We start from the raw sequence: 143082 nt of genomic DNA on the forward strand, positions 1-143082 counted from the left end.
TTAAAAAGACTCTTTATATTTAATAACTAAGAATATTTATATAAATTTCTTATTTACTAACGAATATGGATATCCGCGGATACGAATACCATTAAATTCGCATCCGTATCCATTAACTATTGGGTAGTTGAAATATCCATTTATCATACCCACGAATATCCATTAGACTATTCAATCCGTGTCTGTTGCGGATTTTATTTGCTGATATCAACGAATACGAATATTTTTGCCATTCCTAATTCAAATATCACACCACTATACCAAACTTAGTAACTTTAAACGTTCACCAAATGAACATATTAAATTGTTAGTATTTGTACATTGTTAGTATTAGTATTATTTTTTTTACAAATAATAGAAAATTACTCTACAAACCCTAATATATATTTACATAATACTCCAAATTACATTTTGCTTGCTCTTTTCTAATTTAAATCACGGGTCTCATTTACGTCCCTACCTAGAACAAGATGTAACCATCTTGATTAATACGAATGAATACACTTATTATGGCTCCCTCCCCTGCATGTAAACCACCTTAAGGATTTTCTTCTGTTGGAGTTGATGAAGTGTGTGGACTTATTGAGCTTCCTGAATTTACAAGCTGTGGGTCGCTCATCACATCCTGTAAAATCAAACATCTCATCTCATTAGGTATTTAATTAATTAAGCATCATTAATTATTTAAATTAAAATAAAAATATAAAGAAATGAAAGAAAACCTGCTGCACAGAAACTTCACTGTGGTTGGGGGAAGGTTCAGCACTACCACTACCACTACTACTAAAAGTAATGCCTCCTCCTAAAAAGATGGGACCCATATTTTCTTCAGCAAACTCTCTGAGTTTAACAAGCTCAGGCAACACTACTTTGGCAAGGTCTGGGCGATCTTTTCGTCTGAGTTGTGCACAATTTACAGCTATATTTGCAAGGGTGAGGGATTCTTGAATGGGCCAGTGAGATAGAGATTGGTCAAGCATTTCCTCAAATGTGCCATTCTCAATAGACTGCTCAGCATGGTGAGCCAATCCCATTGGATGTCTTCCAGTTAATAACTGTAGAAATATAATCCCCAGAGAATATACGTCCGATTTCACACCAAGCATTCCTGTTTGCTGATACTCGGGATCAATATAACAGAATGTTCCCGCTGCTGATGTCATGCAACACTGTGTTACATTTTCAGCCATCACAGGGACCAGCCTTGCCAATCCAACATCACTAATCTTACATACATAATTCTGGTCCAGCAAAATGTTGCCGGGTTTCAAATCACGGTGCACCAAAGGTTCAGGCTTCGTCTGATGTAGGAATAGCAAGCCCGTGGCTATCTCTGCAGCAATCCGGAACCTCAGCTGCCAACACAGAACCCTACCACCCTTCTTTTTTCGATTTAGGCAATCTTCTAAGCTTCCATTCGCCATATATTCATAAACCAATATACCATATTCTGGACACGCTCCTAAAAGAAGCACCAAGTTTGGGTGGCGCATACAGCTCAGTATGTCAACCTGTGGAGGGATATCTAGCTATTAGAATATTCCACAGAATTATAGAAGGAAATTAACATGTCATGCTCAATTGCTCATGCTAGTGCCAAACAAATTAATACAAAATTAAGTAGTATAGAATTCAATTACTCATGTCCATGCACTTGTTGATCACCTCTTGCTGAAACTGTGATTTCCCTTGAGCCGCATCAGGACTTAAAACCTTCACGGCCACTGGAGTGTGATCAAGGTAACATTTATAAACAGGTCCATAACCACCTTCCCCAATTTTTAGTTTTTCAGAAAACATGTTTGTGGCGGCTTCAATCTCCTCAATACTGTATCTCCTATATCTTACATCAGTTTGGGCTAAATTATCCAATAGCTTCCTCATGTCCTCTGCTTCTTTAAGAGATTTAATTGGAACCCTTGATTTTCTATGTGATTCCACGTTTGCAATTTTTCTAGCTGCTTCAGCTGTTTCCATGGCTGCCTTACTTCTTGCTTTCTCTTTCTCTGCTATTGCCAGTGCAGCTTCTTGGGACAGTCGTGCCTCTTCTAATTTCTTTTCTTCTTCAATTTTCCAGTGGCTCATCTCCATTAACTATTATATACAGAGAAAACAAAAGAGTTGTATTACCAGTTACGATCACAATAGTTAGTAACACATCTAATCTAATCTATAAAGAAAGAGAAAAGGAACTATCAGATTTTACCTTGTTTTGTGCTGTAAGCGCTTCTCTGCATGCTGTATTGTACATTTCCATCGTTTGTTTTAACTCAAGCTTCAGCCTCCTCATATCAGCTTCCGTTTCATCCTAAATTTTTTAGCAAAAGGAAATGGATGATGCCATTAGTGGTCGGGTAATTTGATTCCATTTGTTTGTTCTTAGAAATATGAGTGAAAATGATCTCTAGAAGATAAGGTCTATTATTTATGCGTTCTTGATACAAATGAATGGATTGATATATTATGGTATAGGTATCTAAGTACATTTAATTCTGTTTGTCATGACATTGATATTTAATCAATTGAAATCACATATATCACATATATACATCTGCGTGTTAATTAGAAAGTGCAATGCTCACCATGTTCTGTGATGAATATGAAAATGATGTTCTACTGGTATCTTGTGATAAAGAGGTATCTGGTGAACCGGGGTCAGTGAACTTGATTCCCAATCGGTTGGATCCAAAACTACGATCTGAACTGGTAGAAACTCGTGAAGTTCGACCGGAGTCAATGTAGTCGTACAAAGAGGATGAACAAGCACTGCTTGGCCTCCCAGAGCTTACAAATGATATGTCTGTGTCTGATTCTGTGAAGTCTACGCATAACATTCCACTCGTGCCTCTTGCTCCTCTTCTAAATGGAGATCTGCTGGAAACGAAACCATGTTTACATTAATTGTCTGTGTCATATTATTCAAAACAGAAAGTACACATCCCTTTACCCACCCCCAAGCAAAAGGAATCTTATATGCTTGGAAATGTTGTTTTATATAATATAAAAAAGAAGACTTACCTCATGGATTCATCCTGCCAACCGTGAGGTTTCATCGACGTCCTGTCTGCCGCATACACACACATACATCCATGTGAACAAAACATGATTATTAACCTAGAACTGCAATAAGTAGTAAATAGCTTAGTTCTTTTAATTTACAGAAACAAACAAACAAACAAACCTCTCAAATTCATACGTCTAGAGCATATCTGATCTGCAGATTGATTTAAATCCTGATTATTTAGATTGTTATGTATATGGCTCAGAAGTGGGGAGGTATGTGGGGCCGGACGAGAAGAATTCCGAACTGATGAGATTTTACCCTTAGATATGACATAAACATTACAGAAATCTGGCGCCCCCTTTGATATGCTGCTTGGCGTACTTGATGACTTAAATCTGCACAAAAAAGGCCGCGCCACAATTAGCAACCTACACACACAACAAACACTGATCGATTTTCTTGGGAAATCTTCCTTACTAATTGCTGCTGCTATATAGATACAATTAACTTAGAGATAGATAGATAGATAGATAGATAGATAGATAGATAGATAGATAGATAGATAGATAGATAGATAGATAGATAGATAGATAGATAGATAGATAGATAGATAGATAGAGCACCTCACACACCTAATAAATCCATGCCTTGAAGGTGAACCAATGACCAAGTTCTCAATTGCAGCATGAGAAACATATTCGGTTATTGCTTTGACAACATCAGTGTCTTCAAGTAGGACATCGAGACATTGTATCTAACAAAATATTATATAATTAATCAATCAATTGTCGAGAAAATACATTTGTAATTTATATTTCCCTTAAAATTGAATTCATGGCAATGGTTAGATGTCTGGTTGCTCTGAATATCTTTGCATTGGCCTATTATAGTATTTATGGCCATGGATGAATTATAGATTGATAATTTTAACACATGGTGCACAATTATGGTTTTAAATCTTCAAGTTGTCACATGGACCAAATAAGCAATTGATTGATTAAAGGGAGATATAAAGTTAAAGTTGTGATTAGTCAGACCTACATCTTTGCGTGTGCAATAGCAATGGAAAGTAAGAAAGAGATCCTTGGTAGCGTTATCAAGTTGATTTCTCTGTGGAGATGATGCAGCTGAAGTACTGCCGACGTTGCATATAATGGCGGCCTCGCTACCTCCTGAAATGCAATGCATGCAGCAGTTATTTAAAATGATTATAATCATCAATAAAATTTTCAATTTCAGGTTAATTGAATAATTAATGTATCCGATAATAAATAACATAAGTGAATTTGTTAGTTATACATATATTAATTAAAGATATGATCAGAGGGAGGGAGGGAGTAAAAAAAACATGCATTGTCTTGTTCCTTGAGATGCAAGCAGACTTACTGGAAGAAGAGGAGGTGGTGCCGGCGACTTGAGAAACATGAATTAGAATAACGGTTTGGCCTCTGGTGAGAAGATTATCAGCGGCCCATTTAAGAGCGTATTGGCTTCCTTTATCTTTGTCAATAGCCACTGCCACCAATCCATTTCCTCCTCCTCCTCCTCCTCCTCCGGCTCCTCCTCCCTTTCTACTCCCCTTCCACATTTCTTTCTTTTTCTCTAATTCCCACCCAAACTCTCATGTCATAAATCTCTCTCCATTTTTCTTCTACAATTTATCCGTTTAATTAAGTAACAAAATTGTTTTACAAAATACATTGAAATCAATTTATAGAAACTTATCCCTAATTTATGCATAATCAATCAATTTTTACTTTTATTGGCCTATATTCGTTAATTAAAGGGCAACATCAAATAAACATAACTAGCACCACAAAATACATTCTACTCCCATCCCTTTCCTAATGGATTAAAGGGCAATATTATTTTTTTCAAAAAATAAATAAATTTATTAATGTTATTTTGTTTTTTTATGCTTAAATATACATATTTTCCCTTTAAATATATCAACTATATCAAGAGTTTCAATTACTTATCGAATTCTCTTCATTATGTTGGTGACTCTTTGAATTTGTTAAAACAAGTTTTTTAAAGTTTTATTGAAAAACTATTTAAGATCGTTAATGTCACAAACTCACAAGAAAGATTGAATGATCTTTTCATTTTATGTATCGAGAAAGATATGATAGAAATATCGTCGTTTAGAAATGCAAGTAGGAATTATTTTGTATAAGTATTTGGATATTAAATAAAAAATTCAATATTTTTTGGGTATTTAATTTTTTGGCAAAAATACATCGGTCCTTTATCTTATTTATTTGTAACACTTTAATTCTTTATTTTTTTATTTGTAACATATAAATCGTTTATCTTGTATATTTGTAATACTTCAATCTTTTTTCTTATTTTTTGCCCAATTTTTTTTTTATACTACTTAATTTTAAGGGCCAATTCTCCCTTATGCCACCAAAATTTCAGAACCACACCAGTTCATGGTCGCCTCAAGTGTAACTGGACGGGGCTGGTGAATTCGTGATTACCGAAGCCGTTTCATTCTAGTTGTGATTCTAACATTCTCTATGAGAGGGTCAACACAATTGAAGGGGAGGTTGACAATCAGGGAAGCTATGTGTGAAACAATTCAAAAGGTCTCTCTCATGTTACTTTTAAAAGTGATTAAAAAATTGTAGTGATGTTATTTCTTATATCTTTCTCTCTTCTCTTTTACTATCTCACACACACCTTTTTCTCCTTATTTTACAAGTCACACCCATTAACAAGCAAATGTTCCACAAAGAATAGTCAAACACAAAGCGAAATCACAACCGTCAACGCGACCATGGATTCCGATAAGCTTAGCAACATCAACTCTATACATGATGATCTTGTATTCTACATTATTTCAAAACTTCAATCAAATCATTGAAGTATTTTGGATGCGTGCACAAATCTAATAACCATGTACCGCAACGATTGCATATCTATTAGTATTAACCAATCTCATGATGATGATTCCCATATATTTCTCCTCATACATCTTCCTAAATTTCCTGTCACATATGATTATTGTAAGTTGTAACCACACACATTTGCTCCCTCCTGATTTGACTTTTAAGAATACACTCAAATGAAATTTTCCACCTTCATTTCAAGAGGATTACTATCATCTTCAGATTTTGGGCTCCATTGGTGTTAACGTACGGCATTCTTTGTCTCAACTCTCAAGCAGCATAAACAAGGACAAGATGTAAATAAGGTTCATGGATTTGGTTATGACAAAGTTAGAGATGACTATAGTATCTAACATTTGGTCACCAATAACACGAGACCCCTTGTTTTAGATATATAGTCTAAAAAACATCTCTTGGAGGATACTTGTTGCAAATTGCCTTGAAAACATGGAAGACAGCAAAAGCTGTTGTTTTGGCGCCCCGGACGAAATTCTGGTGCCCCGGGCGAAATTGTGTAGCAGGAAAAGGGGCTGGATTTTGTTTCGGTGCCCCAGGCGTGAAAACTGGTGCCTCAGGCGAAAAGTTCGCCCCAGGCGTGAAAACTGGTGCCTCGGGCGAAATTCTGCGCAGTGTTATATATATGTCACGTTTTCTGATATTTGTAACAGGATTTTAGGGTTTTTAAGGCCAACAAAAAAGCTAGGGTTAAAAGAGATCATCTTGGGAAGACTTTAGGGTTGGGGAATCACCCTATCATCTTGGGAAACACTTGTTGATTGAAATCTCTTGGTCACGAGAAGAGATTTGGGAAAAGGGTAGAATTAGGGTTGAAGTCTAATTCTTGCAACTCTTGTATTGAATCTCGTTGTAATCAAGTTTTCTATCGATAGTGGAACGGAGATTCTCTCTCCCCCAGAGTAGGTCGGTTTTGACTGAACTAGGTAAACAATTTCATCGTGTCTTTTATTGCTTTTGGTAGTTCTATCTTTTGTTGATTTATTGATTATTGCTCATTCATTTTGATTTGGTTGCTTTAATTCATTTGTCCCACACACTAAAGTATTATTGGTGTTGTTTTCGATCCGGATTCACAACAATTGGCGCCCACCATGGGGCAAAGGGTTAAACGGATTAAGTACTATGGGTTCAAAATGGGTTATCGAGGGACTTTCTAGAGACAATTTAGAATTGTGGAAAGTGAAGATGGGATTAAGAGCAATTTTAATGTTTGGGGATAAAACATGGAGTGTGATTATCCGGTGCCTCGGAGGTAAAAAGCTAATGGAGATTGCGATGAAGGTCGGCCTGGAGAGGCGGTGATAATAATACTCAACATCGGCCTGAAGAGGCGGTGGAATAATACTCGACATCAGCCTAGAGAGGCGGTGATAATAATACTCAACATTAGTCTGGAGAGGCGGTGCTAAGAATACTCGGTTACAAGGTGGAAGACATAGTGGATATACCCACTTTGAGGCTTTGGTGGAGGAATGTCACTTTGAGGTGGAGGTACACCAAAGTGGTATCACTATGGAGACCTTGTGTGGAAGCAACGGTGATCAAGCTTGGTAACTTGTTAGACTGCTGGAGGTAGTTGGACACAAGGAGAGTTTGAGGTTGCAACTTGTGAAACCACCTAAAATTCCAAGGTTGGAAGCAAGCATATCTTCAAGAGTACGGAAAACTACAATCCGGGGTTTGAAGGGGATACGGTGTAGTTTGTGGATTGTCCTAAAAATCCAAGGGCAATTGGAAGCAAGCGTTTTTCGGGAGTACAAAGAGGTAGACTCCGGGGGCCGAAGAGGGTGTGGTGTAAACAAGTGGATAGAGCAGCACGATGGTTGATGGGAAGTTGACATCACCATCGTTTTAAAGGCAAGGTGGAGATTTGTTGCAAATTGCCTTGAAAACATGGAATACAGCAAAAGCTGTTGTTTTGGCGCACCGGGCAAAATTTTGGTGCCCCGGGCGAAATTGTGCAGCAGGAAAAGGGGCTGGTTTCTGTTTCTGCGCCCCAAGCGTGAAAACTGGTGCTTCATGCGAAAAGTTCGCCCCAAGCATGAAAACTGGTGCCTCAGGCGAAATTCCGCGCAATGTTATATATATGTCAAGTTTTCTGATATTTGTAACAACAAAAAAGCTAGAGTTCATGAACCAGATTAAACTGGTGGTGAAAAACCAAAAAAAAAAAAAAAGCTAGAGTTAAAAGAGATCATCTTGGGAAGACTCTAGGGTTGGGGAATCACTCTATCATCTTGGGAAACACTTGTTGATTGAAATCTCTTGGTCACAGAAGAGATTTGAGAAAATGGTAGAATTAGGGTTGAAGTCTAATTCTTGCAACTCTTGTATTGAATCTCGTTGTAATCAAGTTTTCTATCGATAGTGGAACGGAGATTCTCTCTCCCCGAGAGTATGTCGGTTTTGACTGAACTGGGTAAACAATTTCATCGTGTTTTTTATCGCTTTTGGTAGTTCTAGCTTTTATTGATTATTGCTCATCCATTTTGATTTGGTTGCTTCAATTCATTTGTCCCGCACACTAAAGTATTATTGGTGTGGTTTTCGATCCGAATTCACAACAATACTCGTGACCCCTTGTTTGAGATATATACTCGCAGACGAAGAACTCAAAATGTACTAGGATGAAATGTTCATTGGATGGGATCACAACATAATGGTAAAATGTGTTTGGTTTCATATTTGACTCAAGTGACGAGGTGTTCTCTATATGAGACGTCACTAGGTGGTGTTAAATGGGTCAATTTCTTTGATCTCAAAACTCAAATCATAACAACAATAATACTACTTTAGAAATATCACTTTTGGGTGAGGAAATCATGGATCAAATTCTTTATTTTTCGCCCCATACATTCCTTTGACCGGAGCCCAATTGGAGTTGGGAAGAAGGGATATATTTTCTTTAGAGAAAAAAATGATGAACTAGCATGAATTGATCTGAGCATTCAAACAGTTGATCGAGGAGATCGGTGTTAAAGAAGAGGTATTTAGTTGTATTGTATGATAGGAATTTACAAGGAAAGCCTTCTTCCAATTGGAAATAATTAGTTTTCTTTTGTTATTATTTTTTTTCATTGTCTTTTGCTATTTTAACCCAGAGGTATATGACTATGTTATTAGGATGTTTACCTGTATACAAAGTGATTTTTCAACTGCTCAAACCATAATTATTATTAAGTACTTGTCAAATTAAGCGGCCCTTTGGTGATATGTTTATCAATGTTTACTCTTTTTCGATTTGCAATTTGATCTTGTTTCTATTTCAATTGTAAGAATGATATTATTTTTTTATTTACTGAACGTGCTCAAATTTTACACTTATGTATCTCTCCTTCTGAACTTCAATACATTATGCTTGAAATATATATACCGCTGTGTATAATATCGTTCTTTAGTTTTTGTACCGATCCATATCAGTTAACTCAGCATGTACAGGCTTCATGGTTTAATAATTGAGCTTATGAAATTTTAACAGTGGTTTTGCAAACAAAAATGTATAATATCCAAACCCACTTGTTTTAATTTATGTCTTACTATTAGAGTTTGTTAAGTGTATGTAAATACCCCTCCCATCTCAATTCTTTATCTCTTTATCGCGGAATATTGCACTCGGTATTCAGTTTCTATCTTTATTTTCTATGAATTTAGAATTTCTGTTAGAGCTGTGGAATGCCAAGAAACCTTGCAACAGTACAAGGGGTGGTTTTAATTGCACATAATTTACTTTGTTATAAAGTAGACAAGTATGAATATATGGTCAGTTATTTGCTTGATGATTTTCCTTTCAAGCACTCTCAGTTTCTCTATTTTTGTTCACTTGAAGGTGATTTTTTGTATGCTCGTTCGTTATGATGCTCGCTCGGTAAAGACCTATTGTGTTGGGATTTATAGTCAATCCATATATAGAGGTGATTTAAATTTTCATTGAAGTTTTGTTTCCCTTTTTCTACCTAAAGCTAAAAAATGTATGTTTTTGTCTTGGTGATGTCAAAGACATTTGTGACTTCAAGCTTGATGATGACGTTAGTCATTACATGGAAATAAAGACCATTTTCAAGTGTTTTTAGAGGTTTTTGACCTAAATCATGAAGAATAAGACATTGATTTGAAGCTACATGCGAAGGAAGATAGCAGGTAAAAATTGGTGGAAATTGAAGTATTTTTACGCCTGGGGCGGAAGTTTTTGCGCCTGAGGCGGAAATTTCACTGAAGAAGCTGGTTTGCTCACTGTTTTGCCGTTTCAGGCGAATTTCTTGTGCCTGAAACGAAACTGCTTACGCCTGGGGCGGAAATTCTGTGTTTCAGGCGGAAAACGTTACTTTTGATCAGTTTTATAAAAGGGAAACATCAGATCTGGATCATTATCGAATTTTTGACACTGAGAACAGCATTTGGAGCGATTTTGGAGGATCAAGAGCGACCAAGCAAGGATTCAAGTGTGGAAACACATCAAGATTCTTCTTGTAATTATGCTTTCTTTCATTTTAATTGATGTAATTTTTGAATTTGCAATGTCTAGCTAAATTCTCATGATTGGTCCTTAGGTGATTCTAATTACTTTTGATCTTGAATTATGTGATTGTCATATGATATGATTAATGAATTACGAAGTTAGTTTCTATTGATTGTTCTTTGTGCTTAATGCTTTGTATGAATTCGCGACTTATATGATGATTGCAATGATTTGTTTTACTATGACAATAGAAATAAATCATCGATCTAGGAATGATTAATCAATTAACTTTGACTTAAGACATTTTGGATTGTTAATTGAGATTAAAGGATTAAAGGTTATAAACCTCAATTGATCATAGATTACCTAAGACATTAGGGATCGATGATCAAGGGAGAGGATTATGTTACCAAGACATTGGGCATAATTATTTTTGATTTAATCTAATCGTGAAACTAAAGTTGAGTAATTTGTAATCATACATGAAATTACCAAGAAAAATAGTAATTAGATGACCCAAAAAGGACCAATCGCTTTTCTTACATCAATCTAAACACCAAAGCAATTCCAAAGTTTAAAAATTTGAACTTGAAACCAAACAAGAACCCCCTTTTACAATTTATGTCAATTTACAAGAGTATGTCTTCAATTTACAATTGATTTACAACAATCCCTGCGGAAAGAACGATTTTATTATACTACTTGACGGCTATTTAGTACACTTGCTAAATTTCTATCAAGTTTTTGGCGCCGTTGCCAGGGATTGTTGATCAAATCAACAAGGCAATTGATTCATACTTTTTAAATTTTATTGTTTTATTGATTAAGTTTTTGTTTTTTTTTAATATATATATAAAAAAAAAAAATATAAGTTCTGAATTTTATTTTCATTTTCATTCTTGTGTAGTGCAGTTGCTTCTTAAGGTATTTTCTGGTTGTTTATGCAAGGTAGGAAAGCAGCAAGAGAACTTATCTTTGATCCTGAAATAGAGAAAACAGCTAAAGCAAACAGGAAAGCAGTTCGGTTAGCCCGAGAGGTTGCCCGGTTAGAAGGTGTTGCACAAGAAAGTAGTGAAGAAGTGGTTTCTAGTCCAAACACATCGGACAACGAAGCCAACATCATGGCTGAGAATCACCCACCACCTCCACCAGTTGTGCCTGAAAGGACATTAGGTGACTATGGCCAAAGAAACAACGGAGAGCTTGCCAATCTGGGTTTTCAACCAAGGAATCATGTGTCATTTGATATCAAGAATTCAGTGCTCAGCGCCCTCAAAGAGAATCAATACTCAGGGGCAGAAACACAATGTCCAAATCTCCACCTGGAGCATTTCTATGAAGCTTGTGACTATACAGACCCACCAGGAGTATCTGAATCAGATAAAAGATTAAGGCTTTTCAAGTACTCGTTAACTGGAAGAGCTAAAGACTGGCTGGACACAATACCACCTAACACCATCACTACTTGGCAAGAGCTAGAGATGAAATTCATGGATAGGTACTTTCCAATTCACAAGTATCTTGAAAGAAGAGCTGACATTACAAGTTTTGAGCAAGGAGACTCCGAAACATTGTATGATGCCTGGGAAAGATTCAAACTGTGCCTGAAGAAGTGTCCTAAGCATGGGCTTGATAGTCATACTCAAATGCAGCATTTCACACAAGGATTGAGAGCTCAAACTAGAATGTTTCTAGATGCATCGGCAGGTGGATCTTTGAAAAATAAAAATCAAACTCAAGCTAGAGAGTTGGTGGAATCCATGGCTCAAAATGAATACAGAGTTGAAAATGATCGTGGTGCAAAGAAGAAGGCAGGCATGATAGAGCTTGATACTCAAACTGCTCTTTTGGCCCAATCTACATTGATGAACTCTCAAATGGCAGCTGTGTTGAAACACCTCACTAGCACTCCAAATTCCCAGATGCCAGTCATGGCAGCTAATGAAGTGAAATGTGTTTTTTGTGGACAAGGGCATACTAATGGCCAATGTTTTCCTGAAGGGTCAGAAGAGGCAAAGTACCTAGCCAACTTCAAAAGGAACAACCCAAAGTATGATCCATATTCAAACACTTATAACCCAGGTTGGAGAGATCATCCAAATTTTGGTTGGGGAGGAAATCAAAACTCAAGTCAATCTCAACAACAATCTTCTTCACAAAACTCTCAACAAAGGAGACCTTCTCAATTAGAGGATACACTTACTCAATTCATAAAGGTGACTCAAGGGAACTTCGAAGCTATGAAGGTGAGCCAAGATCAAATGAAAGCCAACCAAGATATTGCCAACAAGAATCATGAAGCTTCAATTAAGAACTTGGAAACTCAAGTTGGGCAATTGTCAAGGCAATTCGCGGCTACTCAAAATAATGGTTTTGAAGGTTCTACAAAGGATAATCCGAGGAATGAAAGTTGCAAGGCGATTAATTTGAGAAATAGAGTGGTTCCTTCACCTGAGATTGTAACTAAGAAAAAGAGTGAGTCTAGTGTTGAGGGAGTGAAAGAAAAAAATAATGTTGAGGGAGAAGTTGAAAATGAGAATGAGGGAGAAGTTGAGAATGAGTTAGAGAAAATGATTGAGAGTGAGAAAGAGGAGTTAGTTGAAGAGGAGAAAGATAAAAAAATTGAAAAAGAGAATGATGAGAAGTTAGTTGAAAAGAGAGGCAAGGGTGTAGAGGAGAAAGAAAGTTATGTCCATGCCAAATTGCCATATCCGCGCAAGAAAAAGGCAAAGGCTAATGATCACCAACAATTCAAAAAGTTTATGAAGATGCTTCATGATCTCCAAATTAACATTCCTTTTGCTGAAGTGTTGGAACAGATGCCTGTCTATGCCAAATTCATGAAAGAACTTATGACAAAGAAGCGGAAACCTCTTGATGATGATACAGTAGAGATGACAGAGGAATGTAGTGCCATAATCCAAAAGAAACTTCCTCAAAAGAAGAAGGATCCTGGAAGCTTTACCATACCATGTTCAATAGGTAACATCTCCGTTGGTCGAGCTCTATGTGATTTAGGAGCTAGCATCAACCTAATGCCATTGTCAATGATGAAGAAGATACCCGGAGATGTTGCAAAACCCACAAAGATGCAGCTCTCTTTAGCTGATCGTTCTATTGTACATCCTTACGGCGTACTTCATGATGTGTTGGTAAGAGTTGCGGAGTTTGTTTTTCCGGCTGATTTCGTCATCCTTGATATGGAAGATGATGCAGATGTAGAACCATTGTTGTTGGGTAGACCATTCTTAGCTACCGGAAGAGCATTGATTGATGTTGAGATGGGAGAACTTATGTTGATAACACATGGGGAACAAGTCATGTTTAACGTGTTCAAAGCTATGAAACACCATGATGATGAGCCACAATGTTACAAGGTTAACGTGATTGAGGAAGTGGTAGAAGATGTCTTAGTGGAAGAAACACCATCCTTACCATTGGAAAGAGTAATTGTTAATTCCATTGATGATTTGGAAGAGGAATGGGACAAGGAGATTGAAATTTGTCTCCGTCAACTTGAAGCATGTAAAGAAGAAGAAACACAAAAAGATTTTGAAAATGTGTATGCTGTGGAAGAGAAAGCTAGTGGTAAGGAGGACCTAAAAGTTACTATTCCGGAGTTGAAGGAGCTTCCTCCTCACTTAAAATATGTTTTCTTAGGAGAAGATGCGTCACAACCGGCAATCATAAGCAGCAGGTTGAGTTCTTTGGAAGCAGAGAAACTAACTAGAGTCTTGCGAGAAAATAAAGAAGCCATGGGGTGGAGCATCTCTGATTTGAAAGGGATTAGTCCCGGATTTTGTATGCATAAAATAAAAATGGAAGATGAATACAAACCTGTGGTGCAACCTCAAAGAAGACTAAATCCAACCATGAAAGAAGTGGTGAAGAAAGAGGTCCTTAAACTTCTAGAAGCTGGTATGATTTATCCAATCTCGGATAGTGCGTGGGTAAGTCCTGTCCATGTGGTCCCGAAAAAAGGTGGTATGACAGTTGTGAGAAATGAAAAAAATGAACTGATACCCACTCGCACCGTCACTGGGTGGCGGATGTGTATAGACTACAGGCGATTGAACTCAGCGACAAGGAAGGACCATTTTCCTCTTCCATTCATGGACCAAATGTTAGAAAGGCTTGCAGGGCAGGCCTATTATTGCTTTTTGGATGGATATTCTGGGTACAATCAGATTGTGGTAGACCTAGAGGATCAGGAGAAAACAGCTTTTACTTGCCCTTTTGGAGTATTCGCTTACCGGAAGATGCCTTTCGGGTTGTGCAATGCACCGGCCACATTCCAGCGGTGTATGCTTTCTATTTTTGCTGATATGATGGAGGACACAATCGAGGTATTTATGGATGATTTTTCTGTGTTTGGTAAGTCTTTTGATAAATGTTTAGCCAATTTGAATGCTGTATTGAAGAGATGCATAAGTACCAATTTAGTTTTAAATTGGGAAAAATGTCATTTTATGGTTAAAGAAGGTATTGTGCTTGGACACAAAATCTCTTCAAAGGGCATTCAAGTTGACCAAGCAAAGATAGAGGTTATTAAGGAATTGCCCCCTCCCGTTAATGTTAAGGGAGTGAGAAGTTTTTTGGGTCATGCCGGTTTCTATCGGCGTTTCATCAAAGATTTTTCGAAAATAGCAAAGCCCTTAAGTAACCTCCTTGTGAAGGAAAATGAATTTAATTTTGATGATGAATGTTTGAATGCTTTTGTTGTGATTAAAGAAAAGTTGGTCACCGCGCCCATAATCGTTGCACCTAATTGGGATCTCCCTTTTGAATTAATGTGTGATGCAAGTGATTATGCGGTTGGAGCGGTGCTTGGCCAACGACATGCGAAATTCTTCCATGCTATATATTATGCAAGCAAGGTTTTGAATGAAAACCAAATCAATTACACAACTACTGAAAAAGAGTTGCTTGCAATAGTATTTGCTTTGGAAAAATTTCGCTCTTATCTGATTGGATCGAAAGTTGTTGTTTTTTCAGATCACTCGGCACTTAAGTACCTCCTCACAAAAGGCGACTCAAAGCCTAGACTCTTGAGGTGGGTACTACTTTTGCAGGAATTTGATTTGGAGATAAAAGACAAGAAAGGAGTGGAGAATGTGGTCGCGGACCATTTGTCAAGGTTAGAAAATCCAATGGTGACCACAAAAGAGAAGTGCATTAACGAAGAGTTCCCGGATGAAAAATTGCTGATGGTTTCTAAAAGGCCTTGGTTTGTTGACATGGCTAATTTCAAAGCAGGAAATGAAATCCCGGAGGACTATTCCTATCAGCAAAAGAAGAAATTCTTTAGAGATGCTAACTTCTATTTTTGGGATGATCCATACCTATTTAAGGTGGGGCAAGATGGCTTGATCCGTAGATGTGTTGATGAAGAAGAGGCGCAAAGCATAATGTGGCATTGCCATAGTTCTCCATATGGTGGTCATCACAGTGGTCCACGAACAGCAGCAAAGGTGCTTCAAAGTGGTTTCTTTTGGCCGACACTGTTTGCAGATTGTGTAGAGTTTGCTAGAAGATGTGATAATTGCCAGAGGACCGGCAATGTTTCAAAGCGGGATGAGATGCCTCTAAACCAAATGCTCGAAGTAGAACCTTTTGATTGTTGGGGGATTGATTTCATGGGACCTTTTCCATCTTCACGGTCTAACCTTCACATATTGGTGTGTGTAGATTATGTTACAAAATGGGTGGAAGCTATTCCTTGCCAAGCAAATGATTCTCATACCGTGGTGAAGTTCCTTAAAGAAAATATTTTTACTCGGTTTGGGGTTCCTAGAATTCTCATTAGTGATGGAGGCAAACATTTTTGTAATAAATACTTGGAGAATGTCTTGGAGAAATACAATGTCAAGCACAAGGTGGCCACCCCATACCATCCTCAGACAAGTGGACAAGTTGAAGTATCTAACCGGCAATTGAAACAAATTCTGGAGAAAACGGTTTCTACTTCAAGGAAAGACTGGTCAATGAAGCTTAATGATACACTTTGGGCTTATAGAACCGCGTTCAAGACACACTTGGGGTTCTCTCCGTACCAACTAGTTTATGGCAAAGCATGTCATCTACCGGTTGAGCTAGAACACAAAGCATATTGGGCTGTGAAATTTTTAAATTTTGATGTTGGTCTTGCAGGTGAGAAAAGATTGCTTAAGCTGAATGAACTTGAAGAATGGCGGATGCAAGCGTATGAAAATGCCGTGATTTTTAAAGCAAGAACAAAGAAGTATCATGATAAAGGGTTAGTAAGAAAGGAGTTTAAGAAAGGACATCAAGTCTTGTTGTTCAATTCTCGTTTAAGGTTGTTCCCGGGTAAGCTGATGTCTCGGTGGTCTGGTCCGTTTGTCATTAAGGAAGTTTTTCCACACGGGGCTGTGGAAATTTTTACACCAAGAGAGGAGGAGAAATCTTTCAAAGTAAATGGACAAAGACTCAAGTTTTATAAGGGAGGAGATTTTAATCGCCACAAGGTGGCAGTACTTTTCGAAGACCCTTGAGGTTTCGAGACCGTCAAGCTAATGACGCTAAACGTAGCGCTGCTTGGGAGGCAACCCAAGGTTTTACTTAACCGTAATAGTTTTTCTTGTGATTTTTTTGTGTTTTGCAGGTCAAATTGAAAAAAGAGGAGTGTGAAAAGTGTCACAATCAGGAATTTACGCTTGGGGCACCAAAATTTCGCCTGAAGCGTAAGAAAGGAGCAAAAAAAATTAAAATCCTGAGTGTTTTGCCGTTTGGGGCGGAAAGTGTTACGCCCAAGGCGTAAAAGTTCTGAAAAAAAAATGGTGCTCTCTGTTTTGCCGTTTCAGGCGCAAATCCTTACGTTTTAGGCGGAAAAATGTACTGAAGGAATTGGGTTGCTCAATGTTTTGCCGTTTGGGGCGGAAAAATTGCCGTTTGGGGCGGAAAATCATGCTGAAAAAAATGGTGCTCACTGTTTTGCCGTTTCAGGCGGAAAAACCTTACGTTTTAGGCGGAAATTGCTCGTTTTAGGCGAAAAGGAAACGTGAAACCCTCATTCTTTCTCTCAAACTTCATCTTCTTCAACAAACCTTATCCTTTCTCACAAAACTTCATCTTCCTCACACAAATCCTCCATTAACAACCAACCAAACCTTCAAACCCAACACAAATCCTTCATTAAAACAACAACCACAACAAATTCACCCATTCTTTTTCACAAATTCTACCCTCAAATCTCAAACCCCTCTTGAACCCAAACCTCCCAAATCCTTCAAAACTCCATTAAAACAACAACCTCTCTCACACCCATAACACCAAACCCACGAAAATTCTTTCCATCCAACTCTATTCTTCAAAACCCATCATCAACAACAACCAATTCCTCAACTTTGTCCCAAAACTCAAAACCAAAAATTCACCATTAAACCTACACGAAAATTCATCCAAAACCACCATAAATCTTCATCTTTTCCATCAATCACCCATAAACCATTACCCTTCTTAATCTTTACCTTTCTCACCATGAAGAACATATTCAAAAAATCTTCAAAAGACAAAGAAGTTGAAGTTGGGTCTTAAAAATCAAGATCCAAAGTAGTGAAAAAAAGGAGAGTAGCACGAACTCCTACACCGTCACCTTCGCCTTCTCCTCCACCATCACCGCCTAGAGAGCAATCACCACCTCCTCCACCACCGGTTGTGACTGAAATTCCTCGGTCACGCTTTGTTCGTCAAACGGCCTTCAATCGGTACCAGACTCTCTAAAGTAAGGATTTCAAACCCGAAAGGCGTCTCACGGATGAAGTGTTAGCATATCCCATAATTGAAGCAGAATTCCGCAACCGGCATTGGTATGAATTTAATTTCTGTCTTAGGTCTGGGAATCATACTTTAGCATTAGAATTTTTGAGTAATGCATGGCGAGTGAAAAATGTGTCACCGCGGATTGCTAAAGTACGCGGGGTAGATGTAGACTATTCCCCGGAAGCTATCAATAGGGTGTTTCATTTTATTGTTCCTGAATTCTGTGTTTTGAAACATCGACGTGAGAATAGGGCAATCATGGCATCAGATAAACGTGAGGCATTAAAATCTCAGCTGACTGCACCTGGAAGTATGTGGGTGAGACCATCTAGACAGCTCCCACCCCAGCGGTTTAAAACCGCTCATTTGTTGGATATTCCACGGATTTGGGCTGAATTTTGGCTAAACAACGTGGAGCCAAGTGGGAACAATTCTGAGATTCCGATGGATATAGGGCTAGCACTTCAAGCTATCTTGCTAGGTGAAGACATAGATTTGGGCACAATTTTGGGTGATGATTTGGCTTCACTTATCCATAGAGACCCCGGTTCATATAGTCTGACACATCTCTGTTTGATCACAAAACTTTGTCTTGATCAAAATGTTGCTGCTTTTGATGATGATCAAATAGAAGAGCCTAGGAAAGTCACTACGGCTTTTGTGAGAGATGTGAGAAGGAAAACTTTCGGGAAGACATTCATTCCATTTGCTGACGTGGATGATGTGATGGATTACACGGTTGAGGGAGGAGGTGAAGAAAGGGAGGAGAATGTTGAAAATGTGATGCACCATGACATGCCACAGGCTCCGGAAATGGAGGGTTTTCCAGCTCCGCAATTTGATGCGAATGTTCTTGCGGATATGGTGTGGAAGATGGATATGAGTACTCAACAGGGCATTGATATGGCGGACCACTATGACACTTCATCCGCCTTATGGCAAGAATCCATGTGTTACCGAGAGCAAGTCCCGGCATATTTCTATCCGAGATATCCAACAATGCATGATTTTGATGAAGCTAACAATCAAAGAGTTAGGAGCATGGCAGCTACACATGAAGTGAACCGTGCCACCTACATTCGCCAAAGGAGGGCAGCTGGCCTTCCGGATGAAGGAGGGTCTTCTTCAATGCAATTTCCTGGAAACTTGCCTCGTTTTGATCATGATCATAACATGCCTGAGCAGGATTGAGGTTTTGTGCCATTCATCTTACTTTCCTTCTCCTCCTCTATGAATTCTTTTTGGCCTGTGTGTTATGATTCTTTTGTTGAAATTGTTGCATGCTTGATTTTGGTCTATAATAAAGACTTGAGCTAGTCATTTTGTTTTCCTTGAATGTCTTAGTCTTTTTGAAAACCTAATACTATTTGAAATTTGTTTGGCTATCATCTTAGATTCAAAATTGTTGACCAACTGCGTGATATGAATTTGTGATGTTTTTGATTGTTTCTGATGCATCATAGTGATAATTTAGGCAAGGCTAAGGGACTCTCACAAATATTGACCATAGTTTAATTCAGCAAAAACTGTGAGATTTTGAGCCCAAACACTGATTTCTTTTGATGATTATGAGAATTCCACACTTAGCTATGTCTATAGAATTTGCGCATGTTCTCTTTAATTGATTTATTGTTGTGATGTACACACGAGGCAAGTTGTTTGGTACCTTGAGCCTGTTCTAGCCACCCTTATCATTGCTTATCCTTTGTTTAACCCCTTTTGAGCTTAAAGAAAAATGTTTGTTTGTTATCTGACCCAAGTTATCAAAATAATAAAAAAAAAAATTGATTTTCTTGGAGAATTAGATACCTTTAGTGTTTTTGCACAATGCATGTCACTAAGTTTGGGGTTGCTTTTGGAACTAGCAACAACTTAAGTTTGGGGTGGGTATACTAGAGAACTAAAAAATTTATGAAAGAAAAATTCAAAAGTTCACCAAGAAAAGAAGTATCGAAAAAAAAAAATAAAAAAAATAAAAAAAAAATATATAATCATGGTGATCTTCTTGAAAACAAAAAGGAATTCCTTGAAAGAAAAATTTGTGAAAGAAAATTGTTCTCTAGTATCAATTCTTACAAAGTAGGGTGGGGTGTTGTATCTATTCAATTCAGTGGTATCTGACTTCAAGTTTTTTTACTCACTTACCAGAAAAGCCACCATCCACCTTTTAACCAGGCCACGTTATAACCTTTAAAAGTCCTCTAATGTGTGTGCTCATGACATGGTGATTGATTTTTGAGAATGTCTGCAAATTTATAGTAGTCTAGTTATGATGTGTTGATTGAGTGATTATATTACCCTTAAACAGGAGAGTCGGTGAGGGTGTGAAGAGATTAAGTATGGTCAATCTTTGTTTGATGCTCTTTGTTTTGCTTAAATTTGAAGCTGTGTGTATTTGAATCATGACGAAATTGATCATTGAAATGTTATGCAAATTACGTCTAACTTGATTGGATTTGAGTTTGTTTAGCCAGATGGATTGAGGTAGTGTTTTGTTTTCCTAGAGATTGAGATATTCCTTGAGGACAAGGAAAAGTTCAAGTTTGGGGTTGTGATGACGTTAGTCATTACATGGAAATAAAGACCATTTTCAAGTGTTTTTAGAGGTTTTTGACCTAAATCATGAAGAATAAGACATTGATTTGAAGCTACATGCGAAGGAAGATAGCAGGTAAAAATTGGTGGAAATTGAAGTATTTTTACGCCTGGGGCGGAAGTTTTTGCGCCTGAGGCGGAAATTTCACTGAAGAAGCTGGTTTGCTCACTGTTTTGCCGTTTCAGGCGAATTTCTTGTGCCTGAAACGAAACTGCTTACGCCTGGGGCGGAAATTCTGTGTTTCAGGCGGAAAACGTTACTTTTGATCAGTTTTATAAAAGGGAAACATCAGATCTGGATCATTATCGAATTTTTGACACTGAGAACAGCATTTGGAGCGATTTTGGAGGATCAAGAGCGACCAAGCAAGGATTCAAGTGTGGAAACACATCAAGATTCTTCTTGTAATTATGCTTTCTTTCATTTTAATTGATGTAATTTTTGAATTTGCAATGTCTAGCTAAATTCTCATGATTGGTCCTTAGGTGATTCTAATTACTTTTGATCTTGAATTATGTGATTGTCATATGATATGATTAATGAATTACGAAGTTAGTTTCTATTGATTGTTCTTTGTGCTTAATGCTTTGTATGAATTCGCGACTTATATGATGATTGCAATGATTTGTTTTACTATGACAATAGAAATAAATCATCGATCTAGGAATGATTAATCAATTAACTTTGACTTAAGACATTTTGGATTGTTAATTGAGATTAAAGGATTAAAGGTTATAAACCTCAATTGATCATAGATTACCTAAGACATTAGGGATCGATGATCAAGGGAGAGGATTATGTTACCAAGACATTGGGCATAATTATTTTTGATTTAATCTAATCGTGAAACTAAAGTTGAGTAATTTGTAATCATACATGAAATTACCAAGAAAAATAGTAATTAGATGACCCAAAAAGGACCAATCGCTTTTCTTACATCAATCTAAACACCAAAGCAATTCCAAAGTTTAAAAATTTGAACTTGAAACCAAACAAGAACCCCCTTTTACAATTTATGTCAATTTACATGAGTATGTCTTCAATTTACAATTGATTTACAACAATCCCTGCGGAAAGAACGATTTTATTATACTACTTGACGGCTATTTAGTACACTTGCTAAATTTCTATCACTTGACAAACACCATAGTTTCACCTCAACATCAGATGAAATCCATTGCAGATTAGATGAAACAATCCAATATTTCCAAGAACGAGTTCAGGTTTCTTGATGGTTAAGTTCACTCCTCACTCCAACAAATTTGATCCCAGCTACGACTCATGTTGAGTATGACGAAGACACAGAAGGTGGCAAGGGGCGGCAGGGGAGCCGAGCGAGCAAAGTTCTATATCTATGCTTTGTTGTAACACTAAATTTTTTAATTCATTCAAGTAATAATATAGAACTACTCACACTTTTCCGAACTACGTAACCAAACGATTGTGTTCATTTTCTGTGATTTTCGTTTCTATTTCTATTTTGTTACCAATTGCTGTTCTAACAAATCAATAATCTAGTTGAAAACTAGTTATTGCCTGTTATCAATTAACAATATATTGATGAATGCATGCATGTTTTGTGCAAATGACATGTAGTAAGATTTTAAAATTAATTGAGAAAATGTTTGGTACAGAAAACTGTGAAAGACATAGCTTGATTTCCTAAACCTAACTAACCAAAGTAATAGTACAAATGTGGAGTTGAATGAATTAGAAAAGTGAGGGCAAAAATACCTAGGCTGGCTATATTATTAACAAGAAGAAGACATAGACACAAACAAAAACTAATTAATTAAGTAAATGAAAGAATTAATTCAAGGTTAATTGATTTCATATATTGATTCATGTTAATGGGGAAAGCCACCATGGACGCGTACAATTAGCAGCATGGTAGCTAGCTTCCAGGCCAATTCCAAATAAAGAGTGACAGACATAGCTAGCTAGATCGATCGATCAATCACACAGCTCTGTAAGCATCCCTTTCAGTAGTAGTGGTGGTAAGGGAGGAAGAGTATTCTCCAACAGTATGATCAGTAGTACTTGTTTGACCCTCATTCAAGTCTTCAATCTGCTCTAAAGCCTCTTTGATGTCCAACCTTCTTTCTACATTCTCCTCACAACAACCGAGTCCAATCTTTAAGAGTTTGAGCAATTCAGCTTTACTAGTACCTACTCCTCCCATCTCTACGTCAAATACATCACTTGTGCGTTTCTCGGTAATCATCATATTTACCCAACTGGCTAAGTCAGAATCACTATTATGCCTTGCTGTAATATAGTTCTCTGGGAATTTACCCGTCAGAATCTCTAATATTAGAATCCCAAAACTCCACACATCAGTTTTCTTTGTAATGCGCCCAAGTTGAGCATACTCCGGGGATTTGTAAGGCATGATGATTTGTTGTGCGTGGTCAAGATTGATCAAAGGACTGAGCGCATAATCAGTGAGCAGAGGTTCAAAGGATTCATCTAAAAGTACATTGGAAGATTTTAGATGACCATGAGGCACAATCACGCTTGGGAGTGCACTATATAGATATGACAAACCCCTCGCTACACCTTTCACGATTTTCAAACGGGTTGCCCAATCAAGTCCTGGCTTCTGGTAGTTGTGGTTACCTGCAACAAAGCAACGTTAATTAACCCGTTAATTAATAATTAAGCATGCATGTGCATATATGTATGTGTATATTGATTATTAATTATAGACATACCATGAAGATGACTGGCCAAACAACCATTGTGAACAAAGGAAGAGATCAAAAGTTTTTCTTCTCTTCTATAATAATAAGAAATGAGAGGTAGAACATTGGGATGACTGAGGTTTCCTAGCCTTCTCATATGCTCATGGAACTCTTCTCTTTGCACATTGTTCATTTGCTTGTACCTCTTGACAACCACGGCTTGGCCATCCAAGATCACGGCTTTGTAGGATGAACCGAATGACGCGCTTCCTAGAATTTCAGCGGAGGCCTTTAGTAAATCCTGTAAATCAAATTTGAGTCCATCCTTCCTGAGAAATATAAGTTTTCCTTGTTCGCCCTTTTCCTTTTTGGAATGACCATGACTGTACTGATCTGGCTTAGGACTTCTGGGATCATAGTGTTCGGCCAAACTTTTAGTTTTCACATAAACTGCAGGAGGCTTAACATATTTGCTAGATGCTTGTGTATGAAATTTTGACGTTGTAGAATAATGTTCTTCGTTTAATTGCTTCTTTTGGGACCTCAAACGGGAGATGACCAATATTGAAACCACAATGGCTACTATAAAGGCTATCATCATCACAATAAGTAAAGTTTTCATAACAAGCATTTTGGGATTTGCTAATTCACAACTATTCGTCAAAGGAGGCCCACATAGAAGTGTGTTTCCTTTAAAAGAGGAGGCGTCAAAGGTTCTTAGATTAGGTGGGATGGGACCCTCTAAGTTATTGTTAGAGAAGTTGATAATCTTCAAATTATTCTTGTGATGAAAATTGGGGATCTCACCTTGAAACTTGTTTGCGTCAAGCCTGAGGACGAGGAGAGTAGGCAAGATAGCGAGAGAGGATGGAATTTTACCGGTGAACTCGTTATTAGACAAATACACTTTCCTCAACCTAGGCATACCCGTAAATGCATCGTCAGGTATCTGTCCTGAGAAATGATTATAGGACAAGTAGATAGACCTCAAATGGGGCAACATCTTGATGTTGGGCAAGGGACCCACAAAGGTATTGTTCATCAGGCTAACCATCCTCAACATCGGCATTGAAGAAAGAGATTCCAATTCCATATTTCCGGTTAACCCCATGCTCTCAAGGCGTAACCCCAACACCCTGTCATTCAGGCAAAACAAGCCCACCCAATTGGAAATGTTTCCGGTGCAAGGTGGTTTTGGGTTTATGGATGGATCCCAACTGCTGAGGGACACCGCATTTGTTAATGAACCCTTGAACTTTATTAGAGCCTCAGCATCCGAAGGTGACATTGACATGCTTGTGCATGAAAGTAGTAATAATACCACAAAAACAACCAAGGCCTTGACATTATTATTATTATTATTATTATTAAATGCTACATGTGCGCGCACAATCAAATTAGAGCGCGCGCCCATTAGCACCGGTTATGAGAAGATGACCAGGATGATAGACCAAAACTTACAAGATATCTCTTATTGTTATTAGGAGGGTATTGTTATTGGTCGGGTTCTGCTGCATATATGTAATCCTTTTGTCCTTTTCTCCTTATTTTTATTTTGAATATTTTTATTAACAATTAACAGCACCATCTCTGATCATTAAGGGCCGAAAAGGGCCGATGGTGATGGTGTTGTTAAGGGCTAAGAAAGACTATGTCGTGATATGGTAAGAAAGGGAAATATTGATAACAAACAAATCAAAGGAATAAACTAAGAGTGCGCTAATTTTTTGGGTGTCATCAGAAGATGAGTTGTGTGTTTGAGACTTATAAGGAGGTCCTCTAATTTTCTTCTTTCTTTTCAATTTGTATAATTTAAGCTGTCAAACCGTGTCCTTTCGCTTGGATTGGATTTTCCACCGTTAGATTTTTAACAGTAACCAACACAATAAACACATAAGATTTCGAGTAATGACTAAATTTCATCTCACAATTTTCTCCTGGTCCAATTTAATCTTTAACAAAAATAAACTTAAATTAGTTACATGGAGGACAAATTAATTCCGAAGTACACGTATCAATCATTACTTACTAGCAAATTAAATCATGAGCTAGGATTGATATGTAGTACTATAGCTGGAACCACAAACATATTGCCATGCACTTTAACTTTATCATTTCCCTAATAGGATATATTCATCTTGCCATCCACCGTTAAGATTTTTAACATTAACATACATAATAAACACATAAGATTTCGAGTAATGACTAAATTTCATCTCACAATTTTCTCCTAAGAATTTATTTTTAGCTTCTACATAAGTTTTCTTCTTCCCCTGTGATTAATAGTTTTCTGTTTTAAGTTTTGAGATTTTTTAATGAAAAAATTTAGATCTAAGATGTTTGATGAACTAGGTGAAAAATAATTTGTTTTTTATTAAAACAATCAGTAAAATGATAAACCCCATCCAATCCACCCGCCACCCGCACAAACCAAACCCGCTTAAACCGATTTTGTTATTTGGTTCGATATGGGCGTCTAAGCTTCACCCGCCTAAAAGACTTCTTTTATATATTAAGGCAGATAACAAAGTTTCCCTCCCAACTTATAATTATGCCGCCTAAACCACTCTCATTAATGATCTCTTTCACTTAAGCCTAAAAGACTTTTCCAATTCTCATTGTCTCAAAATTTTGAATATTGCTTTTCTACAATTGATTAAATATTTTTCATATATAAATTGGCATGTACGTACTCCGTATATCCATACCGTGATTTTTCAAAACATCTTCACAAACACATATCTTTGATTTTTTTTTTGTCTCAAATGGGTGCTTATCTGTTCAACGTGGAAAATACATATAATTGGTCATTAACTGTTCTTCTACTCATTCGTCAAAAAAACTGTTCATCTACTTTATGATGTTGTACTACTAGAGTACAAAGTTTTCATTGTAGTATTTTAAATTTTCTTAACTTTGGTTATTTGGTTTAACTTCGTGCGACATTATTTTTTCATGAAGCACAACATTAATTTTTATTGTTAATGTGTATTTTCTGCTTTTGTATAATGTCAATATTTTTGAGAGAGTATTTTTATGGAAAATGATAATTGGATATTTTTTATTAATATGTTTTTAATTTTGAAAGTATCATTACAACAAAGATTAAATTTGAAATACTATAATATATTAAATTTGAAGAATTCATATAAACTTCTTATAATAGAACCAATCGTTAGTTGGTTCAGTGGTGATTGACATTGAATTTCGTGGGAAGGATCACGGTTCGATCTCCCGCAACTGTGATCGGAAGGGGACTGAAATCATTTGACGTTAACCGAATGACCACTTAATGAAAAAATTTTGAAATTACTAATGACCACTTAATGAAAAAATTAACCGAAAGACAATATAATTTAGAAATCTTTTAATTACTTCTAATAATTTAGAGATTAAGTCAGGGAAAGAGTAATAGTTTATTGGCCAAATTAGTCTTTGGAACTCCTTATCCTCTATTATTATATCTTATTATGATTTATTTATTTTTGACTAATCTTATTATGAGTTTTTTTTTTTTTTTTTTTTTTTGGTGTAATCTTATTATGAGTTTTAAAATATAGTAATGGATGGATGAGATTAAAAGGAAATTGTTACTGCCACCTACCTACCTGTAATGGACAAAGGTGCTGACCCACTTTGTGATCTATAACTGATTATCTCTCTCTCTGCCCCGCCCTAGCTACATCACCATCATCAATTATCTCATTTTTCTGCGAACCCTAGATCCCTAATTGTTATTAGTTAAATCCTTCTTGCTTTGTGAAACCCATTCATTCTCCTCTTAATTAATTAAATTGAATAATAACAATAATCTCCACTCACTAACGTTGCGATTTGTGGAATCAAAATTCCCCTTTCTTGATGTTGTGTGCTTCGATTCAACGAACAATTGGGGGCATCTGTTTTTTACCATCCATCCATCCATTCATAATATATGTAGTTAGTTAGTTATCCTTATCCAATCCAATCCAATCCAGGTAACAAACTATTTTCCTTCTTTCTTTCTTTATTTATTTTTCCTATATTACTGTTTGTTTCAACTTCACTTTTCAAATACACTGTTGTTCATTCATTGTTTGCAGATTGTGCTGAAATGATATGTTGTAATTATAGCTGTGCCAATGAAACTAATTGTGTAATCCTTATTATACATTCTCCGAAATGCAATTAGCTTCAAACACTGACAAGGATGATGATGATGATGAATGTTCAGAAAGCCAACCCATCTTGAATCACCAAGACTCCTCCTTTTCCTGTGAAATTATTCCTGCCAACACTGATGATGATGATGATGATGATATAGAGAATGTTCCCGTTGACGACTCTTCTCATCTTCTAAATGCAGATCACCCGCAATGCCGAATATGCCTTGATCTTGGAGGTCTATAACTAATACTCTATTCCATCCATACATACATACATACATATAATTAATTAACTTTGGTTACTTATTATTACTAACCTTTCAATCAATTCTCTTTTAGGAGAAGACTTAATTGCCCCTTGCCATTGCAAAGGTACCCAAAAGTATGTCCATAGATCATGTCTGGATAATTGGAGGTCTACCAAGGCAAGTTCATTTGTCCTTCTTCATGTTCCTTATCAAGTGATCGTAATAATGCTAATGTCTGATTCAAATGTCCTATTTTATGATTGTACCATGCTTATCCACTTACTTTTTTTTCTTCCTTCTGTTGTACTAGGAGGGCTTTGCTTTTTCTCACTGTACAGAGTGCAGAGCTGTCTTCATATTACGAGCAAATGTCCCAAAAGATAGGTGGTGGTTGAGGTTGAAATTTCAGTTCCTTGTTGCCAGAGATCATGCATTCATTTTCATCATTGTTCAACTGGTATGTAATGTATTATCTCACGTCTTGTGAAATTGGTACTCACGTTTTGTCCTTTCATACTTGTTTTCTTCTGGTTAACGAATTAATATGAACAGTCCTTTATGTATTCAGTCACCATTCCCCTGTCAAGTAAAATGTTCTTGAGTCTTACTTGTTGATATTGCTGTTGTATCCCCTAGGAGTATGTGAATATGCACTGTCCAAGTTGTTCTGATTCTCGGGTGAAACCTTGGTTGTTAGTTTTGCTATCCAACTGAACAAGTTGGTTTATGTTTGATTTCTTTATTTTTGCTCGTCCTGCAAGGAAAGAAACAAACCCAAGTAATTCAATATTTTTAGCATGTATAAGCATAGTTATCAATAGTAGGTGATAGCACCGTCTTGGAGCAGAACGGCTGATGTGCGCTATTTGGACTTGATCGTATCGCATTACAGTTTTGGTCCCCATATTTTTTAACGAGTTTTCTTGTAATTTTATGACTGTTGATCATTCAAATCACTAGGCCGCATATCACATCATTTAAAATATGTAAGGTCACTATTTTAAAGGACACAAATTTGATGGAGGGACCGAAAACTGGGTGATATTGAAATGGGGGGACCAATTTCATGAGTGAATGAAAATATGGGGACCAAAACTGTAATTAAGCCATGATAAAATAGATTGTCTGATGGGATATTACTACTATTTCAGAGAATGTCTGTTAATTTCTTTTCCTTTTCTAATTGCACAGGTTGTTGCTTTCTTGGGAGTGCTTATTTACAAATTCTATGGAGATGAACTTAGAGAAATGTTTGGTTATGAAGAACATCCATATGGGTTTTATACAATGGCTGGTATTCCCCTTTCTTCTGCACTGTCAATTTGATGCCAATGTTTGCAGCTTTTCCACTCAATTGTGACATTTTCACGCTACGATGTTATATTTTCTCACTTATATAGTAAATTCAACACTTAAGATTTATGATAGTTGTGCTATCTTAGCCTATCAACTTATTCCATGCAATGGAAACTTGATAATATTTCTTTGTTTTGCAGTTCTCGCCATTATTTTGGTGGGTTTGCTCTATGGCTTCTTTATAGCGATAATATGTGGCCAAAGAATCAATGAACGCCACTACCATGTTCTTGCGAAACAAGAACTGACAAAGGTCTGCTATGTAATAATAAATGCTTTCAAATCATTTTGACGTACAAATTACAAGCTACAGAAAACCGAAGCATGTTACGCAAAACTAGTAATATATGCTTGCTACTAAACAGGTCTTTGGTCATAAGATATGCAATTTTGGGGAAACAATCATTTAATTACTTGTTCTTGTATCATTTAAGGATTATAGTTGATTTTGTATCATACAACGATTATATTAATTTTATTATAAAAAAATTAAGGTTTTAAACTCCTCACTTTGTTCTTTACAATGTCATTGTCAGGAATATGTGGTAGAAGATCGAGAACATGTAAAGAATGTGCCTGAACTCGACCCCAGCCATGTGACAGAACTAAGGATGTTGGGCCTTTACTAGCTGGTATATGTATATTTCATTCTTTCTTGTTAAAGTTTTCAGTTTTCCGTTTTTAGATGTTAAATTAGAAACGGTCTAAAGAGGAAGGGAGACCAATGAAAAGTATAGGCAAAACTGTTAAAAGATATATAGAATTAAGCAGACTATCTGTAAACTAGTCTTTACAAAATATTATGATGTTGTTTGATCCATGACCATGTAGCTTACTCCACCTAGTGGATAAAGATTTGGTTGTTGTTGTTGTTGGTGTTGTTATAAGTTCAAGACTTTCCTGGCCTATTATCCTTGTACAGATATGGACCTATTTATAGCAATTCATAGAAGATAAAAATTGCATGTTTTGTGTCCCTAATTTTGCGAAAAAAAAGTGCTGCTAAATATTACGAGGGAATTTGGAGACGAAAGGCAAGCATGTGCACATGGACATTGTAAAGAACTCAATTGCAGTTTCCTTGTTTCATGGAAATCATGTGGTGGGTGGGCGTAAATGTAAAATCAATGGACCAAAGTCATTCTTGTCTTTCGTTATTTAGGCTATGTTCGGTAAAAAATAGCGGATAGCTGATAAGCTAGCTTATAACGGATGAGCTTATAGCAAATAGCGAATAAGCTAGCTGATTGAATTTGTAGTGTTAGGGAAAATTAGCGGTTGAACTAACTTATAGGTATAAAATAACATAAAACAAATATGTTTAATTAATATTTAATTTTTTTCAAGGGGTAAAATTGGAAGAAACAATGATAAGTTATAAGCTCATAAAGCTACTTGAAATATCATCTAGAAAATATGCTATAAGCTAGTAAAATAAGCTATAAGCTCATAATAAAAAGACCGTTATCAAATAGAGCTTTTAACTTATAAGGTATAGGCTATAAGCTAGCTTATTTGTCTTCCCAAACAGAGCCTTACTATTTCGTCATAACCAGCATTATCCTTTCCAATATATGTAGCATTCAAGATCCAAAATCAATTCCATTTGGCAGGATGCTTCTGATTTCTGAATGTTGATCTGTTATAAAGGAGTGTATATAATCCAAACTATGATGTTATTTTTTTAGGAAACAAATATATGTTAATCCAAGGAGACAAATATATGTGGTTGCTCATTTTCTTAATTGGGTGGCCACATATTGGTCTAAGATCTCTATTTTTCATTCTCTGCCATTTTGTATCTTGAACTCTTTTAATATGATATGAGATTTGTTTCAGTAGAAAAAAGATCCGAAGTTACAATTTTTTTTAATGCGACAATTTTGTGGTAGTATAAAATTCAAGGCACAAATTATCAATATATGTAATACTTTTTGGTACAAGATGAAAAAAGAAAGAAAAGACAAATAAGAAAATTATCTAGAAAATAGAGTCCCACTAGCATCAGCTAACAGGAGGAGACTCATTCCATTTGACGGAATTGCTATAGTAGAATAATCTTTTTGGTTGCGAGCTCCTATCTTAGCTAAGTAGTCTGCACAATCATTGCTTTCTTGGAGAGTATGAACCACTCTAACCCGCGAGTCTCTAGTGAGGAGGTCCTTTATGTTGCGGATGATCGCTGCATAGTGGTGCCATTCGTTGACATGATCAGATAACAACTTGATCACAATTATAGAGTCAGAATAGCACCACAAATCTTTGATATCTAGCTCCCACGCCAAAACTAATCCATAGTACATTGCCAATAATTTTGTACGAAGGATGTTCGAGATTCCTATATTTCCAGCAAAACCATGGATTCACCCACCATCAGAGTTCCGAATAAGTCCTCTGAAGCCCAAGACACCAGGATTACCAATGCTACTCCTATCAACATTCAAGATCATACCGTTACCACCCTGAGCATTCCATGGACTTAAGTTTTGTTGAAGAAAACATATTGATTTAATGGCAATCTATTGATCCAGTATCAAAAATAAATTTGGGCATCATGAAAGACTTATTTTATTTGTGTACCATAGATTTGACATGTTTTTCATGTTATCTTTGTGTGTGCAAAAGTGCAAATTTATCAATCGCTAGTTGGTCCAGTGGTATTTTTACTAGTCAATGTTGTAATTTCAATTAGGGTAAAATATATTTTTTATTCTTACAAAATGATGACTTTACTATAGTTTAGCCTTTACTTAAGTTTTATTATATTTTTAGTCCTAGAAAATTATTTTGCACTTAGTTTTAGTCAATATTGTTAAGTCAATGTATATTTTTTAATGATTTTTTTCGTAGATATTTTTAGAACATAAAAAATAGTTCCTCTACAAAATTGAGCTCAAAATTTGATTTCTAAGTTATGTTTTTCATTATTTTTATTTTGAACTTTTACCGTTTACAAAATTCATATTTAATTCTTGTGTTGAAAAATTCCAATTTTTAGTGTATAAACTTTATATGATAAATGATATTTGGAACATCCAAGCAAAAAATTATTCAAAAAATTAAGTGTTTAATGATAATTAAACAAATTTAGTTTTAGTATGGACTAAACTATGTGCAAAGCAACTAGGTTTTGGTCTAGTGGTGAGGAGTTTGGATAGTATGCTATAGTTCCTGGGTTCGATCACCAGCTCATTGTAAACAAACAAAAAAAAAAATGTGCAAGAAAATCTTTATAGGAAGTGAGAATATAATAAAAATTAAGTAAGGATTAAGCTTAGAAGATTACCGTTATAGGAACCAAAAATATATTTAATCCTTTTAATTATTACACTTTTCTTGCCCCCCTCCCCTGCTAAATCTCTCACGCGCCTACACGCCTCTTGAAAAATAAAAAATATCTCTCGAGTTCTAGTACTCAAAGCATGTTTTTGAGTTGTATAATTCGAATTGGGTGAAAATTAAAAAGCATGATAAGATCAACAACAATGACAATAACATAAACATAAATCAAACACAAATAAGATTATGGATGAGTTAACTAATTACTTCATCTTCATCGTCTTTAAATATGTAGTTGCAATTTTATTAAATGTTCTTGACGAATTAAGTTTGAATAGCTATCTTAAACATATCTCATTAAAGGTTCAACCATTGTTCTCACATATATAGTTGTTGTTTTCAAGTTTCGTTTTGGTGAATTGAACCCGTCCATCAATATTCAACACTTTTCACCCTAAGACCATTCAATTGGCTCCTCAAATCACTCAATATAATATTTTGATGGATCCTAACTAAATCTGCCCGTCTTGTGCGATTGATGGCATTTTTTTTTTTATGCAAGAAAATTTATGTCATTTCATTCATAACAATAGTAGTAATACAATGAGGGGTTACATTAAAAGTACTGCGAGAACTAGCATGAGATAAAGCATGGGATTACATTATTTATAAAGTATTATGTACTAACTTCTTAGAGATCAGGGCAGAAACACCTAGTTTGAGTTCTAGAATCTAAAATTATGAAGAGCAGATAACAAGTTTTTTTTTTTTGAGACAAGCAGATAACACGTTTTGATCTCTAAAAAAAATTATTTTACATTGAATCATTCTATCTTTCTAAATTTTTATGAAGGAGATTTTTATAATATTATAAATATAGATTAAAAAAAATTGTTAAAAAAATATGAAAAGTATACCCGTTAATTTAGAAAAGAACCAAAAATCATGTCAGACACCAAACTTGTGAGATATTTTGAAAAGCCAAAATTTTATTTAACCCATTTTGTTTAATCATGTCACTTTACAAATACATCGTCAACAAAAAATAAAAAAACTTTACAAATACATACTTCTGTAAAAATAAAAATAAAAATAAAAAACTTCACAAATAAAATAAGGAGAAAACTTAGATCGACTACCATACATCCTTTTGATCCTGTTGGCTACTTAAAATTTGACACATGAACAATTTTTCTCCCTAAAATAATAGGGGAAACAAAATGAAAAATAAAAAATAAATAAATGAATGAACGAGCGGGTGTGCACCGCAAGCGTGTGCCTAGTTATTAGGCATAATATCATGATAATGATGCATCGATAGATTTGATTCAATAAGCAAATGTAGATGGTGTTTGTTTGTATTGTTTCTATATTTGGATAATGAAATACAAAAGAAAGAGAGTATTAATATTAATTAGTTAACTAACATTCTTCCAGCAATTAATAATAGCATTGGCCAATAATAGGCAATGCTTTGAGAAAAATGGGAGGGAGATTGTGTTGCGTTGTTTGTGATGATGATTCCGATTAATTATTACATTTGGATTTGAAATTGCAATTGCAATTTGCATGCATGATGAGAGCGAGGATTAGGGAGGGATTCATTCATTGATTGTTTCAGGAAGAAGAAGAAGCAATATTAGCATTATAACAAACAACAACATGACAACCACGGATACAACATCACGCGGTTCAACGTCATCCTCCAATGGACTCCTCACCGTCACCATTGCCAGCAGCACTCACCCTCACGGCCTCTCTGCTAACGAGGATGACGACGACCTCCTCGTTGATCCCGACGATCCTTTCAACATTACTCAAACCAAGAATGCTCCTCCCCAAACCCTCAAGCGTTGGCGAGTAAGCATTCATTCATTCATTCATTCATTCTGTTTTCTTCATTCATTCCATTAATATCCCAATATCTATTCATTTATTTATTTGCAGCAAGCAGCATTTGTGCTCAACGCGTCCAGGCGTTTTAGATATACTCTCGACTTGAAAAAGGAAGAGGAGAAAGAGCAAAAGAAAAGCATGATCAGAGCTCATGCACTAGTCATCAGAGTAATAATTATTATTATATATTATTATTAATAATATCAATGCTTTAACCTTATTTTCTAATCCATCATCAATTCTTTTATTAGGCAGCTTTGCTTTTCAGATTGGCCGGTGAACGCGAACTAGGTATGTATACTTATTATTTTCTTATAAACTTCCACAATCTTTCTCTTCTCACTGTTTATTTATTATATATATAAGTAAAGACAGTTCTCATCTCACAAGCCTGAGATTTTGTAAAACTGAGTTAGGTCCAACCCAACATTCTAAAATGGTATAGGGGTTCCACATTGGATGAAAGATGGCCTAAACATATTTTATAAGTAGAGTTAGTCGTGATCTTAGAAGCCGGCCGGTTTTGTAAGATTGAGTTAGGCCCAGCACAAAATTCTAATACCTTCCAAAACCTCATTCCTACAATAATACCTTTCTTAGTAATATTAACATGTCCTTTGCCCACCTTTCTAAAATGGCAAGTTTGTGCAATAAATAGAGCACAGCCAGAGTTCATCACAAACAAGGCAGCATTGATTGTTGTCAACTGCTAACATAAAATCCAAACTATACAACACATTGGCCTCGATGCACGCCTTTTCAGCAGCTGCATTCAGTTTATTTCCATTTTTCTTAAACTTGCCACTTGGAAAGCTATAAAAAGTCATGTCATTTAGAGATCAGTACTAGCAGCAGGCTGTATCTGCATAACCAGTGAAAGTCATCCACCAATCACCATTATAGAGTTAATGTAATATGACCTGCTTTTAGGTCCTAGCTGGTATTTGTTCTATACTCTTAAAAATTGAATCTTGGTTCTATCCCTTAATTAGTTTCTGTTTATGTTAACAACGATTGTTCCTTTACTTTTTTGGTTTATATTTATAAACAAATATAAATTTGTATAACTATGTTCACTGAAACCTAGTTATTTTGAGCTGTGATGAGCTTTTTAAATTGCTTATAACATCTTTAAATTAATATTTTGAATTGCAGTAACAAGAAGTACATCAGTGGCACCCACAACTGCAGGTGGTGACTATGCAGTTGGACTCGAACAACTTGTTTCAATGTCCAAGAATCAAAATATTTCTGCTTTACAACAATATGGAGGGGTAAGTCTACTTCAACATAATTTTGTATGTCATATTTAGCCATCTTATTTGCTAATACTATAATATAGTGATGTCCTTATTCAGGTTAAAGGCTTATCAGATTCTCTAAAATCAGATCTGGATAAAGGGATTAGTGGAGATGACGTTGATCTATCAAGGAGGAAAAATGCATTTGGAACTAATACATATCCTCGGAAAAAGGGTAGAAGTTTATGGGTATGTGATATTTTTAATTTTCTTTTAAAAAAAAGTTAGCATTATTGAATTAGTTCCTCTGCCGGTACTAATTATTTACAGTTGTTTTACAGAGGTTTCTATGGGAAGCTTGGCAAGATCTGACCCTTATAATATTGATTATAGCAGCAGCAGTATCATTAGTGCTTGGAATAAAAACAGAGGTGTGATTCACTACTCCTCATCAATCACAACAGTAATTTGAGCATTAATAGGTCCCTTGGTTTTGTGGGAGTATAGGAAGCTTAATAATTGAGAAATTAGGTCTACACGTGTTTGATACTTATGCTGTGTGAGGCTTAAACGAAAATCTTAACTGAATTCTGTCATTGTTAAGCTAGGCACACTGCATACACATAACAATAAAAAGTGAATTCATTGCATTTTGTTCTCAAAATAGATATTCAATTTCTTTGTTTTATTTTCATTTTGTTATTTCTATATTTTATGTGTTTATTTTGGGATTTTTGCATTCTCTTTCTGTCTTGTCAGTGCTTGGTTTCATTGTAATTTTTCTTTAATTCTAGGTTTTGACAGCGCTTGGTTTCATTGCAATTTCTTTTTTCATTCTACTTAATTATATATTCTTCCTTGAAGATTTTAGCTTTATCTTTATTTGAAATGGCCAGGGTTTGGAAGAAGGATGGTATGATGGAGGAAGCATTGCTTTTGCAGTTTTACTTGTCATTGTAGTTACAGGTAATGGAATCAACATTTTCTTTCATTTTGATGAATAGATATGTATTTACTCTTGATAATTGGTGTAGAAGAAATCATAGGACATGTTGATAATTCAAGTTTGATGTACAAGGATTGATAGTCTACACTCTATATCAATTATTGAATCATGTAAACTAAGTTACTCCATCTGTTCCTTTTTAACTGTCGTTTTTTAACTAAGTCTACACTCTATAGTTTAGTACATAGAACATAGAAAAATGTTTTAGTCTGTATAAACTATAAGAGTATATAAGAATTTTCTTAAGCTAAGCATAAGAGACTGTTAGATTAGAGTTTTGGAAAATTGTCTATTAATTACTCTGGTATAAGTTGTACTAGTCTACGAAATTTCAAAAAGTATGCATGGTATTATTAAAAAATTAAGATAAAACTACTAAATGTGAAATATAATCATAATCATTTATGTTTTGAGAAGAAAAAACTTAATACATCTAATTTAAATGACTGGTACGATTTATTTATAAAGAATATTAAAATTCCTAAGGCAGAGATTAGGAAAGTTCTTAATTTATTTATATTAACTTTATGCTGTTACTTTTATCTTTTTGTCTGTCAGCTGTCAGTGATTATCGGCAATCTCTTCAGTTTCAGAACTTGAACGCAGAAAAACAAAATATACAACTGGAGGTGTGTAGCATTATTATATTATTAAAAGATAACATCATGTGGAAGTTGAACTGATCGATCATGTACTCATGAACTCGCTACAGGCCATAAGAGGTGGTAGAACAATAAAAATATCGATATTTGAAATTGTTGTTGGTGATGTACTGCCCCTTAAAATAGGAGATCAGGTGAATTTCTGTAAAGCTCAGTTTCTTTCTTCGGTAATTAAATATTTTTGTTCTACGTTAATTACTCTATTGATATATCAGGTTCCGGCTGACGGAGTTTTAATTACTGGTCACTCACTTGCCATTGATGAATCCAGTATGACTGGTGAAAGCAAGATTGTATGTTGTTCATATATTCGATTGACCTAATCACTAGTTTTTAATCCGTATTGAATTTTAAGCAAAGAGTGTTCTGTAGGTTCACAAGGATCAAAAAGCCCCATTTTTAATGTCAGGTTGCAAAGTAGCAGATGGAGTTGGTTCTATGCTGGTATAATTTGAAATTATATTCTCTCCGCTAGTCTGCTTGTTATTTTAATGAGCAACGGCATAATTGTTTTTAGTGTTTGAATATTTATAGTGCAAAAGGTTTCTGATTTATAAAGTTTGTTTCTGCATTATGCTCTTTAGCCACATGAATGCTAATATATTTTTTTCCGTAGTTTATCTTTAAAAATGACTTACTAATCACTATATGGCATCATTGTGTCATTTGATTTATGTGACCGTTTCTTAATTGGCAGGAAAAGACTTTGTTGTTTTTGTTTTTATGGTACTTTTTTTTACTCAAATAAACTTACTGCATATCATTAATCAATAAATGTTCAATACAAAGGAGGATCATTCTCAAACACCTTGTGACTAGTCCTAGAAATGGCTGCCCTCGCTAACGAGTGAGCAATCATATTCGCTTCGCTTGTAGTCTAACAAATTTGACCTCAAAATTAGAAAACACAGATAAAATTTCTCTAATACTAGAAACAAGGGAACTATACTCTGACACTCCCAAACTATTAGAACTAATAGAGTTAACTGAAGTTTGGGAATCACTTTCAAAAATAACAAAATTAAACCCTTGCTGCCTAGCTAGATGGACTGCATCAAGCATAGCCGAACTTTCACCCTTGAAGCCTGCAGTTGATACCACTGGGATTGTGCTCGCATGAGAACACCATTGCTGGTTCGAAACACGCACACAGTAGAAATTATACCCTCTCTCGCGAAGAAACCAGCATCAACATTACACTTTAGCCACCCATCACTTGGTCTCTCCCAACGAGCCTCACTGTGAACCCACGGCTGATCATATTGTTGCTGCACCTTGTTCACTTCAAACCAATCCTGCTACGCGTCAAATGCTTGTTTTATGGTATTTAAGAACAAGTAAAAAATCCTTTTACAATGCTTCTACCCTGACACATTTTATCCTTCCCTTTGTAGGTAACTAGTGTTGGTATAAATACTGAGTGGGGATTGTTGATGGCAACTATCTCAGAGGATACTGGAGAAGAGACTCCATTACAGGTTGTTTCCCCTGCCCTATCCAAAACAAAGAAGGAAAAGGCTGTTGCTTTGGCTGTACCTTAAATAAACCTACACCATTTATGTGATAACCTTGTTTTCGTTGGTATTTAATAGGTACGATTGAATGGAGTAGCAACTTTTATTGGTATCGTTGGGCTTACTGTAGCTGCAGCTGTTCTTGTAGTCCTCTTGGGAAGGTAAACATAGATTGCTCTATTGGATGTACTAACTTATTAATGGAAGCTTGATGGCAACTTTGATTATCTGTGTAATGACTTTGGAATGTTAGATACTTTTCTGGCAATACGAAAGATTTAGATGGAAAAGTTCAATTTGTTGCTGGAGAGACTAGTATCAGCGATGCTGTAGATGCGAGCATCAAAATTTTTACCATTGCAGTAAGTGTGAATTCGAACTTATGTTAATTACATTGTTTTTTTCTTCTTTAATTTTTTGTAATAGTTTTTCTCAACTAAATATAGAGCCACGCAGGTAACAATTGTGGTTGTTGCAGTGCCAGAAGGTCTACCTTTAGCAGTTACCTTAACGTGAGTACATGTTGCTAGTTTATTTCGATGTACAACACAAGATGTAGCCAAAACTAAGCTGATTGATGTTGTTTATTCTAATCTCTGTAATTTATAATCTCAACCACTCTGATGACAGCCTGGCATACTCGATGCGGAAGATGATGGCAGACAAAGCCTTGGTAAGTATCTTATTATTCTCCAACAGTCATCCCAGTATTCTTGTAATTTTTGCTACAATTTGACATATTTAGTGTTAAAATATTTTCTAACAATGGTACAGGTACGAAGGTTGTCAGCTTGCGAAACCATGGGATCTGCTACGACAATTTGCAGCGATAAAACTGGAACTTTGACCTTAAACCAGGTGGGTTCCGTGATCGGAGGATTGGATAATCTAAAAGGAGTTATGCCATAATTTAGATTTTTGTTTGTGAACAAATGCTGCAAGAGTTATTTAATTGATGCAGCTCACATTGGTATCGGATTTTGTTGAAAGAGAGTGAAAACGAGACATATGGTAAAATCGTGTGTCTGAACTTCACAGTGAAGACAATTTTATATATAGACTCAAAGTAAAGATTACAAAAAATAAATATAGAAGATACTAACTCTATTTACATGATATGCCTATTATTAGAATTTGGGTTGAGCCTAATACAACCTTGCAATACCAGTTTGCAAGATGAGGTTGCCCAAGCTTTATATGCACTACGTAAGCCATATCTCTAGGCAATGTGGGACTAAATCAACCCCTTCATACCCAACACAATGAAGGTGTTGGAGGCTGCAAAGAAGGCAACCCAAATGCTACAATTAGGTGGCTAGGGGTGGGCCGCAATTTCCAACACCTATACAATAAATATAAGACCTGAAATGAGTTTATAAAGAGTGACACCCCCCACCTTACAAACCGGTTTTATAGGTATGTGTTAGGCCTAATTTAAAAACCTGATTTATTTAAATATAATATGAAGAAATAGATAAGAAACTCATAACAGATCAGCTGGTCAATGAATGGATTCAATTATTTGATAGACCCATTCTTGTGTGGACAACATTTCCAACTTTACTTTTTCTTTTGGTCACATCAAAGGTGCAAGCACATAGGTATAAGAGAAAGGTGACATAGTAAAGGATTAAACCTCACCCATTGCCGAATGAGTAAAATCGAGTTAACAATGTCCATAATATTGTTACATGCATAATCTATCTAATAGGTTTACAAGTTATTTGTTTATTCTGCCAAACTCCATGGTCCTTGCTGTATGCATTCTGTCTTTCATTTATTTAGAATCCTTGAATTATTAGGATGTGACAGTGGCTTATATATTGGAATTGTAGATGACTGTAGTTGAGGCATATGTTGGGAGGAAGAAATTAAATCCACCAGATGACTCGTCAAAATTGCATTCAGAAGTTTTATCTCTGATAAATGAAGGCATAGCGCAAAATACAACAGGCAATATTTTTGTCCCTAAGGTATGTCTTGCATTTCTACTTATTAATTTTAACAACTATATATCCACATCATGTTATGATATTTGGCACTAGATTACCCCAATAAAAGATCTTGTTGTCGTCCAACACAAACAGTTTCTTATGGTTTGTTATTTGAGAATCTTGATTCTTGTGATTCTTATTTCATGAATGCTTGAATCATAGAATTACTAGCATTGCTCTCTGTGACTTTATTTGCTTTGATAGGATGGTGGAGAGACAGAGGTTTCAGGATCTCCTACAGAGAAGGCAATTCTATCATGGGCTCTGAAGGTTCCCTTCCTGTTCTTTTTCCTTGATTAATGTATTGATTTTGAAGCTAAACTTATTGAATCCTCGTGGCAGTTGGGAATGAATTTTGAACTTATCAGATCAAGTACAAAGATTATCCATGTCTTCCCCTTTAATTCTGAGAAAAAGCGAGGTGGTGTTGCTGTGAAACTGGTATTCACTTGATAACATTGTTTACCAAATCATCATTTGATTTATTGTATTCCATAACTTTTATGAGACAAATATCCACCCAATTGTGCTTTTGATATTTTTGCTCTCACTTTTGAACAAATTTAGTTTCCAGAAGTGTATTTTGTTTTTCATTTTTGCTTATTTAGGGAATCATGTATATCAGTTGGATGTTGTTTCCATCGTATTTCATATGCTAATCAAGAAACGTTTGTTGTAATCTTCTTTGCAGGAGGACTCTGGAGTGCATATACATTGGAAAGGAGCTGCTGAGATAGTTCTAGGAACATGTACCCAATATCTTGATTCAGATGGTCACCGGCAATCTATTGAAGAAGAGAAGGTTAAGAATAGCAGATTCAAGTTGTAGAAAGTTTGTTGAGGGAATTAATATCATTGAACTGAACAAAGTGGAAATATGAAAAACATTTTCTTTTGGTTGATAGCTAACCCAAATTTAAACACCGAAACACAAGGCTACCACCTAATCAATTTATTCATATCGATGAGGCTATAGTGTTGTGTCAAGTTACTCTGATCGTATGCAATTATATATCAGTATTACTTTTCTTTTACCTAACATAGCAAGTGATAGCATTTCATAATATTTTCAGCACTTTCCTACATGTGTAATATTCCTTTAATAATCTTCAGGCATTCTTCAAGAAGGCAATTGATGACATGGCTGCTCAGAGCTTGCGTTGTGTTGCTATTGCATACAGATCATATGAATTGGACAAAATTCCATCTAAGGAGGAGGATTTAGACCAGTGGACCTTACCCGAACACGAGCTTGTTTTGGTTGCTATTGTTGGAATAAAGGTAAAACACAAGTTTTTTTTCCCACTTGTAATGCATTGTTACAAATTTGTTTCCCGCCCATAAATTGCAACTTTCTGAACGATTTAGTCTTAAATCGTTAACCGTTATGGTAGGTATATACTAATAAAGTTTTTTTTTTGTTGAATAATACTAATAAAGTTTTAAATACCACAAATTGTAATGAATTACAAATTGTGAGGTTGAAATTATTCTTTAGTGCCAAATATGGTGTTGTTAAGTATCGTGCTCTGGAACTCACGTTGTCCCTATGCTTTCAAAATAACCCTGTACGATCCTTCTAACACACATTTATCTGAATGATCAGGATCCTTGCCGCCCTGGAGTCAAAGAAGCTGTGAGATTATGTACCGAGGCTGGTGTTAAGGTAAAGTTTTAAGATTGTTCGAATCAAACAACTAGATATCATCATATTTAGATTGCAGTTCATTGAAATCATTATAACTTGCATGAGTATTTCTCCAAAATGTAAAATTAAGGGATCCCAACACATTGCATGTGTGTGAACTGTGAATCCATAGGTACGCATGGTTACTGGGGACAATCCTCAAACAGCAAAAGCAATAGCTTTGGAGTGTGGAATACTGGTTTCAACTGAAGATGCAGTCGAGCCAAATGTAATTGAAGGAAAGACATTCCGTCAATTCTCTGAAAAGGAAAGGGAAGAAGTTGCTAAGAAAATAACTGTATGATTCTTTTATTTTGATTTCTCATTATATTCATTATCTGTATGTACTCGAGAGTGTTACTCATCAACTGATAATTTATCTTATACAGAGGGTTTGATTGTCTGTACTTTTGATTTTCAAAATATATATAGGTGATGGGAAGATCATCTCCAAATGACAAGCTTTTGCTTGTGCAAGCACTACGTAAAGGAGGTGAAGTTGTTGCTGTCACAGGAGATGGAACTAATGATGCCCCTGCTCTTCATGAGGTCTGTATATTTCTTGGATGTACAGTTTTCAGATTGAAAATTTCAAAGATTAAATACGTTACTTGACACTAGTGTAAAGAAATATTACAGTTTTTTCAATGCATTTTTGTTAATTTATTTTAATTATGTTTTTTATGGTAAAAATACAATGTTTTTTAAGATTATATTTGAATTTTATTGAAGTTTAATTCTTAAATTCTATATTTAACAAAATAGTGTTAACTAACCGCTGGGTATCTAGAGATGAAAGTACCCGGAGAGGCTATACCTCGAGGGAGAGCTATTGCTTTTTGGAGATAAAGCATAGTACTCACTACTCAGTGACTTCAACATGTGGGGAAGCCTAACTGTCTGCCAAGTGTGTGTGATGAAAAAGTACACGTTAGCTCAAAATAAGCTAAATGAAGATGATATAATAAGAGAACATGCATATATGAAAAGCCTTATGGTTTTTATTAAATATATGGTGGTATGTTCACTCTTTATTGTTTGTTGCTTGGCCCATTACTCAACAGATTATGCATAATGCAAAGGTGAGGCTAATGTGCACATGATGACTCAAACATGGAGTTATGACATAGTAGACTAGGCATATAAGTGACAAGGGATTAGAGATCCTTGTAAACGGGAACAACAAACAAACACTACAGGCGCAATGACATATTATGAAAACTGATAAGCACTTGCTTGTAAAGGAAAAATACCACTCATTTTATGAATAATTTGTGTTTCGCGTCAAAAAAATTTGTGTTTGATGCAGAGACCAAAAGGTCTATTTACCTTGGGTCTCGAAGGTACAACTTTGATTAGCAATTTGGGACCTTGTCGAACAAGAGTTTTAGAAGTAGAGATGTTATATTTTTTGAGGATTGGGCAACTAAATATTCCAAACAGTATGAGAAAACTTAGTCAAAGGTCAAACAGTAGTTGTAATCAGAGGCCACCCCCTATGATACGCCATGCTGATTTAGGGGTAAAAGCTGTCAAGACCAATCATAATGAAGTTGATGATGTATTCAAACACAAGTTTGATTAGTTTGGTATAGCGATCAACAAAGACTAATAATATACAACTGTTATGGCAAAACCTATTAGAAAACATCAACTACGAAGATAAACTAGACAGAGACATCCATCTACTGGATATTTTTCAATGAATATGCAACACATAAAAAATAAGAGAACCTCAAAGCTATGGAGAAGCTACTGCTAACAATGATATGGAAGAATGAGTGAACTCTATGCAAGAGGAGATGCAATTTTTGCATAAGAATCATACACATCATCTCGCTGAGCTACTAAAGGGGAAACAAGCCTTGAAAACAATTGGGTGTACTAACTTAAATCTAAAGAGAGTAGCTCGAGATCGGGGTATAAGGCTTAAATTATTTAAATGATGTAAGGAAAATAAAGACATTGGTTTTGAAGAAATATTTTGTCTCGCAGTGTATGGTCATAAAAAGATAGACAACTATTTCCTATTATAAAGGTCAACCAAATCATATACTTGATGAGGAGATTTCATCGTATCTTATTCCAAAAAAGATATAAATTATAAATTCATATTACAATATAAACTATAGTAGAGAATATTTATTACAAAAAAATTCATATACCAAAAGGATTCGACACATTTGGCAGACAGTTAAGAGATATATCTTATAGGTGATTTACGGTTCACCTAAAAAAACATCACTTCATTCAAATTCAAATATATGTCGACATGCTAAAATACAAATCACCAAATTACTTAAATCGGGCTCACAAAATTTCTGCAATTGTACTATTGCTCTTATTATAGTTGATATCTTGTTTTACTATTTTGCATTTTAGGCAGATATTGGTCTTTCTATGGGTATCCAAGGAACTGAAGTTGCAAAAGAAAGCTCAGATATTATAATCTTGGATGATAACTTTGCATCAGTAGTAAAGGTAATTAGTTATTCAGTTTAGCATCAGTAGTAAAGTAGTTTTTTTTCTTTTATGTGTCTGCAATCGGTACACCACTTCACATGCACAAGTAAAAGTCACATGCATTTCTTTTGCAGTTCTTATAAGAAAACAAAATTTTCTGATTATGCTTGAGTGAGTAAAGCAACTCAGCAACCATGATCCTTATATACACTTGGTAATTAATTACATGTTATGTTTATAAGAAGAAATAATTATAAGTGCAACTTCCTAAACTCCCTAAGTACACGAATCTAAACATACAACCTAAGACTTAAACTGTTCCTAATTCGAATGGGAAACATACATGAATCTTGATATTTCCAAAACTAACCCTCAATTTAGCGAATAGGTGTTCTCCATTCCCAGTTTGGATACAATTTGTTCAAAATTTGAGCTTGGAGTTGTGCTTGGATCAATGGACCTGGAGCACCAAAAAGTGACACAGCCGCACCTTTAATATTTTTAAACAAATAAAAATGGGAAGTCGTATGTATATAACTTGTGATTTGCACTTTTTCGATACTAATTAATTACAACTCCCAGTCTTTTTAAAAAGAAAAATAAAAAGGAAAGTCCAGATTGTCATTCACAATTTCCCCCAATTTAGTAATTGCTTTTACTCCATATTTCTCCACATGTTACATCATTTTGGTAAAAAAAAAGGTGTAAATTGTCTAAGACATGTAGTTCACTTTGAATAGGTTGTTCGCTGGGGTCGTTCTGTTTATGCAAATATTCAGAAATTTATTCAGTTCCAACTCACTGTAAATGTTGCTGCTCTTGTTATAAATGTTGTGGCAGCGGTATCTGCCGGTGAGGTTCCTTTAAATGCAGTACAGGTACCTCACCCTCTTTTGTTGAGTTGTGTTATGTGTATGATATACATTTACCAATCTGTAGCTATTGGTTTCTGATATACATTTTCTTGGTACAGCTTCTGTGGGTTAACCTTATTATGGACACACTTGGGGCACTTGCTCTGGCTACCGAGCCACCGACTGACAGCCTTATGCACAGATCACCAGTTGGCCGAAGGTTTGGATTGATTGGCTTCCTCACTATGTTTGCAGCTTAAGCTTAATAGTTAGTAATCTTGGACCTGCATGGTGCTGGCTAGGGCATAAAAGAAAAACCCACAAATCTGTCACTTACTGCTTGCTCTGTTAAACATAATGAGTTTTTCACAGAGAAGACAAAGAAACAATCTTTCTTCCCCATAAAATAGTATTGGTAGTGACAAAGTATTTAAGTATGTAATAGTCCAATGAAGTACATCACAGAAAAATCTGACCATTCTCCATGATTCCTTGCACTCTTTATTTCCAAAATGCAAGAAAATGAGTGAGAAGAAACAAACTCACTGTTCTTCGTCATACCAATAAAGCATGTGAAAATATGAGTTTCCAATGTGCCCCCTTGTGTCTTCATCTTTATTTTTAGTAAACTGCATTATTTTTCCTCACGTTTTTTGTGAAATTCCTTCCACTTTTATGTTTATTCAATCAACCGAATTTTAAATAGTGGTAATTTCTCTATAATAGAGGCACCTACTGACTGAGCTTATAGTTGATTTGGGCTTTGACTTGACCTTTATTTGCACAATTTTAATATGATGTTATGTTTGGCTTTCAGGGAACCTCTTATAACGAATATCATGTGGAGGAACTTGTTCGTACAGGTAAAATATATTTTACTCCTTATAGACACCTTTAAAATCATTGAAATGGAAGCAGAGGGAACTTCAGATCCTACTATTTAACGATAATTAATTTGGCATTGTAGGCTCTTTATCAAGTGATTGTTCTTCTGGTTCTTAACTTTGGTGGTGAAAGTATTCTACGTCAAGATTCTAGGACTCATACCTTACAAGTGAAGAATACTTTAATTTTCAACGCATTCGTCCTGTGCCAAGTTAGTACATGTTAATGAAAATATGAGATAGATATTTGGTCATGCCCTTGCTTATTATTGGATAATTGGGTTTTGTCAGGGATTGATGGATTAAACCCCTCTTTATTCCCTCACCTACCTGAATCTCTTATTCTATGTTTGGATTGATAAAAAGAAATTAATGGAGTAAAATGAAATGGAATCATTGTAGGTTCCATTGTTTGGATTCTTTACAAAGAATGAAATAAGATGAAACATTATGGATTGTATTACATCTCATTTTATCCATTGCCCTCCTAAATTTGAATGAAAGGGGCTGGTTTTTATTTTCTTCTATATTCTTTCATAAAAATATCCATATGATGAAATGGTAACTTCATTTCATTTCATTCAATCCCACTATTAGATATCTAATAAGGCATGGAATCATAAAGTGGTATTCTCCCCCTATACAATTGCAAAAATGTTTATAGTCGAGTGAGTTCATCAAATTCTTATTTAACAGTATTATAATGTTTCAATTGATAGATATTCAATGAATTCAATGCTCGAAAGCCGGAAGGAATGAATGTCTTCAAGGGAGTGACTAAGAACCGTCTCTTCATGGGAATTGTTGGAATGACCTTTATACTTCAGGTAAATAGGCATCATTCTTTTATTTATTTTCTCAGTTGGCAACATTTTGAGTGCACCTGTGACGTTTTGTTTAATTGATAGATAATCATCATCGAGTTCCTTGGGAAGTTCACAACGACAGTGAGGCTTAATTCGATGCAGTGGCTTGCTTGTCTTTGTATTGGGCTGTTCAGGTTAGTACACTCAACTGCAGCAGGTTGATTATCCATATTGAGAATATTTTTACAATCACAAATTGATGATCATTCTTCCCTCTCAGTATATCTTAGCAATATTATTATGTGAAAAAACTTAAAAAATTCTATATGCAAGTTTGCAATCCATTTAGGAGCTTCATATGTTGGCCCTGGCCCTGAGTACTAACCGGCTGATTTTGCCTTTCAACAGCTGGCCACTTGCAATACTTGGAAAATTAATTCCAGTTCCCAAAACACCATTGTCACGATGCGTCTTGAAGGTGTTTAGGCGCTTGAAGAAATCTAGGACTGCATAATGGGTTGCCAAACTTATAACCAGCAATTCATAGTAAACTAACGACTGACAGACGTGTAACCGTACATATCCCTGAGCTGAGCCGGGTCTTCTTTCTAGAATTTGTAACATACTGTATATTCAACATATATAGCAATTATATCATTTTTAGATTGTAAGATACTGTATATTCAACATGTAGCAATCATATCATTTTTAGACTGTAATATACTGTATATTCAGCATATATGGCAATTGTGTTTAGACAAGTTACAAATATATGTCAAAGTGGACAATACCAATACTAAGCACAATGCTGCTAATGGATCCTAATACTAAGCACAATGCTGATAATATTTTTTGACAAAATAGAAGTACAATTTATTAAATCATATAAACCTAATTTCTTAATGCAGAGACTCTTACAACTGCGTGTTGTGTTAGTATTAGAAAGACAAAAAAAAATGATGTGCATGTATTCATAATATTAGAAGTAAAATTATGACTAAGATTTATTTGGTTTCACATATCGATGAAATAATTTTCTACTTTGAAATTTTTTGTATCTTCTATACTAACGTCGTGTCACAGAACATTTATATTCATATCAACAAATACAGTATTCGTCATGCATAACCATTGTTTTGAAATTTCTCATGTTTTTTGTTTGGATTTTTTTAATTAACAAACATGTTTATAAACTTGCCAGTTTAAAAATTTTACAGTAGTATATCACTTTGACGCGCAATGGCCAATGGATATGGATTTTACATATCTGCAGTTTCTACTTTCTAGTGGTATACCCTAATGAGATTTTCTGCTTTGATTGGGAAAAAACAGGGTAATAATAAAGATTATCTCAGCTCAAGATCACAACATGTTTCAACAAAAGCTTATACGATTATGATAGTATTCACAAGATAAAGAGCCATCCAACAAAATTTGAAGCAATCACAATACAACAAAAGGGATATCCATATCCCTATCAATACCATATCATGAGCATAGATACAAGTTAGAAACCTTTTGAAAAACTAGCCCTTCATACTTATTTTCTGTGGATTAGAATCTGATAATTGCTTGGTAACATCTGTCATTGTGGGCCTCTTGTGTGGATCTTTCTCAGTACATCTCAAAGCCAGCATAAGCACTTTAGTAACATTTTCCATTATATTGGTATCTAGACATTCATTTACAAGGCTTGAATCAACAATTTGGTTAATTTCTCCTGTTTCACTCCACAACAATCTAACCCAGCCCACTATATCAGTACCCTCCATAAATAATGGATCTACTACCTTCTTCCTGGTTATCAGCTCAAGCAAAACTACCCCATAGCTGTACACGTCACACTCCCTACTACTTGTTGTTGTATAAGCATTCTCTGTCACAGGCCAATATAAACATATTAATCATCCATATGAGAATATTGCAAAGAAAAGAAAAATCCAATCAGCAGTTAGTTAGTTAGTTACCTGGCGCAATATAACCAATTGTGCCCGGCACATATAAGGAAGGATTTGATGTAGAAGACTGGTCCAAAAGTTTGGCAATACCAAAGTCAGCAATGTGAGGCTCCATATCAGAGTCTAAAAGTATGTTGTTTGGTTTGATATCTCGGTGCACTATGGGAGGATCACAGTCATAATGGAGATAAGACAACCCATGAGCAATTCCAACAGCTATCTTATACCGGACATTCCACTCTAAGGATGGTGTTGGTTTCTTTTCATGCAATACATCATAAAGGCTTCCATTTGGCATGTATTTGTACAGAATTAGACCATAATCTTGTCCAAACCAAAACTCTTCCAATTTAACAAGATTTCGATGCCTAACTTGTCCAAGGGTTTGAATTTCTCTGATCATGCTCATGTTCTTACCTTTGCTGGCAGCAAATGCTAGCTTCTTTACAGCAAAAGCTTTGTCTTGACTTACAAGGGCTTTATAAACAACTCCATGGGCTCCCCTTCCAATAATATACTGATCACTGAGGTTCGATGTAGCCTTCAGGACTTTGTTAAAAAGGGACGAAGGACCACCATTATCAGTAATATGGACCTGCTGCTTAGATTTTCTGCCATAAACAAAGATATATACTAATCCCATCAACAGAAAAACAACAAATATTGAGGATCCTAAAGCTATCATCACAATTGCAGTTTTGCTGAGGCCTTTTTGTTTCACTGTTTTGTTATCACATGGTTTTAGATGGCTGCTTTTGGTGCAAACCAAACCATCGGATGGTGAACAACTGATACATAGCCCAGGATTCCCCAAAAATGATGACAAGGGAGAATTAAGCAGCTTCATTAGACTCTTTGGTATGAGACCCTGAAAAGAATTATATGAAATATTGATTTGAACCAATGATGGGAGTTCATCAAGAACTTGTATGCTTCCTGTCAAATTGTTCTGAGACAGATCCAACATTTGCAAAGTTTTCAGTTTTCCAATTTCCACAGGTATGTCTCCTATCAGCCCATTAGAACTTAGATTTAACCCGTAGATCAAATTCTGCAATGCCCCAACCGATCTAGGAATCCTCCCTCCAAACATATTGCCGCCAAGCTGTAGTTCAGAAATATGGCTAAATGCCGATAAGAAAGCTGGAATGCCGCCACTAAAACGATTCTCACTCAAAATTAGTGTGTTTAGCCTTGTCCATCTCTGCAAACTTGATGGCAAAGAACCATTTAGGAAATTAAATCCCACGTCAAACTTGTCCATTTTAGTACAGTTTGACAGCTGAAATGGCAAAGGACCTTCTAAGTTGTTGTGAGCAAGAATCAAAGTCCTAAGGTTCACAAGGTTTCCTATCTCTGATGGTATTGGGCCGCTAAATTTGTTCATGGGCAAAATTAAATCTGTGAGATTTTTGCAGTTTCCTAAACTTGATGGAATTGAGCCATTGATTTTGTTGTTGGTGATATCCATGTATAAGAGATTGGTATTGGTTTCAAAATCAGGAAGAGGCCCAGTAAAGTTGTTTTGTTTAAGAATGACCCTTCTTAGAGTTGTGCATCTTCCGATATCACGAGGTATGCTACCTTGAAGTTGATTGATTCCCATATTCAAAACGCTTAACTTTCTGCCAAAACAAAGATTTGGTGGGAGGTTGCCTGTGAACTTATTATTTATAAAGTCCAACTGCAACAAAGTGCTTTTAATTCCCAAGCTTTGAGGTATGACTCCAGAAAACATGTTGTTAAACAAGGAGATGTTTTTGAGGTTCTTGAGCTCTGTCATCTCCACAGGAAGTTCCCCAGAAAGGCTATTATTATACACAAGTAGATGCTCAAGACTTTGAATCTTCCATATACCAAGTGGAATTTCACCACTCAATTGATTGGAAAACAGTTCAAGGTCCTGCAGTTCACTCAACTTTTCCAATTCAGTTGGAATGTTTCCATCAAGTCGATTCGAATACAAATGCAAACTATTCAATGACTTGCAGTTACCTATTTGAGGAGGTATTTTTCCGGACAAATGGTTCTCAGGAAGGTTTAGAAGGGAAAGTTTGGTTAGAAGACCAATAGAGGATGGAATAGTTCCAACCAAGTTACATCTGACAGCAGAAAATAGTGATAAAGAAGTACAGTTCCCAATGGCTGAGGGAATGCCTCCACTAAAGAAATTGAATGAAATATCCAAAAAAAGTAAATTTTGACAACCAGAAGAGCCACCAAATGGAATAGTACCTGTTAGTTTATTGTAGGCAACATGAAAACGAACAAGATTATTATTGAGAGTGTGGGGAATGACACCCTGGAAGTGATTATAGTTCAAAAACAAGTCTTGCAGTTGAGTGCAGTTCCCGATGGTTGAAGGAATTGTACCGGAGAAGTTGTTAAATTTGAGATACAAGTAGCGAAGTTGAGTCATGTTGCCTATACTAGTTGGAATGGAACCGGTGAATTGGTTATAAGAGAGATCAAGAAGGAGAAGGTGAGGGAAGTGAGTCAAAAAATGGGGAAATGGACCTGTGAGAAGATTAGTAGAAAGACTGAGATAGGTGAGTTTATGAAGGTTATTGAATGAGTGAGGTATTTGGCCGGTAAAGTAATTATAAGTAAGGTCTAAGTGTTTGAGTTGTGTGCAATTAGCAATTTCAGGTCCAAGTTGACCAGGAATGTCAAGATAGGAAAGGTTGAGAGAGATGACACGGTGGGTATTAGGGTGGCATTGAACACCCTCCCATGAACATGGTGTGGAATGAGATGGAATCCATGTGGAGTTTATGGGAGAAGGAACATATGTCCAGTGAGACATGAATGATAAGAGTGCCAACCCATCTGAGTTGAGTGCTGCAGAAACGGAATAATAATAATAATAATACAAATGCAAGAAGAGAAGGCACAGTCTCATCATCATGGTTGGTTAATGGTTGGTGGTTGAAGTTGAGATCAAATCAAAAGAAGAAACAAGTGAGTGGTGTTGTGTTGCAAAGCAAAGAGAGGAATGTTAATAGGAAGCGGTGGTGTTTGTCTGTAGTATCTGTTCCATTGCCATTGGTTTGCTGATATGCTTGTTTGTTTGGTCATTAAATACTACAGCTCAGCAGTACTGTTGAGTTGAGCTTAAAAAGTCTTGAGTTCACACTTACTACGCATTCACATTCAACTTCTCTTGACTGACTCTGCTTTTTCTTCTTTTATTATTTATTTATTTACTATATTTTTGTCTTTAATCCTTCCATACCCCATTTCACTTTCTCAATTTAACTAGTTTTAATTCTTTGATAATAGTACCTGTTTGGAGTTATTATTCTTCCACTAACCCTGGTTTTAACTGGTTCAGCTCAGGTCAGGTCAGGTGGGAAACAAAGAGCTTGGACTGAGTAAGTGAATGAGTCATGGAAACAAGGACATTCCTTTTTCTTACTTCCCCATATCCATATATTCAAACAAACACAAGTTAGGTGGATATTGTTTTTTATATTTCTTAAATAAATAAATTGTTGCATTTGCCACTTTCTTAGATTTGCTTTCATCGCTTAAATAAATAAATAAAGACTTCCTTTTAAAGAAAAAAATACAAATTGTACAAAGACTTTTGTCACATGAATGAATGAATGAATTGTACTGCACTTTCATTTCTAATAGAATTGAATAAAATACAAATATAGATTTAGTGTTAGCCTAACTCATTTAACTACAAACATTACCAAATTGAGTAGTGGTGGGTGTTAGGGTTGAATTCTCTACCTTTTAATTTTGGTTTATTTATGAGAGCAATTCGTGATTAAATAAAATTAATTGGGTTGAAATACAGACAAAATTATCATATCATATTTTATCTTAGAGGTGTAATGTATGTATAGGTAATAGCTTGACTTTGTAATATTAAAGTCACGTTGAAATCTCATACAAAACAATGACTAAATTGGAGATAATGATTTGGGTTCTTCCTTAGGAGGAGCTGAATCACTTAGTTGAGTAAATTGGATGTAATGATTTTATTTAGTAGAAAAAAAAATGATTAATTGAAAAACTTGTTGATTGTTTCCGTGAGTGTGCCCGTAGCATAGAATCAAAGTTGAAGGTAACAAGCGAGCGAACAATTAAGTGGTGGTCTGGTCTCTAATAATAATTCCCCTCCCTGATCCCTGTTCATTATGCTGCTGCGACCTCCAATTAAGGATGATTTTTCTGTCTATATAGTGCATTTCTAGAGGGTGCGACACAGTGTGGAAAAATAAGTTGGGCGAAAAAATGAGGACTGAGAGCCTGCCTGCTGTCACCTTGAGTCCCAAGGTCTTGGATTAAGTTGAGATTTCATTCCAAAGTTGTTCTGGAAGGTGTACCCATCACTTTAATTATTTAGCCCAGTTAAAGACATTTCATTCATGTGTTGATAAAATTCAAATGAAGACTGCTGTGTCACTGATATAGATATTGCAGAATCAAAATGGAGTACGTCTTTACTCCTTGGTGACTTATTTGCGTGTCTTGTTGGTGTTGATCATACATATATAGATGATTAGCTAGCATACTTAGTTGTTCTGGTCCTATTTGAATGCAGGAATTAATGTGAAGAATTGATGTTTCATGATAATCAAAGGGTTCAGCGGCACTGGGAAAGGATTTGGCCTTTCTTGGAGACGTTTGGCTGGGTTCTGCCAGCAACCACTTTTGTTGTAAGTCACTTCGCCAGACAGCGCTGGCTGCTGCTGGAGTTTTGCTAGCTGCCTTGTGGACCTCAACCTGTAGTGTAGTGTAGTGATAACAATATTATTAAAGTCTGCCCTGAGAAGGAGAGTGCATGATGACATGTGGGGTGAGTGATAACATTTCTGCTTCATTGCTGTGTGTGTATTGTGACAAAATATGTTGACCCTCCCTATCTATTTGAAATTCCTCAATCTGCACCCATACTTCAATTTCAACTCATATAGAAGAATAAAAGGGTAAATAGGGTTTTACCCCCTGCAAAATAGTCGAGTTTTGCATTATCCCCTGCAATATTTTTTTTTGTGATTACCCCCTGTAATATGAAGATTCCCTCAAATACCCCCCTAAGTTGCCAACTAGATATGAAATCTTTATTTTCGATGATGTGGCACGCATATGTGGATTTTATTTTTATTTTTATTTATTTTTATTGTTATAATGATTCCAAATCATTTTTATTTAAAAAAAAATTAAAAAAATCTGCAACAACATTGAAATGAGTTCACCGAAAATTCATATTCTTCCATCTTCTTCTTCATCATCTTCATCACAATTGTCATGAGTTCATCACATAAACCCAGAAAAATCCATTGAAATGCAGTTCCCAGAAAAACTCTCTCACTCACAACAATATCACCTTAAAACTTAAACCCAAAAATTAAAACTTGAACATAGAAAAACTCATTCCTTAAAACACATCCAAACAGATCAAAATAAAGAGAGAGATAGAGAGAGAGAGAGAGAGAGATAGAGAGCAGTTTTTGCAATTCAATCAAACACGGATGCTTCTAACTCAATTATCGATCTCTAAGAAAGCAGCTTTTCCAATTATCGATCCACCTCCGCCCCTCCACCGTCTGCAAAAATGAAATCAAAAAGCGAACTCATACAACTTTGTTCCGCCGCTATGCACCGGGTAGCCAAAACCGTCGATGAAGTCGCCGCATATGACGAACTAAGCATCACAAAGTTCAACGGAATCGCTATTCTTTAAGAGTAGGCAGAAGAAGAAAGAAGAGGTTTTGGGCATGGTGTGATTTTCCAGATGTATGAATTTGAGAGCAAAAGTTTCATTTGGATTTGAGTTTGAATTTTGAGTAATGGAGCACAAGGCTACTGTTCGTACATAGTTTGGGTTGTTAATTTGTTATTGAAGAAGAAACATAAGAATTAAGAAAAGATGGGGTAAAGGGTGTGAGAGGGATAAGAGTTAAAGATGAAGATGTTGTTATTTGTTCTTCCTAACCTTTCTTTTGGTGGCGTCTAGGGTGAGGGCTCAATTAAGTCCCTCACCGGTGTACCATCCAATTTGACCATTAGATTAAATAATCTCATTATTTGTTACCACACTGAATTCAATCTCTCTTCTTTACTTCACTTTATTTCTCTCTCTTCTCAACTTTCTTCATTCTGGGAAGAAGCACTCCTCCATCCATGGAATTCAACCTTCAGATCCAAATCCAATCTTAAAAAAAAATAAAATAATATAGGTTTGGTTTGGGTTTTGTGTGAACAATTTTTTCTTCAAAATTAAAGACTGGATTGTGGGAAGAATGAAATGAGTTTTGAGAGTAAAAAATTATAATATGCATGACTTTTAACACTTATTACACTCTTTTCCTTTAATGGCTAGAAAAAAAAAAATCCAATCTTCACTTCTACCCTCGTTGTAGGGGTTATTGCTAGGAGATTAGAGAAACATTTCAACATCACCATATAAATATTCATTCTTCACACTTAGTTTAAACAATGAGTTGATAAAGCAGAGCCTAGAAAATCTATTTATCATTTTATCTTAACTCTCTTTCAAGTTTCAACACAATAATGGATATTATCAATGAATGGACCACAAGTTTGTGTTCCTCAATATTATCAAAATGTTTAATTGTAGGTTGTCTTGTGGTGATTCCATAACCATAAACTAAACTAAATCAATTAAATTCTTTCTTATGCTAAGATCTACAAGAGTCCTAAAAATATTTCACCATTAAAGCACCTGAAACTCATGTTGAAACACTATTGCTCGTGAAATTGAATATCCAAATAAAACACTTCCAAAATTGTGTTTTATGTTTTGATTATGTCTCCTCTAATATTGCTATGGTAGTTGGGTTTTGAGGAATTTTATAACCAGGATGCAACTAATGATGGAGAGAAAGAACGTGAATGATGATGGGAGGAGGACCAGATCCAGTGTGGTAGCAACTAATGATATCATGTAGACTCATTTAATCAAACGGTTAAGTTGATTGGTACACCGGTGAGGAACTTAATTGAGCCATCACCCTAGACGCCACCCTTTCTTTTTCTGTTGTTGCAGATTTTTTTATATATAAAACTAATTTGAAATCATTATAACAATAAATAAAAATAAAAATAAAATTCACATATGCGTGCCACATCATCGAAAATAAAGATTCCACATCTAGTTGGCAACTTAGGGGGGTAATTGAGGGAATCTTCATATTACAGGGGGTAATCACAAAAAAAAATATTGCAGGGGGTAATACAAAACTCGGCTATTTTGCAGGAGGTAAAACTCTATTTACCCAGAATAAAAAGATCATTCAGATGTCATTGCATGGGCAGATCTGGGTAAATTGTGCAAGCTGTCTGTCTTTATAGATGATGTATGTATGTATGTATCTATAGATAGGTTGTACTTTTAGGAGGATAAACTTTGTTGTGACTTGAGGTCTTTCTAGTGATACTGTAAGTTGTTAGATGTGTGCCCATATGTATGGTATAGTAATAGTTAGCAAGTAGTAAATGATTTAAGTTGTACTGTACTGTACTAAAGAGGGTCACAAGTAGTAAATCTTATTGTGATTAAAACTTCGGAATGTGTTTTCCGAATTTTTTTCAAATTTAAATTAAAAAAATTCGAAAAACGCGTTTCGAATTTTTTAGCTAAGGGCAAAAATGAAAAAATAGGGGGTGGGTGAGAAAATGAATAGGTGGGGTGAGAAATTTTCCAGAAGAAACATGTTTCAAAGTCTGGTCTTGCAAATGATGTTTTCTCTCCCCACCCCCCGTGAATCTTTTATCCCCCCTGAATTTCCAATTTTGCCCTTGAAAAAACTTCGGTTCGTAGAAACCGAAGTTTTTTTTTGCCTTGAAAACAAATTTCAGTTTCTAAAAACCGAAATTTACTCTGAATTTGCACTAGAAAAAATTCGGTTTCTGCGAACCGAATTTTTCTACAAGGACAAAATTGGAATATTAGGGGTATAAAAGATTCATGGGAGGGGAAGAGAAAACATCCTTGCAAATTTTTGTTGTACTCTATTGAGGCTGATAGGTTCTTAGCTTGTGGAGAATGGACATATTCACATGGGCCTTATGCTGCCACCTAATTGTACGCAAGGGTACAATAATCGATCCTTATCCTTTATATTCCCTCCCTCCCAAAATATAAGAGCTAGTTTGACTGTTGCATATATGTCAACGCATAATTTTCATCACTAATATCATTAATTCTCTATTAGTAAAAATTATAAAAACTATATTTTGAAAATACTCATCACAACAAATCAAACAAGATCTTATATGCTTATATAAAAAAAAAACTTATATGCTAATATTTATATCTATATATTATTAAAAAAATTGGTCAAAACAAGATAAGTGAATAATGTCATTTAGTCGAAGTAGCTCTTATGGGACAGAGGGAGTATATGGCACCATAATGTTTGTAAATTACTACTATATTTTAGGTTTAATTACACATTTTGTCCCTTACATTTATTTTAGGTTTCAATTTAGTCCCTTACGTTTAAAAAGTATAAATTTGGTCCTCTACGTTTATTTTAAGTTTCAAGTTAGACTCAATTCAAAGAGAGATGAAATCTAGTTTTTATTCATACCAATCTTTTGGTCCCTAGTTTTAATTAAAGTCTTGTGTACTTTCACATTTTTAAATGATTTTTTTGTTTCCATGTTTATAATATTATAAGATCGTCTCTGTTTTAACAAATGCTAGCCTATAAGACATTGTTCAATTTGTCTCGATTTTCCAAAATATTAATTTTTCATAATTTTTAAAATGAATAATTAAAAATTTAGTGATCAAAGTTGTGCATGTGTGCGGTAGTGACACTTAAAAAGGAACTTTAGAATGACATGCCAAATAAATTTTTAATGTGGTTGATGGTTTTGTTTAACTTAATATAAGGTGTGTCTTTCATAGTCTAAATTTGTTTTATCAATATTTTTTTGTTTAATATGAATAAAAAATAAATTATTTAGTCCTATTAAAAGATGGTATTAATTAATTAATATAACAATAACAATATTAAAAAGTTCTCTAAAAAATAACAATAAAAAGCGGATATCGATTAAAATACTATTATGGAAATGTGCGGCAATGTATGACTCGTAGGTACGCACATATATACAATTAATGTAATATATTGGATATATAAATACAAGCGTGATAAGATTGATATTAATTTGGTAAGGAAATTAGAAGATAGATTTAGAACATGTTACTGTATGTGATTAAAAACATGAGAAGAAGAAAGAAAATGTTAGGTGATGTATAGCATTTTTAGGTAATTAATTAAAGTGAATAATAATAAGTTTGAAAAGAAAAAAGAAAAAAAGAAAGTGTGTTGGAAAGAAGTGATATTTCTGCGAAGCTTCGCATGGTGTGACTTCCCACTTGCCGGCCATTCAACGCTCGCTCGCTCGCTCGCTCGCCAAATACTATCTTCTTTCCCATCATTTCATTTTCTTTTCTTTCTCCTAAATCACATATTCAGATTCATTCGTTCGTTCCTTCCTTCCTTCCTTCCAGATATTATTATTACCTATCATCACACACCGATACATCTGCTGCTGCTGCTGCTGCTAGATTCATTCATTTATTCATACACACCACTACCACCACCACCACCACCACCTGCTTCTTATGCTGTGGGCTCCACTTCTCTTGTATTGCTAAACACAACACAACACAAAAATCATTCACTTTTGGCTGTAAGCTTAATTTCACAGCTAGATTTAATTTCATTTGATCTGATCTGATCTGTGAATTTTGAAGCTGCTTCCTTCCTTATTGTTGTTGTTCAAGTTAGTTAGTTAGTTAGGAGTTCCAGCAGCAGGCAGATGGGTTCTGTATCTGCAGAAGACAAGATGGACACTGATTTCGATGAAGAGACACCTTTCAGTTCTACTTCTTCTTCTACTTCAGCTCCATCTAAACAACAACCACACACTTTTCATTTCGATTCTTCTTCTTCTTCAGTTACTTTGCCTAAATCATCATCATCATCTTCTACTACTTCTTTCTTCAATCATTCTCGGACAAGACGAATCAGCAGGAGTATTTATCTTGTCTTAATCAAAGCTAAGATCAACATCTTGCTACCATTTGGTCCCTTGGCCATCTTCCTACATTATTTCACCGGAAAACATGTTTGGGTTTTTTTCTTCGCTTTATTGGGTATTGCTCCTTTGGCTGAACGCCTTGGTTATGCTACAGAGTAAGTAACACGTCTTCTCTCTCTCTCAATCATCATTTCACTTTTGGTATACCATTCATTCAGACACCTTCATTACTACTTACTAAGTACTAACCAACCCATTTTGTATTCTCTCTTACAGACAGCTTGCGTTTTACACGGGACCAACAGGTATGTATGTACTATATTTGCATTGTATTTCAAACATGGAATGGAATGGTACCACTTTTTATGACTTTCTTCATTTACTACTGTTTTCATTTACTACTGTTGTTATATGTATAGTTGGGGGTTTGCTTAATGCCACGTTTGGAAATGCAACTGAAATGATTATATCTATTTACGCCTTGAAAAGCGATATGATTAGAGTCGTTCAGCAATCTTTACTTGGTTCAATCTTGTCAAATATGCTTCTTGTTCTTGGTTGTGCATTCTTTACTGGTGGGATTGTTCACTACAAAAAAGTTCAGGTTTTCAATAAGGTATGTAATGTATCATGTCATCACTTTACTCAACTGTGCATGTCATGTTGTGTCCTCACCTCACGGACTTCCCCTTGCTACAGGCAGCTGCTGTGGTTAATTCAGGGTTGCTCTTGATGGCTGTAATGGGAATATTATTTCCTGCTGTGCTTCACTTTACTCACTCAGAGGTTCATCTTGGGAAGTCCGTCTTATCTCTATCCAGATTTAGCAGCTGCATAATGCTAGTGGCCTATGCAAGCTACCTTTTCTTTCAACTTAGAAGTCAACAAAATTTTTATAGTCCAGTTGACCAGGTTGGTTCTTTTTCTTTCTAGTTCTGTATCTTATGTTCGTGATGTATATTTAACTCGTCGTGCACTGTGGGATGTACTTGAGGCGGAGCCATTTGTTTTTGTTATCATTTAATTAAGGAGGCTGTTACCAAATGAGCAGTGTAAAACTAATACAAATGGGAGAAGCCATTCACATGTATTTTGTGAATGTTAGTACTTAGATAGAATTCTGATGGATTCCTCAAGACAGGGGGGAAACCTTAGGGCTACAGTCATTTATCATTCTATTACAAAAGGAACAACACTCTTTCTTTATTGTTTAAAAATTATTATAATACAGGAAGTTTATGTGAGTCAATCCGTGCCTATGATATGCCGTTTTTCTCTATTATCCAATGGTCCCTTTACAGTTAATCTCCGTAAATTATAATACAGGAAGTAGATACATGTGAAAACTCTGACGAGGAGGAAGAACTTGAGTTAACTAAATGGGAGGCGATAATCTGGCTTGGTATTTTGACAGTATGGGTTTCAGTATTGTCTGGATACCTTGTGGATGCCATAGAGGTATAACTATACAGTTACTCTCAAAATTTCTCAATTATTAAGCTTCTGTTATTTGTTATTCTCGCGAAATGTTGAGTTTGGGTCTGTTTCTCTTAATGTTTGCTTCATTTTTTTGTATTTTATTTTGGCGTAAAACTTCAATCATAGAACATGTCTATAGTCTTATAATGCGCCATAGAACCATTTCGGAACAAAACCTATGATTTACCCTGGTCAAAGTCAAAGACCTGATGATAAAACTCATTTATAACCATAGTTTTGAGCAAGTAAAAGAAGTGTGTAAGCCCAGCTCAATATCACCTAACACAACAATGTTACTTAATACAATAAAACTAACTAAAATAAGTCGCACACTACTTAAAAACATTATGGGAGTTGAAAAAGCCACTAGATACTAAGTAGAGCAAAAAATTGAGTACACCAACCAATTGGGTCAAAAGATTGTTGATCATTTTTTATACGGCATTGAATTTTGAAGAATGGGGTGAAAAAGTGGAGAAATATATTTTAATCCACCAATAGGTTTTATTTTTAAATAATGCTGATATAAATGCTGACTTTATTTTCATAACTGTACTAAAATCTAGATTAAGTACTAGTAGTTTTCTAGGCCAACTCACTAAAACTTAAAAATAGTATTTTGACTCTTAAATCTGTTAAAATTGCTAATCATACTATTCATGTAAAGATTGCCTCTTCTCCTCAGCACCTTTTGTTTTTGGTTCCGGTATGGATGGACTCTTCTGTAGCATTCCTAAGCAAAGCAACTCCTGTCACCTTCACACTGACCCATGCTATACAACAAAATAATATTGGAATTCATGAGACAAGATTCTAAAGTCATGAAAAGGAAATATGGTAACAGAAGTGAAAGGGTTTAAACACACTTTAATCCTTGCCCAAAACATTAGTTGACCCAAAAACTACATGTCAGATTTTATATTGGGCCTAACTCATCCTCACAAAACCGGCTTGTGAGGTGAGGATTGCCTCTAGTATATAAACACTACACAGGCCATATCTCTTAGCAACGTGGGACTAAATCCACCCCTTCACACCCAACACAATGAAGGTGTTGGAGGCTGCAATGAAGGCAACCCAAATGCCGCAATTAGGCGGACGGGGGCGGACCGCAATGAAGGCGGAATATCCAACACACCCCCTCACGCTCAGGCCCAATGGGCCTGAAGCGTGGACGATGCGGGAAGCCCAACAATAGATCTAGGATAGGCTCTGATACCATGTCAGATTTTATATTGGGCCTAACTCATCCTCACAAAACCGGCTTGTGAGGTGAGGATTGCCTCTAGTATATAAACACTACACAGGCCATATCTCTTAGCAATGTGGGACTAAATCCACCCCTTCACACCCAACACAATGAAGGTGTTGGAGGCTGCAATGAAGGCAACCCAAATGCCGCAATTAGGCGGACGGGGGCGGACCGCAATGAAGGCGGAATATTCATGTAAAGATTGCCTCTTCTCCTCAGCACCTTTTATTTTTGGTTCCGGTATGGATGGAGTCTTCTGTAGCATTCCTAAGCAAAGCAACTCCTGTCACCTTCACACTGACCCATGCTATACAACAAAATAATATTGGAATTCATGAGACAAGATTCTAAAGTCATGAAAAGGAAATATGGTAACAGAAGTGAAAGGGTTTAAACACACTTTAATCCTTGCCCAAAACATTAGTTGACCCAAAAACTACACAGGAACAGAAACTTAATGATTGCTTTGTGATTTGAGATTATACACCTCTGAAACATCTATGTAATTCCTGTCCTTGATGACAATGAACTATGAAGAACTCTACTATCCCTAGTATTTTCCATAAATATCACATTAACTCCTTAGTTGAATCATAAGCAAATTATGTTTCTGATCTCTTGCAGGGAGCATCTGAATCATTGAATATGTCAGTGGCTTTTATTAGTGTCATCTTGCTTCCAATAGTAGGAAATGCTGCAGAGCATGCAAGTGCTATCATGTTTGCCGTAAAGGACAAGCTAGTAAGTAGCTTTCAAGGCCTACATTTTTTTCTACAATACTGTTTAATCTGTTAATGGATTCAATATTTTCACAGGATATCACAATTGGAGTTGCTATTGGATCATCAACCCAAATATCGATGTTTGTGGTATGGCCTTGAACTGTTATCAAATAGTTTTTTGGGGTTTACATTTATTATTATACTGTTATGTGAATAAACTAGCCTGGTTTCTCCATGTCATAGGAAGATGTTTCTAGTTTATTGACTTATTAAAGCAGGGTGATGGTTGTTAAAAAATTGATTCTTATTCTCTTGAAATTTGTAGATCCCCTTCTGTGTGGTTGTTGGATGGTGCATGGGAAAAGATATGGACTTGAATTTTCAACTCTTTGAGACTGCCACACTTTTTATCACTGTGCTGGTAGTTGCATTTATGATGCAGGTATGTGTTTTCTTATTTAACCCTATGAAATTGTGTTGACACGATTTGTTGATGTTTCCCCACTATATAAGCAATTAATGGATATTAGTTAGTTTTCATCTAAATTGTTTAGTCAAGCCAAAAATTCATGTCTTACATATTGAAGTAGAATGGAAAATCCAAATGACTAGAGAGATAGAAGGACTTCAGAAATACTCTGAATTCTTTCAATTATTTGTCATTTGTTTTATCAAAAAGTCATGTAAGAATTAAGAAGCTTCTTATATGGTTATTGCTTATGAAACCTAATTCAAAAGTTAGGTAAAAGTAATGATTATTATTCTATTCGGCTTGTGTTTCGGTGTGATACTAAATTCCATAATCCTGTGTTTGTGTGCATCTCTTTTTAAACAAATGAATGTACTGAGGAGAGAATGGATTAAGCTGACCAGCTAATACCTTATTCCCCCTAAATGGACATGCATTAGACACTCTTTCTCAATTCTTTGTATACTATTCGCACACATGGATTCCACATGTTTCTCAATTCATTTCCTTCTCAACACTCATTTTGTACCATTACTTGCTTTGGCATTGGACATCTCTTCAGTTTACAATAAATAATTGAAACAAAGTGAAATATGGCATTATTATCTTATTTCTTTTGCTCTGGTATTCTCATTCTGCACCTTGTCCTTTTTTAAAAGCAAATATCTTGCAACGGAGATTTAGTAGATATGTCCGAAAAGCATGAACGCTGGTTTACAATTTGCTGTTAAAACGGCCTATTTATGACTGGAATATGGATCTCGTTCAAACTGGTTAGGGTCAAGTATCTGTTTAGTCTATGCATGAGATTTTTGTTGCATTCACTTCATCTGTCTATCCTATTTTTTTATTTTTTTTCATATTTTTCTCCATTATTATGTCAGTTACAACCATCTTTACATTGCTTTTATCCTTACAGGAAGGGACGTCAAACTATTTTAAAGGCTTGATGCTTATTCTATGCTATCTTATAGTTGCTGCCAGTTTTTTCGTACACGTAGACCCTAAGAGTGGTAAGTTTACTGATAATATACTGCCTAGAGTCATAGTATAGACTTTATCACGAAGCAGAAGCTATAGACGAATCTCTAATTCTCTTATTGCTAAGAAAATCTTTCAACAATCAACATGCCTGGTGTGTTGTCACCTGTTTCTTTCCCTATCAACGTACAAGCGATGCATATAGTTATATGTTTGGTATGAACATTCTGTACTTTGACTAGAAGTACTAGTACTTACTAGACAAACCACCCTAGATCAAAACACCAAGTACAGTCTAGTAAGTTGCTCTCAAAATTGTAAGATGAAATTCACACAAATTAAATTTTAATGCAGTTCTAATTTTGTAAAATATAAAAATTCTATCGTTAAAATCTGAACCGTTAATCTCAATCAATGTCTTTCTATTCCTGAACCAGTTAGTGTTGATCAATGTCTGGATCACACTAATCCTAATTCTATTGATATATCTGAATCTAATCATGACACTACACCTAGTCATGATCAACCAACCCCTCTCAGACAATCCACTAGACCTAAAAGACCACCATCACACCTTGTGGATTACCACTGCAATAATGTAGTTCACAAGACACCTTATCCCATCAATAAATTCATCAGTCATAATCATCTTTCCCCTTCTTATTCCACATTCTGTTTATCCCTTCTCAGTGATAATGAGCCTAACAACTACGCTGAAGCTTCTAAGCATGACTGTTGGGTGAAAGCTATGCAAAGTGAGCTCCATGCATTATCTAGCAATAACACATGGACTATTGGGTGAAAGCTATGCAAAATTAGCTCCATGAATGCCGTTAAAATCTGAACCCTTCACGTAGACTCACACCTGTGTGTGTCACACGAGTCTTTCTTCAGCTCTTGGCATCCAAACAACGACTAACATGAATGAGACATGTTATTTACAAATATAAAAATTCTATCGTTAAAATCTGAACGGTTAATCTCAATCAAATAACTCTAATTTTTATTGACTAAGTTGGTTGAGTATATTACTACTCATAAAACGGAATTTCTTAGTCTTTGTTGTAAAAACAAGAAAATAGGAACACCTCAATAAAACACAAGTTTGTTTATTTCCTTTTCACCTGAAACCCTATTTTATTTTGCAAAACTATTGAATATTGAAATACATATGAATCTAAGCAGTAATAATCTTTATTCAAGTTCAAAGAAATGTTACAAATTAAGATGATTAGAAGTGTGCTAAAAAGCTAAGTATGAAGTAACAGCTAGCACATCTAATCAAAATGAGGCCGGGCTACATACATAACTAGAACCGACGGATGTCTTTAGGAGGCCTGAAGTTAAGGGGATGTGTTTCTTGAGTGGCATTTTGATCTTGTTTCCACATTTTTATTGTTTTGTCGGCTTCACATGATATAAGCCTCGTACCGGTGATATCATAGGTTAAAGCATAAATACCAGCTTCACTATCCAGTGAACCAGGTTGTACAATTGTTTGTAATTGCTGGAAATTGTGACCACTCTTCCAATCCCAGAACCACATACTACCGTTGTCACCTCCGGTAACCATAACACCCTCCTCATTGACTGCCAGTGCATTGATAATAGTTTTCTGTTGAGAGAGCATATTGTGACAAAATTGTCCTTTTGGAAGTGTGAACTTTTTAATATTATCAGCCGATGCAGATGCAAAAGCTCGCTGTTTTGGATGTGGAGCCATTGCTCGAACAGACTTTTTATGGTTTGTAAGTGTAGTTAGCAATGTTTTACCATAATACCTAACATCCCACATCTTGATTGTAGAATCATGAGAACCAGTAACAACTTGATAAGGGTCCGTTTCCGTTGTAAACACAGAGCAGACAGTATTGTCATGACCTAGAGCATGAATTTGGGTTTGTTTACGTATGTCCCAAACCCGGCAGACAGAATCACGTCCTCCGGTAACTAACATGTTGTTGTCGTCGGGATGAATAGACAAGCAGTAAACACCACTGAGATGACCATGATAAGACCTAATAACCTTGTTCTGTTCAAGATCCCAACATTTAACTTGTTTATCATCAGCAGCAGAAAACATGTAGGTATGTTTGTTGCTAATAGCAAGTGCTCTTACTTGTTGGATGTGACCTGTTAATGTGAGTTTTAGAACACCAGTTGCTAAATCCCATATCTTGATAGTTCGATCTGCAGAACCAGTAGCAAACCATGTATTACTGGGATCAACTGCAATAGATGTCACCCATCCTAAATGACCACTGATGACTCTGTAGTTTTTCCATGGTGCATGCCAATCAGGTCGTGGCCATTTACTTTCCATTCTTTCCATCAAAGAAGATGTTGAGAAATTCCTGGAAGATCCTCTGCTTGGCATTGATGGACCTGGAAGTAGAGCAAGCCCTGGTTCTTGAGACTGATTCTTTGTAGCAGAATTCTTCGTCTGAGGTTGAGCAATGCTTTCTTGAATTCCACCATACTCGGCATTCACTTTGTAATTAACACGAATTTTCTTGCTTTCGGAATCGGGAGGAGCGAGTTGTTGATCAAGTGGAGAGAATAGATCCAGGGGACGTTTCTTGAGTGATTGTGGTTCAATTGCTTCCATATTAGACGGAAGTGTTCAAAAACCAAAAACACTATGCTTTGCTTCCTTCCGATGAATGAATGAATTATGGGAATCGATTAACCAATTTGTTGTCTATATATAAGTAAAAAAATAACCAATCTTTTTTAATTTTGTTTTTTTGATATACAATCTTTTTTTTCGAAGCAAAATCTTTTTTGATATACAATCTTCTTAAAATATTCACTAAAAGATTAAAATTTATTTTTATATCAAAATATTGCAACTAAATCTTTTTTTTTTTTTTTTTGGTGAGAGTAACTAAATCTTTTTATTGTTTCTATCAAAAAAATAACCAATCTTTTTTAATTTTGTTTTTTTGATATACAATCTTTTTTTTTGAAGCAAAATCTTTTTTGATATACAATCTTCTTAAAATATTCACTAAAAGATTAAAATTTATTTTTATATCAAAATATTGCAACTAAATCTTTTTATCTTTTTATTGGTGAGAGTAACAATCTTTTTTTTTGATATACAATCTTTTTTTTTGAAGCAAAATCTTTTTTGATATACAATCTTCTTAAAATATTCACTAAAAGATTAAAATTTATTTTTATATCAAAATATTGCAACTAAATCTTTTTATTTTTTAATAGAAGATTAAATTCTCTTATCTTTTAGTTGGGGGGAATTTCTTTCAAAAAGCTTGAGCTAAATAGATACTTCTCCCTCTCATATATGTTCACATTTGTAATTAGAATGGTACCTCCAACTTTTGGAAGACTGGAGTCACTGATCCCCTTTTATTGATATGACACATCCATGCGGCATGCACCAAGCCTATGTGAATTTGTTCATCAAATCTGTACTCCTATATGATATAATCTACGTAGTTTGCAGAATATGTAACTTTCCATTTGAGTCAATCATTTAGGCCTCGATAAAATTAAAGACATGAGTTTACGTTTTGGTAAATAGTGTATTCTTAAGTTGGGCTGTCCACATTGTTGATCCTGTCAGTTTGGCACAACTGTTTTCAATCTAGTCGTGTTCAAGCTGTGTACTAGATGATTGGTAGTTCTACTTTAGGAAATTTACTTACAATACATGCCGTAACACTTGTTTTAATTCTGCTTGTGGAATCTGGTACAGGTGATGACTAAATATAGTGCTGGCCTGACAGTGGCAGCTGTCGATGTTGCCTTTGTATACTCGGAAAGGTAGTACTAGTAAGCAGTGTGTTTGAAAGATTTCCCCAAAAAAGAATCTTCATCCTGCTTTCAGCAATGGCATGGAAAACCATCAAGTAATCAGGGGAAATGCATTGCACTGTACTGGAAATTTTTAGCGTTGTACTATATTGAATTTTGAATGGATGATTTAATATGTATTATTTTGATCTCCATAGTTTTCATTCATTTTACCGTAAAATCTTGGTCTTTTCAGCTCTCATCATATCTAATGAATCACATTGAAAGTAACCAATCATTGCGAAGTTTTTTTCCTTCTATTTTTGTTGCTTTTAAATGTCTCTTCGGCTCTTATAGTAGTCAGTTTAGCAACATGAGAAAGTGTCGAAGAAATCAATACCTTTAATTTGTTTGAAACTTTTGGCAACAAGCCTATCCTTGTATCATTCTAAGGAAACATCAACTTTATATTTAATTCTGTAAACTCATTTACAACCAATAAGTTTCTTATCTTAGGGTAGCTTAGTAAGGATTCAAATGTTATTTTGATGAAGAGCTTCAAGCTCTGTCAGAGTTATAGCTTAGATCCAGTAAGGATCTTTAACCTGTTTATATGCCTCAGCCATAACATATATTGTGATAAGACAAAACATGTGAAAGGGGATATCATTGGTTAGTATGGTATATAATAACGACAGATCTGCATGGGAAATCTTTCAAGTATCCAAGAGGCTTTCTAGATCTTGCAAGCCTTCAAAATAGACTAATCGATACTGCCATCGGTAGAATTAGCATCGTAATAATAGGAGCAAAACTCGTACTAAATCATGTCCTCGAAGATGGATAGAAGAAAAAGTGGAGAGAAGTGGAAAAATAGTTTAAAAAAAAAACAAAGAACCCACATTTGTTTTTGTAAAGATAATATTTTGAGTACATTATCATAGAAATGAAAGTTGGATTGAGATTGAATAATTTTACAGAATAGTTGTAAAATAAGATGAGAAGAACACACAAGCTTGTAACATATAATACATATATGGTTGAGAAATAAGATGTGAAGGTGATCATCAATTTGAAACAGCTTCTGCTGCTAACTTTGCTCTGAGATCCTTACGCAAAATTTTGCCTGACGGTGACTTGGGAATTGCATCAATGAAGAATACTCGATTTATTCTTTTGTAAAACACCACCTGTTTGGAGATAAATTGCTTAATTTCATCCTCGGTTAAGTCAGTGTGACCATTTGATCTCACCACAAATGCAACAGGTACCTCTCCAGCAGCCTCATCCTTCATTCTGATCAAATTTAACTTATACATAGATTAATTATATGAATGAATGAACGAACGAATGGAAATTGTTGTAAGAATAGATAGAGTCTTACGGGACAACAGCAGCATCAGAGATTTTGGGATGTGAAAGAAGAAGAGCTTCAAGTTCAGCTGGAGCAACTTGAAATCCTTTGTATTTGATCAATTCCTTCAATCTATCAACAATGAATAACTCATCGTCATCGTCAATATACCCAATATCACCTGTATGCAACCAACCTTCTTTGTCTATTGTTCTCTCTGTTGCCTCCACATCATTTAGATAACCTTTCATGATCTGGTCTCCTCTTATGCATATTTCACCAGATTGGTTTCTAGGTAATGAATTACCAGTTTCAGGATCCACAATCTTCATCTCTGCATTTCTTACAACTGTTCCACATGCTCCTGGTTTCACAGTCACTGCTTCTTTTGCAAATGCTAAGCTCATCGTTAACACTGGCCCTGCCTCAGTCATTCCGTATCCCTGTAAGTAATATTCATTTATTAAACTTTAATTAACATCCCTTAATTATTAATTATACTAGAGTTAGGGTAGTAAACTTTTTTTATTTAAGGATATTATTATTATTCAAATAAAACAATACTAGTTTTCCTTGTGTTATTCTAACGTAATAAGTTGAATGCCAACATCGTCAAAGTTGTGAGGTAACAGACGCAAACATCATTCATCAGCATATATAATCATTAGTACAAAACATATTTAATTACTAGTAGTAGTAGTAGTAGTAGTAGTACTAAATAAACATAAGAAAATCTAACATAAAAATAAGCATGGGAATTCATATTAGTTTCATATTACATACACACACAGACACACAATTTAATTGACATTATTTTTGTGGTCAAAAGTGATGTGGAAAATAAGGATCTAGCAAGCGTTGACATTGACATGTAACCATAAAAAACATCAAACAGCTGGTCACATGAATATATTTATTGATATTGTTGCTTTTTATTGAAAGAATGAGAATAATTTGCCATCCCATTTTTTTTTTTTGGTAGCGATTGCGATCCCATTTATTTATACAGGAAAACGTAATACTACTAATATTTATAGCAGGCACTTTATCAAATTTTTTTTTTGGTTACATAAAAAAAAAAAATTTATAGCTAGCAGTTAGCTTACCATCATAAGAATTTAATTTGTTTTTGGTGTTGACACTGGATGGAAGGGTTTAAAAATTTGGAGTTCAGCCACCCTAGCTGGCCAAAAATTTAATTTTAATAATATGAAAATAATTTATGTAGTAGTATATATTATTTATTAAAGGGTTAATAAGTTTTCACCCCTGCGCGAGTCTTGGTTTATTCCTTTTTTTTTTTTTTTTCATTTTGCGATTACTCCTTGTAATGTTAGCGAATTTTGGTTTATCCTCTTTATTGAATATGTCAATTTAAGATTCTATTATTTTGCTTCATGTAATACGAATTTTGGTTTACCACCCTTATTGATCATGTCACATCATTATTTATGTGAAATCTTAAATCAACATATTCTACTACGATAAATGATAGAATCTTTACATTACATGGATAAACACCTATTAACCCTTTATTAAAATAAGAATATTTTTTTTTTTGACAAAAATTAAAATAAAAAATAGTTAAGACTTTAAAACGGAAACTTGAGTTATATATATATATAAACGCAATGCCAATGTGTTTGTTGTCTTATAGTATTATTTAGTATAGTATGTTATTTGTAGCTAGCTAACATTTTCATTGATTGCGTGGTGATCATTATTATGAAATGAATCTGGTGCGGTGCAACAGTTTAAATTTGTAGGTACTGTAATAATAATACAATAAAAATAAAATATCCCCGAAATAATAAGTGCAGTGCAGTAGAGAGTAGAGTATAGGGAACGGAATTAAATGCGTGAAGGAATAAGAAATGAAAAAAAAGAGAATGAAAGAAAGAGGTTGAGTAAGTAGCTATACCTACCTGTCCAAGTATTGCTTTGGGAAATTTGGTTCTAACAGTGTCTTCAAGTTCTTTCCCAAGTGGAGCACCTCCTGATTTCAATATCCTTATTGAAGACAGATCATATTTGTTAAGATCCGGTGACTTTGCAATCGCCAAAACAATCGGAGGTACTACCGGTGCAACTGTAACTCCATGTTTATTGACAAGACTCAAGAAAGCATTTATGTCAAATTTAGGCATCAAAAGAATAGTAGCCTTGGCTCTTAACCCACATAGCAAAACAGAGTTTAAAGAGTAAATGTGAAACAGAGGAAGTACACACAGTATCACATCTTCACTGCTGTAATATAGATTTGGATTCTCTCCATCTACCTGCTGCGCTATGCTGCTCACTAATCCCTTGTGTGTTAACATCACCCCTTTTGGTAGACCCGTTGTTCCTGATGAATATGGAAGCGCCACCACATCGTCAGGTTCAATCTTCACATCCTCCGGTAATTCCTCCTGATGATCAGCATCATCATCGATCAGTGTTGAGAAATGAACTGTAGATGATGTAGATGTAGATGGAGGGAGAGAGTCTATGAGCACCAACTTCTTCTTATTCTTATTGACGATGACATCATCATGATCATTATCATCATCCAATGACAACAATTCCTTGACTTTGTCGTAGTAACATGCCTGTGTTATGATCAACTTGGCTTTGGAGGCTTTTGCTTGCTTTCCAATCTCCGCAGCCATGAAGAAAGGATTGGCTGCTGTGGCTATGGCACCGAGATAAGAAGCGGCCAGAAAGGAGAAGACAAATTCAGGGGAATTGGGGAGGAGGATCATGATGACATCACCCTGTTGGATTCCCAATCTGTTGAGACCAGAGGCAACTTTACGAGAGGTGACTTCCACGTCGTCGTAGGTGTATACTTTTCCGGTGGGTGCATTGATGAGACATGGACGTGAACCAAATTGGGAGAGATTTTCAAAGCAATAAGAATGAAGTGGTAGGTGTTTTGGGATGTATATGTCTGGAAGTTTAGACCTGAATATTATTTCTTCTTGTTTTTGTTCTGTTGCTGCCATTGAATTGAATTGAATTGAAGGAAGATGAGAATTCTATGTATGTATCTAACTTGTTGAAATATTGGAAGGAATTCCGTCAGACACAAACTAATAAACAACCTATGCTTTCTTCCTTCATTGTTTGTTTTGTTGGATGGATTATTATTATTATAATATAATACCAAAGGATTACGCACGGCCCCGCAATTGTTGTTGGTAAGGGGCAATTTCGGGATCATGAAAACATGTCATGGGTATAGATGGAAAATGGAAACAATTATATTCAAAAAGTTGGTGAAGGGGAAATTAGATAGTTGGTGTGATATATGCAATGTAGAGTAGTGGTTATTTTACTTTTTTTTCCTTATGGTAATGGTATAGAATAGAATAGAATAGATAGATGGATGTTGAAATTGTTGATACACCTCCCTAATCCTATTATTATTATTATTGCAATGTGAGTGGGTTGTTGGGTTGGGTTGAATTCTTGAGTGAAGTGGGTGGGGTCAATCAAATCAAATCAAATCAAAACAAGGATTATCGGGTCGGGCTCTACTTTCCTTTTACACCCACCCGATCCAGATTTTGCTTTTCACCTACCTACCTCACCTCTCATCTCATCTCATCTCAATTTCATATGGCCAACCAAAGAACTCCCATTCCATCCCATCTCCCACTCACTCTCTCAAATTGCTCTTATCCTTCTTCACCTACCACAACTCACCATCATCACAACCAGCCATTACTTTTTTTCTTTTATATTTCGGTAAATCTAAAAATTCTACATTATTTTGAGAATCGACGTCAACAATAATAATTTATATAAAACACTCACACTTCTTAATCCATTAAGATGTCTTTTGCAAAACAACAAAATTGTAAGGACTTGCACACAGCAGAAAACGAACAGGACTTCAAAGTCGTATATTTAAAGGGCCTCTATCTGCCCATCGGGCTTTCTTTGTTCTGTCCCATTTGTCATTTCAGCCCAAATCTCATTTATGGGCCTTTGGTGTACTGTTGTTCATAACCTATCTGCCACATCATTCCTCCAAAATCCAAATCACACAAAACAAGGGGGTCTCCATCATAATTATACATGGATTGGACCATACAACAGCTTATTAGACAAATAAATAATAGTCTGCAAAAGAAATTAATGATAGCATTGAAAACTTAAAGAAATGAAGATCATATAAAGGAAAAGAATGAAACCAAGTTCTATAGGAGGAATTCATTTGAAAACGAGTGAGAGAATGCACAGCTTAAATTAAATCTAATAATTTATTATAGATAGATGATAACGACAGTAGCTAATTTGATCAATACTTGTTAACTTCTTTACTTTTTTTTTTTTTTAGTTGTTTGATATAATTGTTAACTAATTAACTAACGTCTTTACTATTGAGGAGGAGTTTATTGAAATCACTGCAGTTTTCAGCCACCACCAAGTATATATATTTTTTTATACAATTTCTGGCACCCCACAAAAATATAGAGAGAAGAAAAAAAAAGATAAGTGGTTACATTAATTGTAGATTGAATGAATTAATAAAAAAGGTATCCATTTTAGGGATAAATTTTGCATATATCTTTACATATGGTTGCACGGTCATTTTGGCATATTTATTTTATATGATTTAGAGAGTGTTATAATTAGCATCTTTGGTACGTCTGAATGGTCAGTGTGATTGGATGTTAACCTTACACATTGGGCTCCCTAGCTAGCTATGAAGGTGAGAGAGGTTGAGCTAACTGTTTTCTAATTCCCCTTTATATATATATATATAAATATGTGTGGATTGAAGTACTAGTGTATGTATGTATGTATGTGTGCATGTCCCATAAGTAAAAAAAATATATGCACACAAAACCAAACCGAAGAAAAAACAATTAAGCAAGCTTGCAAATAAGTTAATACTATATTATTATATATGGAGTACTACTCAAATATAATTAATAGTAATGGTGCGGGGTTAGTGTTGATGATGTTTTTCCTTGAAGTTGCAGTGATGTGTTCCAAAGGTAGTAGTAGTAGTAGTAGTATGATGATAATCGTATCTAAGGATGGAAGTGGAGATTATAAAAGCGTGGGTGAAGCTATCAGCAATGCTCCTGATTATAGTAAGCAACCTTACAATATTCACATTTTGGGAGGCATTTATGAAGAGTACATTCTGATTCCACCAAGTAAGACTAATATTAAGCTCCTAGGTCATGGTTCAACCCACACGATAATACTGGGACGCCAAAATGGTTCCACCATAGGTACGCTATACTATACTATATATACCTTCACTGCTTCATCCATTTTTATTTTTATTTGGTAAAATAAAACATCCTTATAATTTCATGTATAAGTCTTACCATTTTTATTCTCACTAATTTAACTTCCGTCGTTAATTTTCTTAATTAATTAAATTTATTATTATTATTCATATCTATCTTAATTAATTACTTACGTATACTACTAATGTTCAATTTCCAACCTGTATTAATTTTAATTTCTTAGTCATAAGTTAAGTATAAAGTCAAAAAACAGTTATGTGTTTCGTGTACACACATCACTCAAGCTCCCGTAACGCTACATCGACTTGCGCCACTACTTGAAGCACTTATCAAATGTAAGAGACAATGTGAGTCGATATATTAGAGAATCGGAGATCATAAACTTACAAATTGAATGTTGACTGCAATTTTTTCATCAAACTTGTTTTTATTTATTTATCGAACACAGGAGCTCTAACATACTATCTAAATCTCTTATCACTAGATCAAACTTAGTCGCTTTAATCTTGTTTTTATTTGATTAAGTCCATATTATAAACCAAGATTACAATATATTTAAAAGCAAAATACAAGTGTTGGAGGGGGTGTTATACCTGCTTGCAAGTTGCAACAAAATATAATAAACAATTAAGGCAGATTTTCCATACAAAGAAAAGATATTTGGTGATATATATATGTTAATTAGATTACTGACTCCGCACTCATATTGTAGAAAACAAGTGCAAACGCCCACAACGACCTTAGACGTGTACTTAACCTATAATTGTTATTTTTTAATTAGGTACTATTTGGTATCCTACATACAACTACAAAGAAAAATTATGACCTAATTGGGTCATGTATCGCTGTCACAAAACAGTACTCAATTTGATTTTTATTTATTATTATTATTGTTATTTTTAATTGGGTATTCTAGTTGTGATTCAAATGGTTATGAGAAAAAATCCTTTTAAAAATGACATTCATAGATTTGAGAGTCACAATTTTTATGCATGATTTTTTCAAATATTTGCATAGAAAAGTCACGGCTTCTATACTAGGAAGTCAAAAGTGTCGAATGCAAATAACATAAAACACATTGATTGTTATAATAAATTTTCTCATGTTTTGCCATTTTACTTAAAACAGCTTTGAGCATTACTTGTCGGAATTAGATTTTGTGTAGTCATGATTGTATGCAGTTAACGTCTGTAAATCGTCTGATCAAAATCAAACAATTTAGATTTTAAGACAATTTTTATATCTTGCATTATTTCAAAGTTTCTCAAAGAAAATTCAAGATGAGTATTCTCTATGTGGCATATGCGCAAGAAGACAAATCATTGTGAGAAATATTGTCAACATGGTTGTGAACAACATATTATCTATGCTGCCCAAGATTTCAATGAAGAATTGAGTCGAAATTGGTAATTGGATAATTGTTGCATCAATCATATGACTAAAAATACAAGAGCATCTTTTAAGTAATTGATATAATGAATTTGAAGAAAATTAGAATTAAAAATATATTTTCCGTGAAAACAAAAGAATGTTGGAATGAATAGCTAGTATTGATTAATTGATGAGAATGCGTGTGAATGCAGACATCCGTGGAAATGGGTTCATGGCACAGAACATTGGATTTGTGAACTCAGCGGGTCTAGATGCAAGCGCTGCAGTGGCAGTTCGTAACGAGGCAACCAATAGCATTTTCTTTCAATGCTCAATCCAAGGATTCCAAGACACCTTATGGGCAGTTTCAGGCAGACAATTCTACAAGAACTGTGAAATCTACGGTACCGTGGATTTCATCTACGGCAATGCAGCCGCTGTATTTCAAGACTGCATGATTTACGCACGCTATAGACAGTTTGTGACATTCACCGCTCAATCACGGGAGAGTCCAAACGAGAAGACAGGTTTCACATTCCAACGTTGTAAATTCAGCATGTCACCTGAGGATGAGAACAAAAAGTCAGAGGTGGTACGTGCCACGTTAGGACGTCCTTGGAGAGCATATTCCACTGTGGCTATACTGCAGTGTTACATAGATTCCATGGTGGATCCTGGAGGTTGGGAACAGATGCCAGGACAGCCCATTGCTGATAAGGTTACTTATGTGGAGTATAAGAATGTTGGTCCTGGATCTAACACTGATGGTAGAGTGAATTGGCCTGGTGTTAGAGTTCTTGGCAATCCAAATGAAGCACTCCCTTTCACAGCTTCCTATCTATTGGATGCTCACTCTTGGATTCCATCTACAGGTGTTCCATATGATAGTGGACTTTAATATTCTTCTCTTCTCTTGTTATTATTAGACCATTATTCTTAACCTTCAATATCACTTCATCAGAAGTACTATCATGTAAGCTACCCAAAAAAGATATGTACTATATATCATGCATTTACAAAAACAAAATTAGTATTAAATTTGTGCAGTTATGGTATTTTTCATTTGAATAAACACTTCTAAAATGATTGAAAATATTACTTTCTAATATTTAATCATAAATATATGCAAAAGTAAAATGTGTTTGGTCAATTTCTATCAAATACATTTTGACTTGTTTATATTTAAAGTTTGAAAGAAGATTGTAAGTTATTTTAAGTATGAAAAAAACTTTCACTCACATTCTGGGTATTATATATATGATTATATATAACACTTCTGATAAAACCTCCGAAAACCAGTGAAGTGTTTAATCTGCTCAATTTTCACCGGTTTTCAGAAGTGTTATACTTATATATAATCATGTAGTGTATAAATTCCTAGAATACTATTGTTATAAATTAAAAAAACAAATGTAATACCTTCAACAATCAAATTGGCAGCTATAGTTGGATCAAGAATTTGTGGTTGATCGAGAACTTCTGGCAAAGACACACGATTCAAACGTGGAATCTCCGGACGCTCTAAAATCTCAGCGTGAGGATGAAGTCCTTCATATCTTCCACAGCATATCAAAGTTTTGGTTAGATGCAGCATCTTCATCGTTGTGTTGTTCTTCATTGATATTCAAAGGAACAAGTGATGGATTCAAACGCGGAGGCTCTAAAATCTCAGTGTGAGGATGAAATCCTTCATCTTCCGCTTGAGACATACTGAAAAGTTTAAAACTCCTAACTTGATTATGGACCACTTGAGATTAGGGGTGGCAAAACGGCCTCGGCCCGCTGGGCCGACCCGTTTGACCCGCCATTTTTTACGGGTCGGGGTGAGGTTATCAACTCGCCATCTTAAGTTGGCCCGTCTCGCCTAGCCCGCTTAAAAATGGGGCAAAGGCGGGCGGATTTGTCCGCGGGCTTTGTAATTTTTTTTATATATATTTAGAATGGAAATTGAGCATGCATTGATGAAGTGTTTGACATATGTTTTGTTTTGTCCTTTATTTGTCTTTTTAACTACTAATTACTACCCCGGTCTAAAATATAAACAAATTTTAATCAAATAAAATTGACGTATTAGATCTAAATTTTATATCAAATATAAATTAACTTTATTTTAACCAATTTCTATGTATATTTGATGACCAACTTTTACTTATATTTAAAATCAAAGTAACTAAAATAATTAGCACTTTAACATTTGATTGAGGATAAATAAGAAAGGTTCGATCTTGGTGCAGTTAAAATGTTTAATATTATTTAGTTTTTATATATTGCAAAGTGCGTGATGTTACTATTTACTAGTATGTTTGATGGAACAATAATGAACATTGGAGTAAATTGCATGTTTGTTCAACGCGTCGTGCGTGAAATGAGTCGTGCTATATAGCGTCACTCTTTAATTTAATATGTGTTTGTTTTTGGTATTGTTGAAGTTCTCTTATGCGCTCTTAAAAAATATTTTTTGCCGACCTCTTTGATAATGATTAATAAATTTATAATTAATGTAGTAATTCAAACTATTTCAAAAAAAAAGGCGAGCCGGCCCGCTAATCCACCACCCCGCTAATAAATGGGACGGACTTGAGGTTTGAGGCCATACACCTTAGTTGGCCCGCCCCCACCCCGTCCTGTTCTTAAGCGGACTTAAACGGGGCGGACCACCCCTACTTGAGATGTTGTTCTATAGCGTTGACGAATCAATCTTCCTGGCTCTCCTATTAATGGAAATTGGATGTTGCATTTCTAACAGTTACGCATATTGTGTACACAAAAATATGCAAATTAAACTTAAAGAAACCGTAGAGGAGAGCGTAATTATTTTAAGGGTTCCTATAGTTTCACAAAATTTTCTTTTTAGTCCCTGAAATTTGTTTTCATATTTTTTAGTCCCTGAAATTTTTTCACTCAAGGTTTTTAGTCCCTACTTTTAATCAAACTATTGTACACTTTCACATTTTGAATGATATTTTATATTTATGTTATAATATTATAAGAACATCTTCTATAAAAATTTATATTTTTTTAACATAAGATGAATTATTTATGAATTTTTATGTGCAAAAAACTAAAAAATTCATATTTAATTCATCTCTTGTTAAAAGAAATTAAACTTTTGTAACAGAGATTCATATAATTTACTAAACATGACCGCATAAAAAAATTTAAAATTTTGAATGATATGCACAAGTTGAATGAAAAGTAGGGACTAAAAACCTTGAGTGAAGAAACATCAGGGACTAAAAAATGTGAAAACAAACTTCAGAGATTAAAACGAAAATTATGTAAAACTACAAGGACCAAAAATATATTTAACCCTTATTTTAAATGATTTTTGGGTGATCAATATAAAATGAAAAAATTGTTAATGTGGAAGTGATTTTTTGGTTAATTATTAACATGAAAAAATAAAGAAAAATAAAATAAAATAAAATAAAATAGAGAAAAGATAATGAGTGGAAGTGATTTTTTTGGATTGAGTGTGAATGAATATTATGTTATGTGGCGGGCAATGGAAAGAAGTGATGAGATGAGATGGCGAAGCTGTTACTACCGTTATGGGTTCTTCCAACTCCCAACCTTTCATTGAAACCGCAATTCTGTGTTCGTTGCTGCAGTAACAGTAATAATACTAATAATCGTGATGAAGATAACAACAACAATAAGAACAAGAAGTTGTCAAAGCAGTCTTCATGGGAAGCCAAGGATGGTGATGGAAAAGATTATCTGTACAGGCTCGGCAAAGAAGCTGATAACATGAACATCGCCGTTGGTCAGCGTGCCGGCATCATTGATGATGTTTTTGTCGGCAATTTTCTCGGCAAAGACTGTAATTATTATTTTAATCACTCTCTTATATATATATATATATATATATATATATATATATATATATATATATATATATATATATATATATATATATATATATATATATATATATATATATATTATTATAATTATAATGTAATATGTGTGTGGTATATATATATATATATACTGCAGCGGACATTGTGTTTGATTATCGTCAGAAAGTTACCAGATCCTTTGAATACCTTCAAGGCGATTATTACATCGCCCCTCTTTTCATGGTAAATTACTCCTGATTATATCATTATGCCTAATTTCTACTTTTGTTAGTTCCTTACTTACTTGTTTTCACTAATTTGTTCTTTTCACAGGACAAAATTGGTAAGTCCCATTCTCAACAACTCATTTTCATACACTAAGAACAAACCTTGGTAAAAACTTATTTATTTTTCTATCGTTGTACAAGTCATTGTAACTGCTAGTATTTGTCATGGTGTTCTGCAAAATGCATTGGCAATCACTTTATATATTGTTCCCTACCCCGTTGTCGCGACGCCAAAAAAATGAACCCCGAGCGTAAAACAATAGAAGAACAAAAACAGATTCGCCGCCGAATTTTATTTATCCCAAAAAAAGGGAAAGGTAAATATCGAGAAAACCTTGAGAAAAGAATGGTCTGAGAACCATTAGATAGATTCAGGAGTTGGTGTTGGTTATGTGAGGGGAAGGTATTAGCACCCCTCACATCTATAGTATTCAATGGGAACGTTTTAGAGGGAAGATGTTTGTCTGCTTTAATGTGAATTAAATTAATTGCTTAAATATTTGTTTCTTATTTAATAGTTATGGGAAAAAAGTTTGTTTTTGATGATTATGTCTCACAAGATGTTAAATTCTGCTTCTATGTATTCCCAGGTGCAATGGGAAACTCAAGACTTCGTAGTTTAGGGTAAAAAATGTTTGTGGGTTGGTTACTTTTAGATGAATGGCGTCTAAGTCGCATTCTCGTATTTAAACGCCGCTTGTATGCTTGCACTTCGGAGGCTTAAGCATTGTTTCTTTTACAGAGAATGTCGCATTCTCGTATTTAAACGCTGCTTGTATGCTCGCACCGTGGAGGCTTAAGCGTTGTTTCTGTTACGGAGAACGGACAAAAACGTCACACGGTTTATGAAAAGAGCTTTACTTTTACTGCGCGCAAGGGCAGAGACAAGGTTTGCGAGTGTTGAGTGACTTTTAAGAGTGTTCGAGAATGAGAATAATATGAGATACGAGTCTACGTCGGGACCTTGAACCATCCGGGGAGAAAAAGTAATACGTCAGTTTTCCCCTTTTCATTCTATTTAATTTAAGTCGTTTTAGGTTGATTTAAGAAAATCAAAAGAAAAGATTAACGGGATTGTTTTTTAGTGTTTGAGAATGAGAATGATCCAAGATACGAGTCATACGTCAGTAACTCGAATCACCCGGGGTGACAAAGTCATACTTCAGTTCCTCCTTTTTCACTCAAGTTTTTTTTCTTTTTTAAAAAGAGTTTTTGTACATCAAATTAATCACAAAAAAAAAACTTCTTGTTAAACTTGTTCTTATTTTACTTGTTTCGAGTTGTTCTTAGTTTATGTGTTGTTGTTGTTGTTATGCGTAACAAAAGAAACTATTTTTTTATTTTTAATTTGAAATAATAATAAAATAATGGAATGTGGGAATATATGGAAAAAATGAAGGAAAAAAAAATGGGATGGAAAGTGTGTATGAAAAATGGGTTGGACAAAATTAGGGTGTGACACCCTTCCAATTCAAAATGATTTGCTTTCATAAAACATTTCTGATGATTCTGTGTTTGTGTGCCTAAACTACTGTAGTATTTAGTATATTCAAATTTAGAATGCTACTTACTTGTATATGATCCCAAGGGGAGCCTCGGCAAAATGGTTGGAGTTTCTCCTATGTGACTACGAGGTCACATGTTCGAGTGGCAGAACTAGTCTAGCGCAATTGCAAGGCAGGGCAAGGCTGCCTACAATTGACCTGCAATGGGTGGATTCAACCCTTTTTGGGATTTGGAACTCTGTATAACAGGTTTCCCTTTTACTAATATATAATTTGCATTATTGTAACTTCTTTTTTGCCAATGCAGCATGTCACATTGTCAAGAACTACATTACTCATCTCCTCAATGCTAAGGTTCCTTTAATTCTAGGTATAATTTATGAACCAATTTTCGGGTAGCTTATCTAAAACCATATGTAAAGTAAATTAATAATGGCCAGGGATTCATTTTCGATTGTTTTTTTCATTAATTTGTACTTGTAAGGTTCCTTCTCACCTGTTGTTAGAGAGATATATTGAGAAAAAAAATAGTGTGTGTCTTAGTCCTAAATATGATATTGATTTTCACATTGAATGTAATTTCATATTTAATCAGACCAAAAAACTGAATAAAGATATGCTGCGAAGAATTTTCAGGCTTCATAATCTAAATGCATGTCGACAAGTTTTAAAAGTTGATTTTAATTTTCACTTTCTTCCAGGTATTTGGGGAGGTAAAGGGCAAGGAAAAACATTTCAAACAGAACTTATATTTCGAGCCATGGGAGTCGAACCTGTAATTATGTCTGCAGGGGAATTAGAATCAGAAAATGCTGGTAAGCTGTTTGCTTTTATAAACATAGTTCTTTCATTACATAATAACATTTTGATGCTAATTAATTATTGCATCTCACGCCAGAAAAGATTGATGGCATTATTCTGATTTTTTATTTAATATTTATTTTCCCTTTTTTTTAACATTAGAATGAGTTTAATTATGCCCTCCTCTACAGTTTCTTTAAGTTTAATTTACATATTTTTGCATACACAATATGTGTAGCTGATAGAAATGCATCATCCTACTAATTTCCATTAATAGGAGAGCCAGGAAGATTGATTCGTCAACGCTATAGAACAGCATCTCAAGTGGTCCAGAATCAAGTTAGGAGTTTTAAACTTTTCAGTATGTCTTGATTTTGATGTTTTTATGTTAATTTATGTGATTAGTTATACATTTTTTCCTTGGGATTAGATAACATTTCATTCATCCAAATAAATTGAACATTATGATATCTTCTTGACTTTGCATTGCCTATGTTGTATTCAGAAAATAATGCAAATGTGAACCATTTTGAAGAAAGTATTTGTGCCTCGGTTTAAGCTAATGGAGGCTTTTGATATTGATCACCCAAAAATCATTTTGCATACTACGTTTTTTCTGCCTATGGTTTTTAACCATCCTCCCTTTTCCTGCTTTATTTGCCGATCTATTGTTTATTTAGTAACATTTAGTATTTGCATACTACTGAAAAACATAAAAAAAATTAACTGAAGGAGGTTGAATTGTGTTTCTAAGAATTTTTTAAAATGGTAACATTTTTTTCAAAATATAATCTCAAAGGCTTTAGATGGAAGTATCGTCTAATAAAAGTCAGATGATTGCACATACATAGATTTTGGAAATCAAGTTTTCTATGCAGTCTGTATCTTCTACTAGCCTTGTTAGTTTCATTAGTTCTACAAAACTAGAATCTGAAAATATAGAAAAGGGTTAAAGGAAGGATGCAGAGACTTTTCTGCTTCTATTCATAGAGCTTATAAGACTGAAATATGTTAGACACATCCAATTCTTTTGAATTTGAGTGTTGAGAAGCAACTAACACGAATGGACGCTGATGTTATCTTTACTTGTCAAAAGTTGCGCGATTGCAGAAAGTGTACGACAGTTTAGTACAAAAGTTGTTAAAGAACTTCCCTTTAAAGGATCATACCAAAGGCATGACAACCTAGAATTCTCCGTGTTTCATTTGAAGTGATATCAGTCATATCACATGCATTTCTCATGGCTTTCTTTTATGGTATCAAGTTCTGTTAATGTATTAGGAATCTTCCTCAACACACCTTTGCCTTGAACTGTTTTTATCAAATATATTTCCTTATACAGATCAATTGTCTAAATTCTTGGAATGGCTATCGTCTCTTTTTCATATGATATCATCAGAGAATTGTGATGGATGATGTAGAAGGACATTGCACAGACATTGTTTGCTGACTTAGAGTAACAGTAGTTGATACCATTGTAATTTTCTTCAACTCATGGAGTGTTTGGATTTACCAAAACATGGAGTCTCAAGGCATCAGAGATCTTGAAACTCAACACTAACATACTAAGTTATATTTATTGTAAATAGAATTCAATTTACAAAGAAAGGAATGCCTAACCTCCTATCCTGCATCTTTGACTGGTCTAATGTCTATTAAAAACACTAAATTTTGATATACTGAAGGTTGATGTGTCCAATGCTCCCATTCTACTGTGGATGAAATACTTTAAAATTGCGCAAATCCGTTTTACCTATAGAGCAATATTTCCTTAATCTGCTGAAGAAGTCTAGATTTGTTTTCCTGATACAGGGAAAGATGAGCTGTTTAATGATCAATGATATTGATGCTGGCCTGGGTAGATTCGGTAAGCTAACATTTGATTCGACAGAAGAAAATGATTATTTGCAATTTTTATTCCATATCCCTTTTTTTGTTCATAAACTGTAGTTTGTGTGTTCACGTGTGTTCCATTGCGTCTCCTAGTGTTTCAGTTGCTTGGTTAACCCTTACTGAACAAACATTTCCGTTTTTAATACAGGGACTACTCAAATGACTGTCAACAACCAAATTGTTGTTGGGACTCTTATGAATCTGTGTGACAATCCTACAAGAGTTAGTGTTGGTCAAGATTGGCGAGAATCAGATATCACACACAGAATTCCAATCATTGTAACAGGGAATGATCTTTCAACTATTTATGCTCCACTGATACGAGATGGAAGGATGGATAAATTTTATTGGTATATTGTCTACTGTCTTATATATTCTAAGATTAATATACTTGACATTCATGAATTCTAGTTACAGTAGTTTTTTCCATGTGCGTAGTTGGATAAAAGGTTTTAGTTGAAATTTTACATAGTATTGTGGGATTAATTTTCATGATTGATGTGATTGACAAAAGCTATATTTTAGCATAATTACCTCATATAACGCATTGCTAATGTAATGATTCTGAAGTATCTGATTTCATGAAACTAGGTAAACTATGTCACCTAAAATGTTGTTGTCTGTTAATGTGAACAGGCAGCCTAACCGTGAAGATATAGTGAATATTGTTCACAGAATGTATGAGAAAGATGGTATATCTAAGGATGAAGTTGAAAAAATTGTGAACACTTTTCCTAATCAAGGTACTTATTTGTATGCTATGCTATGTAGGTCCATACAAATTCTATTTATCTAATTTGTTGTTAAAACATGATTAGTAAGAAAGTATATCTTATTCTTCAGTATAAATAAGTATTACAATATAAATTGTTTCCGTTGCTTATTTATTTAATTATTTATATTTCATTCTGCCTATTTTATTCTATATATGCTTATTATTTGTGACTGATGTTGCCTGTAGAGTACCCTTCTTTTATCACTTTCATTCTTTAAATAACTTATTTTCCTTGTTTACCAAATGTGTACTGAGATATCAGGTCTTTCTCATTTAGAGCCCATTGTTTTGATTTTTTAAAGTGATTTTAATGTTGTGTTAACAACTATAACTTTTAAATATTTTCTATGTACGTAAATCAGAAACTATTTCTAGCTTGGCTGTTTAGAAAAAGCTCTTTTCTTTTGAAATAATTTCAATTATTGCTTTTTGTCAAAAGCTACTCAGTAAGTAGTTTCTCAAAATAAGCAGAAACCTGTTTTCTTTTTCATGTGTGTTTGTGTGTTTGTATTTTAAGTTTAAACAAACATTCTAAAACATTTGTAATCGTGAATTCCAAAACTTAAACAAACGCACTGTTATTTTGATACTGGCAGCATTGGACTTTTATGGAGCTTTAAGATCACGTACATATGACAGATCTATTTTAAAGGTATGCAGATACCCGAGTTTACATTAATATCTTACTTGATCTATCTGACTTTCCATTTCCATATGAAAAAATTCTTATTTTTTATTACAGTTACTGTCCAGTTAAATATTAATGGTAGTTTTTCAATTAACTAAGACAACCAAAGAGGAGAAAGGGAATAAAAGATATTGAGACAAAATCTCTTATTTCCTTTTCACCTGAAACCCTATTTTATTTTGCAAAACTATTGAATATTGAAATACATATGAATCTAAGCAGTAATAATCTTTATTCAAGTTCAAAGAAATGTTACAAATTAAGATGATTAGAAGTGTGCTAAAAAGCTAAGTATGAAGTAACAGCTAGCACATCTAATCAAAATGAGGCCGGGCTACATACATAACTAGAACCGACGGATGTCTTTAGGAGGCCTGAAGTTAAGGGGATGTGTTTCTTGAGTGGCATTTTGATCTTGTTTCCACATTTTTATTGTTTTGTCGGCTTCACATGATATAAGCCTCGTACCGGTGATATCATAGGTTAAAGCATAAATACCAGCTTCACTATCCAGTGAACCAGGTTGTACAATTGTTTGTAATTGCTGGAAATTGTGACCACTCTTCCAATCCCAGAACCACATACTACCGTTGTCACCTCCGGTAACCATAACACCCTCCTCATTGACTGCCAGTGCATTGATAATAGTTTTCTGTTGAGAGAGCATATTGTGACAAAATTGTCCTTTTGGAAGTGTGAACTTTTTAATATTATCAGCCGATGCAGATGCAAAAGCTCGCTGTTTAGGATGTGGAGCCATTGCTCGAACAGACTTTTTATGGTTTGTAAGTGTAGTTAGCAATGTTTTACCATAATACCTAACATCCCACATCTTGATTGTAGAATCATGAGAACCAGTAACAACTTGATAAGGGTCCGTTTCCGTTGTAAACACAGAGCAGACAGTATTGTCATGACCTAGAGCATGAATTTGGGTTTGTTTACGTATGTCCCAAACCCGGCAGACAGAATCACGTCCTCCGGTAACTAACATGTTGTTGTCGTCGGGATGATTAGACAAGCAGTAAACACCACTGAGATGACCATGATAAGACCTAATAACCTTGTTCTGTTCAAGATCCCAACATTTAACTTGTTTATCATCAGCAGCAGAAAACATGTAGGTATGTTTGTTGCTAATAGCAAGTGCTCTTACTTGTTGGATGTGACCTGTTAATGTGAGTTTTAGAACACCAGTTGCTAAATCCCATATCTTGATAGTTCGATCTGCAGAACCAGTAGCAAACCATGTATTACTGGGATCAACTGCAATAGATGTCACCCATCCTAAATGACCACTGATGACTCTGTAGTTTTTCCATGGTGCATGCCAATCAGGTCGTGGCCATTTACTTTCCATTCTTTCCATCAAAGAAGATGTTGAGAAATTCCTGGAAGATCCTCTGCTTGGCACTGATGGACCTGGAAGTAGAGCAAGCCCTGGTTCTTGAGACTGATTCTTTGTAGCAGAATTCTTCGTCTGAGGTTGAGCAATGCTTTCTTGAATTCCACCATACTCGGCATTCACTTTGTAATAAACACGAATTTTCTTGCTTTCGGAATCGGGAGGAGCGAGTTGTTGATCAAGTGGAGAGAATAGATCCAGGGGACGTTTCTTGAGTGATTGTGGTTCAATTGCTTCCATACGACGACGTATTAGACGGAAGTGTTCAAAAACCAAAAACACTATGCTTTGCTTCCTTCCGATGAATGAATGAATTATGGGAATCGATTAACCAATTTGCTGTCTATATATAAGTAAAAAAATAACCAATCTTTTTTAATTTTGTTTTTTTGATATACAATCTTTTTTTTCGAAGCAAAATCTTTTTTGATATACAATCTTCTTAAAATATTCACTAAAAGATTAAAATTTATTTTTATATCAAAATATTGCAACTAAATCTTTTTATTTTTTTTTGGTGAGAGTAACTAAATCTTTTTATTGTTTCTATTTTTTTAGGCTAAACTTTCTATAAGTTTTTTTTTCTTTCCTATCTTTATGCGTATATTTAAAAAAAGAGCAATGCTATTTATCGCGAACCAAATCTCACGAATGGATCACGAATGGTTATTTTTCCAAAAAATATCTTAGTTATATTTGTATTCTTTATTGATTCTTTATTAATATGAAAATATTGTAACCGCTTTGCCTTATTATCACTTGTGTTGCCCACGTATACTCTGTTTTTCCGTCACCGAATGCCCCAAAAAACTCTGTTTTTTTTTTGAACAAGATCTGCTCTGTTTTGTTGCAATACCTTTTCTTCTCATATGTACAAATGGAAGTGAGAGTGATGATCTGATATTGGGACTTGGGACCATACAAAAGAACAAGTCATGAGAAATAGTAGTGCACACAGTGATCCCAAATTTCCAACGGTTGAGACTTGAGAGAGAGTACAGAAAAAATAATAAAGATGGAAGAAGTTGGAATGGAAAGAGAGGAGAAAGACTTGCACAAAACTAAACCCTTACATAGCATGTATCCACTTCTCAAATTGGCTTCCAAGGAATCCAAACAAAGATAACGATGTACCGGCGGTGAGTTCACTTTTGTCGACAACGATATTTTACATGGAAGGTTAACTTGGTTTGAAAGAAGAAAACAAAACGCGGCTTAAAAAAATGAAGTGAAACACGCAAGTGGCAGTGCCACGTCATTCGTGAGCCTCTCGTGATGCTATCATTCGCGATAATCAGCATTTCCCTTAAAAAAATATGAGAAAAACTATTGTTAAATAATTTTTATGTTGTAATGGTCAGCATTGGCATGAGTAAGTGTTTATAAGCAAGAGACAATCCTGTAGAAATTATTCATCATCCATCATCACCTGAGATACTTTTGTAGGGTGTAGGAGTGGAACAAAAGTTACTTCAAAAGAATCCCATGTCAGTTCCTTATTATGAACTTAAAATCCTATCGGAAATGTAAGCAACAATCTGTAGAATTACTTGCATAGACAAATTAATACCACAACATTTGTCTACTACTCCCTTTTGTAATGGCTTTTGAGTTAACCAGTCGATGATTGCCCAATCGGTGTCGTGATTGTCAAGAAAAAAGATCTAGGGTACTGTGAACCAACCCTCAACTTGTATGAATGCAATATCCTTTTTCTAGTATTAGTTATAGACAAAATTGTGAGCTCTCTGATCTCTCTGCATGTGGAGTACTGTACTGGAGTATCAATCAACTATGCAGTATGCCAAAAGGAATCGGCAGGTTTAGTGCCAATGAACTAGTTCAAGTTGCTTAAAGTCCTCGGTACTGCTGGTGTTTGATTGTGGCTTTCTCTGTCCAAGTAGACATTTGACATTGTGGTCCATGGTTTTCTCAACAGGGTAAAAATCTACAAGATTCCTTGATCTAGAACAGTTTATATCATATAAGACAGACACCCCTCTCATTAAAGAAAAGATTTGAAGCATGAAAATGCACATGCCCATTGAGTACATTGTCATGAAAGTTGGTTTAGTTGCGAAAATTTGAAGCATAAAAAATTGAACGCCATTTGATCATATATAAAAGGCTCTAATATCATATAAAGATAAATGATCTAGAGAGAGAACCCTGAATGTGTAAATTTATGTTACCTTGCATTTTAATATTTGTTTATAATAACCAAGGGGATGTGTTTCCACAGTAGTAAAGTTTGATTGATACAACTATGCAACATAAGTAGCAATAAATATTTCGACAGTGGAATTTGACAGCCGCCATTATATTTCCATGATATCCACATTTACTTTTTCTCCACAAAGATTGTTTCTAATGACATACAAACTTGTGATGGATTGTAGTGGGTTGATGATATTGGAGGCGCTGAAAATTTTGCATCCAACTTTCTCAAAAGAAGAAAGGACCAGAATCTTCCTGTATTTATTCCTCCAGAGGTAAATAGTCGGCCATTTTTTTTGTTGTTCGGTTCTTATTATGTGTCCTGTTGTAGTAAGCTAACTGATAGTAATTAGCTGTTTCCTGCTAACCAAATTAATATTGATGAAATATTGATTCAGCTAATTTATAAGTTGAAATATTGTTTATATACAAATATTGATTCAGCTGCTTGCTTTTGTATTTGGTTGGACAGCAAACGACCGAATCTTTACTTGAGTCGGGTTATTCTCTGCTCAAAGAACAACAGTTGATAATGGAAACTAAACTTTCAAAGGAATACATGAAGAACATAGAAGACTAATATAAAGGATGTTGATTCTCAGGTGCAAGTCCTCAAGAATTATATATGATTGTGAAGTTGCTACCTTTGCTAAGGTCCACTTTCGAACAGAATGCTTCTCTTCATTTTCTTATTTTGTGTTATTTATCTGGATATAATATGATGAAAGAAATGAGTGAAATACTATCGAACAATAGTGCAATGATATATGATGGACTGTAATCTTATGTTGCATGCATGCATGCAGAATTGCACAAATAATTACTCAATAAATTCTGATTGATTTTTGTCATCCTCTCACCCTGCTTAAACATTTCTTCCATGTTTTTTAAACTCTACCCCTCCCTCCAAACAGGACCTAAAAGTTATGATTGATGCTCCAATATATATGTTTCTTTGTATGGATAGTTGAATATATATATATATATATATATATATATATATATATACCATCTAATATATCTTCATATATATATATACCACACTGAATTTTACTTTTGGGATGTCTTCCGTACATTGTTTTAAGTTATTTTTGTTGTGATATACGGATTATTTGTAATTAACACATTTAATTTGTTAATCGGTGATTGATAATACTGTTGAATTTTGTGAAATTCATTGTGTAATTCATATCTCTAAGTTGTTACTTGTTGAGTAAGTAAACATAAGTTTGTTACAACCAATAGCTTAGGTGGCAAGTAATTGGTTAGTTTGTTAGTTAGTTAAGCTAACAAACCATTGTGGTTAGTTAGAAGTGTCTCTAGAAGTTAGTTAGAGAGTTTGTTAGGGGTTAGTTTTAATTTTTGATTGTAATTGCTTGGTGTGTCAAGCAAAGTATAAATGCACTAGATGCATCAATTAGTGGTTGTAACCCTTTCTTTTGTGCCCCAAGTGGATGAATAAAAACTCTCTTTTTCTCTACATTTTATCATCTTCTTCTACACATTCATATCATCAATTCTTCTTCATTCTTTTCCATTCAATTTGATCAAGCTTGCAAAAGTTGTGAATCTGCAACTGTGCTCATTGGCAAGCCTGAGCCTGTGCAGTGTGTGTGTGTTTTGCAAGCCTGCTGTGATTCAAGTGTGTGTGTGAGTGCTTCTTGCTGCGCCAACAACTGGCATCAAGAGCCTGGTTCGTGCTATAACCATGGCAACCTTCAACAATGGTCAATTCCCTGCAAATTTACCAGTCTTGGATGGAAAGAACTATGACAGTTGGAGCAAGCAGATGAAAGTCTTGTTCAACTATCAAGATGTGATGGATCAAGTTACCAATGGTGTGGATCCACTCACAGATGGAGCAACAGAAAATCAAAAAACTCAGCACAAAGAGTTGAAGAAGAAGGACTTCAAAGCCTTATTCATAATCCATCAAAGTGTAAGTCCAGATATATTTGAGAAAGTTGGTGACTGTGAGTCTGCAAAACATGCTTGGGATATTTTGGCTGCAGCTTATGCTGGTGATCAGAAGGTAAAGAAAGTGAAATTACAAACCCTAAGAAGACAATTTGAACAGCTGCTAATGGAGGATAAAGAAACTGTAAGTGATTTCTTTACTAGAGTTGCAAAACTGGTTAATGAAATGAAAGCATGTGGTGAAACTGTGTCTTGTTCAATGAGAGTAGAGAAGATTCTGAGATCATTATCTCCAAGGTTTGATTATGTAGTAGCAGCTATTGAGGAATCTAAAGATCTTGATAGCATGAAAGTTGAAGAATTACAGGGATCTTTAGAAGCACATGAACAAAGAATGAATCAGAGAAATTCTGATAAGTCTAAAAGTGAAATTGCTCTGCAGGCTCAACAGAATTACAAAGATAAGAAGGGAAAGGGTAAATGGAATGGTAACAAAGGGAGAGGAGGGCACAACAATGCTGGTAACAAAGATAAACCAGAATCTAGTAACACAAATCAAAAGAATGAAAATCAAAGAGGTGGTTTTAATGGAAGAGGTGGAAGAGGTGGAAGAGGTGGAAGAGGTGGCAAGAAAAGATTTGATAAAAGCAATGTTCAGTGTTACAATTGCCAGAAATATGGACACTTTGCTGATGAGTGTTGGTCCAAGAAAGAGTCACAAGATGATGAGGCAAAGATAGCTAAGCAAGATGACAATGATGACCCTGTGATGTTCATGGTAACAACTAAAGAAGATATGAGCTGTGGTGAGGAATGGTACTTGGATTTAGGCTGTTCAACACACATGACAGGAAGAAAGGATTGGTTTACCAGCTTCAACCAATCACACAAAAACAAGGTGAAATTTGCAAATGATAGCACATTGAACTCAGAAGGTGTAGGAGTTGTGTGCATCAGAAGCAAGAATGGTGATGAAGCCTTCATCAATGATGTACTCTATATACCAGGTATGAAATGCAACCTTCTTAGCATAGGCCAACTGCTAGAGAAGAATTATAAGATAGCCATAGAAGACAATATGATGAGATTAATGGATTCAAACAGAAAGTTAATTTTGAAAGCTCCAATGTCAAAAAATAGGACTTTCAAAATTGAACTCAATGTATTGGATCATAAGTGTTTGGCTACAGCAGTAGAGAAAGATGATTGGACTTGGCATTATAGATTTGGACACTTGAATTTTAGAGATTTAAACATGATGCATAGTAAGCACATGGTATCTGGCTTGCCTAAAATTCAAATTCCAAATGAAATATGTGAAGATTGTGTACAGTCCAAGCAACACAGAGACAGCTTCAATAAGCATGTGATGAGTAGAACCAAGTGTGTATTGGAAGTGATCTACTCTGATGTATGTGGACCAATGCAAGTTGATTCAACAGGTGGAAATAGATACTTTGTATCATTTGTTGATGATTACAGCAGAAAACTATGGACTTATCTTATCAACAAGAAAAGTGAAGTGTTTAATGTTTTTAAGAGATTCAAGTCTATGGTTGAAAAGCAAAGTGGTCATGAGCTGAAAGTGTTAAAGACTGATGGGGGAGGTGAATATGTGTCAGGTGAATTCACTGAATTTTGTGAAGCAGAAGGCATTATTCATGAAGTGATACCACCCTATACACCTCAACAGAATGGAAGTGCTGAGAGAAGGAATAGAACCATAATGAATATGGTAAGATGCATGCTTAAAGGTAAGCATTTACCAAAGGAATTGTGGGGTGAAGCAGTGAACACTGCCTGCTATGTGCTTAACAGATGTCCTACCAAAAGATTAAACAATGTAACTCCTGAAGAATGCTGGTCTGGGAACAAACCTAATGTGAGTCATTTGAAGGTGTTTGGTTCTATAGCTTATAGACACATTCCTGATCAGACAAGAAGAAAGCTAGATGACAAGAGTGAAATGATGATAATGGTTGGATATCATTCAACTGGTGGATACAGACTCTACAATCCTATAAGCAAGTCTATAGTTATTAGTAGAGATGTTATCATAGATGAGTTGAAAGAATGGGACTGGTCAAATAATAGAAGAAAAGATTCAGTAAGCATTGTGTTTGATAATGATCAAGTAGTGACAGAAGAAGCTGTTAGTGACAATGAACTGAGAAGATCAACAAGGGCCAGAGTTCCATCAGTAAGACTCAATGACTGCATCATTACAAGAGATAATGAGATCACTACTGAGGGTGATTTAGTTCACTTGGCATTCAATGCAGAAACTGAACCAGTGAACTTTGAAGATGCAGTAAAAGATGAGAAATGGCTAGCTGCTATGAATGAAGAAATTGAGTCAATAGAAAGAAACAACACTTGGAAGTTAGTTAACCTTCCAGATGATAAGAAAGCAATTGGTGTGAAGTGGGTTTACAAGGTGAAAGTGAACCCTAAAGGTGAAATAACAAGGCATAAGGCAAGGCTAGTAGTGAAAGGCTTCCTGCAGAAAGAAGGAATAGACTTCAATGAGGTGTTTGCTCCAGTTGCTAGAATGGAGACAATAAGGTTAGTGACTGCATTAGCACATTACAATAGATGGTCAATGCATCAAATGGATGTAAAATGTGCTTTTCTGAATGGTCCACTTGAAGAGGAAGTATATGTGGTTCAACCATCAGGGTTCATAGATAAAGAAAATGAATCAAAGGTATACAAGCTGAACAAAGCACTGTATGGGCTTAAGCAAGCTCCAAGGGCCTGGAACAAAAGAATAGACAGATTTTTGAGTGATATTGGCTTCAGTAAATGTATAACTGAGCATGGAGTGTATGTGATGAAGTCTGCAACCAGTGATACAATTTTACTGTGCCTATATGTTGATGATCTGTTAATTACTGGAAGCAATGAGGCTCAAATCAGCAAATTCAAAGTGGACATGATGAAGGAATTTGAAATGGTTGACCTTGGTCACATTTCATATTTCTTAGGGATTGAATTTCAGAAAACTAGTGAAGGCTTAATATTGCATCAGAGAAAGTATGCAAGTGAGATTTTGAAGAGGTTTGAAATGGATAAATGCAATCCAGCACTTACTCCATCAGAACCAAGACTTCAGTTGACTAAAGAAACAGATGAAAGAGATGTGGATTCAACTGAGTACAGAAGACTCATTGGATCTTTGAGGTATCTATGCAACACTAGGCCTGATATAGCCTATAGTGTTGGCATAGTCAGTAGATACATGGAAAGGCCTAAGATGTCTCATTTGTCTGCAGCAAAGAGAATCTTAAGGTACATTAAAGGGACACTAGACAATGGAATTGTTTTTCAAACACCAGATGGAAGCAACTTTGATTTGGTTGGATACACTGATTCAAATTGGTGTGGAGACAAGGATGACAGAAAATCCACAGCTGGCTACATCTTTCTGTATGGTGGTGCACCAATTTCATGGTGCTCAAGGAAAGAACCAGTGGTAGCTTTATCTACTTGTGAAGCTGAATACATTGCTGCTTCCCTAAGTGCTTGTCAAGGTGTTTGGTTAAGCAATTTGATCACAGAGATAAGCAATGTGGAGTGTAGTTCAGTAACACTCAAAGTTGACAACCTATCTGCAATTAATTTGGCTAAGAATCCAGTGGCTCATGGCAGGAGCAAGCATATAGAAATGAGATTCCATTATCTGAGAGAGCAGGTAAGCAATGGAAGGCTCAAGCTAGAACATTGCAGGACAGAGCTGCAGATTGCAGATGTGCTAACCAAGGCTGTGACAGTGGAAACCTTCTTAAGGTTGAAAGGCTTGATGGGCATAAGATCCTTAGAGAGTATGAATTAAGGGGGAGTGTTGAATTTTGTGAAATTCATTGTGTAATTCATATCTCTAAGTTGTTACTTGTTGAGTAAGTAAACATAAGTTTGTTACAACCAATAGCTTAGGTGGCAAGTAATTGGTTAGTTTGTTAGTTAGTTAAGCTAACAAACCATTGTGGTTAGTTAGAAGTGTCTCTAGAAGTTAGTTAGAGAGTTTGTTAGGGGTTAGTTTTAATTTTTGATTGTAATTGCTTGGTGTGTCAAGCAAAGTATAAATGCACTAGATGCATCAATTAGTGGTTGTAACCCTTTCTTTTGTGCCCCAAGTGGATGAATAAAAACTCTCTTTTTCTCTACATTTTATCATCTTCTTCTACACATTCATATCATCAATTCTTCTTCATTCTTTTCCATTCAATTTGATCAAGCTTGCAAAAGTTGTGAATCTGCAACTGTGCTCATTGGCAAGCCTGAGCCTGTGCAGTGTGTGTGTGTTTTGCAAGCCTGCTGTGATTCAAGTGTGTGTGTGAGTGCTTCTTGCTGCGCCAACAAATACTAACTTTACACTTTAAACTAAAATTGTTCACTTCACAAAAAAGAGAATGCATTTCCTCATCCTCACTTTATGGTTGGTGATAATATATATATAAGAGTCACAATTCAAGTTGAACAAAAGCACTAAGAAAAAACAACCAAACAAACAAACAAATGTATAACTAACTAATAAGGGTATCATTCCAACGTGTCTTTGGATTCCTTTAGGGTCACCACTTATCTATGTACGTTTTCATCCATCCTTCCATGTTAAGTTTTTTGTGCTAATGACTTGTAAAACTTAAATTTATCCCAGAACCATCCAAAGAGTACTCCACTCTTTATTTATTCAGAATCCAATGCTCGATTAACTTTAAAAGTTAACAACTTTTTAGTCGTACTAAATTTAAATTGGATGAAACATCAAACATCTAAAAAAATCGATAACTTACACACTTTAATTTAAGGATTAATTAACAATTTAACACTACATCTAATAAATAAAAAAACATTATTGAATGTCAGTCTAAAATTGTATTTTATGTCAATGATGTATGCCCGTTAAACTCTTCAAAATTATAAATCTTAGTTACTATTTTTTCTGTGGTTAGTCCTGTGGAGTGGAATTAAACATGACGTATATAATTAATTCTAAAACAAGAAGGACAACCACTAATGTTAGTTCTTATCTTTTATGATTGGCTTTGGCCAAAAGAAAATATGGTTGTGTTGTGTTGTGTTGTGTGATAAGTAAAGAAAAATAAACACAATGTTTGATTTATTCGGTAGGATTTGAGATTAAAGAAACCTAATGTACTACACTATATCTATATGTTTGACCTTAACAAAGATTGATTACTTGTGGATGCAAATATGCAATATATATCTAGAACTTCAACCAGGTCTAATTAGCCTCTAACAAAAATTAAAAATGTACTCCCTTCGTTTCAAATTACTTGACTTTTTAGAAATTTTTTTTTTTTTTTTAAATTACTTGTCTTTTTGATAATTTATGTTATATTTTGTCTATTATACCCTCCTTATTTTAAATATTTTCATTTTAAATCTTTTTATTGTATTTTTTTTTACTAAACTTCTTTGTATAATTTGTTTAAAAAAAATTGATACATGACATATTAAATTTATTGGAAAGAGAAAGTGAGTGCAAAAAAAAAATATTGGTGAATTAAAATAAGGTTATAATAGGAAAATAAGGTGCAAAAATACACTTTCTTAATTTCTTGTTTTTTTCTAAAAAGTCAAGTAATTTGAAACGGAAGGAGTAATATTAAAAGGTATATTAAAAAAAGTTGAGTAACACTAAAAATTAGTTCAACAATAAATTTAGAAAAATGTTCATACAACAGAAATTATGGTACATTACCAAAAATTATTTTATAGACTACGTTAGAGTTAGCAAAAATATCAGACTTTGGTTTAGCTAGAATAGTTAAAGGTGGAGAAGATAACGAAGCTAACACAAACAGGGTTGTTGGAACATAGTATGTAATCCTATGTCATTTGGCATTATAATGTTGGAATCAGTGGTTTAACTTTAACTGGTGTTATTATAATATATGTTTGAAATGCAGTGGTTATATGCCGCCTGAATATGCAATGGAGGGACTTTTCTCTGAGAAATCAGATGTCTATAGCTTTGGGGTTTTATTGCTAGAGATTGTTAGCGGAAGGAGAAATAGTAGCTTTTATAACAACGAGGATTCTCTTAGTCTTGTAGGCTTTGTAAGTCCATATATTCCGTGTCCTTAATACATGAGATAATAATTGTTAGCAATACACTCTCAACACTTCATTATTGTCTAAAATTTATGTGGATTTCACTGATCTATTGGTGAAAAAGACTACTTTTTAACCAAAAATAACAGTGTTGGAATCATATTCATAAAGAATCTCACTATTATTATTAATAATTTTATTATTGTGTTTTTCTTATTAGGCATGGAAGTTATGGTTAGAGGACAACATTATATCTCTAATAGATCCGGAAGTATGGGATGCATGCGTTGAGAGAAACATGTTGAGGTGCATACACATAGGACTTTTATGTGTGCAAGAACTTCCAAGAGAAAGACCAAATATATCAACTGTAGTTTTAATGCTCATAAGTGAGATTACACATCTTCCTCCTCCAGGAAAAGTTGCATTTGTTCATAGACAAAATTCTAAAAGTACAGAATCTTCACAAAAAAGTCATCAATCTAACTCAATCAACAATGTAACTCTGAGTGAAGTTCAAGGCAGATAAACTATGACATGTGAAGTTAGTGTAATGAAGAGCAAGCTACTATGGTGATTTGTGTTAATGGCTATACTGTTCGGACAAAATTTGTGATGCATGCTTAGAAGGGAGAGGCTGCAACACTCCAGCATGTTATTTTTTAGACAAATTGCAAAGTTCTTATTGATGTTATGTATGGGACCAGTTGTGATATCTGAGTTAATTTGTGTCGATCGTTTCAAATATTAAGATTTTGTTTTTGTTGTTACCATAATATAGGTACGAAGTTGATACTGTCGTTACCGATGATTAATATCCGTCGGAGAACCTATGGGGCAAACAAAGTGGGTTCTCTCCTCTCAACTGATTTTTTTTCCATACAGAGTCAGGAATCGAACTCCTGACCACTTGCTTAAGGGGCGAAAACCCTTACCAATATGTGGTGAAAGTAACATGCTAGGAAAGAAACAGCAGATACCATGGTCAAGCCATAAAAACATGCTCTTACACTTAATCTCATCTCTAAAATTCCTCTAAAACCTGGAAAAACACCGAGAATATCTCTGGTGTTGGTGACATGCCTGCAGGGTACCCTCTGTTTATGAGGAGTAGGCCTAGTCTTAGAGAGAAACAACTTAGTCATTAAATTATGAGTGCAATTACATCTAACAAAATAAGAAGGCGCAAGGCATGGCAACTGCAATGCCAATAGCAGAAGTAACTACAGTGTCCGGAAGAACAAGAGGGGCAGAAGTTGCTACAAAACCAACCACTGATATCTTAGACACTCCGACTAACACATTTTCAGCAACATACTTAGCTAGATTTACAATATAAAATTATTCACATGAATAAAAACATGAATTTAGAAGCTCATGATCTCTTGAAAATCATCTCATTTTTTTCTAAATAATTAGAATTTTACAAGCACAAGAAACATAATAACCTCAACCATTACAAGCATTAACAACTTACTTTCATACAAAACTAATTAAAACCTATCCTACTTCATTTCATTTACATAAATTTTGGTTGAAACATTTTATCAAACAGAAAAGGAGCATTGCACCGTAAGGCACAACAACAGAAAAATGAGATATTAGGACAATGAGATTACCTTTGGTGGAAACGGCAGGCAGAGATGCGAAACACCTGATCATGCAATCCCATGAGAAAGATCATAGAGTACTCATATATATGTTTATTACTGTTTTTCTAGTTCAGTCCAAATAGTCACAGAACCATGTGCTCCTGCCAAATAGTCACAAAAATCTTTACGTATATACAGTAACGGTCTATAATAGGATTATTGACGTTTAATGTTAGGCGGTTATTCTGACGGTCATATTTAGGTCATCATATCCATTTTCACAATGATGACTGTGACTCACATCGGAGGCTTTATATTTGCGCAAAGAGCTCAGGTATTATTCTTTACTTTAAAACCACTCACTTCGAATTCACACAAATAGTAACTTGCTATTAGAGTGTCTTGCGAGTACACCACCTTTATTTTCACAACCATTGTTCAGACGGGACATTTTACCATCCAAAATCTTTCAAATTTGGTAAGATCAATTTTTATATTATGTTGAACAATGATAATTTGATAAAAACAATAAAATCAAAATTTAATTGGTGTGAAACAAATATAAGAGTGACAATTATTGTGTGAAACAAAATTCAATTTTTTTATGTTAACCTTCTGGTTTTTCAGAGGAATGAGTCTCGATAATGTAGAGTTCGGTCACCAATTCCTATTAGGAATCAGACTCATTTGGTCTTGAAATCTATTTTTTGGTTGTCAAAACCTTAAATACAATTTTGGTCATCATGAATCTATAAATATAGTCTGCAAATCCCTTCCGAGTCTGAGTAGATTTATAAGTACTTTGACTAGAAGTACTAGTACTTACTAGACAAACCACCCTAGATCAAAACACCAAGTACAGTCTAGTAAGTTGCTCTCAAAATTGTAAGATGAAATTCACACAAATTAAATTTTAATGCAGTTCTAATTTTGTAAAATATAAAAATTCTATCGTTAAAATCTGAACCGTTAATCTCAATCAATGTCTTTCTATTCCTGAACCAGTTAGTGTTGATCAATGTCTGGATCACACTAATCCTAATTCTATTGATATATCTGAATCTAATCATGACACTACACCTAGTCATGATCAACCAACCCCTCTCAGACAATCCACTAGACCTAAAAGACCACCATCACACCTTGTGGATTACCACTGCAATAATGTAGTTCACAAGACACCTTATCCCATCAATAAATTCATCAGTCATAATCATCTTTCCCCTTCTTATTCCACATTCTGTTTATCCCTTCTCAGTAATAATGAGCCTAACAACTACGCTGAAGCTTCTAAGCATGACTGTTGGGTGAAAGCTATGCAAAGTGAGCTCCATGCATTATCTAGCAATAACACATGGACTATTGGGTGAAAGCTATGCAAAATTAGCTCCATGAATGCCGTTAAAATTTGAACCCTTCACGTAGACTCACACCTGTGTGTGTCACACGAGTCTTTCTTCAGCTCTTGGCATCCAAACAACGACTAACATGAATGAGACATGTTATTTACAAATATAAAAATTCTATCGTTAAAATCTGAACGGTTAATCTCAATCATATAACTCTAATTTTTATTGACTAAGTTGGTTGAGTATATTACTACTCATAAAACGGAATTTCTTAGTCTTTGTTGTAAAAACAAGAAAATAGGAACACCTCAATAAAACACAAGTTTGTTTATTTCCTTTTCACCTGAAACCCTATTTTATTTTGCAAAACTATTGAATATTGAAATACATATGAATCTAAGCAGTAATAATCTTTATTCAAGTTCAAAGAAATGTTACAAATTAAGATGATTAGAAGTGTGCTAAAAAGCTAAGTATGAAGTAACAGCTAGCACATCTAATCAAAATGAGGCCGGGCTACATACATAACTAGAACCGACGGATGTCTTTAGGAGGCCTGAAGTTAAGGGGATGTGTTTCTTGAGTGGCATTTTGATCTTGTTTCCACATTTTTATTGTTTTGTCGGCTTCACATGATATAAGCCTCGTACCGGTGATATCATAGGTTAAAGCATAAATACCAGCTTCACTATCCAGTGAACCAGGTTGTACAATTGTTTGTAATTGCTGGAAATTGTGACCACTCTTCCAATCCCAGAACCACATACTACCGTTGTCACCTCCGGTAACCATAACACCCTCCTCATTGACTGCCAGTGCATTGATAATAGTTTTCTGTTGAGAGAGCATATTGTGACAAAATTGTCCTTTTGGAAGTGTGAACTTTTTAATATTATCAGCCGATGCAGATGCAAAAGCTCGCTGTTTAGGATGTGGAGCCATTGCTCGAACAGACTTTTTATGGTTTGTAAGTGTAGTTAGCAATGTTTTACCATAATACCTAACATCCCACATCTTGATTGTAGAATCATGAGAACCAGTAACAACTTGATAAGGGTCCGTTTCCGTTGTAAACACAGAGCAGACAGTATTGTCATGACCTAGAGCATGAATTTGGGTTTGTTTACGTATGTCCCAAACCCGGCAGACAGAATCACGTCCTCCGGTAACTAACATGTTGTTGTCGTCGGGATGAATAGACAAGCAGTAAACACCACTGAGATGACCATGATAAGACCTAATAACCTTGTTCTGTTCAAGATCCCAACATTTAACTTGTTTATCATCAGCAGCAGAAAACATGTAGGTATGTTTGTTGCTAATAGCAAGTGCTCTTACTTGTTGGATGTGACCTGTTAATGTGAGTTTTAGAACACCAGTTGCTAAATCCCATATCTTGATAGTTCGATCTGCAGAACCAGTAGCAAACCATGTATTACTGGGATCAACTGCAATAGATGTCACCCATCCTAAATGACCACTGATGACTCTGTAGTTTTTCCATGGTGCATGCCAATCAGGTCGTGGCCATTTACTTTCCATTCTTTCCATCAAAGAAGATGTTGAGAAATTCCTGGAAGATCCTCTGCTTGGCATTGATGGACCTGGAAGTAGAGCAAGCCCTGGTTCTTGAGACTGATTCTTTGTAGCAGAATTCTTCGTCTGAGGTTGAGCAATGCTTTCTTGAATTCCACCATACTCGGCATTCACTTTGTAATTAACACGAATTTTCTTGCTTTCGGAATCGGGAGGAGCGAGTTGTTGATCAAGTGGAGAGAATAGATCCAGGGGACGTTTCTTGAGTGATTGTGGTTCAATTGCTTCCATACGACGACGTATTAGACGGAAGTGTTCAAAAACCAAAAACACTATGCTTTGCTTCCTTCCGATGAATGAATGAATTATGGGAATCGATTAACCAATTTGTTGTCTATATATAAGTAAAAAAATAACCAATCTTTTTTAATTTTGTTTTTTTGATATACAATCTTTTTTTTCGAAGCAAAATCTTTTTTGATATACAATCTTCTTAAAATATTCACTAAAAGATTAAAATTTATTTTTATATCAAAATATTGCAACTAAATCTTTTTATTTTTTTTTTGGTGAGAGTAACTAAATCTTTTTATTGTTTCTATTTTTTTAGGCTAAACTTTCTATAAGTTTTTTTTTCTTTCCTATCTTTATGCGTATATTTAAAAAAATATGAGAAAAACTATTGTTAAATAATTTTTATGTTGTAATGCTCGATTAACTTTAAAAGTTAACAACTTTTTAGTCGTACTAAATTTAAATTGGATGAAACATCAAACATCTAAAAAAATCGATAACTTACACACTTTAATTTAACACGATTCAGATGAATTTAACTTACACACTTAATTTCGGCGCGTGTGATGCACGCGCGCTGATTGTGTCCAATAACACGCTGCCACGTGTCCTGGGGGGGGAAAAAGAAGTGGGGGGCGCGTGTATTATTGGGTAAAATTACAGAAATGCCCCTGTTGCTCTATTCTTTCAAAAATTAAAAAAATGGGTATTTTTGTCCAACTCAAAAGGTGCACCTTGCTAACTTAGACCCAACTGGGTCTAAGTTAGCAGCCCCCTATATATATATATATATATATATATATATATATATATATATATATATATATATATGAAAAGTGCTACTATTCTACGAGAAAGAAAGAGGTTAGCGATATTTTTTGCTTTGAGAAAATTATATCAAATTTACAAAATTATCCCTTATTTAAAACTGACTTAAAATAATAACAAATGATTTTTTTTGTCAAATATAAAAGTAGACATTTTATATCTTTATATTTTTAAGTGTGTGTGTGACACACACAGAAATAGAAAGTAAAAATGACAAAATAGGCACAAAAAAAAAATATGAAACAAATGTGTACATAAAAACATGTTCTTTAATTGAGGCTTGAGAAATAGTTGAGGAAATCTGAACAAGAACGAGATTTGAAAAATTGCATCAAGATAATCATTCATTCAATCAAACCACATTTTCCTCTCAAATTACAACATTTTTAGATTTTGATCATCTCGTCGTATCATTTAAGGTATCTCACCATCATTTCACTCTCATATTTTCTTCTATATATCTTTATTCTTCATGCATGATGGAGTATATAATATTCATTCTATTATAAACTCATCATATCTATTGATGTGTATTTGGATTTCAGATCCTCTCTTACAATGGTGAAACAAAAAAATTCATTTAAAACACATACATGATTTTTTTTTTTGTTTAACCATAGAGAGAGGATCTAAGTTTGTGATGATATGTGTGAATTTCATTTTTATTGTCATTTTTAACCTTCTCTATGCATTTATAATATAATTATTTGAAATTTAAAATGTTATTGTTCAAGTATAATTTTGTGTTATTATCAAAGGTGGCAATACATTATGGGAGATCAAAAGTCAAGGTATGTGAAGTTGACCAAAGATAAAGAACAAGCACCATTTCGAGATATTACTCCTGGAGAGCTTAACCAACCCATTGATGTTCCACAAGTAATCTACTTATCTACTCTCTTTTTTTTTTCCATGTTTCTTATTTTGAGGATTTTGAAGGATTTTACAATGTTGATGAAATAGAAATTTAAAAAAATGACAAATTGTTCAATTTCTAGTACACAATATATATCGCCAATAAAAGGATTTAGATCTTTTTCTTAAATTGTTGGTCTCATTGGTGAAAGCAAGTTTCTATTGAAATTAGAAGTTCCACATAGGTGAGAACAAGGAAAACCAATGTATAAGTTGTGGAGTTTGAGTCCATGTCCATTGCTTCGAACTTTTCGAAACAACGCAAACTCGTTCGCAACTATGCCACACTCTAATTAGATTTGGGAAATAATTCAAAATATTTCTATGACGTTGACACAATTAGCAGGTGTCTAACATGTGTCCAAGATATTTTTGAGAAGTACGACATCTGAATCGTGTTCGATTCAGGTTATCGATTTTAATTTAACTTACACACTTTGGCCAAAAGAAAATATGGTTGTGTTGTGTTGTGTTGTGTTGTGTGATAAGTAAAGAAAAATAAACACAATGTTTGATTTATTCGGTAGGATTTGAGATTAAAGAAACCTAATGTACTACACTATATCTATATGTTTGACCTTAACAAAGATTGATTACTTGTGGATGCAAATATGCAATATATATCTAGAACTTCAACCAGGTCTAATTAGCCTCTAACAAAAATTAAAAATGTACTCCCTTCGTTTCAAATTACTTGACTTTTTAGAAATTTTTTTTTTTTTTTTAAATTACTTGTCTTTTTGATAATTTATGTTATATTTTGTCTATTATACCCTCCTTATTTTAAATATTTTCATTTTAAATCTTTTTATTGTATTTTTTTTTACTAAACTTCTTTGTATAATTTGTTTAAAAAAAATTGATACATGACATATTAAATTTATTGGAAAGAGAAAGTGAGTGCAAAAAAAAAATATTGGTGAATTAAAATAAGGTTATAATAGGAAAATAAGGTGCAAAAATACACTTTCTTAATTTCTTGTTTTTTTCTAAAAAGTCAAGTAATTTGAAACGGAAGGAGTAATATTAAAAGGTATATTAAAAAAAGTTGAGTAACACTAAAAATTAGTTCAACAATAAATTTAGAAAAATGTTCATACAACAGAAATTATGGTACATTACCAAAAATTATTTTATAGACTACGTTAGAGTTAGCAAAAATATCAGACTTTGGTTTAGCTAGAATAGTTAAAGGTGGAGAAGATAACGAAGCTAACACAAACAGGGTTGTTGGAACATAGTATGTAATCCTATGTCATTTGGCATTATAATGTTGGAATCAGTGGTTTAACTTTAACTGGTGTTATTATAATATATGTTTGAAATGCAGTGGTTATATGCCGCCTGAATATGCAATGGAGGGACTTTTCTCTGAGAAATCAGATGTCTATAGCTTTGGGGTTTTATTGCTAGAGATTGTTAGCGGAAGGAGAAATAGTAGCTTTTATAACAACGAGGATTCTCTTAGTCTTGTAGGCTTTGTAAGTCCATATATTCCGTGTCCTTAATACATGAGATAATAATTGTTAGCAATACACTCTCAACACTTCATTATTGTCTAAAATTTATGTGGATTTCACTGATCTATTGGTGAAAAAGACTACTTTTTAACCAAAAATAACAGTGTTGGAATCATATTCATAAAGAATCTCACTATTATTATTAATAATTTTATTATTGTGTTTTTCTTATTAGGCATGGAAGTTATGGTTAGAGGACAACATTATATCTCTAATAGATCCGGAAGTATGGGATGCATGCGTTGAGAGAAACATGTTGAGGTGCATACACATAGGACTTTTATGTGTGCAAGAACTTCCAAGAGAAAGACCAAATATATCAACTGTAGTTTTAATGCTCATAAGTGAGATTACACATCTTCCTCCTCCAGGAAAAGTTGCATTTGTTCATAGACAAAATTCTAAAAGTACAGAATCTTCACAAAAAAGTCATCAATCTAACTCAATCAACAATGTAACTCTGAGTGAAGTTCAAGGCAGATAAACTATGACATGTGAAGTTAGTGTAATGAAGAGCAAGCTACTATGGTGATTTGTGTTAATGGCTATACTGTTCGGACAAAATTTGTGATGCATGCTTAGAAGGGAGAGGCTGCAACACTCCAGCATGTTATTTTTTAGACAAATTGCAAAGTTCTTATTGATGTTATGTATGGGACCAGTTGTGATATCTGAGTTAATTTGTGTCGATCGTTTCAAATATTAAGATTTTGTTTTTGTTGTTACCATAATATAGGTACGAAGTTGATACTGTCGTTACCGATGATTAATATCCGTCGGAGAACCTATGGGGCAAACAAAGTGGGTTCTCTCCTCTCAACTGATTTTTTTCCATACAGAGTCAGGAATCGAACTCCTGACCACTTGCTTAAGGGGCGAAAACCCTTACCAATATGTGGTGAAAGTAACATGCTAGGAAAGAAACAGCAGATAACATGGTCAAGCCATAAAAACATGCTCTTACACTTAATCTCATCTCTAAAATTCCTCTAAAACCTGGAAAAACACCGAGAATATCTCTGGTGTTGGTGACATGCCTGCAGGGTACCCTCTGTTTATGAGGAGTAGGCCTAGTCTTAGAGAGAAACAACTTAGTCATTAAATTATGAGTGCAATTACATCTAACAAAATAAGAAGGCGCAAGGCATGGCAACTGCAATGCCAATAGCAGAAGTAATTACAGTGTCCGGAAGAACAAGAGGGGCAGAAGTTGCTACAAAACCAACCACTGATATCTTAGACACTCCGACTAACACATTTTCAGCAACATACTTAGCTAGATTTACAATATAAAATTATTCACATGAATAAAAACATGAATTTAGAAGCTCATGATCTCTTGAAAATCATCTCATTTTTTTCTAAATATGTAGAATTTTACAAGCACAAGAAACATAATAACCTCAACCATTACAAGCATTAACAACTTACTTTCATACAAAACTAATTAAAACCTATCCTACTTCATTTCATTTACATAAATTTTGGTTGAAACATTTTATCAAACAGAAAACGAGCATTGCACCGTAAGGCACAACAACAGAAAAATGAGATATTAGGACAATGAGATTACCTTTGGTGGAAACGGCAGGCAGAGATGCGAAACACCTGATCATGCAATCCCATGAGAAAGATCATAGAGTACTCATATATATGTTTATTACTGTTTTTCTAGTTCAGTCCAAATAGTCACAGAACCATGTGCTCCTGCCAAATAGTCACAAAAATCTTTACGTATATACAGTAACGGTCTATAATAGGATTATTGACGTTTAATGTTAGGCGGTTATTCTGACGGTCATATTTAGGTCATCATATCCATTTTCACAATGATGACTGTGACTCACATCGGAGGCTTTATATTTGCGCAAAGAGCTCAGGTATTATTCTTTACTTTAAAACCACTCACTTCGAATTCACACAAATAGTAACTTGCTATTAGAGTGTCTTGCGAGTACACCACCTTTATTTTCACAACCATTGTTCAGACGGGACGTTTTACCATCCAAAATCTTTCAAATTTGGTAAGATCAAATTTTATATTATGTTGAACAATGATAATTTGATAAAAACAATAAAATCAAAATTTAATTGGTGTGAAACAAATATAAGAGTGACAATTATTGTGTGAAACAAAATTCAATTTTTTTATGTTAACCTTCTGGTTTTTCAGAGGAATGAGTCTCGATAATGTAGAGTTCGGTCACCAATTCCTATTAGGAATCAGACTCATTTGGTCTTGAAATCTATTTTTTGGTTGTCAAAACCTTAAATACAATTTTGGTCATCATGAATCTATAAATATAGTCTGCGAATCCCTTCCGAGTCTGAGTAGATTTATAAGTACTTTGACTAGAAGTACTAGTACTTACTAGACAAACCACCCTAGATCAAAACACCAAGTACAGTCTAGTAAGTTGCTCTCAAAATTGTAAGATGAAATTCACACAAATTAAATTTTAATGCAGTTCTAATTTTGTAAAATATAAAAATTCTATCGTTAAAATCTGAACCGTTAATCTCAATCAATGTCTTTCTATTCCTGAACCAGTTAGTGTTGATCAATGTCTGGATCACACTAATCCTAATTCTATTGATATATCTGAATCTAATCATGACACTACACCTAGTCATGATCAACCAACCCCTCTCAGACAATCCACTAGACCTAAAAGACCACCATCACACCTTGTGGATTACCACTGCAATAATGTAGTTCACAAGACACCTTATCCCATCAATAAATTTATCAGTCATAATCATCTTTCCCCTTCTTATTCCACATTCTGTTTATCCCTTCTCAGTGATAATGAGCCTAACAACTACGCTGAAGCTTCTAAGCATGACTGTTGGGTGAAAGCTATGCAAAGTGAGCTCCATGCATTATCTAGCAATAACACATGGACTATTGGGTGAAAGCTATGCAAAATTAGCTCCATGAATGCCGTTAAAATCTGAACCCTTCACGTAGACTCACACCTGTGTGTGTCACACGAGTCTTTCTTCAGCTCTTGGCATCCAAACAACGACTAACATGAATGAGACATGTTATTTACAAATATAAAAATTCTATCGTTAAAATCTGAACGGTTAATCTCAATCAAATAACTCTAATTTTTATTGACTAAGTTGGTTGAGTATATTACTACTCATAAAACGGAATTTCTTAGTCTTTGTTGTAAAAACAAGAAAATAGGAACACCTCAATAAAACACAAGTTTGTTTATTTCCTTTTCACCTGAAACCCTATTTTATTTTGCAAAACTATAGAATATTGAAATACATATGAATCTAAGCAGTAATAATCTTTATTCAAGTTCAAAGAAATGTTACAAATTAAGATGATTAGAAGTGTGCTAAAAAGCTAAGTATGAAGTAACAGCTAGCACATCTAATCAAAATGAGGCCGGGCTACATACATAACTAGAACCGACGGATGTCTTTAGGAGGCCTGAAGTTAAGGGGATGTGTTTCTTGAGTGGCATTTTGATCTTGTTTCCACATTTTTATTGTTTTGTCGGCTTCACATGATATAAGCCTCGTACCGGTGATATCATAGGTTAAAGCATAAATACCAGCTTCACTATCCAGTGAACCAGGTTGTACAATTGTTTGTAATTGCTGGAAATTGTGACCACTCTTCCAATCCCAGAACCACATACTACCGTTGTCACCTCCGGTAACCATAACACCCTCCTCATTGACTGCCAGTGCATTGATAATAGTTTTCTGTTGAGAGAGCATATTGTGACAAAATTGTCCTTTTGGAAGTGTGAACTTTTTAATATTATCAGCCGATGCAGATGCAAAAGCTCGCTGTTTAGGATGTGGAGCCATTGCTCGAACAGACTTTTTATGGTTTGTAAGTGTAGTTAGCAATGTTTTACCATAATACCTAACATCCCACATCTTGATTGTAGAATCATGAGAACCAGTAACAACTTGATAAGGGTCCGTTTCCGTTGTAAACACAGAGCAGACAGTATTGTCATGACCTAGAGCATGAATTTGGGTTTGTTTACGTATGTCCCAAACCCGGCAGACAGAATCACGTCCTCCGGTAACTAACATGTTGTTGTCGTCGGGATGAATAGACAAGCAGTAAACACCACTGAGATGACCATGATAAGACCTAATAACCTTGTTCTGTTCAAGATCCCAACATTTAACTTGTTTATCATCAGCAGCAGAAAACATGTAGGTATGTTTGTTGCTAATAGCAAGTGCTCTTACTTGTTGGATGTGACCTGTTAATGTGAGTTTTAGAACACCAGTTGCTAAATCCCATATCTTGATAGTTCGATCTGCAGAACCAGTAGCAAACCATGTATTACTGGGATCAACTGCAATAGATGTCACCCATCCTAAATGACCACTGATGACTCTGTAGTTTTTCCATGGTGCATGCCAATCAGGTCGTGGCCATTTACTTTCCATTCTTTCCATCAAAGAAGATGTTGAGAAATTCCTGGAAGATCCTCTGCTTGGCATTGATGGACCTGGAAGTAGAGCAAGCCCTGGTTCTTGAGACTGATTCTTTGTAGCAGAATTCTTCGTCTGAGGTTGAGCAATGCTTTCTTGAATTCCACCATACTCGGCATTCACTTTGTAATAAACACGAATTTTCTTGCTTTCGGAATCGGGAGGAGCGAGTTGTTGATCAAGTGGAGAGAATAGATCCAGGGGACGTTTCTTGAGTGATTGTGGTTCAATTGCTTCCATACGACGACGTATTAGACGGAAGTGTTCAAAAACCAAAAACACTATGCTTTGCTTCCTTCCGATGAATGAATGAATTATGGGAATCGATTAACCAATTTGCTGTCTATATATAAGTAAAAAAATAACCAATCTTTTTTAATTTTGTTTTTTTGATATACAATCTTTTTTTTCGAAGCAAAATCTTTTTTGATATACAATCTTCTTAAAATATTCACTAAAAGATTAAAATTTATTTTTATATCAAAATATTGCAACTAAATCTTTTTATTTTTTTTTTGGTGAGAGTAACTAAATCTTTTTATTGTTTCTATTTTTTTAGGCTAAACTTTCTATAAGTTTTTAAAAAAATATGAGAAAAACTATTGTTAAATAATTTTTATGTTGTAATGGTCAGCATTGGCATGAGTAAGTGTTTATAAGCAAGAGACAATCCTCACCTTACAAGTCGATTTTGTAGGGTTGAGTTACACCCAATACACAATTCTAAGATGGTATCAAAGTCTATCCACGATCCGTTGGGCCACCTGCTATCAGGTTTCCGCTATCGGACCACCCACCATTTATTTCCGCGCACCAAGTCCAATAGTGCTTGGTGCGAGGGTGTGTGTCAAGAGTCCCATATCGGTTGAGAGATGACCTAAATAAATGTTCATAAGTAAGAGGCAATCCTCACCTTACAAGCCAATTTTGTAGGGTTGAGTTACGTCCAATTCACGGTTCTAAGAGTTTCTGGACTATTAAATTAGAAATTTGATTAAAAATATTAAAACTTCCCCTCTAGAAATACACAGATTCATGTTTGCTCGGATGATTTTGGCCATGTAAGTGGTTGTCACATTGACTTGTTGCATCTAAAATAAGATAGTCTTGTGGCATGTAACTTGTAAATGGATTTTAGGGACGAAACCGGTAAAATCCAAGTCACAAGAGTAGGGATTCAAAGATTTAGAATAGAATCCGGTACAATTATGAAATTATATGAAGATAAATTGAGAGTTTTTGAGAGAGAAGTGTTTTGTTGAATATTTTGATTGATTTTCAAATGAAGCACAAATGTTTCTTAAATATAACACATAAGGGCAATAAAGTAAAATGACATAAGATAAGCTATTATTTCAAATAAACTATTAATTGATACTTAATTCCTGTCACATGGTATTACCATATGTGTAAATTTTAGGTACTATAGGGATATTTATTATGCAATAAATTAGTGAGTTCAATATTGGAATTTTATCATTTTTGTTATGAATTTTCATAAGGGGAATCAGATTATATTTTGATGTTTGTCATTGACCTAGTCTTACAAGAGACATTTTGCTTATTCAGTTTCTAGTGTTGATACTAAACACAATGAACTTTGAATAACTCTTTTGCGGACTTGGATCCTCTCCATCTATATTTTTCTACATCTCTCTCCTTCCTCTCTATCTCTCACTTAATCTCACTCTCTCTCATGATTATTTTATTATTTTTTAATGACGAGAGAGATTGAAATTAAGAGAGAGATAGAGAGGAAGGAGAGAGATGTAGAGAAATTGGAAGGAGAAGATCCATTTTCCTCTTTTGTTATATGTTTGGCAGTTCACACAATGAGTTTTGTTTCATCAACTGAAACCTTGACTGATGATGCGATATCACAAATCATATATGTCCAACTTTTTTTTTTTGTGTTTTGAGGGTTTTGTAGTGTATTCACTAAACTGAATTGCAAAACTATTAAATATTGAAATACATACGAATGTACGCAGTAATAATCTTAGTATAATGGTACAAAGATGATCAGAAGTGTGTTAAAAAGGTAGTGTGAATAAATTAGTCGTACATCAAGACCTTCGAGTAACAGCACATCTAATCAAAATGAGAGCCACATAAATAGAACCGACAGATGTCTTTAGGTCTTAGGAGGCCTGAAGTTAAGGGGATGTGTTTCTTAAATGGCATTTTCATCTTGTTTCCACATTTTTATGGTTTTGTCTGCTTCACATGATATAAGCCTCGTACCCGTGATATCATAGGTTAAAGCATAAATACCAGCTTCACTATCCAGTGAACCTGTAAGAGGGAAAGATGAAAACAGATAAGAACAATTAATATGCTTGTCAATCTTGTGTATATGGTAGAACTAACTAGCATCAATCTTAACATGTAAAAACAGTCTAATATGCATACCAGGTTGTACAATTGTTTGGGATTGCTGGGAATTGTGACCACTCTTCCAATCCCAGAACCACATACTGCCATTGTCACCTGAAACAGGAAAAATAAATCAGAAAATATAGTTGAATTCCGTATGACAAATCAATCTTATCACATGATCATGAAAAAAAGGGAAAATACCTCCAGTAACCATAACACCCTCCTCATTGACAGCCATTGCATTGATAATAGTTTTCTGTTGAGAGCTGCACATACATAAATTAATGAATACTTTCAAAAAAATAAAAAAAATGAAAATTTATCAATTAGCATCAAACCATATTTCTATAACTGATATCTTTGAAGCAATATGAAGTTCTGAGGTTTGACCGGGAGGTAAGTAATAAATACATGAAATTGACTTCTTTGTTGTCTAAAAAAAGTGCTCAGCAAGCTTATTCAAGTTATTCATGTGTTAGCGCATCATTTTACTAAGGGCCAAGGCTCTTTCTGCATCCAGATTTACTGTTTTCTATCCAAGCTAAAAATGTGTGGTCCAGCTCAAATTCTCAATGACTCACACCCTCTTTTAGCTTGAGGGGGGAGTATAGAGATGCCCGGTTAATATTCCTCTTTCTACATGTTCACTTTTTCTAGCATTTGCACTAGTTGCAGCTTATAATTCCAGTTTTATGTTTTTACTAGTTTCATTTGAAGCTTAGCTTATCCTAAAATAGTTGATCTATAACTAACTGTAAGCAACTCCGTGTTAGTTACAGTTATTTAGTAGCATAGTCTTTACAATCTACTAGCGGCCAGACAGGCGCGCCACGCCTGTCTGTGTGATCCATATTTTCTATTATACAAAGTTATGTCAAAAAAAGACATGCATTATGTTGTGGTGAGTTTGTTAATAAAAGATTTTTGCTGCTAAAGAATTCACGTATGTAACCTTGTTTTCATTTGCCTACTGTGTCTTCTACAACATTTCTTCTTCTCCACCGACTCTTCTCATTCTCTATGGGTCCGTTTGGTAAAAATAAGCTATAAGCTAGCTGATAGCTGATAAGCTAGCTGATAGCTGAAAAGCTAGCTTATAGCTGATAGCTGAAAAGCTAGCTTATTGAAATTAAAGTGTTTGGTAAAATTAGCTTTTAAAGTGGTTATTAAATATAAAATTACATAATTGATAGTGGGTAGTTTATTTTTTAGAGTGGGTAGTTATTAAATTAAAGGGTAAAAATGGAATAAAGTGTAAAAAGCTATAAGCTATAAGCTCAAATGCTACTTGAAATAGCATCTGAAAAAAAGCTATAAGCTAGTACAAAAAGCTTGTTACCAAACACCTCTAATTTTTTGAAACAAGCTTATAAGCTCATATAATAAGCTATAAGCTAGCTTATTTGTGTTACCAAACAGAGCCTATAACAACAAGCCATTTCTCTAGCTCTTCCAATTCTTCCAACATACTTTGCCTCACTATCATCCTTTCATTCTAGCTTGGTTCTACACACTCCCAACCACACAGATCCTCTCCATCTCTTCTCACCGCCACGAACGCAGCCACCATACATCTCTTCCAATTCTTCAATTCTGGATCTCTTCCAAGACTTCGATTCCTCCCAAGCCAATTTCTTGCATTAGCTTTATTCTGGATCTAGAATTGAAAAAACAAGAGGTCTCTCAAAATTAAATATTGTCTTGACCGCCACCGCCGCCACCGCCGCCGTTAATCCTCACTACAACACCAGCTCCCTGTTTCCGCATTCATATCAGTTTTCATTCTAATTTACACACTTTCACCACCGATACTTCACCTTAGATTAATTTTGGCTTCTGATCCTAAGTTAATTTTAACAGATCTGGAGTTGAAAACACAAGGGTCTTCATCTTAAATTGAGATAACCAAAACCATTGCAATGATTTTCAAGATATTAGTGTATTTTTTATTAGCCTAATTTGTTGAAAGAAATTATTGGGAAGATTCCAAAGGGACAGAACTTACGGCGATTCCGAGAGAGACCGAGGAAGGAGATGGTTGCAGGAAAATATCATGTGTAATTCAATTTGTGTGTGGTACTTTTGATCTGTACCGTATGATTTAATCCTCTCACCATCTTATTTTAACATCCATCCTATTTGAAAGTTCCCCTATATATATATATATATATATATATATCGGAGAGTCATCTACATAATCTTTTCTTTCAGATTCATTTCAGTAACAGTTTACAATTACAATCCAATTTCATTTTTCTCTCTTCTACCATAAACAGTAAACCTAGTTAATGACCCCCCTCCCTAATCACACAAATGACAAGAATAAGTTTATGAACTCACAGCATATCATGACAAAATTCTCCGTTTGGAAGTGTGAACTTTTTAATATTATCAGCCGATGCAGATGCAAAAGCTTGCCTGCAGACAACAAGGAAGAAGGGGTAAGACTGAGAAGACAATAAAATAACAATTTTTTAAGAAAATCAACCATAGTTAAAGAGTTAATAATTCTCCAAGTAACAATCAACAGATATTGAACACATACTCTTTAGGATGTGGAGCCATGGCTCGAACAGACTTTTTATGGTTTGTAAGAGTTAACGTTGTTTTACCTGCATGAAAGCATTGTGTGTAAGCTTGGTAAAAATTCGTACAGGAATTGAATTCAAGTGCATGTAATCACAGCACAAACAGAGAAAAACAAATAAATTACCATATCTAAGGTCCCACATCTTGATCGTAGAATCATGAGAACCAGTGACAACTTGAGGGTCCTATTAAAAATATGACCAGAATAAGGCTCCAAAGTAAGGAAAAAAGAAGGTTTAAAAGTATACAACTATATTAAGACATGTTTCAAAGCTGCATTTGAATGATGGAATCTGTGTACGCAATTATCATATCAAAGAACATGTAGTGGAACTAAGCTACGTATAAAACCTATATGCCAGTTTGAAAAATAAAAAATATAGACAACGGGGGGAAAATGTGCATACCGTTGGCCGTGTAAACACAGAGCAGACAGTATTCTCATGACCTGAAAGAGCATGAATCTGCGTTTTACTACGTATGTCCCAGACCTGAAAGTTTAGCACCAAGCATAGTGATCACATTTCTATTTCCTTAACATATTTAATAAAAAAAAATTAGAAATAGACGAGCAGAAGGTATTGCTTCCACCTAAATCTAAAGATACCATCAAGTAACAATATCAACAAAGTCCATACCCGGCAGACAGAATCAAGTCCTCCAGTAAGTAAAATGCCAATTGTGGGATGAATAGCCAAGCAGTAAACAGCACTCAGATGACCATGATAAGACCTAATAACCTTGTTCTGTTCAAGATCCCAACATTTAACTTGTTTATCGTCACCAGCAGAAAACATGTAGGTATGTTTGTTGCTAATAGCAAGGCCTGTAGAGAAAGCACGCTGTTAGTATTAACCCAGTTCACAATAACTGCCAACACTATTAAATATTTATACCTTTGGCTTCTCACCTCTTACTTGTTCGATGTGACCTGTTAATGTTAGCTTTAGAACACCACTTGCCAAGTCCCATATCTGCCCAAATGAACAACTTAGCAAAAAAATAAAATCCAAAGATTTAAATAGATAGACAGAAAAAAAATTATAAACTCCACATGAATAAGTTAATAAACTATTTCAAATCATAGCTTCAATTTATAGAAAATATATGATAATAATGAGTCAATATTTAAAACTATATATTTAACAAAAAAAGTAGAATAACTCTAGCAAAAAGAATACAAAGAAACTTGAATCAGAAAGTAATTTAACAAAAGGAATAAGCATAGTGACAAGCCAAACATGCACCGCGCATGGCACAGGCTACTGCTCTAGTTACTTAAAAAAAGACAGTTGTTTCAGATTAAATTGCAAAGAAAGAAAGCAACCCACAGAATGAACAATTCAACATGGATCATCAAGTTTTCAGTCTTATCTACATGCCTTCTCATAACAAGAAACTATGACATGCATTTTGTGATCAAATACCTTGATAGTTCGATCTGCAGAACCAGTAGCAAACCATGTATTACTGGGATCAACTGCAACAGATCTCACCAATCCTGAGTGACCACTGATGACCTACAGAAAATAAATCATGGCGAAAATTCTCAGCTAAAATTATATCAGAGTATTATAGTTTAAAAGGATTTCAGAAAAATGATGTACACCAGACCTGATTAGAATGAAAGAATTACGACATTAGCAAACACAAACTAATTATTTTGGATATAGTGGCAGCATGTGAATAGCCAAGTTTTAAAATTGAAATTTGCGATGTTGGGTAGAATTACAGATGCTTGGAAATAGCACACCTATTTGCTGTAAAGCATTACCAGTTCTATGCATTAAATGGATTTTAAAAATCTCTTTTACTACATAGTGGATGCCAACACAGACTTCTCTCTCTCTCTCTCTCTCTCTCTCTCTCTCTCTCTCTCTCTCTCGTTATTATCCAGCACAAAATTTTGGTAAGCACTTACAAACAGCAAGATGTCAATCCAAATCCAGTAGACAAATTGAAATTCTGAATGTAACTAATCCAAGGTAACCTTGCACGGATGGTAAGAAAATGACTGCAATAGGATGATGGAACTAAACAGGTTCCTTGACTAAACTACTAACTAGTTCACCAGGCATCCCTAACTACATTTGTTTTGGTTTACATAATCTGAGAATGAAAAAGAGAACACCCTAAGCGGCTAAGCCATGTATTTATCATTAAATAGTTAAAATAGTGGTCAAGTAGTTCTCACCCTGTAGTTTTTCCATGGCACATGCCAATCAGGTCGTGGCCATTTACTTGGCATTCTTTCCATCAAAGCAGATGTTGAGAAATTCTTGTATATTGAAACTACAACAGTTTAGTCAAAAAGGTCGAATCAGCAGAATGCTAATCCTAGATACATTCATATTGAGCAAAAACAGAAGATGGTGTGCATAACCAACAAAAAGTGTATTGAGATAAAATTTTAAAATATAAAGGCATCGAGAGAAAGCCAGAACCTTTCAGATGAGCCAGAGGTAGAAACAACTACTGTATTCTTGCCCTGGAAACCGTGATCATTCCTGTAAAGAAACAAAAACATAAGAGCCAGTAGTAAATAACAGCTGTTCGAAAAATTTGCATGATCTGCATGTGACACAATCTATGTTTCATTTGGAACATATGGTGTTCCTTTCTGCTGAAGCACGGAATAGTAATGAAAAATGATTTCAAGATTTTGTATAAACATTTATGAACATACGAAAAAGGATAAAATGGAACAGAATATTTTCAAGGCAAGGAATCCATTTATTTTCTTTTTTTAAAAATAAAATGCTACACTGAAGCAAACTTCTAACAACTTCTGCAATCTTCTATCAAGTTTACATAATAAATGGTTTCATAAATTATTGAAAGCCAAATAGGCTCTTCGAACAATATTTTGGAATACTGAACACCACATGATTCATTACTAAGCTTTTGCAAGCCGGACATAAGATGTAATCCCAACTGTTAATATGTCAAAATATAATCATAAAAACTGACGAGTTAAGAATCAAAAATCTGATATCCATGACTCAACAGATTATTTGCTAGTAAAATATTGTCCATAGCCAACATATGTACATTTTGGGATAGGCCAGACTTTTCAAGATAGCTAACCAACCTAAAATAAAAATTACAAGGAATGCTATTAAAGGCCAAAATCCAAATGTGTGCATCATAATAACCATAATAAAAGAAAAGAAAAATCTCTTTTCAAAAAAAAAGAAAAGAAAAATCAGGTTCAAGATTTGAGAGTTGTGTAAAAAGGAACATAGAACAAGAGTTGGCATTCTAAAAAATTATTGCAAAAATTATTAGCTGTCATGGACAATTTGGTCTTGTCTTCTGCAGCCCTTACCACAGAAGTAGTCATCCTGAGCAAGGTTTTAACAAAAGGTCGGCGACTGCGATATGGGCAGTAAAAATAATACTTTTTGGTCTCTAGAACCATAATTGATACCGCATTAGTCGCAATTCACCACTAGATATGTCACCATGACTGTTATTTAAAACCTTGGTCGTGAGACCTAAGGTCTGCATAAGCCGACACATTTTAGCCTCAAAAGCATATAACTAAAGTTTACATAAACCTACGTTGCATAGGTGCAGGTACGGTACCGGTAAGTGGTACAATACTTTTAAAAAAACTAAGGTACGTACGGGTACGTCCATATAATTTATTTTAATAGTTATATAATTAAAATAATAGAATTATATTTTTAAAATAAATAATTAATAAACATAAAAATTGCAGATTGTTTTTGTGAGTGACTTTGTGTTCTACTCTGTCAGTGCTATGTGCCCTTTGTTTTGTTGTAACTTATAAATTGTGGTTTAGACTTTTAGAAAATTAGAAGTAGTACTAATGTACTATACTACTACTTTTAAAAAGAAATAAAAAGGGAACTGAATTAGTTCTAATCTAAAGTGAATCTTAATTAAAAAAATAAACATTTAAAAAAATGAGATTGGGAACCGTTGCTTAAAGAAAAGAAAAATAAAAATTTGATAAAATCTATACTATGCGCGTACCCCAAGCATACCACGCACGACCCCAGACGTACCACGCGCATACCCACGTCAAAGAAAAAAAAAATTGGTACTTTGGGGGTACGGGGCCGGGGAAGTACCGTACGCATACCGGTACCCAGAGATACGAGAAACACTTACTCTACCTAATAAAAAACTTACTCCTACAAATTCAAACCCAGGGAAAAACTCAACAATATAACACTCTCACTGATGTAATACATATAACGTCAAAGAAGCCTAATGTTAACCACATAAGCAAGACGATACTGAGAAACCATAATGACCCAGATGTTAATTCATCAATATTCCACCAACTAGATAATCATAACCATATGCCAAGATGATAACTATTACTACGAGTATCATGTTCATACCTGGAAGAGCAAGCATGTTAGAACTCCCTGCTTGTTGAGACTGATTCTTTGTAGCAGAATTCGTCTGTTGCGGAGGTGGAGTAGTGCTTTTAATTCTACCACACTCAGCATTCACCTAATTTTCATTACAATTACAAAACCACATTAGCATACCTTCATCAGTTCACAAAAAACCCACAAAAAAAGGAACTTTATAACCCTAGACAACTTCATAGCAAACGTGTGTTCTGCCAAATCACTCCGCTACACCCCACTTCAATTCTATGACATGGAAAAGAAAAAAAAAAGTTTTTTTCTAATGAATGTCATTGTAAAACTGATTTACACCAGCAGAACATATCCATTAAACTATTCAAAATTTATACAATTCACATCTCTTCTTAATCAATTCAAGGGCATTAAGGTAACAAAATTAAAATTAACAAAACTCAAATCAAATAAAACCATAATTAAGATAAAACTAACCTTGTCATTAACACCAATTTTCTTGCTGCAAGATTATGAGGAAACAAAAAGGCGTAAGTTAACTAGAATAAGCATTGAGAATGGAAAAAAGTGAAGATTTATGAAAAGAAAAGAGAAAAATTTTAACCTTTCGGAATCGGGAGGAGCGAGTTGTTGATGAAGAGGAGAAAAGAGATCGAGGGCACGTTTGAGGGACTTGAAGCGTAAGCTTCTTGAGTGATTGCGGTTCAACTGCTTACGACGACGTATTGAAGGTGATGAAGTTTTAGGGTTTGTTTCCCAGTGAAGGATGATTTTGAACACAGTGGAAACCGTAGGTTCAACGGGCGAAACTGAGTTTGAGTTTGAGTTTGGGTTCAATGACACCCAAATGGAATTGGATTAGATGCGGTCAAATGCATGCAGTCAAGTGCAGTCAGTTTCTTAGAGTCATCAGATCTTGAAACAGATTTTAACTATTTAAGATCAGATAGTCACAATCTGCTGACTGCATGCAGTCACTGATTTGTGACTGCAGTGAATCCTGGTCCCACCCAAATATATGTGTATTAAGCGTTCGTTTGGCCTCACTTTTTTATCTCTTTTTTTAGAGCTTTTGTAAATAATTTATGTAATTTTTATATATTAGTATAAGTTTGTCAACGTAGTTTATGATAGAAAAGTTTATAAAATTACAATTTTCACTAGTATGAACTTATAAATTAACATAAAACCTAATTTATATTGCATAAGTTGTTTGCATAAGCTCTAAAAAAAGCTCGGCCAAACCAGCCCTAAATATTGTATATTAAATTATATAATTACCCCCTATGTATATATAAGTGTATCCATAAGTATTTGCGATGGTCATACATGTTTGGGTATCATACATTATTAATAAATGGTCTCTACAATGTCATGTAATATCTATGCAACTCATATATATTTTGCTCCAATTGTGATATCACTTTAAAGGTATCATACATTAATAACAAATGATAATGTTTTAAAAAGGAAAGAAAATACAATCAAAGGTTTTAATAACATAAATAAGGTACAATATCATCAATTTTGATATCTTCAATGTCACATCATGGAACTCCAATGGTATAAAATAATAAGGTACGGATCATAAACTTATGATACTCCCTATGATACATTTATTGGAGATGCTCTTATGTTTGAATTTCTTTGAAAGACCTTAATATATTGAATTATAAATAATATATTTTAATTTTACTTTAAACTGAAAGGCTTAACTACACATTTGGTCTCTTACGTTTATTTTAGATTTCAGTTTGGTCACTTACGTTTAAAAAATATCAATTTGGTCTCTTACGTTTCCATTAGGTTTCAATTTTGTCATTTCCGCTCCAAAGCAGCTTTCATCCGGCCGTCTAAGAACCCAACCTAGCTCCAAACGTCCCTCATCGCTAAGATGAGCATCGACGTTTAGTTTTAAGTAGGCCAGAGGCTGGGACTCCATCCATTAATGTTGTGACGAATGTTCGAGATAGGCGAAGCATGGTAACTGAGGCTACGCTTGCTGGAATGTTTTTTATACTCGTGTAAATTTTGAAGAGCTTTATCAACAGTTATTTGAACATGTATTTCTTTTCCTTGAAAGACTTTGTGATTCCTTGGATGCCATAAACTATATATGATACCAGTGATTGCTTGAATACATTCTCTATCAATAGTAGTAAGCGTGTGTGTATACCATTCACACAGATTATGCTCTTTGATGAAATTAGTGTTAATAGTGAGTGGGGAATAAAACCAAAGCTTTGTGAGCCCACTCATAGTGTAAAAATATGTGCTCCATGGTTTCAAGGCCATTGTGACATCTAGGACAGAGATTGTCACATAAGATTCCTCTATAAATTAAATTGGGTTTAATAGGTAGAGCATTATGAAAGATCCTCCAAATGAGGTGAATTTGTTTTGGAGGGTTATGGAGACCCCAAATTTTCTTCCATCTGTTATCAGAGCTTGACTGCCTATTAGACTGACCTTTTGGTTGATTGTTTCTAGTCCAGTTGATGATAGTATAGTAGTTTGACTTTACAGTATAAGACCCCTCCTTTGTGCCTTGCCAGCAAAGAATATCCTCGTCTGCATATTGATTAAGAGGAATTTTACATATCTTCTCTGCTTCAATAGGTAGGAAATTTTGCTTAACAATGTTTAATTTCCAGCACATGATTTGTTGGTCAATGAGGTCTGACACCTTCTGTAGGGTAGTGCCATTAGGCTTTGAGGACCAAATACTATTCCTCATCTGTGAATGTATACATCTGTCTTCCCATATGTTGATATTGTTGCCTTTACCAACCACCCAATAACACCCTTTCTTTAGAATCCAACTAGCCTTTTGAATGCTCTGCTAGGCATAGCTTGAACCATTGCCTTGTTTTGCTCGAAGAAATAGGATAATACTTAGCTTTTAAAACCTGTGACACCAAAGAGTTTGGTTCAGTGAGGAGTCTCCATCCTTGCTTGGCAAGCAAAGCCTCATTGAAGGCATGCAGATCTCTGAACCCCATACCTCCCACCTTCTTATTATTACAGGTGGTTTTCCATTTAACCCAATGAATTTTCTTCTGGTCAACATTACTACCCCACCAGAATCTACTCACCATGTGTTCCATTTGATTACATAGCTCCTTAGGGATCATAAAGCATCTCATAAACATAAGTAGGGATTGATTGGGCAACAACTTTAATAAGAATACCTCTACCAGCATAGGATTGATTCTTCTCCTTCCAGCCTTTAAGTTTCTTCCATACTTTATCTTGAATGTAGTTAAAAGTCTGCTTCTTAGACCTCCCTATATGAGTGGGTTGGCCTAAATACTTATCAAAGTTGTGAACAATGGGCATGTGTATGATCTGCTGGATAGTAGTTTTTATGTCATTGTGCATATTTCTGCTGAAAAGGATTTTTTATTTGGAGTAGTTCACTGTTGAAAGTACAAAAGTAAGTATATTTTTATCGTCTCCACAGGGACTGGTGCGATATCAATGCCGTTCAACAATTAATATAATTTCAAGTAAAGGGTTTTCAGAGTTTGTTTATGAGAAAGTACGAAAATATGGTAATGGTGGAGAAATAATGAAAATCACAGAGAGATTAGTTTGCTGGGATTAGATTTCATTAACTCATTCATTTGTATTTCCCTAATCAGTTATATAGATTTTAGTCATCTACCAATATTATCACGTATCGCTCATCATACGTTTCCGTGTCCGGATAACGCCGAGATATCTATTGTACCTATTAACCTCCGATGTCTCGGATGATCAATCAATATAATAGCATTAAGATCCGATACAAAAAGTGAATATTAAACCTAAATCTATCTCTAGAATTTAGTGTTCAATAGATATCATCGTAGTTCTTAGATTCAAAAGGTATATGTCTATAACAATTCAAATCCAAGGATAAAACATTGAAATCAAAGATAATATCAACATTAATAGATAATCTAAAATCATACATAACACCATGATCAAGATAAATACATACTAATAGAGTAAATTACATCTAATCCCAACAAAAGAGAGATTAACTATTCATTTTCATGATAGTTTCATAAAAGATAAGAAGAAAAGAGAGATGAACAAACATCAATGATGATTTCCCAACAAAAGTTGTAGATCCACCCTCAAATCCCTTTAACTCTGCCTCCTTGGGTCTCTCTCTGCTTCTGGACGTGTTTTAGAGTATTTAGAATGGGTTGGATGTGAATGATATTTTTAAAAATGAAGTCTGATGGCTATTTATAGATTTTCAAAACAGGTGAGTTCGCTAAGCGAAGTGATGTTCGCTGAGCGAACAGGTTGCTTCAAGGAGGGGTTTTCTGACACGTAGCAAACAACCTGACTCATCATTTCTTCGCTGAAGCTCGCTACCTCTCGCCACCAGACCATAACTCTCTGACTTTGTTCGCTGAATGTCGCTAAGCTTCGCTGAGCGAACCTTCTTTGATGTTGTTCGCTACTTCTCGCCAATGACCCTTGGAGCACTGACTTTGCTCGCCATTGCTCGCCATGTTTCGCTGAGCGAAGGCTTCAGTTCCTGCCCCTTTTTTTCAGCAAATCCTAACAAATTGTTTTGGGATTAAAATTTGATCATGACAATATTTACATCAAATAGTTGGGATTTTTACTTCAAATAACTTATAAAACAAGTCAATAAGTGCTTAAAATATATATGTAAATTTACTACTTTTTAGCACTTATCAACTCTCCCCAACTTAAAACTTTGTTTGTCCTCAAACAAAAGTAAAAAATGAACTCTCAAAATATTGGTTCAAACATCATTTGTGCATAGTTCATTCAAGCTTTGCAATTAATCACGAACTTTGGTTTTAAATCATTTCAAGTTTGCATGATTCAATTTATTGCAATTTCAAAATCAATCATTCATAATCATCAAAGAATCAAAGCATGAATTTGAAATAGTCTCAAAACTCAAGTAAGATTTCAAGCTTTCCAAATCAACAAGATAATCAACTAGAATCACAATTCTCACAAGTGTTTCAACTCAAGGGTGAAGTGTTTCTCACAATCCAAACAATGTGTTCACAACAAATCAATTCAAACATACATCTTAACAAATCACAAGACATGCTATCAATCATGGATCACTAAGGTCTTTCTTAAGCTTGTAATGGGGCTAGGCTACAAGAAATCATTGTTTTTCTTTGGATTCAAAAAGCCTTAAGGATAAGAGAGGACAAAATCTTCAAAAATTCATCTTATGATTCATTTACTCCCTTTCACTTTCCCCATATTTCCATTTGTGGTGATTCTTTTATTTTGACACTTTTTTACAAAGAATTTCTTTCTTTTCTCATTTCTTTTGAGTTTCATTTGTGTCATGCAATTCTTTTATTCATTTTTTTTTTCTTCACATATTTTTCTTTTCTTTTTCAATCACCACAATACTACTTTTTAAACCATTATTTATCTTTCAACCTACTTCTCCCCAACTTGAATCTTGACATAACCTTATTTGCTCTCCTATCCTAAGACAAGGGTAGAGTAGTTGTTTTTCTTTTCTCTTGGTTTCAGGGTTCAAAACAAACAAATTTTCAAAAATTTTGGCTCAAGGGGGGTAGCAAAGGATCACACAACTCACAAGGTAGGTTATTTTGGCTTAAGTAGTTATCACTCAAAAAGAAACATGGCCTTGATCATTTCCATGACTTCAAACACATCAAGTAGTAGCAAGATTCAGTTAAAATCAACAGAGTTAAACATAATTGCCGGCTCTCAAATATATAAACAATGGAAGGTTCACACAATCTCACCCGGCTAGGTCTACGTGATTCAAAATCAATTAATCATGTTAAGAAGGAATGAATGAAATCAAATTGAATAAAGCTACTTAGTTCAAATTCCTCCTAACATTCAAAGATAATCACAAAGATTTGACCTCAAGCAATGCAATTTAAACGAAAAGTCATTCTAACCATGCATTTGAATTTGATCAATCACAAACTTAAACTTTTCAATTCATATGCACATGTAACAATCACAAAAGTTTAAACCATGTATGTTTACAAAAATTTCAGTCAATATTTGCAATAAACATAAAACATGAATTTAATGACTGAAACAATAAAATGTCACTGTATATGGCGTGCTTTAATCCTCTGCTTCTGCTATTCTCCCTCTTCAACAAGTGTGGACTGTCCTCAGGCCATGAAAATGAAGTTATGCCTGCATTTACAACAAGGTAAAACATACAATCCTAGGCTTTTGTCAGAATTTCCAAAAGCTCTGATAGGTTCGCTTAGCGAGAAAGTGTTTCGCTTAGCGACTATAGCAGAAAACAGAATTTCAGATGAAGTTCACACCAATTCAAAGACTTTGTTTTCAAAAGTGATTGGACAACATGTTCAAAAACTATTATAACATATAAAAAAAATGCTTTAAATAAAAGTAAAGGAAAGAAAATTGGGTTGCCTCCCAACAAGCGCTTCTTTTACGTCATTAGCTTGACGCCTTTTTGGTTAGGGTGGCCAAAATGAGATGGAAAGCACATCCTCCTTCTTTTTCCTTCGGTTAGGGAGGAACTCCATGCATTTGAGATATAGATATTGTGGGGTCCATATCCTCCCCAATTGCTTCATATTGAACAAGGCACATATTTCATCTATGACCCGGTCAATCTCCGCCTTGTTCTCCATCTCCCTCTTTTGCTCAATTGATATTTCCTTGTCAAGTAATCCCTTAATTTCTTCTGCACCCATCATCACTTCTTCATTATCAACAGTGCTAATCTTCTCAATACATGGCAACTCTTGAGGAAGTTCTACCTCGTGTGGTGTCTCTATTTCTATCACTATTTTCTCTTCACCACATTCATCGCGCATTCTTTCTTCCTCATTGTTTTCAACACCTTTCACACTCTCTCCACTTTCCTCATTTTTCATTGGATTATTATCTTTCTCGTCAGGAATGGTTTGTGTGTTGGTTTGAAATGTTTCTCCTTGGTTATTGTTATTGGCTAACTGTTTAGCCAACTGAACAAGCAGATTTTCCAAATTTTTGGCCTGTGCAAGACTGTTTTTCAGATATTGTTGGTGCTGGTCTTGCATTTGTTGCAGCTGTTGGTTTTGTTGCTGCTGCATTTCCATGAATTTAATCATGGTCTCCTCCAATCTAGCCTCTGAAGTTTGCCCATAATTATAAGGAGGAAACTGTTGATATGATTCATACTCACCCGGAGTATAGAAGTTGTAATAACCACAATCAGTCATGGTTTAACTTTTAATGGGGAATCTGAAAAAGGATTCAACAAACAAGAAAAACAACTTTCTTTGTCTAGCAAAGAGGATTAGTACAAGCAAAAACTATACAATATAAACAAATATATACAAATACTTAAAAGAATATAAATTGTTGCAATGCTCCAATATCTAAACGCCAGTCCCCGGCAACGGCGCCATTTTGTTGAAAGTACAAAAGTAAGTATATTTTTATCGTCTCCACAGGGACTGGTGCGATATCAATGCCGTTCAACAATTAATATAATTTCAAGTAAAGGGTTTTCAGAGTTTGTTTATGAGAAAGTACGAAAATATGGTAATGGTGGAGAAATAATGAAAATCACAGAGAGATTAGTTTGCTGGGATTAGATTTCATTAACTCATTCATTTGTATTTCCCTAATCAGTTATATAGATTTTAGTCATCTACCAATATTATCACGTATCGCTCATCATACGTTTCCGTGTCCGGATAACGCCGAGATATCTATTGTACCTATTAACCTCCGATGTCTCGGATGATCAATCAATATAATAGCATTAAGATCCGATACAAAAAGTGAATATTAAACCTAAATCTATCTCTAGAATTTAGTGTTCAATAGATATCATCGTAGTTCTTAGATTCAAAAGGTATATGTCTATAACAATTCAAATCCAAGGATAAAACATTGAAATCAAAGATAATATCAACATTAATAGATAATCTAAAATCATACATAACACCATGATCAAGATAAATACATACTAATAGAGTAAATTACATCTAATCCCAACAAAAGAGAGATTAACTATTCATTTTCATGATAGTTTCATAAAAGATAAGAAGAAAAGAGAGATGAACAAACATCAATGATGATTTCCCAACAAAAGTTGTAGATCCACCCTCAAATCCCTTTAACTCTGCCTCCTTGGGTCTCTCTCTGCTTCTGGACGTGTTTTAGAGTATTTAGAATGGGTTGGATGTGAATGATATTTTTAAAAATGAAGTCTGATGGCTATTTATAGATTTTCAAAACAGGTGAGTTCGCTAAGCGAAGTGATGTTCGCTGAGCGAACAGGTTGCTTCAAGGAGGGGTTTTCTGACACGTAGCAAACAACCTGACTCATCATTTCTTCGCTGAAGCTCGCTACCTCTCGCCACCAGACCATAACTCTCTGACTTTGTTCGCTGAATGTCGCTAAGCTTCGCTGAGCGAACCTTCTTTGATGTTGTTCGCTACTTCTCGCCAATGACCCTTGGAGCACTGACTTTGCTCGCCATTGCTCGCCATGTTTCGCTGAGCGAAGGCTTCAGTTCCTGCCCCTTTTTTTCAGCAAATCCTAACAAATTGTTTTGGGATTAAAATTTGATCATGACAATATTTACATCAAATAGTTGGGATTTTTACTTCAAATAACTTATAAAACAAGTCAATAAGTGCTTAAAATATATATGTAAATTTACTACTTTTTAGCACTTATCATTCACCATTTGTCCCAGATGCTTGTTCATATTTAGTGATAATGGCCTTCAGGTGAGTTACTTCATCTTTAGTGGCCATACAAAACATAAGACTATCATCAGCAAAAAAATAAATGAGTAATTTCAGGGGCTCTAAGGGTAATTCTGACCTCATGAATTAAGTTTTCACTCCGAGCCTTAGTAATAAGGGCTGATAGAACATCAACACACAAAATAAAAAGATAAGGTAATAGGGGATCTCCCTGTCCGATGCCTCTATGGGGTTGAAAGCTCCTGGAAGGCTTCCCATTGATAAGGACAAAAAACCTCACAATAGACACATAATTCATTATGATGTTAATAATTTTCTGAGGAAAATTCATTGCTTCCATAGTTGCCTGTAGAAAATTCCACTCAAGCCTGTCATAGGCTTTTACCATGTCTCTTTTAACCGCTACAAAACCAGCTTTTCTGTTAGTATAAAGAGAATAAAAAAATTTCTATATGTTATGAATATTATTAGTGGATGTCCATATAGGTCCAACTCATGTAATTGGTCCACTATGTTTGCCTATATATTAATACCTGTCATACCCCAATTTTTGACCTAAGATCCCACCTCATATTCTCATGCATCATTAATAAAAAAAAAAAAATACAAGATATTTTGTTCTGCTTGCCTCTTTGGTAAGACATGGTTTTGAATCAAGAAAGTCAAGAAAAGGTTTCAAAAATCAAAGACTAGGGTTTTGAAATTTTTCTAAGTATAGAAAATTTCATTTTCATGGAGCCAACTTTTCAAGATCATATCTTCTTCCTCAAGTATCATAAATTTTCAAACAAGGACTCTGTGGAAAGCTCTCATGACATATTGAAATGTGGTAAAAAGATTTGAAGTCAAAAGGATCTTTACAATGCTTAAAGTTGATTCTCCAAGTTGTTGAAAATCTCCACACTTAGAAATTTTTTCTAAGTTGTTTTTGACCTTATCAAGTGCATGACTTTGCAAGCTTATAAATTCCAATACAAGCATCCATTTTGAGCAAACAAGAGCTTAATTTTAAGATTTCATATGATACTATATCATGGTGAAGAGTTTAGATTCAGAAGAGTTGTTGAGTGGCTTATAACAACAAGGAAACATGAGATGTCAAATTGTAAAAAACTGTCAAAAACACTTAGAATTTTTTCTAAGTGTCAAACAGCTTAAACTTTGAGTTTTGGTGGCCAGTTTTCTCTATGATCCCAATGTATTAAGGACAAGTGATCAAAATCAAAGTTGTAGAGGCGGATGCCATATTTCCAATGACACCAAGAGCATGAATTTATCTTTCTTGAGAACCAAGTTTCGAAGGGGAGAAGTGACCATGTTAGAGCTGATTTATGGGTCAAAAAACCATGTCAAGTTCTTGCTCAAACCAAATCCAAACCTTGTGATCAGTAATTGCAGGCCTATGTTGCTTCTAAATCTCAACAAAACTGATGTTTTACACAGACTTTTAGTGCATTGTCCAAGTGTTTGAAGCATTGTCCAAATTACATGTCCTTTTTGGAGCACTTTTTGCATAAAGTTTCATTGACATTTTGTAAAGCTTGCTTTTCTCCAACAACTCATGCATTGAGCTTCCCATTTGTTTTCTCTGATCACACTCCACCTCAAAGCTCAGAAGCAACTCCCTAAACTCAGAAAAAGCCACCCTATTGTCCATGAATCAAGCCATCTTCACCTTGGAACCACAAAGCTTTTTCAACCACTTTTGTAACTTTGGAGACAAACCAGCATTGAGATGCAACTAGAGTCAATTCCATCAACTTCTGAAGACACATTGGAACCTCTATAAAAGCCCCTCAAGCCTCAGAACTAAGCCATCAACAATCATCAACAAAATCCACTCAAAAACTCCATTACTACACTTTCAAAAATCCAAATTTCGAAACTTGCATTTCCTCAAAGTTTCTTCCGATTTTTCCATTGAATCATCATCCATACACCATAAATAAACTTCTGTATGCATTTATCATCAACTGTAACACCTCCATTACCATCTCCCAAATCCCATTTTTTGTCACTTTCAACTTGAATTGGGTAGAACGTTTCAGAAGGTTTAAAGGAAAAGTAACTATACCATTACACTCCTGGGGACTCAAGGAAGCTAAAGGTATCATTTTCTCATCTTGAAACATCATTTGAAGGGGCATTGGACCTTGCTCCAATAGGTAAGTTTTCGTGACTTTGAACTACATCATACATGCATTATCTTTGATTGATTCGTGAAGAAAAAATGTAGTCCATCATGTGTTAAGTGAAAGCCCTATGGTAAGTGGTTCAGATTGTGCTTAAATAATATTTAATTTGTATTTGAAGTTTTAGGGTTCTTACTTTAATTTGAAAAATTCGAATGTTTGAGTAAGTATTGATAAACTTTAAGTGTATATTCATGATCCTCATTAAATTCCGAGCAAAATGGTATATTAACATGTCAAATTTGGTGAGAAAATGAAGAAACGCGTTTTTTAACTATGGAAGTTGTTGTTCCTGAGCTGAAGGTAGGGGATGATGCAGAGCGCGCGTTTTTCAACATTTAAATGGCTAGTTTAGTACTTATATCAATTCTGCATATTCTTTCATGATTCGCGCGCTGGCACAGTTGGCTGAGTGTTTGGTTTGGTCATGGAGAGGTCACGGTTTCAACACCCTCCTCTGCATTTTTCTTTTAAAAACCCTTTTATTTTATTTCCTTTTTTATTCTTATATATATTATTAAAAATATCTAAAAAATCCCAAAAAACATATTTCTTTGTTTTCTTTATCAGAAATAACAAAATACAAAAAAAATACTTTTCTTTATCATTTTAATTTAATTTTGTCTAAATCCAAGGGAAGTGATCGTTTTGTTGACTTTGTGTCATTATGTGATTTTTGCATGTTTACTTGTTTATCTTTGTTCTTTACTTTCAAAACACAAAATCCTAAACATTCAAAAAAACTAATCTTCAAAAGAATCTTTTTTAAGAAACCTTGACTTTCGTCAAGAGATTTTCAACTCTTTTTCAATAAATGCTTTAACACACTTAAGCATATCCAAACATTTTCAAAAGACTAAAAAATACAAAAAACTCACTCAAACCTTTTTGCCATTTGGCTTTTGACTTTAAAAAACTCTTTTCTCAAAGAGTTTAGACATGAGTCATCTATGGTTGAAAACTCAAATTCCCCATAACATTTAATCAAAAGATATTGATTCTTTTCCACCTAGGAGAGTTAGTGGCATACTTGTTGATTTGATATCCAAGTTAGAGCCCTTCCCTATTGTGAAGCAAAGATCTATCATCATCATGTTTGTGGTGGATTAAAGGAGTTTTAACTTAAGATGACAACTTGTCTCTTCTCCTAAAAACAATCAAACAAACCACTTTATTATTTTTACCCCGAACTACGAGGTTTTGATCCTTCATTGGTACGTAGGCATGAGACTTTCACGTCTTTCCAAATCAAAAATTAATAAAAAAGATATTTCTTTTCTCATCTCTCCAATCATTTACAAGCAAACAATTTTAGCCAAAAACATATATATTACAAGAGGTTCCTATAGAGTACTATAGATGCTTAGGGTGCTAATACCTTCTCTTTGCATAATCAACCCCCGTACCTTGATCTCTTATTGCATTGCTTATTGCTTTATTGCTTCTTTAGCTTTGCATGTTTATTTGTGGGTTTTATTCGATCTTTTCCCCTTCCCTTGGATAAATTAAAGTTCGGTGGTGACTTCTTATTTTGCGAGTCAAAGTCTAATCAATAGCTTTGATCTCCGAAAATCACCGCGACAGAAATGGCGACTTCACTGGGGAAACCTCCCCAAGAGGGTTAAGCCTAACTTGTATATACATATGTTTTGTGCTATTATTGTTGTATGTTTGTATATTATTTACATGCTTGTATATATTATCTTTGCATGTGTTATTTGCTTATTTGCTTGGACTTGATGACTTTGTGTGGTGAGATAAGTCCCCTACCCGGACTTGAGCGCACAATAAGATAGGATGGGTGGTATAGTCATGTTGACTTTGATGGAGTCAGTCCTGAAAGAGTTGGCATGAGATCCCCCGCTCAGTGGAGGCCTCCTTGAGGGTGGTATTTGTTGAACGAGTGAGTCGTGAAAACATTATTACCTTCGACATGAGAGCCCGAGAAGCTGAGGACCTTAGAACCCTTTAACCCATCTTGACCTTTTAGGATGTAGTGCGGTGACTAAATCAAGAGTAGTCTTGAAATAGTTGTTACGCGATGCTACACTCAGACGAGTTTCTCTTGAGAATATTATTGGACCGCGAGTTAGTCGTGTAAGCCGATAAAATTCGAAAGATGGGATGTGGACTCTGGGTACTCCTTAGAACCTTGTTCTACAGGTACAAAAGAACCCTTAGTACACACATTGTGGTTGGTTTCTATCCATGACTTCATGCTCGTGACGTCGAACCCTTGAACCATGTTTGTGATCCTGTTTGTAATTATTGCATAACCATGCATTCATGAAAATTCTTTACTTTGGTTTTCAAAGAACTTAGGATTCCCTTTGCATACGTCATAGGTTTTGTAATCCTTTCATTATCAATGAAATGAAGTTTTTCTCTTTTCTACCTTCAGTAAAAGCTGGTAGTCCACCTTCAGTAAACGTTGGTGTGTTTTGTTACCATCAGTAAAAGTTGGTACATTTTTTCTTTCCATCAGTAAAGGGTGGCATGTTTTTTCTAAAAAGGGAGTTGTCTCCTTAAGATGTTTGCAATCAATATTGAGTTCCTTGAAAACCAATAAAAATAAATCATTTGCATTGCATTTCATGCATCATTCATTATGCAAGTTTTTGCATTCTAAGATTGAGTCATACCTTTTTTCTCCAATAGCTGAGTTGTGTCGCAAAGTACAACACCAAGTTCGTCAAGATGGACCTAACACTAGAGCATAAGATCCACGAGATTCGTGAAGAGGTGACTACTCTTCGAGCAGCAATGGATAGACTAACTGCCATGGTAAAGAGCTTGATGGCCGCTCGGAATCAGTCACCAACTCCTCCATCTCCTCGGAGTGGTGCAACTGAAGGTTTGAGAAGTATTCTGACTTTGCTAGAGAATAAGTTCCGTGAAGGTTTGGGTTACTCTTCTACAAATGCAAGTGTTGTTACACAAGACACGGTTGTTCGGCCGATTCAAGAATTCTTTCGAAGCGCGGGTTTCATCAATCCTCCTCAACCCGAAGTTGATGTTATCCTTGAAGATGATCTTAAAGAGGATTCACCCAACTTTGTGACGCATGGGGAAGATTCTGTAAACATGGTATATGGATGTCCCGGCGAGTACCGTATCTTTGATGCACATTTAATGAGAGGAGATCTGGTACAAATGCATGCTACTTTGTTCAGGATGGGTAATTTAGAACGACATAACTATGGTTCTTGTCGAATTTGTTGTAGAGACTCTCGAGGATGCTCCGTGGTGAAGAGAGGCCTTCAATACCTACTGGATCAAGGTTTTATCCAAGTCACCAGAAATAGGAATGATAATGTGTGATTATGGTTGAAGTTTGTTCAGATGAACTTGTGGTCTCAGGTTATGTCAAATCCCGAATGACCTTGTTTTGTCATTTGTGGTCTTTTTATTTTGGTTAATGCATTGTTTGCATGTAGGAACTTGTTTGTTTTCTTGAATGTTTATCTTAATACAATGAGTATGTTTGTCTTGAAGAAATTCATTCGTTTCACTCGTATTTGCTTTCAATTAAATTATTTTTCTGCATTATGATACCAAAATTCTACCAATATTCTTGCTTAGCGGAAATTGGAGGGAGGATGATGATTGAAAACGCAAAAATCTCTAATTGTGTGCTCTTGAATAAAACTCTGTTGATGATGTACAGGCATTGTTTCAATTCCCAAACACCGGAGATATAAGGAAGATAATCCCTCGTTAACCTTGTTGAGCCTTTGAAGTAGGAGTTTCTTTTCAATTCAAAAAAAAAAAAAAAAAAAAAAAAAAACCTTTCATTTAACCTGGGGCATGGGTAGTATTCATTTTATTTGACCAAGTGTTCAGATTTCATAAAAATATGCACCTTTGAGAATCAACCGCAATAGTCATCCTTCATTCTTCAGGAGATAAAAAAGGAGTCTGAAACCACAATGGTTATCACTCATCCATCAAGGGATAAGGCAGACAAAACCCTTTTCAACAATTTAAGACAAAGTCATACGATTTGTTCAAAATCCAGATATCAAAAGACCAATCAAAAGAAAGAAGCAAAAAAGAAAAGCCCGCTAAGACCAAGCTTGAAAACAATTGGCTTAGGCAAAAGTTAGGGCATCCCGCTGGACTACCAATTCAAAAGAAAGAGTTCAGGCAAAAGTTAGGGAAAATGAAAAGTGAAAAGCGAAAGGGCTAATAAAGCCAAGGTCTTCAATACGAAAAAGAACAAATTTGTGTGACTACAACAACAAAGACAAAAAGGTGACTGCTACTCCGAAAGTCTGATTGGTTCCTTAAGCCTAAAAACCTTTTTTTGAGAAATGAACACTTAGGTTGAATGAAATGAACATAGGATTGGAGAACATCACGAAGAATGGGTGGGCACAAATAACCCTTGAGCCTTAAAACCTTTTTTCTATAAACCGTGAACCAGGCCACGTTACAACCCTTAAAAGTCCTAATTGAAACAAGGTTTATTTCAATAGCATACTTTAAAGCGTTCCTGACTCCCATGAGCTTTGCTCAAAATTTGTGATGGTATCATATGCTTTTATATATTTGTCTTTCAAAAAAAAAAAAAAAAAAAAAAAAAAAAAAAAAATCAATGTCATATCCTAACCAGTGATTCAGTCACAAGGTTTTGCGACATCATTTCAATAAAATCTTCAAGACTTACATAACTGTTGTATTAGAATTCTCATTCTCAAAATAAACTTTTTCTGCTTGTAAAACATTTGCTTAATATCAAGGAAACTTACAAATGAGCATCAGTAAAGGGCATGTTTCCTAGAAGATTTGTTGAGCAAAGAATATGCCAAGTACCGTCAATCTGGGGCAGTTACCTCGTGAATCTTTAATCAAACAGTTTATCTCAAAGGCCATGCGATCTGGGGCAAGTTGTGAATCGAAGGCTACCTTGATCAGCACAGTAAACTTGGGGCACCCGAAGTGGTTTCCATCGGCAATCCAGATCAGTCAAGATGGTTGTTATGTTTCTTCCTACTCCAATAAAGTTGATCTTTTGGGTTTTATGGACATGAACAGTCTTCCCCTGAAAAGTAGATTGTTGCTATAATGTGTTGGCCATGTGATCCGGCCTTCCCCAACTAAATACTGAACGTGACTGTTCCCCATTCATCCCCAGCTAAGCCTCGAAGAAGAGTTCACGTTGTTATCCTTTCAACGGATTTGTGATATTAGAGGAATTGAATTTTGGAGGTTTCTCCTCAGGAAATATTTCCCTCTCCCTAGTGAGATTTGAGCATCGTAGAAGGACTCTACGCTATCGGTGGTTTTGTTTTCCCTCTAGTGATGTTTCCATCTTGATTGAGATTGGTGGAGTATTCGGTTGTGCGGTGTTTTTTGGTCATCTCCAATTTGTCTCTCTATCTGTTTTGTCAGCATACATATGACATACATAACATTCATACATTCATACATAACATTCATACATGACATACATACTTGCATCATTTATGCATGATTGCATTCCCCGATTTTTATGATATCACTTATCTTGGTTGTGTTTATCACCAGAAAATAAGTATGGGTGTGTCATCTCTCCACTAGAGTGTCAGCCGTAAGCAGAAAGTGTGTATCATTTCTAAATTCCCCACTGAGTTCATCCCTCGTGGAAGAAGGTTGCTTCAGTTTTTTCCTTTCCAATATGTAGATAGGAAAACCCCAAGTTGAGTTTATTCCTCATTGGATGTAGAGTCTGGTTTGACCGTTTCTCTCCAGTTCATTCCTGGATTGAATTTCGTCCCCAAGCAACAAGTGGCGGTCTCTTTATTCAAGCGACTTGTATATCACAAAATATCTTCACTCAATTTTCTCAAGTGGTTTTATCCCAGTGAGTCCTATCAAGAAATTTTGTTGAAAAACCTTACATACATTTTTCTCATTGTTAAGAAATCTGTATTTCAATCTAACCTACCCGCGGCTCTTTTGAATTTCCGGTAGAGTTATTGATTTCCCTATTCTAATAGCGGAAGCTTGTTATCATTCAGTCTTTGGAGCGATATTACCTTGATATGCTATCACTTGTTTGATAGTAGGTAATTTCCTTGTTTCATTATCTTGACACGCTATCACTTTGTTGGATAGTAGATAATGTCTTATCTTTTTCATATTGCCTTGACACACTATCACTGTTTCGATAGTAGGTAATATCCGGTTTCATTATCTTGACATGCTATCACTGTTACGATAGTAGATAATGTCTCCTCTTTTCATTATCTTGACACGCTATCACTTTGTTGGATAGTAGATAATGTCTTATCTTTTCATATTGCCTTAACACGCTATCATTTGTTCGATAGTAGGTAATATCTGGTTTCATTATCTTGACATGCTATCACTGTTACGATAGTAGATAATGTCTCCTCTTTTCATTATCTTGATATGCTATCACTTTGTTGGATAGTAGATAATGTCTCATTTCTTTTCATATTGCCTTGATATGCTATCACTGTTACGATAGTAGGTAATATATGGTTTCATTATCTTGATATGCTATCACTTGTTGGATAGTAGATAATGTCTCTTTCTTTTCGTATTGCCTTGATATGCTATCACTGTTACGATAGTAGGTAATATATGGTTTCATTATCTTGATATGCTATCACTTGTTGGATAGTAGATAATGTCTCTTTCTTTTCGTATTGCCTTGATATGCTATCACTGTTACGATAGTAGGTAATATATGGTTTCATTATCTTGATATGCTATCACTTGTTGGATAGTAGATAATGTCTCTTTCTTTTCGTATTGCCTTGATATGCTATCACTGTTACGATAGTAGGTAATATATGGTTTCATTATCTTGATATGCTATCACTTTGTTGGATAGTAGATAATGTCTCATTTCTTTTCATATTGCCTTGATATGCTATCACTGTTACGATAGTAGGTAATATATGGTTTCATTATCTTGATATGCTATCACTTTGTTGGATAGTAGATAATGTCTCATTTCTTTTCATATTGCCTTGATATGCTATCACTGTTACGATAGTAGGTAATATATGGTTTCATTATCTTGATATGCTATCACTTGTTGGATAGTAGATAATGTCTCTTTCTTTTTGTATTGCCTTGATATGCTATCACTGTTACGATAGTAGGTAATATATGGTTTCATTATCTTGATATGCTATCACTTTGTTGGATAGTAGATAATGTCTCATTTCTTTTCATATTGCCTTGATATGCTATCACTGTTACGATAGTAGGTAATATATGGTTTCATTATCTTGATATGCTATCACTTTGTTGGATAGTAGATAATGTCTCATTTCTTTTCATATTGCCTTGATATGCTATCACTGTTACGATAGTAGGTAATATATGGTTTCATTATCTTGATATGCTATCACTTTGTTGGATAGTAGATAATGTCTCATTTCTTTTCATTATCTTGATATGCTATCATTTGTTTGGATAGTAGATAATGTCTTGTCACTTTGATTTACCTAAACAAGTTATCACTTGCATGATATTAGGTAATCTCTTCCCCAGTGAAATTATATCATTTCTCCAGTGGAGTTGGATTCCTCTCCTTAATGGACTTGGACATCCCTTTTTGTTATTTCTCTTCCTCAGTCGGGTCACTTTTGTTTTCCCTTGTGGATTTTCTTTGTCATATTCCTGGTTTCTCTAGTAGTAGTAGTTTGTCTCTTGTGACGTCTCTTCCCACAAGATTTAGAGTCTTGCATCCATATTTGCATCAAAACAATTTTTCGGTATCTTAGGTCCAAAATTGTGTATTCTATATTTAAGTCTCTTCAATCCCGTCAATACAAAGATTTCAATCTTCATATCTCCGGATGAAGAAACTTAAATAGGGGCATCTGTCATACCCCAATTTTTGACCTAAGATCCCACCTCATATTCTCATGCATCATTAATAAAAAAAAAAAAATACAAGATATTTTGTTCTGCTTGCCTCTTTGGTAAGACATGGTTTTGAATCAAGAAAGTCAAGAAAAGGTTTCAAAAATCAAAGACTAGGGTTTTGAAATTTTTCTAAGTATAGAAAATTTCATTTTCATGGAGCCAACTTTTCAAGATCATATCTTCTTCCTCAAGTATCATAAATTTTCAAACAAGGACTCTGTGGAAAGCTCTCATGACATATTGAAATGTGGTAAAAAGATTTGAAGTCAAAAGGATCTTTACAATGCTTAAAGTTGATTCTCCAAGTTGTTGAAAATCTCCACACTTAGAAATTTTTTCTAAGTTGTTTTTGACCTTATCAAGTGCATGACTTTGCAAGCTTATAAATTCCAATACAAGCATCCATTTTGAGCAAACAAGAGCTTAATTTTAAGATTTCATATGATACTATATCATGGTGAAGAGTTTAGATTCAGAAGAGTTGTTGAGTGGCTTATAACAACAAGGAAACATGAGATGTCAAATTGTAAAAAACTGTCAAAAACACTTAGAATTTTTTCTAAGTGTCAAACAGCTTAAACTTTGAGTTTTGGTGGCCAGTTTTCTCTATGATCCCAATGTATTAAGGACAAGTGATCAAAATCAAAGTTGTAGAGGCGGATGCCATATTTCCAATGACACCAAGAGCATGAATTTATCTTTCTTGAGAACCAAGTTTCGAAGGGGAGAAGTGACCATGTTAGAGCTGATTTATGGGTCAAAAAACCATGTCAAGTTCTTGCTCAAACCAAATCCAAACCTTGTGATCAGTAATTGCAGGCCTATGTTGCTTCTAAATCTCAACAAAACTGATGTTTTACACAGACTTTTAGTGCATTGTCCAAGTGTTTGAAGCATTGTCCAAATTACATGTCCTTTTTGGAGCACTTTTTGCATAAAGTTTCATTGACATTTTGTAAAGCTTGCTTTTCTCCAACAATTCATGCATTGAGCTTCCCATTTGTTTTCTCTGATCACACTCCACCTCAAAGCTCAGAAGCAACTCCCTAAACTCAGAAAAAGCCACCCTATTGTCCATGAATCAAGCCATCTTCACCTTGGAACCACAAAGCTTTTTCAACCACTTTTGTAACTTTGGAGACAAACCAGCATTGAGATGCAACTAGAGTCAATTCCATCAACTTCTGAAGACACATTGGAACCTCTATAAAAGCCCCTCAAGCCTCAGAACTAAGCCATCAACAATCATCAACAAAATCCACTCAAAAACTCCATTACTACACTTTCAAAAATCCAAATTTCGAAACTTGCATTTCCTCAAAGTTTCTTCCGATTTTTCCATTGAATCATCATCCATACACCATAAATAAACTTCTGTATGCATTTATCATCAACTGTAACACCTCCATTACCATCTCCCAAATCCCATTTTTTGTCACTTTCAACTTGAATTGGGTAGAACGTTTCAGAAGGTTTAAAGGAAAAGTAACTATACCATTACACTCCTGGGGACTCAAGGAAGCTAAAGGTATCATTTTCTCATCTTGAAACATCATTTGAAGGGGCATTGGACCTTGCTCCAATAGGTAAGTTTTCGTGACTTTGAACTACATCATACATGCATTATCTTTGATTGATTCGTGAAGAAAAAATGTAGTCCATCATGTGTTAAGTGAAAGCCCTATGGTAAGTGGTTCAGATTGTGCTTAAATAATATTTAATTTGTATTTGAAGTTTTAGGGTTCTTACTTTAATTTGAAAAATTCGAATGTTTGAGTAAGTATTGATAAACTTTAAGTGTATATTCATGATCCTCATTAAATTCCGAGCAAAATGGTATATTAACATGTCAAATTTGGTGAGAAAATGAAGAAACGCGTTTTTTAACTATGGAAGTTGTTGTTCCTGAGCTGAAGGTAGGGGATGATGCAGAGCGCGCGTTTTTCAACATTTAAATGGCTAGTTTAGTACTTATATCAATTCTGCATATTCTTTCATGATTCGCGCGCTGGCACAGTTGGCTGAGTGTTTGGTTTGGTCATGGAGAGGTCACGGTTTCAACACCCTCCTCTGCATTTTTCTTTTAAAAACCCTTTTATTTTATTTCCTTTTTTATTCTTATATATATTATTAAAAATATCTAAAAAATCCCAAAAAACATATTTCTTTGTTTTCTTTATCAGAAATAACAAAATACAAAAAAAATACTTTTCTTTATCATTTTAATTTAATTTTGTCTAAATCCAAGGGAAGTGATCGTTTTGTTGACTTTGTGTCATTATGTGATTTTTGCATGTTTACTTGTTTATCTTTGTTCTTTACTTTCAAAACACAAAATCCTAAACATTCAAAAAAACTAATCTTCAAAAGAATCTTTTTTAAGAAACCTTGACTTTCGTCAAGAGATTTTCAACTCTTTTTCAATAAATGCTTTAACACACTTAAGCATATCCAAACATTTTCAAAAGACTAAAAAATACAAAAAACTCACTCAAACCTTTTTGCCATTTGGCTTTTGACTTTAAAAAACTCTTTTCTCAAAGAGTTTAGACATGAGTCATCTATGGTTGAAAACTCAAATTCCCCATAACATTTAATCAAAAGATATTGATTCTTTTCCACCTAGGAGAGTTAGTGGCATACTTGTTGATTTGATATCCAAGTTAGAGCCCTTCCCTATTGTGAAGCAAAGATCTATCATCATCATGTTTGTGGTGGATTAAAGGAGTTTTAACTTAAGATGACAACTTGTCTCTTCTCCTAAAAACAATCAAACAAACCACTTTATTATTTTTACCCCGAACTACGAGGTTTTGATCCTTCATTGGTACGTAGGCATGAGACTTTCACGTCTTTCCAAATCAAAAATTAATAAAAAAGATATTTCTTTTCTCATCTCTCCAATCATTTACAAGCAAACAATTTTAGCCAAAAACATATATATTACAAGAGGTTCCTATAGAGTACTATAGATGCTTAGGGTGCTAATACCTTCTCTTTGCATAATCAACCCCCGTACCTTGATCTCTTATTGCATTGCTTATTGCTTTATTGCTTCTTTAGCTTTGCATGTTTATTTGTGGGTTTTATTCGATCTTTTCCCCTTCCCTTGGATAAATTAAAGTTCGGTGGTGACTTCTTATTTTGCGAGTCAAAGTCTAATCAATAGCTTTGATCTCCGAAAATCACCGCGACAATACCTTGTATCATTCTATTGTAACCCTAATCCTAATACAGACTATTGCTTCTCTCTCTTGCTCATTTTTATCACTCTTGTAAGCTATTATTGAAATTATATTCTTTTGAGCAATTATTAAGGCACTTGAAAACCACATCATCGTTGCATTTTCTGGCTTATATAAATTGAGTCAATTATTATAGTCGTTTTATTATGATATAACGGTTAGTCGTTGATTTGTGAGCTATTTGAGATAATACTGTCAAAGATCTTATGATAATGGTAAAGTCATCAATGCTCATTGACTCTATTTGCAAGGACGAAAGTTACACTCTTGGAGGTTAGTGATGTAATTATTCATGCCATTGTGAATTATTATATAATTGCGTATAAGAAGAAATTTAGTTTATGAATTCCCGTAGAATTCAACAAACCTAGTTCCTGAAGAACTTACGAAGTATCACCATTTATTATGAATTCTGGAAGAATTTTATTAACCATCCACTCATGATGGATTGCACATAGAAATAATTTTATTACTATATAGTTCTTGAAGAACTAATAAATAACTTCTCTTTCTCTTCAATGAATTCCAAATGAATTCAATATTCTTACATCCTTGAATGATTGTAAATTGATAGTGATATTCAGTTATAAAGATAAATGAATATCATATATTGAAACGAGGAATGAAGAGATGTCGAATATTTCTATATATTACGACACATGTATTGAATAAAATAAGTGTAATGAAAAGAAAAAAATTATAAACCATAAGTTTATACTACACTTGTATATATTACTGCAATTGAAGCACAAATTGTTGTAAACCAGAAGTTTACAAACTATGTGAAAATTTGTCTTTGGCAAGACCGGTTGGGTTATTCCGGATCCATTATGATGCGAAAAATAATATTATTTGATATGTATTGAAGAACCAGAAGATTCTTAAACCCAATAATTTTGTTATTAGTTCACAAAGGAAGTTGAAAATTTGAAAAAAAAAAACTGAGTCTCTCACAATTTGAGAATGTATATAAGGTGATATTTGTAAATCAATTCACCAATTACCATTTAGATATTTTATGACTTTAATTGATGCATCAACTAAATGATTAGTCAACTTACAACCAGAAGTTTGTGAAATTGATTTGACAGAGAGCTCATTTTCAGAAAGTATTTGATAAGTATCATATGTAAATCAAAATTGATATTGAATATCTTGCAGCATATGCTAATTAAAAATATGGACCAGAAGATATATTCTTTAGACGTCTGAAGTTAAATGTGTGATTGATACTTATGAAATCATAACTTCAAAATTCTACTTTGGGAACATGAGATTATTTATATCGAGTTTTTTTTTTTTGCTTCGCATCAAGTCAATAAATTATTATATGAAAGTTCTCCCTTTAATTTGCAATTGAATTTAGGATTATAACCTAATATTTTTCATATTAGCATTTTTGGATGTGTTGGTATGTTCCAGTTGCTCCAATATAATGCACTAAGGTGAATTATTAAAGAATATTGGGAAAATATATTTAACATGAATCTCCATCTATTATATAGTATTTTGAGCTAAAAAAATTGGAGACTTATTTACAGCCCTGTAGGCTGATAATTAAGTGATGAATTAGTTTTCCCAATATTAGGGGGAGAGAATAAGCAGCTGGAAATATGAACCAGAAGTTCAAATGAATAATTTGAAATATATTATTATCAC

The 143082-nt window shown here is 34.7% G+C and overlaps 15 protein-coding genes across 18 annotated transcripts; 6 read left to right on the forward strand and 9 right to left on the reverse strand.

Moving 5' to 3' along the window:
* Positions 1-243: 243 nt before the first annotated feature.
* LOC123899899 (U-box domain-containing protein 35-like) lies at positions 244-3752 on the reverse strand. The gene is made up of 8 exons (XM_045951162.1): positions 3637-3752; positions 3182-3399; positions 3019-3064; positions 2583-2871; positions 2207-2308; positions 1666-2094; positions 723-1511; positions 244-625 (listed from the first exon to the last, which is right to left on the reverse strand). The coding sequence occupies exons 2-8, from the start codon at positions 3192-3194 to the stop codon at positions 539-541; spliced, it is 1755 nt and encodes a 584-aa protein (XP_045807118.1). The 5' UTR covers positions 3195-3399; positions 3637-3752; the 3' UTR covers positions 244-538.
* An 18952-nt stretch (positions 3753-22704) lies between these two features.
* LOC123896720 (pollen receptor-like kinase 4) lies at positions 22705-24845 on the reverse strand. Its single transcript, XM_045947075.1, has 2 exons — positions 23462-24845; positions 22705-23366 (listed from the first exon to the last, which is right to left on the reverse strand). Exons 1-2 carry the CDS (start codon positions 24843-24845, stop codon positions 22705-22707), a joined length of 2046 nt encoding a protein of 681 aa, XP_045803031.1.
* Positions 24846-27028: 2183 nt separating this feature from the next.
* LOC123899900 (E3 ubiquitin-protein ligase MARCHF2-like) lies at positions 27029-30088 on the forward strand. The gene is made up of 7 exons (XM_045951163.1): positions 27029-27408; positions 27514-27812; positions 27916-28001; positions 28135-28281; positions 29016-29118; positions 29321-29433; positions 29717-30088. The coding sequence occupies exons 2-7, from the start codon at positions 27593-27595 to the stop codon at positions 29807-29809; spliced, it is 762 nt and encodes a 253-aa protein (XP_045807119.1). The 5' UTR covers positions 27029-27408; positions 27514-27592; the 3' UTR covers positions 29810-30088.
* A 3701-nt stretch (positions 30089-33789) lies between these two features.
* Positions 33790-48352, forward strand: LOC123899901 (calcium-transporting ATPase 9, plasma membrane-type-like). 2 transcript variants are annotated; one of them, XM_045951164.1, is made up of 33 exons: positions 33790-34319; positions 34407-34523; positions 34607-34646; positions 35511-35629; positions 35714-35845; positions 35938-36027; positions 36493-36562; positions 37161-37231; positions 37315-37398; positions 37480-37557; positions 37637-37708; positions 38659-38742; positions 38857-38939; positions 39032-39140; positions 39235-39290; positions 39409-39451; positions 39553-39636; positions 40614-40751; positions 40977-41042; positions 41115-41213; positions 41464-41574; positions 41886-42053; positions 42379-42438; positions 42593-42757; positions 42892-43008; positions 44842-44940; positions 45663-45800; positions 45896-45996; positions 46594-46639; positions 46744-46872; positions 47380-47487; positions 47569-47660; positions 47875-48352. In XM_045951164.1, exons 1-33 carry the CDS (start codon positions 34122-34124, stop codon positions 47978-47980), a joined length of 3273 nt encoding a protein of 1090 aa, XP_045807120.1. In that variant the 5' UTR covers positions 33790-34121; the 3' UTR covers positions 47981-48352. The 2 variants fall into 2 exon arrangements, with proteins under 2 accessions (XP_045807120.1, XP_045807121.1); XM_045951165.1 differs by lacking the exons at positions 33790-34319; positions 34407-34523; positions 34607-34646 and adding an exon at positions 34985-35295 and having other exon boundaries at positions 47875-48350.
* Positions 48353-48596: 244 nt separating this feature from the next.
* LOC123899902 (receptor-like protein kinase) lies at positions 48597-52607 on the reverse strand. The gene is made up of 2 exons (XM_045951166.1): positions 49434-52607; positions 48597-49342 (listed from the first exon to the last, which is right to left on the reverse strand). Exons 1-2 carry the CDS (start codon positions 52330-52332, stop codon positions 48993-48995), a joined length of 3249 nt encoding a protein of 1082 aa, XP_045807122.1. The 5' UTR covers positions 52333-52607; the 3' UTR covers positions 48597-48992.
* A 5978-nt stretch (positions 52608-58585) lies between these two features.
* Positions 58586-68365, forward strand: LOC123899904 (vacuolar cation/proton exchanger 2-like). 2 transcript variants are annotated; one of them, XM_045951169.1, is made up of 10 exons: positions 58586-59617; positions 59739-59767; positions 59882-60078; positions 60162-60374; positions 60789-60920; positions 62818-62934; positions 63009-63062; positions 63241-63357; positions 64304-64397; positions 68087-68365. In XM_045951169.1, exons 1-10 carry the CDS (start codon positions 59241-59243, stop codon positions 68095-68097), a joined length of 1341 nt encoding a protein of 446 aa, XP_045807125.1. In that variant the 5' UTR covers positions 58586-59240; the 3' UTR covers positions 68098-68365. The 2 variants fall into 2 exon arrangements, with proteins under 2 accessions (XP_045807125.1, XP_045807124.1); XM_045951168.1 differs by having other exon boundaries at positions 58721-59617; positions 59739-60078.
* Positions 65640-66973, reverse strand: LOC123899597 (protein pleiotropic regulatory locus 1-like). Its single transcript, XM_045950766.1, has one exon. It carries the CDS (start codon positions 66971-66973, stop codon positions 65675-65677), a length of 1299 nt encoding a protein of 432 aa, XP_045806722.1. The 3' UTR covers positions 65640-65674.
* A 697-nt stretch (positions 68366-69062) lies between the features above and the next one.
* LOC123899903 (4-coumarate--CoA ligase 1) lies at positions 69063-73137 on the reverse strand. Its single transcript, XM_045951167.1, has 3 exons — positions 71404-73137; positions 69509-69921; positions 69063-69420 (listed from the first exon to the last, which is right to left on the reverse strand). The coding sequence occupies exons 1-3, from the start codon at positions 72463-72465 to the stop codon at positions 69192-69194; spliced, it is 1704 nt and encodes a 567-aa protein (XP_045807123.1). The 5' UTR covers positions 72466-73137; the 3' UTR covers positions 69063-69191.
* Positions 73138-74260: 1123 nt separating this feature from the next.
* LOC123899911 (pectinesterase-like) lies at positions 74261-77263 on the forward strand. The gene is made up of 2 exons (XM_045951176.1): positions 74261-74712; positions 76317-77263. Exons 1-2 carry the CDS (start codon positions 74379-74381, stop codon positions 77000-77002), a joined length of 1020 nt encoding a protein of 339 aa, XP_045807132.1. The 5' UTR covers positions 74261-74378; the 3' UTR covers positions 77003-77263.
* A 2317-nt stretch (positions 77264-79580) lies between these two features.
* On the forward strand, positions 79581-90368 carry LOC123899910 (ribulose bisphosphate carboxylase/oxygenase activase, chloroplastic-like). Its single transcript, XM_045951175.1, has 12 exons — positions 79581-79927; positions 80104-80189; positions 80280-80289; positions 82046-82108; positions 82440-82553; positions 82817-82878; positions 84352-84406; positions 84581-84782; positions 85069-85175; positions 85804-85859; positions 89700-89792; positions 89990-90368. The coding sequence occupies exons 1-12, from the start codon at positions 79633-79635 to the stop codon at positions 90095-90097; spliced, it is 1251 nt and encodes a 416-aa protein (XP_045807131.1). The 5' UTR covers positions 79581-79632; the 3' UTR covers positions 90098-90368.
* LOC123899909 (protein pleiotropic regulatory locus 1-like) lies at positions 86207-87704 on the reverse strand. Its single transcript, XM_045951174.1, has one exon. It carries the CDS (start codon positions 87538-87540, stop codon positions 86242-86244), a length of 1299 nt encoding a protein of 432 aa, XP_045807130.1. The 5' UTR covers positions 87541-87704; the 3' UTR covers positions 86207-86241.
* Positions 90369-100949: 10581 nt separating the features above from the next.
* LOC123899906 (protein pleiotropic regulatory locus 1-like) lies at positions 100950-102329 on the reverse strand. The gene has a single exon (XM_045951172.1). It carries the CDS (start codon positions 102281-102283, stop codon positions 100985-100987), a length of 1299 nt encoding a protein of 432 aa, XP_045807128.1. The 5' UTR covers positions 102284-102329; the 3' UTR covers positions 100950-100984.
* Positions 102330-103885: 1556 nt separating this feature from the next.
* Positions 103886-106103, forward strand: LOC123896721 (G-type lectin S-receptor-like serine/threonine-protein kinase At1g11330). The gene is made up of 4 exons (XM_045947076.1): positions 103886-103993; positions 105169-105269; positions 105360-105510; positions 105725-106103. Exons 1-4 carry the CDS (start codon positions 103886-103888, stop codon positions 106031-106033), a joined length of 669 nt encoding a protein of 222 aa, XP_045803032.1. The 3' UTR covers positions 106034-106103.
* Positions 106104-108828: 2725 nt separating this feature from the next.
* Positions 108829-110435, reverse strand: LOC123899908 (protein pleiotropic regulatory locus 1-like). The gene has a single exon (XM_045951173.1). It carries the CDS (start codon positions 110269-110271, stop codon positions 108973-108975), a length of 1299 nt encoding a protein of 432 aa, XP_045807129.1. The 5' UTR covers positions 110272-110435; the 3' UTR covers positions 108829-108972.
* Positions 110436-111979: 1544 nt separating this feature from the next.
* Positions 111980-120266, reverse strand: LOC123899912 (protein pleiotropic regulatory locus 1-like). 2 transcript variants are annotated; one of them, XM_045951178.1, is made up of 15 exons: positions 119968-120266; positions 119841-119865; positions 119376-119490; positions 117444-117506; positions 117194-117291; positions 116427-116519; positions 115910-115973; positions 115638-115825; positions 115407-115490; positions 115124-115184; positions 114956-115022; positions 114751-114828; positions 112612-112676; positions 112444-112521; positions 111980-112326 (listed from the first exon to the last, which is right to left on the reverse strand). In XM_045951178.1, the coding sequence occupies exons 5-15, from the start codon at positions 117254-117256 to the stop codon at positions 112205-112207; spliced, it is 963 nt and encodes a 320-aa protein (XP_045807134.1). In that variant the 5' UTR covers positions 117257-117291; positions 117444-117506; positions 119376-119490; positions 119841-119865; positions 119968-120266; the 3' UTR covers positions 111980-112204. The 2 variants fall into 2 exon arrangements, with proteins under 2 accessions (XP_045807134.1, XP_045807133.1); XM_045951177.1 differs by having other exon boundaries at positions 117194-117277; positions 117443-117506; positions 119968-120212.
* Positions 120267-143082: the final 22816 nt, after the last annotated feature.

Source organism: Trifolium pratense, linkage group LG7 (assembly GCF_020283565.1).
Source record: "Trifolium pratense cultivar HEN17-A07 linkage group LG7, ARS_RC_1.1, whole genome shotgun sequence".
In the NCBI taxonomy this organism is placed as follows: Eukaryota; Viridiplantae; Streptophyta; class Magnoliopsida; order Fabales; family Fabaceae; genus Trifolium; species Trifolium pratense.

Coding starts and splice junctions, on each gene's coding strand:
- LOC123896721 (XM_045947076.1), top strand. CDS start 103,886: ATGGGAGATCAAAAGTCAAGGTATGTGAAGTTGACCAAAGATAAAGAA. Junction 103,994..105,168: donor AACCCATTGATGTTCCACAA/GTAATCTACTTA, acceptor ATTATTTTATAG/ACTACGTTAGAGTTAGCAAA. Junction 105,270..105,359: donor AACAGGGTTGTTGGAACATA/GTATGTAATCCT, acceptor TTTGAAATGCAG/TGGTTATATGCCGCCTGAAT.
- LOC123899597 (XM_045950766.1), bottom strand. CDS start 66,973: ATGGAAGCAATTGAACCACAATCACTCAAGAAACGTCCCCTGGATCTA.
- LOC123899910 (XM_045951175.1), top strand. CDS start 79,633: ATGGCGAAGCTGTTACTACCGTTATGGGTTCTTCCAACTCCCAACCTT. Junction 84,407..84,580: donor TGCTGGCCTGGGTAGATTCG/GTAAGCTAACAT, acceptor TTTTTAATACAG/GGACTACTCAAATGACTGTC. Junction 85,176..85,803: donor GAACACTTTTCCTAATCAAG/GTACTTATTTGT, acceptor TGATACTGGCAG/CATTGGACTTTTATGGAGCT.
- LOC123899908 (XM_045951173.1), bottom strand. CDS start 110,271: ATGGAAGCAATTGAACCACAATCACTCAAGAAACGTCCCCTGGATCTA.
- LOC123899911 (XM_045951176.1), top strand. CDS start 74,379: ATGGAGTACTACTCAAATATAATTAATAGTAATGGTGCGGGGTTAGTG. Junction 74,713..76,316: donor CCAAAATGGTTCCACCATAG/GTACGCTATACT, acceptor GTGTGAATGCAG/ACATCCGTGGAAATGGGTTC.
- LOC123899901 (XM_045951164.1), top strand. CDS start 34,122: ATGACAACCACGGATACAACATCACGCGGTTCAACGTCATCCTCCAAT. Junction 37,232..37,314: donor AACAAAATATACAACTGGAG/GTGTGTAGCATT, acceptor AACTCGCTACAG/GCCATAAGAGGTGGTAGAAC. Junction 42,439..42,592: donor GTACCGAGGCTGGTGTTAAG/GTAAAGTTTTAA, acceptor GTGAATCCATAG/GTACGCATGGTTACTGGGGA.
- LOC123899906 (XM_045951172.1), bottom strand. CDS start 102,283: ATGGAAGCAATTGAACCACAATCACTCAAGAAACGTCCCCTGGATCTA.
- LOC123899909 (XM_045951174.1), bottom strand. CDS start 87,540: ATGGAAGCAATTGAACCACAATCACTCAAGAAACGTCCCCTGGATCTA.
- LOC123899912 (XM_045951178.1), bottom strand. CDS start 117,256: ATGGAAAGAATGCCAAGTAAATGGCCACGACCTGATTGGCATGTGCCA. Junction 115,974..116,426: donor CTGCAGATCGAACTATCAAG/GTATTTGATCAC, acceptor TCATTTGGGCAG/ATATGGGACTTGGCAAGTGG. Junction 115,491..115,637: donor GACTTGATTCTGTCTGCCGG/GTATGGACTTTG, acceptor CTAAACTTTCAG/GTCTGGGACATACGTAGTAA.
- LOC123899899 (XM_045951162.1), bottom strand. Junction 2,309..2,582: donor CATATTCATCACAGAACATG/GTGAGCATTGCA, acceptor TAAAAAATTTAG/GATGAAACGGAAGCTGATAT. Junction 2,095..2,206: donor CGCTTACAGCACAAAACAAG/GTAAAATCTGAT, acceptor TGTATATAATAG/TTAATGGAGATGAGCCACTG.
- LOC123899900 (XM_045951163.1), top strand. CDS start 27,593: ATGCAATTAGCTTCAAACACTGACAAGGATGATGATGATGATGAATGT. Junction 27,813..27,915: donor AATATGCCTTGATCTTGGAG/GTCTATAACTAA, acceptor ATTCTCTTTTAG/GAGAAGACTTAATTGCCCCT. Junction 28,282..29,015: donor TTTTCATCATTGTTCAACTG/GTATGTAATGTA, acceptor CTAATTGCACAG/GTTGTTGCTTTCTTGGGAGT.
- LOC123899902 (XM_045951166.1), bottom strand. CDS start 52,332: ATGATGATGAGACTGTGCCTTCTCTTCTTGCATTTGTATTATTATTAT. Junction 49,343..49,433: donor AATTGGTTATATTGCGCCAG/GTAACTAACTAA, acceptor GGCCTGTGACAG/AGAATGCTTATACAACAACA.
- LOC123899904 (XM_045951168.1), top strand. CDS start 59,241: ATGGGTTCTGTATCTGCAGAAGACAAGATGGACACTGATTTCGATGAA. Junction 59,618..59,738: donor CGCCTTGGTTATGCTACAGA/GTAAGTAACACG, acceptor TCTCTCTTACAG/ACAGCTTGCGTTTTACACGG. Junction 63,358..64,303: donor TAGTTGCATTTATGATGCAG/GTATGTGTTTTC, acceptor TTATCCTTACAG/GAAGGGACGTCAAACTATTT.
- LOC123899903 (XM_045951167.1), bottom strand. CDS start 72,465: ATGGCAGCAACAGAACAAAAACAAGAAGAAATAATATTCAGGTCTAAA. Junction 69,922..71,403: donor CCAAAGCAATACTTGGACAG/GTAGGTATAGCT, acceptor TATTACTTACAG/GGATACGGAATGACTGAGGC. Junction 69,421..69,508: donor TCTGATGCTGCTGTTGTCCC/GTAAGACTCTAT, acceptor AAATTTGATCAG/AATGAAGGATGAGGCTGCTG.
- LOC123896720 (XM_045947075.1), bottom strand. CDS start 24,845: ATGGGCGCGCGCTCTAATTTGATTGTGCGCGCACATGTAGCATTTAAT. Junction 23,367..23,461: donor TTTGGCCAGTCATCTTCATG/GTATGTCTATAA, acceptor GCTTTGTTGCAG/GTAACCACAACTACCAGAAG.